Raw genomic sequence first — 144,179 nt, 5'->3', positions numbered from 1 at the left:
TTTTCCTCTGTGTCTCCAAAACTATTTCTGATTAGTTCATTCATTTATTCTTTTCTTTAGATTCCACATATAAGTGAGATCATATGGTATTTATCTTTCTTTGTCTGACTTATTTCACTTAACATAATGTTCTCTAGGTCCATCCACGTTGTTGCAAATGGTAACATTTCTTTCTTCTTTATGGCTGCATAATACTCCATTGGATAAATGTACCACAGTTTCTTAATACAGTCATCTACCGATGGGCATTTCGGTTGTTTCCATGTCTTGGCTATTGTGTATAGTGCTGCAATAAACATAGGAGTGCATAAAGCTTTTTGAATTACCAGAGTTTTGGATTTCTCCGGATAGATACCTAGGTTCATTGATTTTTTTTTTAGCCTTTCTTATTTTAGAATACATACATTTAAAATTATATATTTCCTCCTATGTTTATCTTTACCTTGAACTCCACATTCAGCTGAAAATATTTCCTAATTTTTTTAAAAAAAAATTTTATTGGGGAATATTGGGGGACAGTGTGTTTCTCCAGGGCCCATCAGCTCCAAGTCATTGTCCTTCAGTCAAGTTGTGGAGGGTGCAGCTCAGCTCCAAGTTCAGTCACAGTTTTCAATCTTTAGTTGCAGGAGGCACAGCCCACCATCCCATACAGGAATTGAACCAGCAACCTGTTGAGAGCTCCCACTCTAACCAACTGACCCATCCGGCCGCCCCTCTGGAAGCTCAGCAGTAGCTCGTTGTCTTCAATCTAGTTGTGGAGGGTGCAGTTCAGTGGTCCATGTGGGAACCGAACCGGCAACCTTGTTGTTCAGAGCTTTTGCGTTCTAACCAACTGAGCCATCCGGCCTCCCCACATATTTCCTGATGTTTATTGTCTTTTTTTCCTTTGACCTATGGGTTATATAGATGATTTATTTCCAACCCATGGACGGTTTCTTTTGATTAATTTTGAACTTAGTTGAATTGTGGTCCCTATGATTTCAGTTCTTTGAATGTGTTGAAACTTGCTCTATGGCTCAGCATGTGGCCAATTTTTGTAGATATTATAGATGTGCTTGAAAAGAATGTGTATCCTGCAATCATTGGGTGCTGTTAATTCTGTTAATCTTGTTATTCAAATCTATATCTTTACTCATTTTTTGGGTCTTTTATTATATCAGTAATTTAGACTGATGTTAAAATCTTCTATGATTTTGGATTTGTCTTCTCCATGAAGTACCGACAGTTTTTGCGTTATATATATTGAAGCTGTTTATTAAGTACATAGAAATGTAGAATTGTTACATCATCCTGGTAGGTTGACGTTTTTATCATTTTTTACCTCTTTTTATCGCTTGTAATGGTTTTTTCTTTCAAGTCTACTTTGATATGAATATAGTTATGCCAACTTTCCTGTGATTAATATTTGTATTATATATCTATTTCCATCTTATTTTTAATTTTTCTGTGTCTATTTTTGTTATGTTTCTTGTAAGCAGCAGGTTAGGTAATTTTACAATCTTCTCTGACAGTCTTTATTTTTTAATTGGATTACTTAATTCATTTGTGAATTTAACATTGTTACTATTATATTTCAGTTATAATCCCACTGTTGTGCTTTTTATTTATCCTGTCTGCTCTATGTTCCCTTTTCTGTCCTTCCTTACCTTCTTTTGGATTGTGTATTTTCAGTTTTTACTTCATTAACTTAGAAGTTGTACTTTTACTCTTTTTTTAGTGGTTATCCTAAAGAGTATACCTTGCACCCTTGCCTTAGTAAAGTCTAATATTAATTGGTATTTTTACCCTTTTGCCAAACAATGTAAGGATTCCATTTAACACCCACCCTTAACTTACGTTCCATTGTGTTGTATATTTAAAGTATCTGCATGCATGACTTTTTATTAAGGCTGTATTTTTATAGCTCAGCATTAACACAGTGACACTGAAGGGTTTTTTACCCCATTTACACATTGTGTTAGTCCATGTGAAATATTAAGATGAATGATAGTTTCTTGTTTAAATAATTTTGTGCTTATAAAACAAAGATTGATGTTAGAGCTTTATGGATTGAATATACTTTAAAATTTTTCTTTAGAAGGTACATAAAAAGCTAAATTCATTCACACACACTACACAATTTGTTCTGCCTTTGATTTCCAGGTTCTCCTTTCTCCCAGGACTGTCAGTTGCCTATCCTCTATCTCTTTGTGCTTTTGGCTTTCTTTTTCACTGAGTAAAGGCTTTCACTTCACTGCACCTGTTGCCACTTTCTATCTTCTTTGCTGCCACCTCTGCTATTTGCAACTCTTCCTCCACTTTTCAACTTTTTTGCCTCTTTACTTCTTGGATTTCACTCAGAAAGCCCAAACTTTTATAAAGATCAGCTAATCAGAGCGCTTCAGGTTGGCAAACCAACCAATCACAGTGTATGAGGCATTTTTTTTTTTGTAAGTATTTAACTCTATGCTATGTTTGTTGCTGCTTATTATTCCAAAGTTTTTACCACTCAGAACGGTCCTAGATATTTGTAAACACCAGAAGGCTAATCTTTGGATAAATGACGTTTTGCTGTATACTATTAAGGTAGTTGTGATTTTGGTCAATGTGTAATTTATTCTTAATCATTATCTACACATGTACTGAGGTTCTCTATTTTTAAATTTTTCATCTCTCTTCTACAAAGAATGAAAAAATAATAGAACAACAACTTCTTGTGGATCAACTGAGTGAAGAACTAACAAAACTTAACCTGTCAATGACTTCTTCAGTTAAGGATACTTGTGGAGATGGGCCAGATGCCAGGATACCTGAAAAAAGACCATATACTGTACCGTTTGATACTCATTTGGGGCATTATATTTATGTCCCAGCAAGACCAGATGCCAGGAAGGTAAAGTCTATAAACATTAATATCTTTCTTATTTTGAGATTAAAAAAATATTATATGTAATATAATATCACAGTATATTTGTACAGTCTCAGCAGGTGCAGTTTGGTTTCTGTTTGGTTTCATGGACTTTTGTGTATTCTTTTAATCATGCTTCTTTTTAATAAAAAGTTAGTAAGTAGGAGAATGTATCATTGTATTTGCGAGGAATAATTGAAGATAATGTCTACATTCATCAAAGAAGAAAAGCTATCCTTTGCATCATATTTTCAGACTTGACTAAGTTGATATCTTTATGAATTTTTTTCTTTCTTTAACCACACCAACTTGAGATGAGGGTGGAGGGTATTTATTTTTACTTATTTGGTTTGTCTTATTATTTTCAAAATGACATTATATGTTACTCAGTCTTGAGAAGCTTACATAATCAAGATTGTATAAAGATCAGTATAAACTTATGTTTTAATTTTTATTTATTTATGAATATATGTGGGGGTAGTAAATATATGCACATACACTTCTCTTGAAAAAAATCATCTGCTAATCTCTACTATGGAAAAGACTAATTAGCAGATTGATGAATTTTGGTTTCTCTTAATTTTGTGAAGGGACATGATTTGTTTGAGATATATGTGATGGTTACAGTCAAAGGGATAAGAAATATGCAAGGTATCATAGACATTGCAGTCAGGCAGACCTGGGCATATATTTGTATATGCATATATTTACTAGCCCCACATATATTCAGCTTTATTGTAAAGGTCTACATATGACTAGACCTGTGTGAGCACCAGGTTCCTTATCTGTCTGAAGAAGGGAAACATGGGGGTGTATGGAAGATGCACGTGAGATCGTGACTCCAAAAGTGCCTTGCACACTGCGTCCTCAATACATGCCCATGGGGTGCCTCTACTATGTCCCAGGCTCAGTGCCTCTGAGTAAGACAGATGGTGTCCTTACTTGGATGGTTTTTATTTTGAGTGGTTGACTTTTAAAATTTAAACCACTGTTGTTAATTAATTTTGGTTTTACTTTGTAGAATTATTGACGTTTTCCTTATGGTTGAATACATGGTAAATTTACGTTGAACATTTAGGAAGAGAGAGATTGTTCACACGATTCAAATTTGTTGTCTGTTATTTCAAGTTAATACTTACATATCAAGTCTTCTATATTTACTTTTTTTTTTTAAGTGTTGGCTAATTATGTGAGAGAATTTCCTCTTTCTGTCCGTTCTTTTATTTTTTAAAAGTAACATTTGGTTTTTTTCCTGATTACAAAAGTTACGCATATTTATTCTCTCTTGCTTTCTGTTTTTTTTTTATATATATCTTTTTTACTAGACATACATGTACGTGCGCACACACTCACACACAGACTCTTTGAGGAGATAGAGCTTCATGGGTTCTTGAAAAGGGTTAGGCCCTTCTATTCTTATCTCTAGTTTGATTAGACCTAAAACAGACATGACTAGAATAAAGACTTCCATGTTATTGTTTTGAATTAGCAAATTCTTAGTTTTGTTTTGTTTTTAAAATTTTCTTTGTACCCCCCCAAAGAACCCTTGTCGCCCACTAAAAGAAGGGAAAGGGAGGAAGATGCAAAGGTCATACGATCAGCCGAGCAGTTTTGAGAGTTCTCTCTTACTGTGTATCCAGGAGTCCCGGCTACGTCTCTTGCTTGGCCTAGTTTTTGCAGCAGATATGGAAAGGCAGGCTTGCATGGGAAGACACATAGTATGGCAAGACTTGGTCAAGTCCTATTTGCTGCTCGCTTGTTCTAAGAGATCTCACATTGAATACCAAAACTAGTTAAATTAAGCCGGTGAGGGCATCTGAAATACCATTTCATTTTCTCCTGGATTTCTGTCTCCGTGGCAGAAGTCTAGCTTATATTTTTTGGCTCTAATATATATATTTTTAGAGTTTAGCTCAATATTTTCTTGAAGTAAAAATAGTCTGATAAGAGAAATACTTCCTCAACTTAAAATACTTTCAAAAGAAAAGGGGAAAAGTAGCTTAATCAATTTTTAAATTGATTACAGAAAGAATTTGATTTTATGTCTTATATGCTTATTTACACATATTGGAAAGAAAGAGTGAAATGATCTTATTTATTTAAAAAATGTATTATTCATGTTATATTTATACATATACTTTCGTTACTAGCTTTTCTCACTTAATATGTCATGAACATTTGACAGTCATTAAATATTCTTCTACAATATATCATGATTTTTAATGGTTGAATAATATTTATCCCAAGTACGTACCATTGTGTACTTTTTCCTATTGCTGCACATTTGTTTTCAACTTTTTCTTAATCTGAAAAGTTAAACAACAAAATGGAATTGTCGGACATATCTACTTATGCAGAAATCCTAAAGAAATTATCCCTCACCACTAAATAGTATACAGGTAAAATAAAATAAAAAGTATTACTATTATTTATCAAATTAACATGAAAAAGAGAAAAACTCATTTGTCTCAATAGATACCAAAAACTCCTCTGATGAAATGCAAAATCGAATCTTGATTTTAAACTTACAAAAAAATATGTAACAGGTTTCTACGTCCTTAACACAGTAACTATGATATAATTAAAGCCAAGAGCCAGTGCTATAAATACTAAAAAAGCACTTTGAAAAAAAGATTACAACGATTTTTTTCTTTTGACTGGTTTTTTCAATGACTGGTTCCAGTCATTACTTAGGTTTATGCTAATGAAAATGTGTCATATTTCATTGATTGTAAGACTCACCTATTTTTTTCACTTTTTATCATCTATTATGGCAGGATATGTTTTAAAACTGATGGCATGTCATAGTTTGACAGCTTTTTTTTTCTTGGTGGTATAAAAATAATGGTGTGTGTTACAGTTGATGGCATTTTAGATTTGATGAACTATGGTATAATGAAAAGGAAATAAAAGCAATAGGTATACAATATCACTTTCAATACTTGACATAATTATATACTAAGAAAACCAGCCAAAATATTCTTGAAGTATATATTTTAAAAACCTCCTGGAATCTCCAAATTCACAGAAGTGGAATATTAGTAAAATCTTTTTGTTTTTTCCTGAATGAATTACATTTTTTTTTTCGTCACAAAATTCCTATGCATAACCCCACACTAAAGGTTAACAGCCTCTTCAGTTTTCAGTAAGAGTTTATGTCTTACATAAAGGCTCCTTTTTTCTCACAAAAAAATTAATTTTTTGTGTGGTTTCTTAATTACTTCTTTGCATACATACCATGTTTCCCCGAAAATAAGACCTAGCCGGACCATCAGCTCTAATGCGTCTTTTGGAGCAAAAATTAATATAAGACCCAGTTTTATTTTATTATAATATAAGACCGGGTCTTTAGTATCATATTATGTCATGTCATGTCACATATCATATACCGGGGTCTTATATAATATAATATAATATCAGACCAGGTCTTACATTAATTTTTGCTCCAAAAGACGCATTAGAACTGATGGTCCAGCAACGTCTTATTTTCGGGGAAACACGGTAGTTGCTCACGGTGAAGAGCAAACATAGCAGAACACAAGAGATGATGTGTCTACTGAGCTTTGACCAGGTTCCTTTGCAAGCTAAGCAGCTCATTCCAGCACAACACACCAACTTCATAGTAGCAAAATGATAAATTAAATCTCAAATGAAACTATAAATTTAAACATGTGGAAGCCACAATCTTTGGTGAATGAGTTAAGCAAAGTAGCAGCACATCTGATGAAACAAAATCAAATGTGTCACTAATGAGATGAGATAATCTTATCATAGAATTTAGAATGTCTGGGTACAACACTTAAAGTCAAATGAGATTATTTTCAGAGAAAAGCCACGTTGCTGAAAGACCTTGGGGAAAATCTGAAGTACCTCAAGATTTAGTCAAATGATGACTGAATACGAGGGGTGCCAAAAAAATGCATACACATTTTAAGAGATGTTATCTATGTATTACTTTTTGAAGTTGAATTGAATTATGGTAGCAATGTGTAGTATGACATTTGCTCAAAGATGGCATTAATCGAATGCTAGTGTCACCATGCGACAGGCAGGACAGTCAAAGAAAATGGTGGAAGAACAGTTGTCGAAGTGGTATTTTGAAGTGGTATTTGAAATTCGAGAACATTGTGGAAGTACAACGACAATGGAGGCGTGAGTATGCAACAGAACCTTCAACACGCCTAACAATTGCACATATTTGTGATAAGTCTGAGATGCATGGTGCTATGTGTGATGTGCATAAGGGAAGAGCTGGGACGCCTCGCACAGCAACAAGTCCTGCTTTTTCTGCTCTGGTGTTGGAACAGTTTACACTCTCACCCCAGAAGTCTACCAGTGTTCGCCATAATCAGAAGTGTCTGGATGCTGACAGTAACCACTTTGAGCACCTCTGGTAATTGCAGAAGTCAAACGTGACTTGTATTCATTTTTTGTTATTGATATATATTGAGTATTACAATTTTAGTACAGTTTTTTCCTTTCTTAAAATGTGTATACATTTTTTTTGGCACCTTTTATATTTGAAGGTCTACCATTATTGTTAGACTTTGTCTCTCGAATTGGGACCAATGAGAAAAGTGCTAAGGGGACATAAAGAGGGACTTACTAGTGACAACTGCCAACAATAATATGAGAGGACCCAAGGGGACCCCCACAGTGAATGTGTTCTGGCAGAGGTTAAACGATAATTTACAATATTACAGAAGAGAGTCAAACATGGGATGGATAGTTTAATTCAGTAACCTTTAAAGTTTGCTCTATCCCTGTGGCCATGTAATTCTAGGGGGAAATGATTAGAATTAAAAAAAAAAAGTCTTCTAATTGACTACACCTGTTATCTGAATTATTACTCAGCTTATTTGAATATTTACATGTGATCAGTACTGTTTGGAATATGGTTGAAAATGCTAAAATATCCCTATTAGAGAGCAAATGGAATACAGAAGCAACAGAGGGAAGCAGAACCCAATAGTTAGGAAAGAAGGGGCTGGATTATAAAAGGCTTTACGAGCCTGGAAGGAGCAAAAAAGCATTGTGTGGGGTGGAATGACTGTTGAAGAATTAATTTGCTAAATGTTACTCATTGTAGCAGAACTTATTTAGTGTTCATTATTAAGCTGCATCATTTAGTTTTCTTTATAAAAATAAATTTTAAAAGCATATTGCAATTCCAGAAAACAAAGTTTGAGTCTGAACAAAAAATTTAATTTTCTCCTGAAATAATTCCCACCTCCCTGACAGAGAAACCTTGTTGCCTATCAGTTAAGGGGCAAATGGCCCTGCTGGGTACATTGTGTTTGTTAGATAAATACTTCATGAATTGGTTCTTCTGTAAATAATTCCCCTCTCCCTCCCCTAAACCTCAGAATTGGGGGGCCACCTAGACAACTTGACCGCCTATCCATCATGGTGCTAATGTTAGTGGTCTTATTAGGTGACCAACAGCAGAGGCACAAAATGAGGTATAAAATCAGGTAGGCTTTTCTGGGAGAGGGAACATAAGGGACCTATGTTAATTGAATCTCAAACACCATGTAATATACACATTTCACTATAATAATTTTAATAGCTTACAATTATTTATATTAATAAATTGAATATCCCCTCTAAGACTTATTATTTACCTTTTTTGAGAAATTACTTTGAGATTTGGTTACAGAGAGGTGATGAAAAGAAATATTTGGTAACGGAAACTAGAATAAAAGTAAAAAGGCAATTTCTAGTTCATTGTTGTTGTTTTCCAAGCTCATTTGTGAGAATCAAGGTACATTGCTAATAGAAGCATGTTATAATGTAGAAAGTGCCTAGGCTAGCCCCTGAACATCTAATTATCCTATGATACATATTAAGCATGTTACTTCGCATTAATTCAGCTATGCTAACCACCACATATAAAGTGTGAGTAAATACATTTGGATTTCCAAATTGAAAATATTTTGCCTTAGCAGAGGGAGTGGTGATGGCTGTGGATTTCGTCGTTTGGTGGATTTGGATTGGATGGAGGAGGATGCAGACCTTTAGCAACACCACAATCCTCCAAGTGTTCCGAACTGTTGCCCAGTTCCCTCCTGTTACACTGCATGTGGGCTTCACGTTCACTGGGGAGTGCGTGTGCTGTTTTAAGAGCTGTGATGTTTTCATTGATGCCTCTCTTCGGTTTCATTGTTGAGTACTACTTTCCTTGGAGCTATAGTAGAAGATAGAAGAATATTCTAGCAAAGGAAGAGATGTGTGGCTTCTGTAAGAAATATGTGTCCATGAGGACAATAGTATTGTGAAATGAATTTTGACATTTTTGGGGGTGTGTGATGCATATTTTTAGTGATTGGATATTTTAAGTGTACCTATCTAATAACCTCTTAAAAACATTTTGAGTAATAGGATTAAAAATGGACATTTTAAAAATCATTTTTTGTTGTTGTTGTTGGGTGGGGAATCACTTGTAAGGTCTACACCAGTCCTTCTGTGTACTCTCTGGATCGAGTAGTTGCCGGATTTCGAACACGAAGTCAGATGCTGCTGGGTCACATAGAAGAACAAGATGAAGTCCTCCACTACCAGTTTTCTGATAACAGTGATGATGAAGAATTAGAAGGCCAAGAGAAATCTGAAATGAGGTATGTGAAATACAGACTGATTTAATACATTTATAAATATATACAGATGTAGGCTTTTTTCATCAGAGTGTATGTTTTCCATTTAATATAACAACAGTAGGTAGTTTTTGCTAAATGTTCTGTTAACTAATGTACTACGAAACCAGTGTTTGAACACAAATCATCAGTCTTAAAGTTGAAAAATAATTTTACTTTTAGAGTTTTTATAGTTGTTGGATTTTAATTTTCAAAGAAAATGTTTTTGGATATCCTGATTCTGCTGCTAGAATGGCAACAAACATAATGAATTTTCCACTGGTTCCAACATGGGTGGGAATATTAGTAAAATTCTGTTTATTTTTATATAATTAACAATTCTTTAAACATTACTATCACTTTTTGAGGAAGTTAATTTGAAAGCAGATTAGCAAACACACACAAGTTACCTTTGATCCTGTTGTGTTTTTCTTTTAGACAGAGAAGTCGCTCATGGATTCAAAAGCCAGTCTCTGTTTGTCCTCTTGTTGAATTGAATGATATTGATGATCAAACACAAAAGTCAAGTTTGGGGAATGAAGGTACACAGACTTTCTTAAGTAATTTAGATCTCATGTTTATGAGACACTTCTCTTTCTCTTCAGTCAGTAATTGAAGAAGCATCTAGGAATCCTCAAAGGCGGGAACTTGGTAGGGAACTGGTCTATAACCAGTTAAGAAACTTATGCTAGAATGTAAATCAGTGCACTAGACCGAGGAAGTCTCACTATGAAAAAAAAAGTTCAGCTGAACCAAAACAGTGACAGAGTTGATTTACGTTCTAGTGTAAGATAGTAACAAAAAGTGCTGGCCCACACTCTGAGTAGTCTGCTGTAGATTACATTCTTCGATTACAATAAAACTAGAAGTTAATAGGAAAAAAGTTCAACCCTGTACCCACCTGGAGATTTTACATCTTTCTTAAATAACTCAAGTTAAAAACTCAAATTGTAGAATATCTACGGGCAATGAGAAACTGTATCAGAAACTAGGGAATATGACTAAAGCATATATATATAATTTTTTTTTTTTTTTTTAGGAAAGGAAAACTCTTACTATAAGCTAGAAAACTAAAGTCCCAATTGCTGTGCATTTTTTTCCTTTCTTTCCTTCCCTGTCTGTTTGTTTCTTCCTCTTTTGCTTCTAGACTGCTTCTGTGTCTGCTTTTCTTTTTTAGCTGTACTCCTGTTGAAAATTTTATGAGCAGATAGCTTTATTTCTGAGTTTTGTATCTTTTATTTTAAAGATTTAAAGATTGAATGTCTTCAGGAGAGTCAAGAGTTGAATTTGCGAAAATTAAGAAATTCAGAACTCATACTTACTGAAGCTAAACAAAAAATGAGAGAACTTACAATTAACATCAAGATGAAGGAAGATCTGATTAAAGAATTAATGAAAACAGGTAATAGTATCCTGTGAACCAGCTTATATAGGAAAGAAAAGCTTCTATTATAAAATTGTTTCTGACGTTGTAACATTTACTTTATTTAGCTTTTGGTATAACAAGGTGTGTTCCAGAGCCAATATGTGGAGGTTAGTTATTAAAAGGACTTTGTTTATTTTGGGATTCATCTATGAATTGTTCTAACCAGTGTGAATTCTGTGTTGAAACGCTGTGGCACTTCATGTTTTTTGCCACTTTTTAAGAAACATACTAGGCATCTGGCAATATGTATGAGATGTTTTACTAACTCATTTGAGTAATTATTTTTAATTATCAGTCTTCATTTTCTTGGATAGTTCATTTTTAACAATCAGAAACTTTATATTTAAGCATAGTTAATTTTTGTTTCTCTGAAGATGTAAGGATTTGTTCTTGAGAACTATTTTCTTAAGTGAGCCAAGGTTTTAGCTCTTCCCCTTGGTCTCAAATTCTGGCAGGTTTCGTGTATGCACCATAGCCTCTCCTCACTCTCAGCTATACACATATCAGACTTGCCCTAAAAAGCACGTCTCAAGCTTTTTGGGTACTGCACCCCTCAATATACTCAAATTGTGAGCCTTGACTACCTTGAAATTCAGTAAAGACTTGAAGGAATAAGAGATACCAGCAATTCTTTTCCCCACCTCCAATGAAAAACAACTCTGGTCACATTTAGGGGAACTGAAGGAAATATTATCTTGATTTTCTTCAAGGCCAATGCTGTAATCATACCCAGATTATATGAATTATGGTGAGTCCCCCTTACTCCTCTGTCAGTAAGGGGAAACCTGCCTTCCTGTTTCCCTCCTCTTTCCTGCAAGCTTGCCTTCTGGCTGTTGGACTTCCTTTCTCAACCTCCTCTCCCTAGTTGCTGTCCCAAAGTGTCTTCCTTCCTCATTCCCTGTGACGTATGTGCTGTGCATCACCCCAGCTCCAATATCCCAGAGAGTTAGTTGAGTTTGACCGTGCTCCTTCCTCACAGGCAGGACCCATGCCAGTAAACCTCTCTTAGGAGTATCCAGGGACTGATTTAGGGGTTGAAATAGCTTCTCCATTTCCAAGAGTTCAAGGTACTATCTGTTTTTCTTTCAGATAGATTATCCCACCTTGGCATATCTCACTAAACAAGCACACTTTTGTAGCCTGGCATCCACATCCTGGTTTCCTTAAAATAGAGGACACATAGAAGGTCCTCTTCTTACTCGTTAGAACCAAGGGAATTTTGGAACTTTCCTAAGGGCCCTTAGAGATGGTGACTAGTAAAAGTGTCAATGTGTGCTTCTCAAAGATGCCTCAATGAAAATTTCTCCTGAAGAGCAGCTACTCCAGCCAACAATAATGACAGTGACAACTTCAACTATAGTGTATTTCATCAATTCTAATACACATTTTTCACATTTTAATATCTCTGAAATCAGGATGCACCTTGCAATCAATGGCATCTTAGCATTTTATCATATGATTAGTGTAATTGGCACTGTACCTTTCTTCTTAGTGGTTCATAAAATATTGATGTGTTGAACACTTTATGAGGTCTTAGATTCATTAAAATACAGTAGTCGTATGTATTTTAAAGTTAGGTAATCAGAGTTGCAGGGCCAGAAAAAAACTCACAGCACATTTAGTTCAATAACAATTTTTTATTAAAAAATTAAGAGATTTTCAGTATAACAGTAAGACAAACTGTCCCTGGTGATTCATCCCATGACCTCTGGACTTATTTCTCACGGCCACCAGTTTGCTAATCTAGTTTAGGGACAATTGACTATTCAGACTGTCAAACTCAAGTTTTTAGGGTCAGTAGCTGGGCTTAGAATGAAGGGACATATAGAAATATCTTACTCTATTTTTCTCTGTGTTCTAAACATTCATAAGAAAAGCATTTAAAAATAATTCATCTTTAACAAGTTCAATGGAATGAAAAAGGAGAGGACGAATTCTAGATTAAAAGAGTCTTAAGAGATGTATCATGGACCTTGTTTGGATTGTGATTAAAATAAACCAACTGTAAAAGACATTTTGAGACAATTGTGGAAGTCTGAATTAGGACTGGTGTGTTAATGATATTTTGTATAGATGCTTATTGAAGTATGTATAGGTAAGAGGATATGACGTCTGGGATTTCTTTACAATTTTTTAAGCAAATTAAAACAAAAGAAAAAGGCATAGATGAAGCAACTGTGGCAAAATCTTGGTAACTTTTGAATCTAGATGATGAAGGTTCATTATATTATTTCCCTACTTTTTTTAGTGTGTTGAAAATTTTTCATAATAGTAAAAGAAAAAAAAGAATTCAGAGTGACAGATTATAGGAAGTCAAAGTGTAGTAAGCAAGAGGCCAAAGAATCACCCCAAATGTCCTTCTAACTGGAGTTTGATGCCAGCAGAGCTAAATTGCATACTCAGAATATCAGAAATGTCACACTAAAACACAGAAAAGAACCAGTGTGAAGATTGAATGCCACCATATGGAAACAGTCATTAAGGAACTAATTATTAAGAGGCCAAGTTGTGTTTGATGGGGATGGGTGGGGCAGCTGGTTTCTTAATGTGATGCCTTAAATAATTACGTTGCCCAGCTGGATTTTTAAGAGTAGAGTATTTTTATGTTTTTCATGTTTCACTTTTTATTTTATTTTATATAATTTATAATTATTTTTACTATTATTATTATGGTAAAGGTAATGATGCCAAGTCTGTAAGCAAACAGTATTCTCTGAAAGTAACAAAACTTGCACACGAAGCAGAACAGGCAAAAGTGGAATTAATTGAAACAGAAAAGCAACTACAGGAACTGGAAAATAAAGATCTTTCTGATGTTGCTTTGAAAGTAAAGTTACAGAAGGAGTTCCGTAAAAAGATGGATGCTGCAAAGTTAAAAGTCCAGGTAATTTTAAAAATGTACTTGAGAAAACTTGTTAAAACTTTTTGCTTTCGAGCATTCTTGTACCTGGTTAGGGAAGAAGGTAGGATTCAGTTTTTACCAGCAAGACAAACTGTATGGCAACTTTTCTATTCCAGAGTGCTGGTAGGTTTACATAATGTCAACCTTTGTAGTACATTTGTACATTCAAGAAGTATTTTAATCTTTTTATCAAAAACCATATGGTAAGAAATAAAAATAACCACAGAAATAGTGTCATTTTCTGAAGGACAAAAAATTAATGATTCAATAACACACATAAAACACCTGATACATATATGGCACTTTGTAGACACTCAAGAAATGATAACTATTTCAGAGTTTTCTGAGACCATAACTGATTGGTTTAAGAAAGGTTAATAACTTTGAGTACTGTATCTCATTCTTAATTTCCTAATGCTGAATTTAGCTATAACCTCAGAAATAGCTACAGTTAAAAATTGTATTCTGTGAGCAGTATTCCATTATGGAGATTTCGTGTAATGAAGCCATTTTCAGATGCTTTTGGTATGGTTAGAATGCTTTATTAGTCTGATTATAATGAATTTGCTAGAATGCCTTTTAAAATTTATTTGTATTCATAATTTGTTGTTTTCATATTGTTCCCACTTAGGTAGAATGGAATTGTAGGTAACTTCTTCATAAACATTGTTTGTTTATTTTTGAAACTGTTCCACAGTTATTTTCTTTCAGCAAGATAAGTGTTCACTGCATACCTCCTGTGTGCCAGGTCCTGTGCTACGTGGGAATGCAGAGGTGAACAGACCAAAAAAGTCCCTTCTCCTAGGGTTTTGTATTGACACCTCAAACATCTGAATATCTCCACTAAAATTTTTTACCTAAGTAGCCTCACAAGTCAACACCAACTTAAAATATCATGACTTGAATGTTTGAACTGATTAAAGGAGGACACAGTAGTTGTCTATGTCATACCTTCCACTTTATTTCAGAATACTTTCTTTTACTTATAGCAATACTCACCTCAGAGAGTGCTGGGATCAGTTTTTTTTCACTGCTTGACCCTTTAAATGAAGGCTGTGATGTCTAACAGAGCACTCATTTTAACAAAATATTAGTAGAACAAAGTAACTATTGTTTATTATGAAATTTTATTTATGATTTCATAGTTTTATATTCTAGCTTCAATTCTGATTATAATTCATATCATACTCCATGTTAAGTAATAACCCGATTATTGCTTTTCCAAGGAGGTTATTATATTTATCCTATGCATCTACTGTTTAAGCCTTGTTTATGGATTTAGCAGAGATTATTTTTATATATTCTGTATTTCACACAACTAAAATGGTTGAGATTGAAAGATTATTAATAGGGTTTGTGAATCATTGTGTTTTTATTTTCCATGTTTTTTGCACATCCTTTTCTCCTAGGCTTCTGATAAGGAAAGGAAAGAAGACACAGAACTTAAGTTAAGCTCAAAAGGAACATCTCAAACTGAAACAAGACTCCCATGTAGTTTTAGAAATTTCTGTGCCTTTGACATATCCAGGCAAAACTGGTGGGGATGATAAAGCTGATGAAGGTGGTGGGGAGGCGCAGGAGGATGGTAGCTACCAGTTGTTAAGTGTCTACAAAGTGCCATCGATGTGCCAGGTGTTTTGTATTACTTAATCCTTATTTAATCCTTTGAAGTAGGTATTTTTACCTCATCAATAAATGAGGAAACTAAGGTATAGAAAGGTAAAATAACTTATTCAAGGTCACATAATTGAGATAACAGTAAAGATTTTCAGATTCTAACATATACCATTTTAAATATTGAAATACTAGCGTTTTTTGTATAACGTAGTTATTTCAGTTTGTAAAATAATTTTTTTATTTTAAAAATCTAAAATCTGTATTCATGTCTAGATATATATAGTTATTTGCTGCATCAGTATTTTAATGCTAACAGGTGCACTTTTAAGCATTTGTGGAATAAGTGCAAAGACAATGGCAACCTATCTGACTTTTAAATAAGATTTCCAGTACTTATACTGGTATTTTCAATATTATTTGGAGAATACACTAAAATACTAGTATTAATCATTTTTGCTCCAGTATTGGAATTACTGTCAAAATTAAATATAAGTTCAGTTTTGTACTGTTTTAATTTTCACCATGTATATATATCTTTAATTAAAATACTCATTAATAAAAAGCAAAGAGATCAATTTTGTTCTGTTTGGCTGTCAGCATCACGAAGTCTCATCATTCGTTTTATCTGGTGAAAATTCTGGTGTTTGCCAAGTTGTAAAAGTAGAAATATAGAAAACAACTGTGAATCTATCAAAAATGAATTAAAATCTAGGCAAAATGCCTATCCTTGCCTATGAATTAAAAGTTTGTTTACTTGAGATTTGTGAGAGATGCAATTTTTCATTTTGAAATATTCTGTATGATCCCAGGTTTTACAGAAGAAGCAACAAAATAGTAAGAAATTGGCATCACTTTCGATTCAAAATGAGAAACGTGCTAATGAACTAGAGCAGAGTGTAGATCACATGAAATACCAGAAGGTACAGCTACAAAAAAGACTTCAAGAAGAAAATGAAAAAAGGAAGCAACTGGATACAGAAATTAAGCGGGATCAACAGAAAATCAAAGTAATATTGTCGTACTTTCCTGCTAAGCATAATACGGAATGTTAAATGTCTCAGCACTAAGGAAGCTAAGGTCACGATTCATTTGGCCTGTCTTTGGCTACTGTCCTTATTCACTTTAAAGCTTTGTCCATCTACATAGTAAAACCTATTTATTGAATTCTGAGTACTGTCTTGAAGGTTTTGACTTCACAAAAGAAAGTTCAGTGATACCATTTCTCAGACTAGGGCCTTTAGTTGCGGCTGTCAAAAACAAGTAACAGAGGATGCCAAAAAAATGTATGCACATTGCTTTTTTATAAATATGCCCATGGCGAAACAGCGATTGAGTAGAGTTGAATTGTTCTTTTATTAGTTTCAGGCGTACAAAGCAACATAAAAGATATTTATACCTTTCACAAAGTGATAACCCCCTCCCCCAAGCTACTATCTCTCTGACATTTTTTGTAACTATTTTAATACCATTGATTATCTTCCTTATGCTCTACTACACCTCCTGTGACTATATATATGCCTATATATGTATACATTTTTTTCTTTCATTTTTATATTTCTTATAGTTGATACGCAGTATTATTCTACTTCAGCTTCAGTTGTACAGTGCATTGGTCAGGCATCTACACAGTCTATGAAGTGATCACCTTGATCAGTCCAGTGTGCATCTGGCACCTTATATAATCTGTACAACATTACTGAGTATATTCCCCAGTCTGTATTTCCTGTCCCCATGACTATATTGTCTACTAATTTGCTCTTTCTAATCCCTTCACCTTCTCCCCCAGCCCCTCCCTCCTCCTGTCTAGGAACCAACAGTTTTCCTATTTCTCTGAGTCTGTTTCTGTTTTGTTTGCTCATTTAATCTGTTCTAAATTTAGATTCCACATATAAGTGAGATTATATGGTGTTTGTCTTTCTCAGTCTGACTTATTTCACTTAGCATAATATTTTTTTTTTAGCATAATATTCTTAAGGTCCATCCATGTTGTTGAAAATGGTAAGATTTCATTCTTTGTTATGGCTGCGTAATACTCCATTGTATAAATGTACCATAGTTTCTGTATCCAGTCATCTATCAGTGGGCATTTCTGTTGTTTCCATATCTTGGCTATTGTGAATAGCACTGCAGTAAACATAGGGGTGCGTATATTTTTTTGAATTAGTTTTTGGATTTCTCTGGATAGATACCCAGAAGTGGAATAGCTGGGTCATAAGGTAGTTCCATTTTCAATTTTTTAAGTTATTTCCATACCGTTTTCCATAGTGGCTGTGCCAGTCTGCTATTTCACCAGTAGTGCACGAGGGTTCCCTTTTCTCTGTATCCTCACCAACACTTGTTATTTGTTGATTTATTGATTATAGCCACTGACAGGAGTGAGGTGGTATTTCATTGTGGTTTTTATTTGCATTTCTCTAATGATTAGTGACGTTGAGCATTTTTTCATATGTCTGTTGGTCAACTGTATGCCCTCTTTTAGAGAAATGTCTCTTCATGTCCTCTGCCCATTTTTTAATAGGGTTGTTTGTGTTTTTTTTGGTATTGAGTTGGTGAGTTTTTTAGAAATTTTGGATATTAACCCCTTATCTGATGTATCATTGGCAAATATCTTCTCCCACTCAGCAGGATGCCTTTTTGTTTTATTGATGGTTTCCTTTGCTGTGAAAAAACTTTTTAGTTTGATGTAATCCCACATGTTTATTTTTTCTTTCGCTTCCCTTGCCCGAGGAGATATATCAGTAAAAATATTACTAAAGGTAATGTCTGTGAATTGACTTCCAATATTTTCTTCTAGGAGTTTCCTGGTTTTGGGTCTTACATTTAAGTCTTTAATCCATTCTGAATTTATTCTTGTATATGGCATAAGAAGGTGGTCGAGTTTCATTTTTTTGTATGTATCCGTCCAGTTTTCCCAGCATCATTTATTAAATAGACTGTCTTTACCTCAATGTAAATTCTTGCTTCCATTGTCATAGATTAAATGACCATATAGGCATGGATTTATTTCTGGGCTGTCTATTCTGTTCCATTGATCTACGTGTCTGTTTTTATGCCAGTATCATGCTCTTTTGATTACTGTAGCCTTGTAGTATGATTTGATGTCAGGTAGCATGATACCTCCCACTTTGTTCTCATTTCTCAAGACTGCCAAGGCTATCTGGGTTTTTTTATGGTTCCATATAAATTTTAGGATTATTTGTTCTAATTCTGTGAAAAATGCCATTGGTAATTTGATAGGGATTGTGTTGAATTTATATATTGCCTTGGGTGGTATGGACTATACACATTTTAAGTATTGAAATCGTAATGCTCAATGTATACCAGTAACAAAAGATGAATACAAATCATGTGTATACATTTTTTTTGGCACCCCCTGTATATAAAGCCAACTTTCTAAATAACTGTCCAACTTTCCAACATTTGAATAGGGCTTCCCATTTTCAGAGTGCTTTGTCCATGTGCCGGCATAGAAAGAAGTACAAGGAAAAATGGTACCATTTCATTCACAGTGAGCACAAGAGAGATCAGACCTGTACCCTTTGCAGTCCTAGGGATTGGGATAGGGAGGAACTAGTGGTGTCAGCCTAGGCTCTGGAGCCAGGCGAGCATACGTTCAAATCCCAGCTCTCTCAGTTCCTAGGTGGATCATTTATTGAGAAAATCACTTACCCTCTTGGAGTCTGTTTGTTCATATCTATAATGGTCTTAATCACACTTGCCTCACAGGGCTCTTTTGGAAAAAGAGGAGGATAATAACGATCATAACAGCAACAGTAACAAACACTTACCTAGCACTACATACCAGTCTCTTCTGTTGAAATGTTAAGCCAAATCCAAAGCTTGGAACATAATTGGAGATTTCCTAGATATTTAATGTTGGAATATAATTTATTCTCAGACCTTAAAAAAAATCATAGAATTTAGCAATGGAAGGGAACTTAAAAAGCATTTAAGCCAAATTACTGATTCTTTTTTTAACAGCTTTATTGAGATATACTTTACCCATTTAAAAGTATGTAATTCAACTTAAAAAGCATTTAAGCCAAATTACTGATTCTTTTTTTAACAGCTTTATTGAGATATACTTTACCCATTTAAAGTATGTATTAATTTTTATAACTTGTAAAAATATATAACATGAAATTTATCATTTTAATCATGCTTAATTGTACAGTTCGGTGGCATTTAATTACATTCACAATATTGTGCAACCATCACCACCATCTGTTTCCAAAACTTTTTCATCACCCTAAACATACTCTGTAACCATTAAGCAATGACTCCCTAATCCCTCCTTCCCCACCAGCCCCTGGTAACTTCTGATCTATTTATGTCTCTGTGAATTTGCCTAGACTACATATTTCATAAAAGTGGAATCATACACTATTTGTCCTGTGTCTGGCTTATTTCACTTAGCATAATTTTTTTAAGGTTCATCTACATTGTAGCATGTATCAGAACTTCATTCCATTTTATGGCTGAGTAATATTCCATTATATGCATATACCACGTTTTGTTGAGCCATTCATTTGTTGATAGACACTTGGGTTTTCTCTGCCTTTTGGTTATTGTGAATAATGCTGCAATAAACATTGGCATACAAGTAATTTTACTTTATTTGTTTAAGTCCCTGCTTTCAGGTCTTTTGTAATTGAAATACCCAGGAGTGGAATTGCTGGGTCATGTGGTAATTCTATACTTAGCTTTTTGAGGAGACACTAACTGTTTTTGATAGTGGCAGCACCATTTTACATTCTCACCAGCAATGTATGAGGGTTCCAATTTCTTTCACATCTTCATCAACACTTGTTATTTTCTATTTCTTTTTATTGTAATCATCCAGGCACATGTGAAGTGGTATTTCACTGTGCTTTTGATTTGCACTAATGATGTTGAGCATCTTTTCATGTGCTTATTGGCCATTTGTATATCTTCTTTGGAGAAATGTCTATTCAAGTTCTTTGTCTACTTTTTAATTGGTTGTCTTTTTGTTGTTGAGTTGTAGGAGTTCTTTATGTATTCTGTACATTAAACCCTGTTAGATACATGACTTCCAAATATTTTATCCCATTCTGTAGGTTGTCTTTAAACTTTCTTGATAATATTCTTTGATATACCAAAGTTCTTAATTTTCATGAAGTCTAATTTATCTATTTTTTATTTTGTAACTTGTGCTTTTGGTGTCATGTCTAAGAATCCATTGCCAAATCTAAAATTACGACGACTTACCCCTATTTTTTTTAAAAGAATTTTATGGCTTTAGCTCTTATATTTAGTAGGTCGTTGATCCATATTTAGTTAGTTTTTGTACATGGTCTGAGGTAGGGGTCCAACTTCATTCTTTGCATGTAGAAATCCAGTTGTCCTAGCACCATCTGTTGAAGAGACTGTTTTTCCCCACTGAATGAACTTGGTACCTTTGTCAAAAATCAATTGGCTATAGATTTATGGATTTATTTCTAAACTCTCAATTCTATTCCACATGTCTATATGGCTATCCTTATGCCAGTACCACACTGTTTTGATTACTGTGGCTTTGTAGTAAGTTTTGAAATTAGGAAGTAGTCTTCCAACTTTGTTCTTCCTTTCAAGTTTGTTGGCTATTTCAGGTCAGGTCCCTTGCAATTCTGTATGAATTTAAAGATCAACTTTTTCATTTCTGCAAAAAAGGCCACTGGAATTTTGATATGGATTGCATTGAATTTGTAGGTCTCTTAGGGCAGTAGTGAAATCATGACAACATAAAGTCTTGCTATCCATGAGCATGGAGTGTCTTTCCATTTATTTAGGTCTTCTTTAATTTCTTTCAACAATGTTTTATAATTTTCAGTGTATCAGTCTTCCTTGGTTAAATTTATTCCCGGATATTTTATTCTTTTAGATGTTATTGTACATGGAATTGCTTTCTAATTTCCTTGAGTTACTCATCAGTAATAATAATAATAATAATAATAATAATAATAATTGCAGTAATTAAGATTTATTGATCTCTTCAGTCAATACTATGCTAAGCACTGATGTGCTTTATCTCAGTTAATTCTTTTTTTCTCCTATATTTCCAACTTTTCCTTTTCTCCTAGAATCTTTCTTTAAACATCTTAGATTTTTTTCTCATCCTAAAATTATCCTCCTTCAGCCTTATACTACTCTCTCTTCTCCCCTTTATAACCAAACTTTTCGGAAAAGTTTAATGCATTGTTTCTGTTTTCTCTGCTTCCATTCATTCTCTTATCCTCTCCACTCTGGCTTCTTGCTCCTGACTCTACCATCCATTTCTCAGCTCTGCAGAGTTCACTAGTGCTCTGTCACTAACATCTTTATCTTAACACCTCAGTTGCATCTAGCACAGTTTACTACTCCCTCCATGATGAAATATTTTTCCTTTTGCCTTTGTGAAATTATTTTCTCCTTGTGTTTTTCTGTTTCTGATTGCTTGTTGTCTATCTTTCCTAGCTCATCCTACACTATCAGTCCTTTACATATGGAAATTCCTCAAGGCTCTAGTCTGGGCCTTCTAATCTTCTATACTCTGTCCCAGGTGACGTCATCTTTTTCCATGGCTGCAGTTAAACTCCGACAACTTCCAAATGTAATCTTAATCCAAGATTTGCTCTTTGAGCTCTGGATTCATATTTATAACCACTGATATCTTTATTAGTTGTCCTATAGATGAGTTTATGATCGTCCTTACTTATCTCCCCACTACCCCCCCTCCCTGCTCCCTTCATGGAGAAGAAAATACAGTTTTCTAATGTGCCTTATATGATATCTCAGTCTATTCAGCTGGGTAAGCTAGAAATTTGGCAGTCATCTTTGATTCTTTCCTCTTCCTCATCTTCCATATCCAATGAACCACTAAGTCCTATAGATTGTATCTTCCAAATATCTTGAATCTGTTCGATTCTGATCTCTATTGCCAACAACCTAGTCTGTTAACAGTCCTGCTTCCAATGTGAGGATCCGGCCTGCCTGTCAGACTTGCGGTCTTTGGGTCTCAGCTTCTCATCTCTCATAAGCTAGGGCTTAAACCAACAAGACGTAGTACTCTTTAACTATGCTTAGGGAAAAGAGAAAACTCTTGGTCAGAGTGCATACACTGCTGAAATGTAACTCTGCCTGTAACTTAACTTTTTACGTTCTTATGTAGGACAGTTTTGTTCCTTTAGCCTCATTTCATATTGTAGGGAAATGACCCATTTAAGGGGGAGAATGAGTATTCTAGAAAAAGGAACAGTCTTCCCCAAAGATATATTGAAGTTTGCACTATTTCATGCAAAAACAGAAACCCTGCTCATTGTCCTAACGGTCATCTTGCCCTCTGATTGGAGCTAGCTTTCTGACACTCTGTTGGTCCATTTTCTACTCACCTAAGCCATTTCCAGAGAATATTACAACTTCTGCATAGGTTCTCCTTAGAGCAGCAGTTCTTAACTGAAGTCCGTGGATGAACTATAAAGAAAAGGTATGGGAACCCCTGAAATTGTGGAACATAGTATGATCTTGGGCTTTTTCTCTAAGTACCAATTTCTTCATCTATAAAATGGAGTTTATAATAATCCTATCTCATAGGATTATTGTTAGGATTAGATAGGATACTTATAGATGTAAAAAGCTTAGCACAGTGCCTGGCAGTTATTTTAATATTATAACGGGGATTATAATATAAGATAAAGGAAGTAATGTCTACTGCAACATATAGAAGAGAGAACTGCAGTATTCTTTTAAAGCATATCTGGAAGAATAGGAATAGCAGAGAGTAAGCTCCAAGTATAAGGTGCCTCTATTTCAGCATCCTGAAGTTGCTGTAACTATGATGGGAAAAATTATAATAACTATGAACTGTAGATCTAGGGAAGCATAAAAAAATTGATGGGTAGTAAATATAATAGGGTCCAGATTCACTCATAATGCATCTCAGGTGGGCATATAAAATTTATTTAGTCTACAGCAGACCTGCTATATGACACCCTCCATCCGGCCTAATCCATGTCATAATTGCTGGAAATGTGTAACTAACCAAATGTCTAGTTTGTTTAAACCTTTTCTAATTTAAACATTTCCTTTAAATAATTCTCAGCTCTCTTGAACAAGAATATTCAGTCTCTTAGCCTGTCTCCCTGTGCTTCTCTCCCTAAGTTGGAATCCGATATATGTGGTGGTCGGGTGTCTAGCTTTTACTGCGTCCTATGGAGTTGAGGGGGAGTGGCCTCCTGAGTTTCAGGTGGTCCATAGAGGTGACTGGCTGGAATCTGCTCTCCCTTTCCCTGCTGGCCCCTGACGATGTAACCCGTGGCTGGTATAACTCATCGTCTGGTGTTGCTTTCACCTTAGAACATGGAGGTGCTTTGACTTCATCTCATCTCCTAATGGCATTATAAATCCCTGTTGAGGTGACTAGGTCTTCCATCTAGCTCGCTAACCTTGTGGCCTATACTCACCTTCAGCTTTGGGGTCAATTCTGCACACTAATGGACTCCCATTGACTCTCAACTCAGGATCCACATTACCAGAGGCTGAGGGGTCCAATTAGACCCTTTTTCCTGAATGCACTTCTCTGCTCTTCAGCAAGGCTGGGCAGGCCCATGTGGGTGTGGAGCCTCTGCACTGCAGTCTGTGTTCTCTTCCTCTGCCTCCAGTGGTACCTTTACTTATCACTCCCTTTCTGGGCCAAAACTTAAGAGAAGAAAATTGTGACACACATCTTTCTTACTGTCTCTTTTCTTCTTTCTTCTGTTCCTAGAGATGGATCATGGTAGACTTTTTACTTCCTTTGTACTTCTGAAATTACCTGAGAGAAAGGTATAATTTTTCTTTTATTACTAATTTATTATAGCCCAATACTTTTTAAAAACATGAACTAGTAGAAAAATGAAATAAAAATTAAAATATACTATAAAAGTCCATCTTTTACTTATTAGATTCAACAGACATAAAATTATTCAGTCATATTGCTATAAGAATTTCTAAACACTTTCAGTTCATGAACTTACCCATCATGGACCAGTAAGCGAGTAAGTGGACTGGCCCACTTTGATTTATGGCCTCCTTCCTGATTCCTGCTAAGCTTTAGCAGTGACCGTGGCATCTTCTCTAAACTGTAGGAGAGTACCGTGAGCATAGGGCCTCTTGACTTGACTCTTAAAATGTGAATGGCAACTAAAGGAATTTGGAAAATACTCTTCACAGGACCAGGATCTGTCTTGCAAGGCTATTCTCATGCTCATAATCTGATTTCTTTGAATGCCAGAAATGAAATATTACTTTTCTTTTTACATTTCTACTGTCATAAATTCTAAACCCCCATGGCAGATGGGTACCTGGGGTGGACTAACTGAAGGTAATGAGCTCAGACAGGCAGAAAAGGAAACCCCATTTATAATTTTCAAACTCTTATCCCTGTTATACTAATTTGTAATACTGGGAAAGAATGAAAGAAATACTTAGTTTTGTTAGTAACCCTGATTTTTGCTGGAGATTTTATTGCTTCAGTGAGGGGCTAATGTTATTTTCTTCTCAAATAGCCCTAACCTTCATCTACTCTCTTTTTTGTAACTAAGAAAGCAAATACTAAGAAAATGATTATTGCATAAATATTTAATGATGGCCGTATAGTAAAAGCCATAAGGTGTTTTTGATTTCTGTTTTCTACAGGAACTAAAGTTAAAAACAGAACTGGAAGAAGGTCTAAAACTGAAAGCTGAGGACCTTGATGCATTGAAGATGAAAAGGAGAAAAGGTTCGTTTGGAAATATAGACCAACTTCAGGTTTGTCGATTCTATCTAGTGTTTTCTAGTTTTCCTTCTATTTCACGATTGTCTAAATAGAGGTAAAAAATGGTGAACTCTGAATAAAATCTTTAAACACTATATTTTGCCACTTCAGCACAAAATTTCTAATATTCTGAAACTTTTCTGTTATTAAAAAATTACTTTCTCATCCAGAAATGTGCTGTATTCTTATTTCAATAGAAATGGGCTTATTTGAATGCTGTAGAATGTAAACATGAAATCCATGTTCACTAGATTATATTTACTCCCATGCCAAAACAGGTTTATTCTCATGGCAACAGATATACTTCTAAAAGTCAGAGCTCTCCATTACAATATAACCAAATTGTTTATGCACCATATGTAATATATTAAAAAGCTATTGTTTTAGTACCACATCAGAAAAATCCATAAACTAATATAAAAATTCAAAGAAACAAAATTTAATTGTATATCAATTCAAAATGGCAGTTCTAAAAATCTTACAGAAAGAAAAATACTGTACTTAACATTGTAATTACCCTCAAATGCAAATATATCACCTTAATTCTAAAAAATTTATTTATTTACTCTCTCTTCCTTAATTTTGTATATTACATTGTAATAGTAAAATTTAGGACATGAAAGCACAGCAGGTGCTCAAATAATGTAATTTCATTCAACATTGTTTCATAATAATGTTGATGAAATGCCGTAAGAATTTAACTCTTGTTTATATCAAGTAGCCTATGGTAAAATTGGTTTCATCATATGTAGTTTTGCGTAAAGTCGCAGAACCTACTGACGATGTTAAGTGAGAATTTACTGTATTCCCAGTTACTTATTTTACTACTGTTTTTTAGAAATTGGTTAAAGAGCATTTCTGGGTGGAAAAGTTATGTGAAGGAGTAAGAGAGGTAGGAATGTACAAAGTAGTGAGACCTGTTTTTAAAATGTTAAGGATCTAAATTTTAAATCAATAGAGTAATAAAAAGATTTCTGCAGCTTACACTGACATGTCGGGTTAAAAACGAAAACACTTCATGTTTTTTAATGTTGCAAAATAAAAACCCATTTTCCAGAATTTGACTCTTAAGCAAGGACAAGATTATAAATTAATATGAGTGTCCATAGAGCTTAAAATAGGATATTGATTTGATAGGAAATTCCTTTATAAAAAGAAAGTATTTAAAATTAGAATGGTATGGCAGGAACGTTTGCTATAAAAAGAGGAAAGAGAAATCAAGAAATTTTCAGAAAATTTACTAAGAACAGTGAATTACACAAATGATAACCTTTATTTTATCAGATGCAGAAAAATCCATTTATTATTGTTTCCCTAAAAAACCTGTAATATATTAGCAGACTCCTACCCATTCTTCAAAACACAGGTAAAATATTACCTATTCTGTGGTGCTGGCTGACATTTCTTTCATTTCTCAGAACCAATTCATTTGTGCTTACATGATATCTAGGAGTTAGCGTTTATTATCAACAATCATATTTTGTTGTTGTTGTTGTTCTTTCCTGTTGGAATGGAGCTTTCAAAAGATGTTTGTTGGTCATCTTTCAAACCCCACTCAGTCAAGGAATGTAGAATGTGTTTAATTACTAGACTTCACAGGGTCTAATATATGGACTTTTTACGGTATAGCTGGATATAACAAACTATAGTTTCTATAGTTGCTCTGGGATATTCTTTCTGTCCTTAAAAACTGTAGAACTATTTTAGGCTTCCGTAATATGTGGATGTGACAGTGATATAGGACAGATATCTAGGTCTGGATGGAAGACTGCATAGCTCTGGGTCTACTTTGCCATGACCACTTTGCTCTTTATTTTCTCATGCATATTTACAATTTTGTTGTCTTAATGTAGATTTCTAGGAGCTGTTTTTATCAGCCTTGAGAAAAACTGGAAAACAGTACTATATTGATTTGTTTTCTTATTATTTGTTGTTTAGTTGACATTGCTCCATTACTACGTCCACAGTGCAAGTAGCGCTTGGTTGAGTTCATCTTACACAGACAAATTCCATTCATATTTTTGTTTATACTTGTTTCTGGGTATCCTTAATACAAGAGAGTATTAAGATACTTATTTTGGAAGTCTTTCTGACTCTATTTTGTTTTGTAATTACGTATTTGATGTTGACAGGCTACACTGCAGAGTGGATTTCCATGTTTCATCATCTGTCTTCCACTGTGTGTATTCATTTATTCACTTCATTGATTAATGGATTGAATCAGGCATTCATTCAGTCATTTATTTACCATTTTATTGAAGACCAGTCATGGGCCAGGCAGTATACTGGGCATGGGGAATAGAAAGGTGAGAAGTACAGTTCCGCAATCAATCAAGGAGCTCAAGTTGGGGAGACAGATTGTAGAGCAACCAGCAGTGTATAAGTGCTGTGATGGACGTATGCACCTCTACGACAGAAAAAAGATTCCCAGTGTGTTCTCAGAACCAAGTCCTAATACATGTAAAGAAAATCGTCAGCCCTTTTTTGGTCAACCTAAAAAATTCCAGACTTGAACATATTTGGGGAGTAAATTTTAATTCCTTATAAAACAACACAGAGAGATGTTAACTGGAACAACATACTTCTTAACAGTTTTAGACAGGAACAGTATTTTATCTGACTGGTAGTTTTTAAATGTGCATTTAAGGTGTTTCATCCAATCTGAAATTATATTACTACAATATCAATTCTATGGAAGAAAAAAAACCAAATAACATGTCTTTGGAATTTTCATGTAGAAATTGGATGAGCAAAATAAATGGTTAGATGAAGAAGTAGAGAAAGTTCTGAACCAACGCCAAGAATTAGAGCACCTGGAAGAAGACTTAAAGAAACGGGAAGCCATAGTTTCTAAGAAGGGGGCACTATTAAAGGAGAAGAGCCACCTGGAAAATAAGAAGTTGAGATCTAGTCAGGTATTCTATTTAATATGCTGTTTCATTCTGGTTGTAAGTCATATAAACTAGAATTTTTTCCTCTAAGAAGTAAACCATTGTGAAGTCAGAAACCGAAAGAAAACTCTTCTGGTTTTCAGTGTATTTTGCTTATTAATGCTTATCTAATGTCCACCACTAAAATCTATTGCAATTTTGAAGTAAAATGTTCAATGTTCTGCTAAGAACGATTTATGAGTATTTATTAACTTTTTTGGTATCTTTATTAAGTTGTGGTAAAATATACATAACATAAAATTTACCATTTTGACTAATTTTTAAGTGTACAAATTAGTGGCATTAATTATATTCACAGTGTTGTACAACCATCACTACTATCTATTTCCAAAACTTTTTATTACCTCAAACTGAAACTCTATAACCATTGAGCAATAATCCTCTACCCCTGACAACTTCTATTATTAACTTTAGTAGATATTGTCAAAATAAATTGTATTATTTGATGTTGTATAGTGAACATTGGTTAATTTGTAAAAATAGACTTGAAAATGATCTAGCTATCACTACTACTCAAAGTTTGCAGGATTCCTATAAAAGACAGAAGACTTGGTGTGATGAAGACTTGTTTGTTTTCCAAATTATAAAGACTTGGGACCTTTACAAAAATTTTTGTTGGAGGACTTGGATTTTATAAGCCAGTCCAAGAAGTGGTTTTATGAAGGAGTTTGCCTCAATTTCAAATTTTGAAAAAAGAATGATTGTGAAGGGACTAGAAGGACCAGGAGATACACTTTTTGATAGATCTATACATGTTTTCAACAATAACAACAGCAGCATCTAAAAATGAAGCTGGCTTGCCCCAGACTTAAAAGGGCATTCTACCCAAAACGTTGCCTCCAGTAGGCCTTAAATCCAAGGTCAGTCTGTACACTGAGTCATGGAACAGAGAGGACCAGTGACCTGCCTCTTTATTATATCTGCCTTTGAGCCAAAATCTAGACTAGTAGGATCTGAGTTGACAGTGGCGTGTTCTTAATCTCTCCTCTTCAATATAACAGGTGGGTAGGTATGGGGACCTGTACTTACCTCTGTTCTGTCTTCCATTCCCTAAACATATTGAAATAGCTATTAGCACCAGGCTACTGGACACGGGTAGAGCCAGCCCCTCCAACCACCCTACTTACTGGTGCTGTACCCAGGTAGCTTGCTCACATTGGCTGTGAGGGTCAAGTTGCCCCTCAAAACATGTAAACGACAGCAAAGGAAATTAACAAGTTAAAATATCAAGTGAGTAAATAGAAGAAAATAACCTGGGACCTTTATGATACATTCTGTATCACTAAAGAAGAGAAAAAAGAGGAGCATATAAAAGGAATGGGGAGGAAAATCTTTTTCCTGAAATAAGTTTACTTCATGATACAAAAAAAAAGAAAACAGCAGTTTCTAGTTTTTTGGTTTTTTTTTATTTTTTTTTACTGGGGAAGGGGAACAGGACTTTTATTGGGGAACAGTGTGTACTTCCAGGCCTGTTTTTTTTTCCAAGTCAAGTTGCTGTCCTTTCAGTCTTAATTGTGGAGGGTGCCGTTCAGCTTCAAGTTGTCCTTTCAGTCTTAGTTGTGTCGGGTGCAGCTCAGCTCCAGGTTCAGTTGAGAGGATGCACTCCAACCAACTGAGCCATCTGGGAGCTCAGCGGCAGCTCAGCTCAAGGTGCCGTGTTCAATCTTAGTTGCAGGGAGCGGAGCCCACCATCCCTTGCGGGGCTTGAGGAATTGAACTGGCAACCTTGTGGTTGAGAGCCCACTGGCCCATGTGGGAATCGAACCGGCAGCCTTCGGAGTTGGGAGCATGGAGCTTTAACCACCTGAGTCACCGGGCCGGCCCAGCAGTTTCTAGTGTTAATGAGATGTACTATTTAGGAGCAAGAACATACTGAGATAAGTAGAGAGTGCAAATAAATGAAACCCACAGTAGATCAAAGCAAAATTGATTCATTGAAGATTGTTTTTATGAAACAGAAGAAAAACTTGAGACTGTTATAGCTGGATTCTTTTCTGAACAAAAGGCATGAAAAGATTTTATCGTTTTGTAGTGTTTAAGAAATACGTGTAAGACTTGATTATATGCATTTCAGACAAGGAATATGTATTTTAAAAAAACTACACTCATAACATATATGAATTTAACTCAAAATGAGTCAGAGACCTCAATGTAAGGGCTACAACTATAAAACTCTTAAAAGAAAATATAGACATAAATCTTCATGACATTGGGTTAAGCAGTGGTTTCTTGGATATTACACCTAAAGCACAAGCACCAAAAGAAACATTAGATAAATTAGGCTTCATCGAAATTAAAAACATTTGTGATGCAAAGGACACCATTAAGAAAGTGAAAAGACGACCCATAGAATGGGGGAAAATATTTGCAAATGATATGTCTGATAAGGGGCTTGTATCTAGAAAGAACTCTTACAACTCAATAATAAAAAGAAAATCCAATTAAAAAATGGGCAAAGAAAAAAAAAAAGGGCAAAGTAGCCAATAGACATTTCTCCAAAGATATACAAATGACCAATAAGCACATGAAAAGATGCTAAACATCCTTAGCCATCAGGGAAATGATAATCAAAACTTCAACAAGCTACTGCTTCACGCCCACTAGGATGGCTATACTCAAAAAAATAGATAATAAGTGTTGGTGAAGATATGAAGGAATTGGAACTTTCATATGCTGCTGATGGCATTGTAAAATGGTTCAGTTGCTTTGGGTAACTATCTTGCAGTTCCTCAAAAGATTAAACATAGAATTACCACATGACACAGCAATTCTAGTCATAGGTATATATTGAAAAGAACTGAAAACATATGTCCACACAAAAACTTGTATATAAATGTTCATAACAGCATTATTCATAATATCCCAAAACTGAAAACAACCCAAATGTCCATCAACTGATAAAAGGATAAATAAAATGTGATTCATCCATACAATGGAATATTATTCAGCAATAAAAAGGAATGAAGTAGTGATATATGTTACAACATGGATAAACTCTGAAAACATTATGTTTAATGAAAGAAGCCATTCACAAAAGAACATATATTGTATGTGAAAGTAGAATATGGCTATTTTCAGGTGAAAAAATTATCTCCCACCTAGCCTGTCTCAGGAAACTACTAGAGGATGTACTTCACAAAAAAGAGGGTGTAAAATGAAAAGGCAAGAAGACTCAGGATCCTGAAAATGTGATCCAACATGGAAATTCCCAGGATAATGCCAAAGGGAAGTCCCAAAACAACTTGTCCATTATGGCGCAGGAATATGGAGGCTCCAGACAAAATGTTTCCAGAAAAGAATATAATGAAAAGATTTCCTGATTTAAGTTTGGTCAAATGAAAACAACAGTGTTGAGAGGAATTTTATAGTTCTATTGGAGAAGAATTAGTTATAAGGTACAAAAAAAGTTGTATCAGATGGAGGTATGATTATTTTGTACTAGATAGTTCAGATATGAATAATACAAGGTCATGGAAACTGAATATTGATTTAATGAAAAACTGTAATACAGGAGCAGCTGAATGGCTCAGTTGGTTAGAGCACAATCTCTGAATAGCAGAGTTGCCAGTTCGATTCCCACATGGACCAGGATGCTGCGCCCTCCACAACTAGATTGAAGACAACGAACTGCCACTGAGCTGCCAACGAGGCGGCCAGATGGCTCAGTTGGTTAGCGTGTGAGCTCTTAACAACAAGGTTGCCGGTTCAATTCCCATATGGGATGGTGGGCTGTGTCCCCTGCAACTAAAGATTGAAAACAGCGACTGGACTTGGAGCTGAGCTGCGCCCTCCACAGCTAGATTGAAGAAAAACGACTTGGAGCTGATGGATCCTGGAGAAACACACTGTTACCCATATTCCCCAATAAAAAAAACGAAAACAAAAACAAAAAACCGAGTCACAGAGCAGGGTTAAATGTTAAAAAAAAAAAAAAAAAATTAATAAAAAAAAGAAAAACTGTAATACATATTGGGAGAATGGAGGGAGGAGAAGTAGGAAAGTGAAAACATAAAAGTGCTAAATCCTTATCTTCCATAATAGTCAGTAGACAATATCTAAAATTGATAATGTTATTTAGAAACATGGACATAAATACCAGAAGAAATTGCTAATGCTGAAGCTGGTTGTTTCTGGGGAACAAGACTCAGGTGAAAGGGTGGGGTAGGAGACAGCTTTTTAAAAAATTACAAACTTTATGATAGTATATGCATATAATTACTTTAATAAAAAAATTTAAAAATTAAATTAGTCCATACTGAAGGTCTCCATAAATCTAATTGACCATATTTCCTGACCAGAATGAAATGAGTAGAAACAAATTATATGTTTAAACAACAACAAACCAAATCTCTACCTCTAGGAAGTTATAATATAATTAATTCTATGTAACCAGACCAAAGAAGAAAAGTTCAATTTAGAAAATAATAAAAAAGAAAAATACTACCTCTCAAAACCTATGTTGTGTAGTGTGATGTGGACAAGCAACACTTGGTAATAAATTCATTGTTTGAATTTCCATATTTTAAAAAAAGGCGTTCAACTTAAGATTTTAGAAAATGAAATCCCCCACCCCTGTCCAAAAAAACATATATAAATCTGGGAGAAAACAATGTAGAAGCTAAAAATATATTCATTTGATAATTTTCTCTATGTTTTTCCTAATTTATATGTTGTTTGGAGTTCTAGTAACTTTTGGGGGGGGTATCTGGTTGATTGTGTCTTTTTAGGCCTTAAACACAGATAGTTTGAAAATATCAACTCACCTGAACTTATTGGACCAGGAGTTGTCTGAAAAGAATATGCAGCTCCAGAGCAGCACAGCTGAGGAGAAAATAAAGATTTCAGAACAAGTTCAAGCCCTCCAGAAAGAAAAAGATCAGCTACAGAGACGAAGAAACAGTGTGGATGAGAAACTTAAAAATGGTAGCGTGTTATCACCTGAAGTAAGTCAGTATTCTTTGGAACTGGAAGTGCTGTATGATGGGTCACTTGGATGATTTCCTTCATCTTTTGCCACTGAAACATAAAAATGATAAATCTGGTGAACTTTGTTTCCTTGAAACTTTGTCAGATGTAATGAGTTTACCTGGCACCATACACCATGCTTGCTTGACTAGGGACTGTAGTGTCCTCATGTAGAGAGATCCATGACCGTGGCCCTTTCGTGGCATAGCCAGGGATTGGGAGACTAATACTTCCCTTGAGTCTGGCCTTTCTCAGCCAGGTTTTTCCACTGATCTCACAGAATACAGAAAATGATTTGAGGGACTCTCTAATTTCTCCTAAAAAGGGTAACTTCCTTCTCTCTGTGCAGCTTTCTTGAATGATACTAGGTGAGTCATTACATACAATGGATGCCAGGGGCATTAAGGGTTAATTCTTCTGTGTTACCTTGGCTTGGAAAGGCCCAATGTTCAGGAGCATATCTCACACTAAGTCCTATCCAAGTGGACACATAAAATCCAAATTCCAATAAAAATACTTTTTAGAGTTTTCATTTAAGGGAGTATATAGCTCCTCTCACCTTTATTTTTGTAAGCTATGTAAAAGATATTTCCTTTATTGGCTATCAGATTGCCCCAGACTTTGTCTTTTTTCAGAATTTTACCTCAGTTGGCAATGGTACCTGTACCTGACTTTATCAGACAAAGATGAATTTTGGACTGTGAGTTTTCTCTGTGAATGTTTGTTGTTGATGTCCTGTCATTACCAAAGCAAGAGAAAATGACTAAGAGAAAGTGAGTAGCTGGGAATTAATGCACCTTGCTGAATCTTGTAGTGTTTCACATTGGAGCAAGTTTGAGAGGACGTTAAGGAGGCTGGTTAAGAGGGAACAGGAGAAAGGATTTCATGATATTAGATTATTGATCTAATGTTGGTGAAAGGAATTGAAGACTAAGTTGATTGGGGGCTATATGGCATTATAAGCCTCTATTGCCCTTTTGTATAACTTAATTTAGCTGTGCAGTGGATCACAGAATCAGGCTGTCTTCCTGAGACTGTTTATATTGGAGCCACAAGCTTATAAAATTGAAGGGTGAGAGCCTCAGATACAGCAAAACGTACAAGTATTTAAGGAATTCTTGCCTGCCCAGAACTGTTATCAGGCCCTATGGAAGAAACAAAAAAAGTAAAAATCATTATGATTCTCTTGAGAAATTCATACTCTAGCTGGAGAAAAGAGACAGAAGGATGAGAAAACTTGAAACCTGAAGAACATAAAAAAGCAAGTTACAGATAATATAAGGAACCTATGCTTATTACATTATTTATACAAAGCAATGCAGTGATCATTTGGGGGAAGATTATTAAGGCAGCCTTGGTGGACTGGATGGAATCTTGAGCTGGATTATGAAAAACATGATACTATATTGGTCAATCTAAGAAAGAAGGCCATTTTAGATAAAACACCATTAAATCAGGCATAGAGATGGGAATGAGCCAATTATGTTTGCAGAATGACTTATTGAAAAATACACACAGATGTAGTGCTTGCTCAGAAAATTTTGTTAGTTTGTTGTGTTTTACTGATAGGGATGTGTGATTTGGAGACCACTGCTTTAGGTCCTTGTTATTCTCGCTGGACCAGCAGCAATAGATTCACCTAGAAATGCAGAGCCTCAGGCCCCACCCAAACCTGCTGAATTAGAAATCTGCATTTTAACAAGCTCCTTGGTACACGATAAAGTTTAACAAACAGTGCTCTATGATAAAGCATAATCAGTTCTTGATAATCTGTGGTTTGAGTTGTGGCAAATTTTCATTCTTGGACAGCTTCCCATTGCCACTCAGCTTGTCGACTTATACCTATTGCTGGGTTAGAGGGACCCACAAATATTTATATGCTGCAGCCTCACTGGAGCAGGCTAGTCTCAGGGTTCTGTAGTCCCACTACCTTATATTATCTTGATGCTTCTTTAACTTACAACCAAAACTATAGGAACTAAATTTGTATCAAATTGTTCTCAGCCACATAAAAGGCAAACTCCACATTTGTTTTTTGGTAAAATATAATCACAGTATGCATTCAAAGTCAAATATGTCCTTTGGATAATTTCCTTTTATTTTCTGGCTCCTCATTCATTCACCTAAGTACCTTTCAGGATTTAAGTTTGTTTTTCTTAAAAAGGTGAATATTATTTTCTTCTGGAGTGATTAGCAAATCATCAAATTTTTGATGGTTAGTGATTGCACAGAGAAATAAAATGGCTGTGGAACATTTTTTTCAAAATGGCTCTTTCAGGAGATTTTACAAAATAGCTTTTAAAAATAAGTATTATTCGACCTTCCACCGGAATAGGTTATTACGTACAATTTCCCTGAATTCCAGAAAAGGAGTTCTGGAAGTCACTCTATTCTTTAGGTAAAGCAGAAATATTAAAATGCTGGGGAGAGGAGAAGAGAGAAATACTGGGGTCACGTAACCAAGACATAATGAAAATGGTTTTTTCTTCATTAACTCATTCAGCTCTTACTGAGTTTCAACTGTGTGATTAAGGACATGAGTATGGACAAGACACTGACTTTAAGGAACTTAAAATTGAGGTGACCTCCACCACATGGATAGGTCTGCAGATATATGAGGTGTGATCAAACAATACAGTGAATGTTTACATTAAAAAAAATGTATTACAGTTAAAGACACATTGCCATTAGTCCCCCTCAAAATACTCTCCCTCACTTGGAACACACTTATCCTATCGTTCTTGCCACTTTCTGAAGCAGTTCTGGAAGTCCTCTTTTGTGAGTGTCTTTAGCTGCGCTGTCGTGGGTGCTTCTAGGTCCTGAATCATTTTGACTTTGGGGAAGAGCCACAAGTCGCTTGGTGCCAGATCCAGTGAATAAGGTGGATGAGGACACACCGTAATGTTTTTATTTGACAGAAATTGCCATATACCAGAAGCAATGGGTGACACACGGAGTATTGTTAAGATGGAGGATAATTTATGACACACTTTAAAACACCTTCTCTTAACCGAAGCTCACACCCGACTGGCTGCACTGAACAAGTCGAAACTTGTCACACACAGTTACTAAGGTTTGACACTCTGCTTCCCATATTGAAGATCCCTGCCTTTCTGTTGGATGGCACTCAGCAGCAGCATTCACCATGTATTGTATGATCACAATGGAAAGGCTCTGTGTCACACATTGCTCCTGGTGTGGCAATTTCGAATAAAAACATAACAGTGTGTCATTATCCACCTTATTCACTGGATCTGGCACCGTGTGACTTCTGGCTCTTCCCCAAAGTCAAAATGACCATGAAAGGTAAACATTTTGAATTGATTCAGGACATTGAGGCAGCCATGACAGTGCAACTAAAGACATGAAAAAGGACTTCCAGAACTGCTTCAAAAAGTGGCAGGAATGATGGGATAAATGTGTTCAAAGTGAGGAGGAGTATTTTGAGGGCGATTAATGGCAATGTGTCTTTTACTGTAATATTTTTTTTAAATTTAAACATTCACCATAGTTTTTGATCATACCTCGTATACATATCCAAATCTCAGCAAGTCCAATATAATTTCCTGCCAGAGATTTGGATCCCCCCGCCGGCTCCAATATCATGTTATTTGGGTAGTTCAAAGAACTGCAAGGTTTTCTGACAGGGATTTATCAGATTTTGTTTCCTACAAAGAAAATTTTCTCCAGTTTATGAAAAAAATTTTATGCTGCCATCATTGTTAACACCTGTATTTTCCGTCATGTCCTAAAATCCTCACTACTTGCCATACATACTGTGTTTTTTTCCCTAGAGAGTCTCCTCTGATTACTACTTCTTAATCACTTATTCTAAATCTGTTTCTTCTTTCCCTCCTATCAACATATTGTTTTAATAGATCCTTGAAGGGACATCAGGGGGTCTACAGATCTCGCTGACATATAATATGCATTTTAGGAGCTATGGAGGGAGATAAATGACAACATTGCTAATCCTGTGGGCTGAGGCTTTGAGTGTATTCCTTGGTGATTACCATTTGTGGTGAGACCTTGGGATGTTTCATAACTCACCTAACTTTCTGCCTCTTCCATTTTACTACATAAGGTTTATTGCAAGGATTCAATGATTATATGTTATATATGTGTATACAAACTGTACTATATAGCATAGCAAGCACTCAATAAACATTCTTTTCTTAAAATTTAGTAGAAGAAAGGTAATAACCATTAGACTCAAACACAGCAGGTCCTTAAATGTCATTTCATTTGATGTCGTTTCGTTATAATGTTGATGAGGAAAAAAAATTGATCCCAGGCCAGGGCCATTGTCTGTGTGGATTTGTACATTCTCCTCATGTCTCCTCCAGGAACTCTGGTTTCCTCACATCCCAGAGATGTGCATGTGAGGTGAACAGGTGTGTCTAAATTGTTCCAGTCTGGGTATATGTATGAGTGGCCCTGAGATGGAAGGGCAGCCTGTCCAGGGTGGGTTCCCACCTTGCACCCTGAGCTGTGCGGAGAGCCTTCGGTCACCCGTAACCGTGAACTGGAAACAGCAGGTTGAAAAAGAATGATATTACTTGTTTTTAGTTGTCTTTCTTACATGTATGTATAGCTCATATTTATTTCAGTGTTTAATATTTGAATTGTTTTAGGTCTTTATTTAGAAGTTTGGTGATGCTTTTGTGACCAGAAATATGCTGTAGGAACTTAATTCTTTTTTATACCAATTAGCCTATGGTAAAATTGGTTTCCTGATAAATTGTTTCACTTAAAGTCTGTTTCTAAGAACCTATTGACTATTAAGGACTTACTGTAGCATAGTGAGATCTCAGTATCTGACAAAGTCCAAGTTATATTATTTGATTTAAAATAAGTGATATCTGTTGTATCATATCTAGGAAGAACATGTTCTTTTCCAACTTGAAGAAGGGATTGAAGCTTTGGAAGCTGCAATTGAATACAAGAATGAAAGTATCCAGAGTCGCCAGAACTCACTCAGAGCTTCATTCCAAAACCTCTCTCATAGTGAAGCAAATATCTTGGAAAAACTAATGGGCCTGAATCCTACTGAGATTAGAGCTATTTTTTTCAGATATTTCAATAAGGTTAGTTTTTGAGGGATAGATGATTTTCTGATAAAGAAGGGTCAAGATGCTTATATATCTCATTTATTTAGAATTTTTAAGGAAATTGAAAGCCTTAAAGATTTAATGGTATAACTCCAGATTTAAGCATGATTTCTCTTTACAGTGCTGAAGGTTGTCCTCTGAAAGCTTTGTGTTTACTTTGTGTGGTTCTTAAAGTTGAAGGGCCTTTTGAAATAGTTTTAAAAATCAAAGAATTTAAGCTGCATTCTTCAGTCACTACTTCTTGATGTTTCCTAGATTTGGATGTTGCTACTCAGCATTCATGAAAAATCAGGGGCCCTCCAAGTTTAGGTTCCTTTCCTTCATTGCTGTAAGGTAGGGGTACGTACACTTTCTCATCATACCCTGTGAGTTGATATTAAGTGGTGCATCAGTGGCAAAGATAGTAATAGATTTTAGCATTAACCTGACTGTGCTTAATATTAATTCAAATATTTTATTTTTTATGTATTTGACAATTTACTGACCCAGCAACGTTTCGTAGCATGGAGAACTATATCCATCTTTTCTCTAATGTGTTCTCTTAAGATATATATTATGAAGTGTTAAACAGGTAGATAACTTCTTTTCTCTGATGAGTATGTGCAGTTTAAGGGACTATCAGACAATGAAAAATAAAACACTAAAGTTTTAAAATGAAGTTCTAATTCTGTCAGATAAGAGAAATAAACATGAAAAATTAATGGAAATGCTATGCACAGCCCTCCTCTTGGTTAATTACTGTTGGTAGTAAAGCTACCGTTACTGGTGAGGGAGGCTCCTATCACCGGCTGTGTGTGGAGGGCAGCAAAATAGTGGCATACTGGCCAAGGCTTTGGTATAAATAACTTTTTTGAGGTGCTGTTAGATGAAGGGTTCTTAACCCAACACACCCAGGCCAAGGTCGGTGCAGTTTTTTGATTCTGAGAACAATTTGTAGAAGAAATCAGTATTTTTCTAAAAAGAAGGTCATTACATTAACAAGCTCTGTGACACAAACATTGTCTGAAGTATTTTTACTTATTATCAGTGCAGAGAAGAACTGAATGGACTAAAATATATGATCTAAAACCGAACTCTGTAGTTATCGTTTTAAATTTTTTGTCACTTATTTATGAGTCTATTTTGGGCTGAACACTGGGAATTATCTACATGTTACAAGAGTCTTTCTCTTCTCAATATCTTCTTAGACTGGAGAAATACAGTTATAGGATTATAAATGTAAAATCCAGAGACCATATCTAAGAAATGATGGAGGGGTGATTAGTAGAGCAACGTTATATTTAAAATAAAATTAGTACCAATTCAGAATCCCAACAAATTTAAAAGGCTGTTGGGTTACTTCATAGATGTGTTCCAAAGCATTTGCTAGTTATATCATGGGGATTAAGGAAGCTCATCTTATGTAGCCTAACAGAAGTAGAGTATATCACGCTATCTAAAGCACACTTAAAAGGTCAAAAAATGTATTTGCCAGGTGGTTAATTTGCGAGAAGCTGAACGGAAACTGCAGTTACAGAATAAAGAAATTAAAATGAAGGTTCTGGAACGGGATAATATGGTTCGTGAGTTGGAATCTGCACTGGAGCATCTGAAATTGCAGTGTGACCGGAGACTCACCCTTCAGCAAAAGGAACATGAACAAAAAATGCAGTTGCTGTTACATCATTTCCAAGGTACCTGCTCAGTTATTAATTCTGTATATGTGATGTGTAGGAGGGGGATTTGGGAAGGAAGACAGGACAGAATTTGATCACTTAAAAGCCCACCATGTATAAATAGTGACTACTTATATGCGTTTTTGTGCTTTACATGTTTTGGTTACCACATGTTGAGATAGTTGACTTTGATGTAGGGCTATTCATACTTCTGCTTGTCCCCAGTGCCACATAAAAGAACTGTTGCAATCCCACTAGTTTGTTGTTAGTCTGTTATTTATATAGAGAAGTGGGATGACTTCTGGTTTTGTGGTGTACCGTTGAAAAGTTCTCTCTCTTAAGGATATAGTACCTTGATATTTAAATTACTTTTACTTTATAAAATTAAAGTGATAGGCTCTGTCAGATTTCTAGTTATATTTCTTGTTACAATTTTCAGTTGCTTTTAACTTTTATGCACTAAGGTTGTATGTATCCTAGGTCAAATTAGCCTACCATTGATAGGCACATACTGTTATCAGGAGTTCAACCATCAACTCTGGTGCAGAAAGAGCTGGCATAGCAGTTGGTCCTCTCATATATTACCTGGGCATATGGCTGGTACACAGTTGCTGGCAACAAAATCACTGCAAGGTGATACTGGTAATGCTGCCGTTCAGGCTGCTTAGCTGCTTAGTCTTGATTCTTGTGAATCTGTAGCTGGAAGTGAGTTAAAAGGGTTCTGGAAGAAGCAACCTGAGTAAGCAGAAAATTGGAGAACGTGAATTTGAGTATTGAGGCAATTTGTATGTAAGTTAATTCTACAACCAGATAATTAGCATCCAATTGCCTGATGACAGGATTTTCTTGACAGAATCCCATAAGTCATTTCATTCAAACGTGCTCTGCTTACCTTGTTTTAGTTTTGTCTTAAGTCACTAAAAGTGATATTTTAATAGAAATTTTAATATATTTAAGTGACTGGCACAGTGCCAGAAAAGCTCATGCTATAGCCAAATGATAACTTTAAAAAAAAAATCATTCATTTCTAAAGCTGGGATAAGTTTTTCATAATAAATTTGTAACAAAAAATGTTAACAATTTATGAATTTTCTAATTTCAACTAAATATGAGACATACAGTTAAGTTGATTTCCTTGATATCCTTTATGGGGATTCTAATTTATGATGTTATTTAGTTTGAAGTATTTTTTAAACAAGATGATGGGTTAATTTTAAATATACAAATATATTTAGATCAAATATTACAAAACAGCCAATTATAACGAAAATTACAAATTAGTAAGGACCATTTTATAAATTTACCAATATAAAAGAGTAGGTCTGAAAGTATGTATTTTCTGAAGGTTACTAGGTTTTGCCAGTTCTAGAACATAACCCAATGGGGATAGTTTCAGACATTCATAAATATTAATTAGAAGCTTTAAAGTTATATTGTAGCATAAATTAGAACTTTACTTATGCTATTTCCTCTTTCTTTTTGTGGTGTTTTCCTTTGTTAACTGAATCTTTCTAGCCTATTTTGATAGGTTTTTGTTTTTTGTTTTTTTGGTTGTATATTTCTTGGGCCTATAAACCTTAGGCTTTTGATTTTTCATATATCCACTGTTCCTTATATAAACTTTAAGTAAGATACTGATTCAGCAGATGGACAGAGTTCCAAACATGAACTTTTTATAGGAAACACCTTATTTCTGATGTTTTAAGGATAAATCTAGTTAGTAGCTACTCAGAAAGTGCTTATGTATCATAAAGATGTGGTAGTTGGTAGGGGTTAGTGTGGAGAAAATGACGAAGGGATCAAGTGGTACTTTGAAAAATTTTAACAGGCAGAAGAATCGAATCCAAATTGTAGCTGAAAACAAATCCATTCAGGTAACAGATACATGTAACATACTTCTAACCCTTTAAATATACTCTGGGGGCTATGTTAGAACATAATTTTCAATCATTTTTTAAAACTGATTTTCAATGTAAATTTCTATCTTATAGAGCAAGATGGGGAAGGCATTGTGGAAACTTTAAAAACACATGAAGACAAAATCCAACAGCTGGAAAAAGATCTTTATTTCTATAAGAAAACTAGCAGGGATCTTAAGAAGAAACTTAAGGAGCTGTTAGGGGAAGCAATTCAGAGGCAACTGGTACCATCTGAACGTAAGACATTTAGTGCTACTTGTCAATGCTAACACTGTTTCTTTCTTTAGCATTTGGCAAAGTCTTGCCTGATTTGTAGTTTAGCCTTTCCCAATTGATTTGGTTATTTAAGATTAGACATTTAACTTCTGTTTGTCTTTGTAATCAACAATAGTTCTCTAGATCTATGTATAAGACAAAAAGAACCACAGGAGAAGTGAATGGACGAACAAATGTGTGTGTGTGAATGAAACTACATATATTGATTACCTGCCTTGTGCCGTGCATGGGCTTTTGTATTTCCTGACTTAAAATAATCCTGTATCTAAGATAGCTGAGTTTTCTTCCTATTTTATAGTAAATTTTTAAAAATGTAAAATAAATAGTAAAAGAGAGTAGTAAAAGTAAAGGTAAAATAATATTGTATGTATTTCTAAGATCAGTCAGGTCTTTTTCATATCATGACCTTTGGAAATTCAAAAATATTGTAAAACCCATTGTTGAGGCAAAAGATGTTTGCTTGCCTAATTATACGTAGATATGTAGAAGTAGCACTTTCCTAAATGCTAAAACATGACAAAATATTTTGCAAAAGGTAAAAGTGCCATGGTTGAAATGTACCCTGTTTAGGTCTGCCAATTAGAGAGGCATTAATATTTCTAAAAGAATATACTTTATACAAGAATTAGCTGTCCTTTAGGAAAACTATTCTTCTAGTAATTTAAGTATGGCTTATGAAAATTTACAGTCCTTTAGAACACACCTATTTTGGTACAACAGATTTATAAAGAGACCAGTGAAAACTTATATGTATGCATAATGAAAAGATATATGGTAAATATATAAAGCAGAATTAACAGAATTTTACAATTTAACACTTAGAATAGTTCTAATGCTACCTTATGTTTATGATATTTATAATTAATAGACATTTTCACAAGTTCTTCCATTTAACCCTCAAACTCAGGGTGGGCCAGTGTCTGCTAACCCCATTTTTAGATGAAGGAATTGAAACTTTGAGAAGTCAAATGATTCACGAACAGAACAGTAATGAGAACATGGTCTAAGTCCTTTGTCTTCTGACTCCTGGTCCAGGATTTTAGGGTAAAAGTTATCTTAGGATAGAGATGTGATGCAAACATGCAAATCCAGCCAGAGACTAAACCTTCTGATTTTCAATGTAGTAAGGCAGAGGTACTTACTAATATAATTGAAACACTTACTTGAAATACTGCTTGCAATATATAGCTGAACTTTTATTTGAAACACTTCTTGTAAAAAATTAAAACATAAACAGGTATTAAGTAGGACAGAACCATCAGCATAAGGCCATTTTAGCTTAAAGAAACCCACTTTCAAATTTGAGGTATCTGAAATTAGATATCTAGTGTTTAAATAGCTCATGTTTATACTATGGAGTCTACTAGACATCTCTTAAAATGATGGTGTGGTGCAGTGGTATACAGGTTTAAGAAACCTGGATCCTCATCTTGCTCTTTAAGGAAACAAACACAAAAAACTCTAAGAAACTTAATTTCGGAGATGTGTAAAGTGATCATTACACCCATCTGACCAACTTACTTGAGAAGTCTAGTTTTGATGATAATGTTGAAGATATTATTCAGGTAATGTGCTATTCTACCTAGAAACATTGTAAATACATTTTTAGCTATAAAAAGGAATAATATTCACTGTAGAAAATTTTGAAAATATAGAAAAAATATCACCCGTAATTCTACCCATAACCATTAACATTTGGCATAATTCATTTCAGTGTTTTCCCCATACTTTAAAAAAAATTAGTTGGAATCGTATCAAAGATATAGCTTGTATTATCTTACTCAAAATATTACTCTAATATAATGACATTAAATAAGATTTGTTTGAATTATAAAATATAGCAATTTATCAAATTTTGAATTTCCTAAAAAGTATTATATGCTTAATAGTCAGTATCCTACTTAGTACATAACTCTCTTGGTATTCAGTTCATTGTTTTTTTTTAATAGCACTTTTCTCATTTTATGCCTACCAGACTTGAATTCATCTTCTTTGAGTATTTTTGGCATTTTCAAATGCAGAAAAATTAATCTTTTGACCAAAATACATTGGTCAGTTCTTGGTCATGCCTCTGGTATAGTGCATCTGTTTCTAACATATTTTGAGGATAAAATCAGTTTATATGGACACGCAGTCCATGCACTTAAGTATTTAAAACTCTATCCTTGTATCAATTTAGTCAGAAGACCTGGATTAGAATCCTAACTTCTTTACTAGCAGTGTGACCTTGGGTGGATTAATCTTGCTCCCATGTTCCCTAATGGTAAAATTCTGGAAGAGGGAAACATTCTATTGTGAAGAATCCAAGTGGGCTCGGAGTGAGCCCCTCCAAAGAGCCCCTTTGTGCTCTTTCACAATATGATCTTTCACAAATTAGATGCCTGGCTCCCTTCCTACTACCTGGGCCTCAGGATTTTTAAAAGCTTCCCAGTGACTAATGTGCAGCACCATTTGGGAGCCACTGTCTGTAGTCAGCATTGTGAGTATCTGCTAGTTCTATGTGCGGATCTATGTTGTTTGCTAGTTCAGGTTTTTTTGTTTGTGAGAGAATTTTCAAAACTAGAAAATTAATGATGTGTTAAAGCAGGGGTCAAAAACTAAGCTGCCTGCAGGAGCCAAGGAAGCCAGAGTGAGCAGTGGGGACTGCCACCATTGTCCAAGTGGCCAGGGGCAACTCTGTTCCAGTTGCTGTTGCCAGGCAGAAATGGTCAGTTCTCATTGTTTTTGGAAATGTTGGAAGTCTGTGAAACTTTACAATTTTTAAATTTTGGGCCATATTTTATGTAAGTGTAGCCAGGCTAAGTAGAAACCTGTTTGTAGGCCTCATTTGGCTTGGGGGCTGCCATGGTACAACTTCTGTTTTTAAACTTGGTCTTTGTAGGGCTAGAAGTATACTAATCATGTTTCAACCTATTTTAAAATAGACATTTTTCATTATATTAGGTCCAGTACCTACAAAGAATTTGCTTAAGCAAGTTATTGTCTTTGCTGTTAGATGATTCTATGATTTGTTCCAGCAGGGTGTCCCCCACTGAGGGGTATGCTCCCGTCTCCATGTTGATGGTGGCACCTCAGTACATTCAGAGAGTAGAACCCAGCTATCATACTGGGAGTGCTAACCAAGACTAAATTTCCACACACATGATGCTAAGTCCCAGCAGTCATTGGAGATATGGGGCAAAGCCGGTATTCTCCAGTGCTGGCTTCACTTTGCCAGGATATGGAATGTGATTCACCAGTGCCAAGCCCAGTGGCAGGCAGGCATGGAAGGGCACTGGAGAGGCTCAAAGAACCCCTGTTTCCAGGGAGTACCAAAATCACTAGAAGACTATTTCTCAACTTTGTTCCAGGAATGAAAAATTCTCAGTTATTCATATGCAAGATGCCTCTAAGTAAAATAAGAATAATTCATATTTACACTTCTAGTTGTCTAAAAGAAGTCTTTTAACAAAAGCTGAAAGACATAATTTATATTGAATGATAATATAATTATGTTACGATATCATTATTAAAATATCTCCTTTTGACTTCAATAAATCTCTAATTTATTTTTTTTCATTTTTGGATTATTTTTAGATCATGACGCTGGAGATGGAGTCCTGAATGCAGGAGAAGCAGGCATGGTTTCAGAAGAATTAAAATGGGCATCTAGAACTCAAAGTATGAAATTAAGTGGAAGGGAAAGAGAATTAGACAGTTCAGCAAGTAGCTTAAGAACACAACCAAATCTTCAGAAGCTCTGGGAAGGTGGCCCAGAATTACCTCCAATTTATAGCTCTTTAGCTCCCACTAGTGGGCATTTGTTAAGCAATGAGGATAAAACAGAGAGTGATGAAAATCAATTTACAAAATCTCACAGTCAACCATCACCCCAAATTCAGCCAGTAAGAAATGTGGGACAGATTCATGGCGTCACGCCTGTAAAGTTGTGTCGCAAAGAGTTACGTCAAATTTCTGCCTTGGAACTATCATTACGACGTTCCAGTCTTGGAGTTGGTGTTGGATCTATGACTGCTGATTCTATTGAAGTAGCTAGGAAACAGTGACTTCAAACTTAGGTAGTTACTGATAGAACTTTTTAATTTAGTTGATATGTAAGATTTATTTTTCTAACCTGTTTAAAATTAAAGCTTAAGCTCACTAGCTCTTCCCTCAGGATAAAGGAAAAAGGGGAGGAAGGAATCCCTAATCCTTTTGTTTATTACAGATGTGTATGTATATCTTCTATACTACATTTGGGGAGTTTTAATTTGCATTTCCATAATAGCCAAACACACATTTTCCAATACTATCAAGTAATGGAACATTTAAATATTTCCACTTACAAATTTGCCTAAAATTCTTTTCCAGGTGTATTTGAAGAAGAAGACTAAAAAGTAAAATAATAAACTAAAATATCCATCAAATGTATATTGCTATATAATATAAAAGTATATTATAAAGTATGTTATGTAAGTATGTAATAATGCAATAATTATATCTTACAAGTTTATGTTACTGTTATTTTCAAATAAAAGTATTTTTTGTTTTTTTTAAAAGATCCAGTTAAATATTGCTTATGTAAGAGGGAGAGTCACCTGCTGCATATGTTTTGACACAGTTAAAATCTGTGCCAAAATGCAGTCTGTGGGCTAAGGTGACTGGCGAGGGTTATGGATTAAGGTTAATTTATGATCCTCAGAGCCCACAGAGGTTGAGTAATCAATCAGTCTTGATTTTTTTAAATATGGTCTCTGCTCTTTTTCTGGAATTGATTTTAGAATATTACATTATTGGTTTGCTAATATTACGGAATATAAGTTTTCCTCTCTCTCCTGCCCTACCTAGTCAACATATCTCTCTTTATGCTACTAAAAATGGGAGAATGGATGCAGTTGTATGGAACAGGGAAATGATAACAGACTAACTCTAAAGCATTCCAATATTTCAAGGAAAAGATATATGCTCGCATGGAGTACACCTGTAAAGCTTGAAGTCTAGCCAGAGAATCTTTAGCTAATCATCTGATGGGTTTAATCTGAGATTTTTCTCTACAACTTGCTCAGTCAGGCTTTGCACACAGGCAGGCCAGACTACATTGGGGCTATAAATATGTAAATGAAAATTTTTCTTCAAGATTTTTTTGGTCCAAACCTTGTTATATAATATAAACTTCACTTGGAATTAAGAATTAAACATTGATTTGCCCAACATATACAGTTGGTACTTTTGCATCATATTTGTCAATCACAGAAAACATTCCCTTATAATGACTGGAGGTATTAGGTTAGTGCAAAAGTAATTGTAATTTAAAAGATTAACAATTGCAAAAACTGCAGTTACTTTTGCACCAGCCTGATATTTTGTTACTTTTTAAACTTATGTTATTTTTGTTACTTTTCCAAACTTTCACTTGTAAAATGAGGTTGTTTCTTAAATTAATTATTGTTTGAGTGGGGCAAATAGCACACCCACCCTGACTTATGGATACCTACTCAATTAGAGTCACCCACTTCCTGCTGACTCCATTTTTTCTTCTCTGATGCTACTAAGTTTTTCTTTTGTCCTTTCTCTGTTGCTGTTGACCTGATCATATCTAAGACCCAAACTGTCACCCTGTGTTAAAAGTCCTAATGTTTCCTTTTTCTAATTTTTAGCCTTTAGGGAGTAGGGGTCCTTGGTCCTACTGCTAAAATCTAGATCTTATAGGAAAAGAAAACCAAACCAAAACAAACTCCTAAATTGGTGAATAGTTCTATATCTCTTAAGCATGGTACTAAAATTCATTTAAATTATGGGTTAAATAGACTTCTGTGGACCTACCTGGGAAATGAACTACAATTTTTAACATTGGCCCAATGAGAAACTGCTTCAAACAATGTATTTACAAACTACATTGGAAATTGTATTTTAACAGGGACTATGTGAAGTCAAATCCTGGTTTTAAGCAAGTTTCCTTTTTTTGCCTTTGGTTTGCATGATATATATTTAATGTATATCATATATAATATGTATATAAATATATAATGGGAAAAGGTCAGTGCCTTAAAGCACAGCAATTACATATTTATTAATAAATACATATTTATTAATGAAGTTCCTAATTGTATATTCCTTATAAGAGTAGGCAATGATTGAGAAATAATTCATGTAAAAATGTACTGTGACACTGGAATCCTGCTTGCCCAAGAAATTGACACATTTGTTTTACCTGTGGAAATATAAACATATTTTCACGAACAGAGGAAGAAAAAATTTATATCAAACCAACAATAATTAGATTTGATAATGCAAATGTGAACTGCATTCTAAATAACAGATAGTTTTTTTTTTGTTCTGGTTTAAACATACATCCTTTAATGCTATGATAGATTTCATATACATGCACTCACATATAAGTAATATCCTGAATAATACATTCTAGAAGTGAACCTCCCATCATTCTAGTTTAGTCAGTGCTCTCACAAAGGACAGAAAATTTAAGGCATCTCCCCAAGGTAAGTAAACTATTTTTTACATATACTACTACTAAGTTTTACTTTTTCACATGCTTTCGTTAGTCTAAACATTTTGTCATGTCTGCCTTTTTGCATGTTTATAAAATGTTTGTGGTTTTCTTTTTCTGTTCATTATGCTTTGTCTTGTTTTTTCCAACGATAACAGCATTTGACAGGAACATGTTTGCCTCTGACAAGTACTAGTTCCTTCCCTGACTCCAGAGTGTTATAGATCACAGTGTTGGAGAATTCTATAAGTATGATATGGGCAGCTATGGGTAGTGAGAACATCAGTGAAGGTGCTTTTGTGCTTTAATGTTTGTTTTCTTTTGCTAATGGTTTTGTGGTTTTGTGTTTTTTTTTTCGGTCCCTCAATTCTTCTTATCTTCATGAACTTAGGTGTCCGAGGAGTCAGCTAAAATACATATGATCTTCAATAATGTGGACTTTATTGTCACTAGCAATGGCTTGTTTGTATTAGTCCAGGTCAATAAAGTGATAAATCCTTATTTAAAAATGGGTGTCTTATATGGAAAAAAAAAAGGTCTTCTTATATTAAGTCTTAGAATGAATTACTAAGGAGTTAAATCCTTAGTGGGAGTTTGGTCCTATAGTCAACACAAATTCTCATGCATTAAATACAAGTGTGACATGTTTTGCTCTTTCAGTTATTTCCTTAGGCACATACTTGTGACTTTTTAAAACACTGAAGTATCAATATCTGAAAGCTCAATGACTACAGTATGTGTAAGTTCATGTCCACAATTCCTCTCTTAACTTCACTGGCATTTAAAAAAATATTCATTATCTATATTTTACATTTAAATTTAAGCTGTGGGCTGCCTTCTTTAGTACTGATAACATATTGTTCTATATACTTTTAAAAATTGAAAATAAAAATGGGAATGAGATCCTTTTGCAATAAATACAGTATCTCAAATATATTGGGTGTGTAGTATTTTTGAGCTCATAGGTGCAATAGTTCAAAGGGTGGGGTAGTGGGAGAATCTGACTAATGGGAGGAGTATTTTATCACCTTTGTTTACCTTGATGCTGAAAATAAAGTCGGATGACTTTTCCTAAGTTTGATTGTTTTTAAATTCTTCACAAACAGTGCAGCCCTTATTGCCTGTACCAGGGGTGACTGCTTCTATTCCTTGCTCTTGGAATGCAGCGCATACATGGCACCATATATTTGAATGGTGTTGACCCCAACAATACCCCAAAATGAAGGTAATTAGAACAAGAGAAATTATAGAAAGCTCAGAAAAACTTGATGTTATAATATTGGCTTTTGATATTCTGTATAGTTTTTATCTCTCAATATTTTTTCCGAGGGATTTCCACAATGAATTAACAGAATTGCCACTATTTGAAATGCTAGCAGTGTAATTTAACTGAATTATTGACTCAGACTTAGGTATTAGGTTCTACTGGTAAATTATCACATACAGCTCTACTGAGTTATCTCTATAGTACTTTAAAAGAAAAATACAACAATCTCACAAACTGTTATAATGAGCAATATCCTTATTTGCACAAGAAAGAAAACCATTCACAACAAAAGTGTAGAAAAGTAAACATTAAAAATTTTATACTTAGGATTGTTGTAAATTTAAAACTCTATTAGTTAATATTTCTGTAATTAAAGTATAACAAATGTATTTTGAAACAATATTTATATGTGGTACTGTGTTTTCAAGCATATTACAGTATATACAAAGCAAGGTATAATTTTTCAAGTCCAAAGTGGTAAATGTTAGAATTTATTTAATCTGAGGGGCCTTTTAAAACAACCACTTCTTTGACACCGACTCCCTCTCCAATTGCCAACAACAAATTATAGACAAATTATAGCTTTACATACTCCTCACTCCCCATAATGTTCCAGGATTCAAATAGCTATAGCTATGATAAGAACAGAAGATGAAGAGGTTTATTTTAAAGTATTCCATAGATCAGCAAAGAATTTTCAAAAATATTTTGAGTGAATATATTTATTTATCTGGCAACAACACTGAAACAACTTCAATCTTTGGCTATCTCTAAACCTTGAATACTTTTAGTTAGTACTGATTTTGCCATTTGAAAATATGCATCCCTGTTTTTATACTAGTTCCTCTTCCTATGATTACTACTAATTCAGGATTATATGAAAAGAAGCTGCTCTAGACAGAATTTGAATGGAAATTATGGAGCCATTCAATAGAGAATTATAAAAAACAGTAGTTTTGGATAAATTCCAACACCCATAACATAAACCAAAGAAAATAGGACCTAAGTGATTTTACCATTGAAAAACCACAAATAACATGCCAAAACAAACACTGGGGGCATTAACTGACAGGATTTATATTTATAAAACAATACTTAACCATTTTGCTTAATTTTTTTCTCTCTGCTAGAGTATCCCAGAAGTTTTCTACTGAAAATCTTCTGGATTAAAGACTTCCATTCATGATTACAAACCAGCAGCTATTGGCTTGCCTTGAGAGGTTTAATTGATGTTATTCGTTTTTGTTTGTGACCTGCAGTGGTATTTCACTATCCACCCTGAAAAGGAGTCATGAGTTAAACGGAAATCAACTGATGTAGAAGTATAAAAATTGTCAGAGTTTTGTTGTTACTTTCTAGCATGATTTCTTTCTTCTAGATGAGAAGAGGGGGAATAGGGCAAGGTATTTTTATACTGAGGGGCTAGTCTCCTTTTTGAAATTCCTATTACCTGGGGGTAGGGCAGCATCTGAATTGTCCCATTAGAAGCCTGGAACTAAGCCTGTTTATTTCTTAGCTAGCACCAAGTGTCACTAGTTGTAAGACACGACTGGGACATGACCAGAATGACCCAAATTATAATCTTATTAATGGAATACATTAAATAATGATATTTTCCAAAATATCAAACAGACTTTTTTTCAAAGTCAAGTTATGAATCACTCCTTTACATTTAAAATCAAAATCTTATTTTTCAAATGCAACACAAAGTATTTAATAAATTAATTGGGAGGGAAACTGCTATTTCTATTATATGGTAAATAGCTTGTTACTTTATCAAATAAATACATGAAAGCCCTTTGAAAATTAAAGTATCATATGTTTATGATGGGATTATAAATTAGGTTTTCCATAGAGTTGGATATTAAAATTTGATAATTTTTTAGCACATATGTGGTTGCTTATTTTATATACATATATGTATATACAATAAAACATTTTAAAACAAATTCTCAGAGTTTTAGTTATATATATATATCAGTAACAGTAGAAATAACAATATTCTATGGGAAATTTCACGTGAATTCTAGTCTCACAAAATATTTCAAAAACTTGACGGAGTCTATTTTTAGAGGCACAAGAAGTGCTTCATAACTATTTCTTTGATTTGTGAATGAAAGAATATGTTTTTACTGGGTTTTTAACCACCAGTTTTTGGCAATTTGTCACTTATTTCCTTAGCAATAATTACATTTGTGAGTTATTGGTTAACTCTGGCTAGAAAACAAATTTTCTTAAAACTAAGAAGCATGGTTTCTATTAGGTAATCACAAAGCTATTTAAAACTCTATATTTCCCTCAAGGAAATTATAAAACAGTAAGTTAATTTTTTGGTACATATATAGTTATATGATCAAATTAACAGCAGTCAGTCTTTGGCATTTGACTCTCATAGCTACTGTGTACAATAAGCACATTCTAATTAAATCTGGTATTACCGTGGTGGTCTCTTCTTTATGAGCATTCTGAAGCAAGCTCATTCCCCTTAGTTTCCAAGTATCTGCCAATGTTGAGAAATAATTTGTCTCTATTCAGATCAAAGACCCATGACCTGTGCAGCCAAGTAATCAAAGAGAAGGCCAAGACTTTAATGGAACCTATGATCATAAGTATTCTACTGGATTGTGAACAAATAAATCAGAGAGAAAGAATACTAACAAACAGTTTTCCTGAAAGAGTTTTTCCTTCAGTGGTACCGAGGTCATTTTAGTAATGTTAATTACAAAGGTCACTATCTCCCATAAGAAGGAAAACTTTACCTAAAGACTTGATTATGTCAGTTTAATTGGCCAGATCAAAGTTGAGTTGTAAGAATTCTTTATACTAGGTACACGTTCCTTACCAGAAACATGATTTGCAAATATTTTCTCCCATTTTGTGTGTTGTCTTTCCTTCCTTCCTTCCTTCCTTCCTTCCTTCCTTCCTTCCTTCCTTCCTTCCTTCCTTCCTTCCTTCTTTCCCTCCCTCCCTCCTTCCCTCCCTCCCTCCTTCCTTCCTTCCTTCCTTCCTTCTTATCTTTCTTTTTTCTTTTCTTTTTTTGATGGTGTCCCTTGCATTGCAGAAGTTTTTACTTTTGATGAAATCTATTTTTTTCTTTTGGTGGTTTGTGCTTCAGTTGTCATATCTAAGAAATCCCAGATTGTGTAGATTTATACCTATATTTTCTTCTTAAGAGTTTTATAGTTTTAGCTCTTATGTTTATGTCTTGGGTCCATTGTATATGGTGTGAGGTAGGGGTTTAACTTCATTCTTTTGCATGTGGCTATTCAGTTGTCCCAGCACTATTTGTTGGGAAAAACAAAACAAAACAATCTTTTCCATATTAAATAGTTTTGGCACTCATGTTGAAAACTAGTTAACCACAGATGTTTGGGTTTGTTTCTGGACTCCTGATTCTATTCCATTGGCTTATGTCTGTCCTTTTGCCAGTACCACACTGTCTTGATTACTGTAGCTTTGTAGTAAATTTTGAACTTGGGAAGTATAAGTCTACCAGCTTTGTTCTTTTTCAATATTGTTTTGGCTATTTGGGGTCCCTTGAGTTTCCATATGAATTTTAGGAACAGCTTAGCCATTTCTGCTAAAGAGCCTGTTGAAATTTTGATAGGAATTGCATTGAATCTGTAATTCCATTTGGAGTGTATTGCCATCTTAGCAATATTAAGTCTTCCAAACCATGAACATGGACTGTCTTTCCATTTATTTAGATCTTCTTGAATTTCTTATAACAATGCTTTTTAGTTTTCAGTGTACAAGTCTTAATCCTTCTTTAATTAAATTTATTCCTAAATATTTTTTTCCTTTTGATGCTATTGTAAGTGGACTTGTTTTTGTAATTTCATTTTCAGATTGTTTATTGCTAGTATGTAGAAATATAACTAAATTTTGTGTATTAATCACAATTTGTTTTGGCTGGATAGTAGATTTGGATTTGGGTTAGAATACATCATACCGTGAATCAAGGAATTTAGTTAATGTTTATCCACACAAGCTGACTTAATGAGCAGACATACCAACTTTTCTGTTGTTGTTGATAGATTTTTAGCTGGTTATTTTAAGATTATTCCTTAAAGAATTATTTCTATTTTTCTCATTTCTAGGTTAAGGGTGGTAAGAGCATATATCACAGCTACATAATTTGGCATTTGTAGTCTATAGTCTGAGGTCTTTCACATGTATTTTTTTCCTATTTAAGTAAAACACATAAGGAACAATCATCAGTACCACATCTCTCTATATTTTGAGGATACTTTTCTCTATATTCCTCAGTTCTATGCATTTTAACGAATAATGCTAATGCAGAGAAAGCTAATTTATTCAACAAATTTCTATGTGCTAGGTCCAATGCTAAATGCTAAAGGAAAAAATGTTTAATAAATCACAGACCCATCCACCAAGGAGCATACAGTATGTTGAGGGTAATAACATTTTGACCATTTGAATGCATACAATGAGCCTGGCACTGAAGTGATATACCAGTGAGTACAGGGTTCTGTTTTAGTGGAGCTCACAATATAAGAGAGAATATAATGACTCTGGTGAAAATATAGAGGGTACTATGGGAATATGGAGGAAGGGCTTTTTTTTTTTTTTAAATCATTCAAAAGTATTATAAAATGTTTAACTTTCATCAGGTTCAGGGTTTATGTTGCTTCAGGGTTTAAGTTTGCATATAACTGAACTTTCAGTCTGCTAACACCAGTTGAATTGATTCCACTCTGGATTCTAAGGTGTTGGTTTCTTCTTGCAATTTTTTTTTTTGCTGCTTCTAACAGTTTTTGTCTTTCTTCTTAAGAATGGCTAATGAAAACATCACCAATTTGATAAGGTATCATTAAGCAATTGTCATCTGCAAGCATGATATCACAAGCATCTCTAAACTTTGGAGTTGTTTCTTGTTTACATCTATTTCTTCCTTCAGCTCTGTGATTCTACTTGTAATCCATGCAAATTTGTTTATCTTTTGTTGATCTTCGAAAGTAACATTGACATCTTCTGCAGTTGCCTTCTTCACGGTGGCTGCCATCTGGGACTCTGGAGGAAGGGCTTTTAGCTTTTAGGGGTAAGGGAAGGCTTCCCCAAGAAGGTCCCCCTTGTGTCTTAATGGACACATTGGCTTTTAAAGGTATAGGAATAAGGAATAGCATTTTAGATCAAGAAAACCCATTGCAAAGTCTAAGAACTGGGAGATAACATCATACATTCAGGGAACTACAGCAGTTTAGTAATAGGCTTAGTACACTGGGGACTCCAAATAAGTATCTGCTGAATGACTGAATTAGTGCTGGGTGTAAGGGATGGCGGGAGATGATAGGAAGGTGGCTCAGATCACAGAGGGGCCACCCTAAAGAATCCAAAGCTTACAGAGAGCCTGCTGCATTTAGTCTGTACAATTTATATAGCAATTGGACTGGTTTACTTTTGCTGTCCCAAATTCTTTTTCTTTAGGCACAGTAGTGCAAATGATGTACAAAACACCAGAAAAGAGTGGAAAACCCGTCAAATAGAAATAATTATTTGCAAATAATTTATAAGTATTATCTATATCTATATGCATTTCTATTTATCTATATGTAACATCGATTTTAATCACTGCAAAGCTCCTGAAGAAAATACATTTTTTTTGGTCTAGTGTAAGAGGGTATTTTAAAAACAATTATTTTTGAAAGTATAAAATAGCCTTTCATAACATAATTCCATATTCACGTAAGTCATTTTTCAAATTCAAGTTAGTGACACTTGACTTCATATAAATAGCAATATTATGATACTATAAATAATACCACAGTCAGGACAAGGAAAGGAGGAAGCTGAGTCAAAATATTAAAAAAGCAACATTAACATTTCTATTTTGCAGTGGATAGTATGAAGGTAGAATGAAAAAGTTTAGCTTTGATTTATTCAATTTTCTTGAAAAAGCTTTTTTTAAAGAACTAGTCAAAAATTAGTTCTACTTACATCTTAATATTAGTGTGGGATGACTAATGGTCAGTCTATTAAGTTGGTTGAATTAAAAACAATACTAAAACTTTCTGTCCTCTCACCATTAATTTTTTTAAAGATATGCAATTTTAATTTTTTTCAAAGTGATGATATATATAGTTAAGAATCTAATTACTACAAGGCTCATAATAAACAGAAGGCCCTTCTCCATGTGTCGTAACTCTGATGCCTGCTTCCCAAAGGAAAGTTGATGTTCTGCTATTCTACATTTCTAAACAGCATATTTTTACTGCCATGTCTTAGTTTTTCAGTTTTTGTCATTTTATGCCATTTACTAATTTCCCAATATATTTATATCATGTTGTTCAGTATTTATTACATATATTTTAATGCCTATTACATATCCACAGCATCCTGTGTTGTATCAGTTAGGAGTGATTAATTATGCTGCATTAACGAATGACCACAAAAACCTCAGCAGCCTACAGCAATAAAAGTTTACTTTTCGTTCACACTGCATGTCCAGTGGCAGGTCAGCTGCAATTCTGCTTTATGGTGTCTTCACTCAGGACTCAGAGAGCCAGTTGCAGCCTCTATCTGAACAGTGCCCACCTGCAGCAGGAGCAGAGACATGGCTCCTATAGCTTCTGCCTGGAAGTGCCATATTCACTTGTGCTCCTATGTCATTGGTCACTGTAATTCATACTGCCAGGTCTGACATCAATAGGCAGGGAAGTATAATTCTCTTTCAGGGGGGTAACATAAAATATTCTTAAACAGCGATACAGTCCACCACAAATACTTTGTTTTCCCTGGAGTTTATAATCTCCTCTTTCTTGGATTGCTTAGTTTTCTCTTATACTTATCACCATTTCATCTTTATGTTCCACTGGAAATGTGAAGTTTTGTTCATAAGGTTCAAATATATTATTAGCTTATCAATCAGTTCCCATTTTTCCCCCCTGGAGACATGCCCTCTGGAGCCCTCCGTCCTCTGTCAGAATGGACTGGTTGCTCTGTAGGCCCACTACACAGTTATCCTGGAATGTCCCTTCACCTTCATCCCAGGAATTCTCTTTGTTTTCTTCTTTGTTGGAGCTCCTGTTTACCAGGCCCTATGTGTTTCTGTTTCTTGGTTTAAACCCTTATTTTGATGGAATACCTCCCTCCAGTAATCCTGAGCATATGTGAATTAAAACTTTTGGGAGTTTTTTTTCATTTTGACATCTTTTTCTGCTCCCTGCCTTGGCATTACTTGGTTTCTTTTCTTTATTTCTTCTCCATACTCTCTCCCTCCCTACCTTCCTCCCTCCCTTCCTTCTTCTTTCCTTCCTTCCCTTCCTTCCTTCCTTCCTTCCTTCCTTCCTTCCTTCCTTCCTTCCTTCCTTCCTTCTTTCCTTCCTTCCTTCCTTCCCTCTCTCTTCTGTTTGTTCATTTGGGGCTCTTTCATTTAAGAGGGTTCCTTTAAATATCTGGAGATCCTTGACTATTCACTCACATTTAAGAATGAGATGATAAAAATGGCATTTTTTAGAGAAATAGAACAAAAACTCATCAGATTTGTATGGAATCAAAAAAAGACCCTGAATAGCCAAAGCAATCCTGAAAGGAAAGAACAAGGCTGGAGGTATCACACTCCCTCACTCCCTGACTTCAAATTATACTACAATGTGACAGTAATCAAAATAGTATAGTATTGGCAGGAAAAATAGACCAATGGAACAGAATTGAGAAGCCAGAAATAAACCCACATATACATGGGCAGACAATTTGAGACAAAGGAGCCAAAAACATATAAGGAGAAAAGAAAGCCTCTTCGATAAAGGGTGCTGGAAAAAGTGGAAAGCCACATACAAAAGAATGGGAGTAGATTGCTATCTGTCACCATTTACCTAAATTAATTCAAAATGGATCAAAGACCTAAATATAAGACCTGAAACAATAAATTCCATAGAAGAAAGCATAAGTACTAAACTTGTGGACCTTGGGTTTAGAGAGGATTTTATGAATTTGACCTCAAAGACAAGGGAAGTAAAAGCAAAAATGAATGAATGGAACTATATCAAATTACAAAGCTTCTTTACAGCAAAGAAACCATTAACAAAACAGAGACAAAACTAACGGAATGGGAGAAGACCTCTGCAAACACCTCCAATAAGGAGCTAATATCCAAAATATATTAAAAAATGCATACAACTCAACAACAACAAAAATAATCCAATTAAAAAATGGGCAGAGGACCTGAACAGACACTTCTCCTGAGAAGACATATAAACAGCCAACAGATACATGAAAAAATGCTCAACTTCACAAGCTGTTAAGGAAATGCAAATCAAAACCACAATGAGATACCACCTCACACCTGTTAGAATGGCTATTGTCAACAAGACAAGAAATAATAATTGTTGGAGATAATCCCTTATAAACTGCTGGTGGGAATGTAAATTGGTATAGCCACTATGGAAAACAGTACGGAGGTTCCTCACAAAGTTAAGAATAGAACTACCATATGACCCAGAAGTCCCTCTTCTGGGTATCTACTCAAAAAATCTGAAAACGTTGATCCATAAAGATCTACGCATATGTACCCCTATGTTCATTGCAGCATAATTCATGGTGGCGAAGTTATGGAAACAACTGAAATATCCTTTGATAGATGACTGGGTAAAGAAAATGTGATACATATATACAATGGAATATTACCCGGCCGTAAGAGATGAAATACTGCCACTTGCGACAATATCGATGGAGCTTGAGATTAGCATACTAAGGGAAATACGACAGACAGAAAAAGTCAAGATCCATATGATTTCACTCGTGTGGGATACAAAACTGAAAGCGACAAACAAACACTCAAAAACTCATAGACAGATAATAGTTTAGTGATTACCAGAGGGTAAGGGTGGAGGAAGGTGGTAAAGGAGGGTAAAGGGGGTCAAATATATGGTGATGGAAAGAGAACTGACTGGGTGGTGAACACACAATGCAATATATAGATGATGTATTACAGAATGGTACACTTGAAACCTATATAATTTTACTAACCAATGCCACCCAAATAAATTTGATAAGAATAAAAAAGAATGAGATGATAAAAAGTTGATTAGAGCCGACTGTTGGGCTTCACTGCAAAGAGCTAGGTGACAAACTACATTCTCCATTACAGAACCCTCAAAATCATTATTTGTAGGCCTTTTCTTTTGTACCAGCTGATTTTCCTCTAAGACAGGGGTGTTCAAACTTTTTTCAACGTTTTTCACCAAGGGCCATATGCGGTAAAATACACAAACAGCCGGGCCACTCACTCGAGGTGAAGTACGTACTGCCTCACCTGGTTTATTTAAGTAAACTAAATATATTTTTGGAATTTGCTGCAGGCCAATTAAAAATGGATTGCGGGCCGCAGTTTGGACACCCCTGCTCTAAGAGAAAGCATCGTATTTCCTTACAGGATCCCAGCATTCTAAATCTGAATTTGGGAATGAAGCTGGGGGGATATGTCTCCTAATACAGACAACTTCATTTAATTCTGCTTTTCTGTGGAATCTGAGTCATCTCCCTGTCCTCAACTCTGCCTGGTGTCCAGAGGAGCTCTGAGTCCACCGCCCCAGAAAGTCAACTGCCCATCTTCTGCTGAGTTAAGGCAGCATAGAACGGAGTAGGGATTAGGGGAAGAAAGAATCCCACCGTTCCTTATAAAGCTTTCATAATGAATTCTGGTTTGCAGCCCCACTCTACTTCTGCTTTCAGAGGTGTGGCAGCTCTAATTTCAGCGCCTTTCTGGGGTCTGTGATGTGAACAGGTTCACTCTGGCTGGCTCTACCCCTCCCAAAAGCTTAGGTATTGAATTTCTCAGTTTTGGTAAGTCAGTTATCACACATCTATCTACTTTCCATGTTCCTAAGTTTTGTCGACATCCTTCTTCAGCAGGGATCTCTTTTCCTGTTTGTTTTGTCTTTATGGGTTTTTATCTTTTTTATTCTGTCCGTGTTGTTTTAGTGAGGGATGTGGAGCGAGTGGAGAAAAACGTGTGTTCAATGTGCCATGTTTAACCAGAGTCCCCTTACTATTAGGTCTTAGTATGTACAGATACAATGAACATATTTTTTAAGTCGGAAAAGTCCAAATATTTTTACAGGGACTTCCATAAGAATTAGATATTAGTACAATAATAGAATAACTGTAGCTAACTTGGAGTGCTTATATGTGCTAAGTGGTCTTTTAAATGCTTGCATGTATTATGTATATTACATATTTTATCCTCACAATAACCCCATAAGATGGGTGCTTTGATTCAACCCCTAGTAGTCTGACTCCAGAGCCCCTATGCTAGAAAACATGGTACATCATTTTCTAAACTAAAGGTAATCTTGTTATTTTTAATTTGTCCGGTCTGTAGTCAATCCCTATTTATTAAGTTATACCTGAGATTTTTCATGTCAATTTTGAACGTTTCCAGTGCATTATTTGCTATGGCAAAGCTAGCATCACTTTTGATGTAGCTATTTGAGGATACATGTTGGAGGTAGAACAGAGTAGTCTATGACACATTTTAAAGCATAGTCATTTAAACTGGGAAGCTTGGCATGTGTTTGTTTGTAATACAGACAGATGGGCATTTCCTCTTAAAGAAAGCTGTTACCGTCTGTAATCTGAGAGGTCAAAGAGAAGTAACTAGAAATCCCACATTAGTAAAATATTAAAGCGCCTGTTTAAATGAAAACTCTTATCTGCAAGAGTTGAACATATTAAATCATTGATGGCGTTAAACACCCTAATTCAGAGAATTCAACCCCTCATTCTTTGAAGATTTTAGTACCAGGCTCATTATCACTCACTTCACGGCTACTCACAACTCCAACATGATCATTCCTGTGGACGACCCTTTGTGTATCTCTCTCTCTCTCTCTCTCTCTCTCTCTCTCTCTCTCTCTTCCTCTCTCTCTCTCTCTCTCTCTCTCTTTCTCTCTCTCAGCTCTATCTCTAATCTCCCTTTCAAACACTTACTGCCTCTCAATTCCTTAACCACAATTCTTCAGATGATCTTGTGCCTCTGCTGTCTCAGCTCCCCACTCATGATCATTCCCTCCACCTTGACATCACTGACAACTACAGATCTTCTGATTTTAATTTCAAGCCTCCTACACTCCAACCCATCTCTTATCTTTTCAGGTCATTCTTATAGTACCTTAACTCCAACAATTCTTCACCCTGATCAGAAACACCCATCTATTCATCCTATCATATTTTCACAGTTCGTCAGCCCTCTCAGAGCCTTACTTCTTACCATGTCTGAAATTATAATGCCTCCTTTGATTTTACCCCCAACTACTTTTCCCATCTCTCCCCATCATATTTGCCTGGCCAAATCTCAGTCCTGGTTAATCCAAAACTGTCTACTCAGTGCCTGTATATAAACAACTGAATATGGCTGGAGAAAGATGCACAACCGTATTGACTGATCTCACGATAAATTCATGACCACTCACAGGTGGGCCCTTAGTGCCTGAAAAACCTTATTATGTTTCCCTAGTCAATTCCCTCTCCCATACTCATAGACTACCATTTCACCTCTCTTCCTCTCTCCTCCCCCCTCTCAAACTTACCCTCCTTACTTTCAGTTAATGACTATTTTAGCTAGAGTAGGCTAAACTTCTATAACAAATAAACCCCCAAATGTTATGGCTCCCACACAATATAAATTTATATCTTGCTCACATAATAATCCAGAGTGGGTGTTCCAGGTCAGTGGGCTGCTCTCCATCCAGGTGCTTTCTTTCTTGTGGCTCTCTCTTGTAGTCATCTGCATACTCTAGCTGGCAGAAAGGAAAAACACGTGAAGCAAGAACTCTGGCCTGCCAGTAGCAGGCATCATTTCTGCTTACATTCCACTAACAACAACTTAAGACTTGACCATACCTAACTGAAAGAGAGGCTGAGAAAAATGATCTGTGTGCCCAGGAAGAAGGGGGCAATAAATTGTGATGGACAATTAGCAATCTGCCAAAATGATCTTCTTATTTCACCGAGAAAATAGAAGTAACTAGAAAAGAATTTCTACTTTGTCCTTCTATCAAGTCCACAAGCCTACTTCAATATGTCCTGTATTCGTGGGGACTGAGGGGAATTAGATTGCTAGGCTGTCCCTGATCACAAAGCGGCAGTTTCCAAGCTTTCAGTTAGAATAACCACCACCTAATCTCAAAATTCAAACATACCTTCCTTCTTTGTGGTTTTCAATCTCTGTGGTTCTGGATATTGTTGATCTGTTGATCTACGCTCCTTCCTACCCCTGCCTTTGTGCAACTCCAATTTACCTTGCTTTGGAGATTTTGCATTGCCTTGCTTCTCCTACTTCCTCCTCCCTCTTTGCTGGCTTCTCTTGTCTAGATTAGATCCCTTCTTTATTTCTTCTCTCATGCAGGTCAGAGCTTCTCAAACTTTAATGTGATACAAATCAGTTGGGGTTCTTGGTAAGTTGAAGATGCTGCTTCAGCAAGTCTGCAGTGGGCAGGGCTGAGATTTCACCTTCCTGACAAACTCCCTGGTGATGCCAGTACTACTGAGCTATTGAATACACTTTGAGTAGCAAGGTTCTAAAGAAGATGTTCTGCATATTCTGCCCTTTGTTTTCTTCTTTTCTCTCACGGAAGTTATCACTGCTAGGTTGATAATTTCCCAAGCTAGTTTCTAGTTCAATTCTCTTTCCCGTATTTCAATACCTTTATGTCTAACTTCTTAGAGTCCATCTCTATCAGGCTGTCTGGACAACCTTACGAAACTTCAAAATATCCAAATCTAAAGTGGTCTCTCAAAAAGCAGTTTCTACTCCTATTTCTGTCTTTTCTATCTTCTATACTTATCTACAAACTCAAAACCTCCACTATCTTTGATTTTTCTCTTCCTCCTCCTTCATATATGTTCTCATGCTAGCCCTTCTTGCTGTAAATCCAATTAATTAATTACCAAATTCTGTAGATTATGCTTCCACATCATCTTTAAACCATGCTTTTAAATTTCTCCTGCCCTACCTTTAGTTCAGACTCATTATATTGCACGTCTGTCTGGCAGTTTTACCACCTCTAATTTGTGTCCATTCACAGCGAGATCAAAGAAAAGCTGTGCTTTTCTTCCCCCAAACTTTTAAAGCACAAAAACTAAAAATACTGAATTAAACACAAATTCTTCCACTTGATATTTTAGGCCCCATTCTCCTTTGTCACTGCCACTGCTCAATGCCCTAGAGCCTTACTATTTGTTTTTTCCTGCACACGGCTATCATTGATTCACTATATGTCATCAAGCTATCCAGTACTGCTGCAAAACCTTCCCCATCTCATTGACTGTCAATCCCAAATGCCTTCTCCATATTGCCTCCTTACCCGATTCCCCAGATAAGTTCTTTGATCTTCTGCAGTACTCGTTGTGTTTTTCTCATGCCACCTATCATGGTTTGTCCTTTATTATTAAGTGTTTTATCCTTGCTTTTTCCTTACCCTCTGAAGGCAAGAATGACATCCTCAACTCCCCTCTGTAGCATCTTACCCATAAGGATATGTGTCTCCTACTAGCCGAATCAAAGTGCTTTAGTGAGATAATATGATGTAATGATAAGCAGCACAGAATTTGAAGTCAGTATAGCTAGATTCCGACTCTATTTAGTAGCTGTGAGGCTTTGGGTAAGTCACTTAACTTGGCTTGTAGAATGAGACCATTACTACCTGATATAGCACCAAGGGCGATAACGTGAAAGTGTCATGTTAACTCTACAGAGAAAATGAGCAAGTTCCTTACAAAGATCTGATGCGGTCTTGCTACTCAAAGCTTGGTTTGCAGGACCATTCCTACTTCACTAACTGGAGATCGAGCCCCGAGTGGCTGGGAACTCGGGCCACCAGGTCCCACGGCCTTTTTCCTCTCTAGGGCCCTCCAAGTGCTCTCCGTGATGCAGGTGAAGCCACCGAACTGCAGGGGAATGGCCTGGAGTCCTATTCTCTCCGGAGGCCTCCCTCTTTCCACCCTTTCGGGGAAAGCCCTTCTCTTCCCGGTAACCCCGAAAACTGCGGCGCCACCGCCTACATGAGACGTTTGGATCCTGCCAGGCCCCCGTAGCTCCCCTTCTCCAGCAGGTGGTTCTAGTCCTCTCCCCCACCTCGGGGCGCTAACGTCAGAGGCGAACCTCTACCCACGCGCCAGCGCCGCAACCAACCGAGAAAATAAACAAACCCCCGCGCGCGGCGGCTAGAGCGCCAGGCCCCGCCCCTGCCCCGCCCAGCGGCTCTCACGCTGCCCCCGCCGCCGGGACTTCCCTCCCGCCCTCGGCTCACAGCCGCGCTCTCCCCGCCCCTCACCGCAGCCTGCAGCCGTGCTCCCCGCCGCGGTTCGCCTGGCCCGGCGCCCCGGGGCCCGTTAGTGCCTGCCTGCTCGCGGGGCCGCCGCGCGACCCCAGTCGGGCGCGAGCCCACCTCCGCCCCTTGACCCAGCCCAGTCCCAACGCCTAGTGCGGCCGCCCAGGGAGCCGCAGGAGCGGCGGCGGCGGCGGGGGAAGAGGGAAAGGAGGCCGAGCCGGCGGCCCGGAGGCTCGGTGAGTACGCAGAGGGCGGGCCCGTCTCGCGGAGGTCCGCTCCGGCGCCCCCGAGGTAGTAGTGGCGGCTCGGCTGTGCTGTTCCGTGCGCCCGGGATTCGGCGTTTGGGGACTTCGGCCTGAGGCGATGGGCCCGGCTGGCCGGAGCCGCCGGGCAGAGGGCGCGGGAGGGCCGCTCGTGGGGAAGGGCCGCGGCCCCGGAGCTCGGCACAGGGCTCGGGGCCGGCGGAGAGCGTCCTGCGCAGACCCCAGGCCCTGGTATCGGGGCCGTGGCTGCGTCTTGAGACCTCGCCGGGGTCGGGGGTTACCGCGGTCGCGGGGCCGCCGAGTGACAGGTGCCGCCGCCACCTCCCCGTCGTGGGCATCCGCGTTCCCTCCTGGGGAGCCTGGCGCTCGGAAATTTCTGGAGCGACGACCTGACTCGCTGTTTTCTCCCTTTCAGGTTCTGTAGCCGCTTCTTTGCTCGAGTTAGGTCTCGCCCAGCCCTGTTTCTTTCTCTATGTACTTTGTGCGAATAAGTTTTGGAGCATCGGTTAACAGCCTATGGGTGAAATTTGGCTTTCATTCATGAATGAGGTATAGTGAATTACTTTTTGACTAAAGTGCTCCTCCTCCTCCCCGCGAGCTATTGAAAAGTAAATGGGGCTTTTTAATTTTGTTTTGTTTGCGTGTTTTTTGCTGTTATTTGGAACAAGCAGTCTATCAGAATTTTGTTAGGTCTCTAGCATTTAGGGTGCTTGCTAGATATTAAACAGTAGTGGGAAAAATGGCCTGTTAAATTGTCTTTTCTTTCCAGGTTCTTTTAGGTTTTTAATTCTTAGCCATATTTTACAGTTAAGTAGATGCTGCAGCTTTCATTAGAAGCACTAATGAAAAATCATCTTCCTTTTACTGAAAAGCCAGTGAATTCTTTTTCTACACCGTTCAGTATTGTCTATTTATGTAGTAAATGTACTTGTGGCTGTAACCCGAATCATCAGTTTAATAAAGTTCACTGCAGCTCGAGGAATATCAGAGAAACTTTATGGAAAACTAAAGTATTAAAAATCTTTAATCTATGAAAATATAGGTTTTCTCCCTCAACAGGTTTATAACACTATAGTTGGTATTAGTCAAACCTAATCAAAGGAAAGTATTCTTAATTGTCATAAATGATTTCAACAAACTTACCTATAAGATACCAAATAGTGACTTCAGTCTGGGGACCAAAAGCAAGAACATAGAAGTTGACTAAAAGAACACTGGGGCAAATGAATATACATGTGGTTTATTCAGGGGGAGAATCCCTTAGGTCCTTACTCAGTACTTGCTTGTATTTTTTGCTTAGATTGTTCAACCCATGGAAAATTAGGCGCTGCTGATTGGAGACAGGAGGCAGTATTTATGAAGAAAAAAGGGAATTTAAGGCAAACCCATTAAGTTTATGTGATTTGTTTGCACTAATTGTGTTGGGAGCAATATTTTGGTACACATTTGACACTTGTTAATTGTGAACCTTGATTCATAAGAAGCTAAAGTGAAAGATATTATTTAGTTGTGTTATTTGAGGAACAGAACATGAAGTAATACAATTTTTTTAATTTCACCAGGTATTAAATCACTGATGCTCAGGGCCATTTCATTTGATGCCGTTTTTTAAATGTAAGTTGCATTTGAGCAAGACCACACTAATTGGCATCTTTATTGTATTTATTTTTTTATTGGACTAACTGGTTGATAGTGTTAATAGAAGATGACCGTCATTCATTTTATAAAATGGAATAAGCTTAGTTGTCCTTGATTGAGGATTTTATACATATATCAGTTTTGAAGTGCCCTAATTGTGGTTTTCAGGACTGAGGTCTGGCCACAGCTCCCATCTAGAGAAGTCATAGCCTAGAGGGATGAGATCATAGTGGCAGTGGTCCCCAGAACTTTGGTAGAGGAGCCCAATAGTACCAGCCATTTTGAAGTCCTGCTGCTGGCAGTTGAGGCTATTCATTTTTAGAAGTAGTTTACTTTAAGAATCTGATGTAGCCTAAATCCTTTCAATCAACTGTAATACCAATTATGTTTTCCTAAACAAATCTTTCCTAAAACAACTAACAAACAAAGTTAGTTGTGGTGATAATGTGGTAGAATGGCATTTATAATGAAACAACTTTGAACTGCTGATAATCTTGAATTCACATTTGCATTGTGGGAATTGGGGATTATTTGTAGTGCGTTTTGTATTTTCTTTTTCTGTACATTCTACTTTAGAGTATATCTTTCAGTGTTTGTATAGGTTTGTACTTTGGGAGTGTAAATATTTTTTATAAATCCAAATTGAATAAATTTGTCTTTTGTGTACCAGGTCCTGGAGTATTTGTTAGGGATAGAAAGAAGAGGACCTTTCCTTTCAGGATGTTGAAATCAGGATTGTAGGAGGCTAGGCACAGCAGTAAACAGATAATTTTAAATAAATACATTGACTAATAAAAGTGAATATAAAGTACAGAAATATTACAGAGGAAGGACTGACTAATTGAGGGGGCAGGTCAGAGAAAGCTTCATAGAGATGCTAGCACCTAAGCAGGATTTTGAAGAATGAATACAAGTTTTAAGTGGAAAAGATGGAGAGCATTTTAGGCAAAGGGAATAGCAGAAAGATACGAACAAGTAAAACTAAACAGGTGTTCAGGAAATTTTAGGTAGTTTGTTTTGCTGGAGCAAAATCTGAGGAAGAACAGTTATAAAAAGCCCTAAATATGCTGTAATATTTAATGTCGAATAATTGGTGATTTGAGTATATATAAAATGGAGACTTCACTATAATTTGACATTGCTGAGATGTCAAGGGTAGAAGAATTAATAGTTTTTACTAATGGAAATCATTAAGAAATTATAGACTATTACACTTATAAGTGATGAGCTACCTATGTATTTATATTTATGAACTTATTTGTATTTCTTGTGCATTTTGACCTGAATCATTTGTTTTTTAATTATCTTGTGAATTTTCTTTTGCCTTCCTTCAACTACTTAACTTAGACTTTAAATTATTTTTAAAAGGAGACTCAAAGGGAAGAGGGGGAACAAATGAAGTAATCATTAGCTTTCAGGACTAAAAATCTAATTTGTGTAATATTTTAGTAATATGTAAATGTCAGTTTAATATATAGCTCTAGCCACCACATTCAGAGACTGACCAATGTGGGTAGCCTAGTGGATGTTCACTATACTTAATTTTTTGCATTGTATACCTTCATTAAGTCCATATCATTTAAGTGTATATAAATGTTGGAGATTTTAAAGACTGTGAGAGAGAGAGAGAAAGAAAGGGAAAATAGTAGGGAGAAGGAGAAGAGCTCTATTTCAATGTATTTATCCTAATGTCTCTTCAATATGACTGTAGATGGAGATTCCAAAGTTTAGCACACAAGATTGAAGGAAAGAAGACTAACCTGAGCCATACACTGAAATAATATCTTTAAGAAGCCTCTGTTTTCATGGTCTGCCTAGTTACTCCTTTTTCTCTTCAGGGTTTTTAAAGAAAGTTAAATGAATTCCTGGATTTTATAACAAGAGTATTCTTCTGCAAATTTTGAAAAATTTGTTAATGAAGCTAATATTCTCTTAAAAACATGCAACATAATCAGCCTTTGGCAGTTGCTCTCTGTCATTTATCTTCTGCATTACTAACATAAAGAACCAAGACGTCATTGTCAATTCTGACCTGTAGTTGCCCTTTCTAAATTTGATACAGGGCAGAAAAAAAATCAATATTACATTGATTGCATCATGCTTACCCTTTAAGTATAGATGACCATTTGTCTTTTTCAAGATGAGATTTTTTTTCTTATAGAAAAAAATATGGTCATTATAGAATATTTGAGGAAATAGTGAAAACTATAGAAAGGAAAGTAAGCATAAAGAATAGTCCCATACATTTTCTTCGTTTTGGTTTGTATACAAATAATACACATATTTACAGATTGGGGATTATTTTTGTATTTTTATTCTCTTCCTTCATTTAAAATTTACATTTCCCCCCTCCTCCACTTCTGAAGTATTGATTAGTGGACCATTTGACAAGGTGTATAGATTTCTCTCAAGGCTATTGAGCTAGATGATATGTTGGATGTTTTCATGTACAGCACCTAGCTAAGATAATTGAACCCTTCCAGTTGTCCCATATCATGACTCCCTCAGCTGATAAGTAGAGCTATTCTTCAATATTTACTATTACATAAAGTATAGTATAAGTAGCTGCCACTATCCTATTTTCCTTTTTTGTACTTCTACTCCAAAGCAAACAAGGGATCATTATAGGTGAGCATTTGCCCCTGTCCGTTCTACCCTTTCATAAGGTAAAAAAGTATTTTAATACATGGGTTGCTGGTGTGTAGCATATACGGTAGCTGCCTCCTCAGAAAAATAATGATTTTGTATTTTGAGTGTTTATCATTGACTCTTTTCTCAGTTTAACAGTATTGTTCTAGTGCTTACTTTTCACTTTTTTTTTCTGTCTTTTACTATTTCTTTTCATTCATTCAGGAAACATTTGTGTGCCCACTGTTTAAGATGTAGAGCTTACTGTGATTCTTGGGTTTCAGGTAAATTGGTGTTTTCCTTCTGTATTATATTAGGTATAATCTTTAGGCCTTTGACTCTTTTCAGTGGCTCCCTGCTCAACTGCTGCTTCTAAATGCCTAACAACTCTTTCCTTTCGTTTCAAAGATTAAAAAACCTTAGCTTTTAGAAGGGCCAGGTGTTAATTTAAGTTTCAAAACACTTTTTGCAATGAAGTCAGACATGCTTAGCCTAATTTTTAAATAGATTGTGCCAGTTCTCCTATATCTCGTAGGACTTCAAGACATATTTTAATCACAGTAAGAACACCAGTAGATGTTTATATTTGAGTACTCCTGCTGTACTGGCTACTATTCTAAACACTTTGTAATTATTAGGTTGGTGCAAAAGTAATTTCGGTTTTTGCAATTATTTTTAACCTTTTGAACCAAAATTACTTTTGCACCAACCTAATAACTTTTTAATCTTCACAACAACTCAGTGAGCTAGGCGTTCTTGTCCCATCTTTATTGACGAAGAAGCTGGGAGGTTAAGTACTTTGCTCAGGGGCTCACAGTAAGCAGCAAGTTGGGTTTGACCAGGCTGTCTTGCTCCAGGTCAGCAGTCTTGTGCTGGTTTTTTTCTGCCACGGGACTTGTGCATTACTAACATAAAGAACCAGAGGCATCTCATTGTCTCCAAACTGGGAGGAGAGCTACGGTGTCTGTATAGAAGTGGGTGGGCAAAAAGTGTGTTACATTTTCTTTATAGTAAATGATTAGGAAAGGTAAAAAAAAATACATTTTTATAATTATTAGGAAAGATACTAACTGTTGAATTTATAGAAAACTTCAGAATCTTTTCAGGATTTGTAGTGAGAAGACTGTGCTTACTTTCATGAACCTGAAATTTTAAATGAAATTTATCCATGAAATAAGAATATACAGTTCCTGATCCAGACTTTTAAAATCTTCTAATTGAATTTCCATTGAAATTTTGTTTGGAAATGAGTAGGTAGTAAAAAACAAACCATTTTTGTTGTATAACCATTCAATAATTTATAACAGTTGAAATTGTTTTAAAGAATCTAAAGCCTTTTCTCATCGAAAATGTAATACAAAATTTCTTATAAAATGAAGAGTTCAAATTCAGTTGGACTTTTTGACTTCAAGCATTTAAAATAATAATGAAGGTCTAATTTGCAGAAAGCATGTGCATTGTTTGAGCAATCACCTTATAGCTTGATTTTATACCATAAGAAAGGAGTGTCACTGGCCAGTAGGGGGAAATGTCTGCTATTTGTGAACATAGAGATTTCAGGCCATTGCTTGGAACCTTGCTAACTAGAATTTGTGCTTCCCTACTCCTGACACCAGCTGCTGCTCCCCATACCGCATACCTTATGTTTTGGGCACCTAGAACACAAATTCTTCCAACAGTTACAGGGCCTATGTATCATGATGGGCAGCAGTGCATTCTGCAGCTGTCTAATGAAGGAGATTTCCAGGGGTTTGAACACTTCTCTTGTCACAGTTGACAAATAACTACAGAGCAGCATGTGCAGCAGTTGTCCTTGGGGGAGGCTGCTTGTGTCTGGTGGTGACTGGCCCAGAGTCTGGAATTCTCCAGGGTTTTCTTGGCTGCTCCAAGGACTAAGGGAAACTATCTGAGGGTACACTGGTAAGAAAGCTCTGCCCTATGCCACAGAATGAAAGATAACAGTCATGGTAAGGTTAGGATATACTGCAGAACAACCTGGAAATCTCAGCAGCGTAAAGCAGCAAAGTTGCTTTCTTGCTCAAGCTACATATCCATCCCAGGTTAGTAAGGAGACTTTGTTTATTGTGGTTTCAGACTCCATCAAACCTGACTGATGGAGGAGACTCCATGTCAACATATGCTTCTACAGTCACAGAAGCAGGGAAAAGAGAATGTGGTGAACTGTGTTCTAGCTTTTGAAGCTTTTTAAAGCTTACGTTTCACTGGCCAGTCAGTCACATGGTCATGCCTGCATTCAGTAGCAGAGTGATACATAATTCTGCTTCAGGAAGGGGAGGTGAATATTTTGTGAATGGCTGCCATATGCAATTTATAGTCCCAACAGTTAAATATAGTAGTGGTTGTTGAACACCTTCGTTGGGTTATTGTACCTAAGGTGTTAAAAGCAACTAAAACTTACCGGATTTTAACATGGCATGTTAAAGTTTAAGCTGAATTAATGTTTTGCATAATATTTTTGGGTCTGGAATTTCTTTTTTTCATTTTGAAATATTTTTTGCCCTTGTAATAACTAAATTCTTGTGCTTACAGGAAAAAATTGAAACCTAAAAATATGTCATAATTTATCAGTGTGATGTCATCTCTGTATGTTGTGGTATTTTATCTGGATTTGCATACTTCTGAGCATAGAAGCAATAGGTCTTAACATGGTTTCATAATAAAAATACTTTGATTTAGTAACTACTAAATGACATCTTCAAATATGAACCCTTGTTTTGATTTTTCTTCATTGTTTAACAAAACAATTGAAAGATTTCCAAATAATTTTCTAGATTTTTAAGTTAAGATGGAAGATTGAACACATACTTCTCATTTTTGTTTCTTCCTGAAAACATACAAACTATAGCGTGTTGTTAGCTTTCAAATGGACCTTAATGATCCCTACTGCCGAGTGTTCACACTTGTACTTAGCTCCCTCCCACACTGAATTGGGTGGACTTGTATAAACAATAGGATATTGTGGAAATGACAATAGCTTGTTTAGATATGAGTGCTGTTACTCAGATATCATAAAACTATAAGGAAAAACAAAGGAATAAGTAACAAAAATAAGGATAATAGTTATCTCCTGACGGGGAAGTGGGGGAGGGGGGTGCGATACTATTGGGGAGAGGTATGGGGTGGGTTAACATTCTGTTACTCTTAGTGCTGGGTACTCGGAGTGTTCATTTTTTTTTTTTTAAACTTAATGTTTTATTCATTTGTGTACCTGATACATTTACAAATAGAAATAAATTTCTGAGTTTCACAATCTCTGAAGAAAATCTTTTTCCTTTTGCATTGAAAGGATACTTGGTTTTCTAATCCTTACAAGTCTTATATGGACTTGCAGAGTGAAGTTAAGCATTTCTAGGTTCAGGTCCGACTTTGCCACTAACTTGCAAAATGACCTTAGGGAAGTCACTTAACCAGTCTAGGCACTACTTGCCTCATCTGTAAAGCTAAACAATTCGGGTTAGAAATTACTGGAGGACCTTCAATATCCTAAGTCTAAAAGATTCTTAAAAAGCTGAAGGAACACTAAATGAAACCATTTCCACCTATGCTTGGAACAGTAGGGTGCACTGAGGCTAGTGAACTAAAAGATGATGTGGAAGATGATATTGAAAAGTTTTCTTTTGTTGAGAGAATGTAGGCTCTCTATTTTGCTGTCAGTTCTGTGATTTATAAGCAGTCTCTAGAATCAAACTTAAGGCGGCATTTTGTGTATAAGACTGTTCTTCCTTTTCTACATTTTTTTTCCTGTGTTGGAAGTTGGGAATAAACATAGATACTTTTCTATTCTAAACCATATTGATTTAGGATGTTCTTCAAAAAGATGTATATATTACAGCAGTATATTTAAAATATAGAGGAAAGTAATGAATTATTGAAAACTATATATGGAAAAATGAATATATCATATTGGTGGTAGTCTTGCACTAGATGTGAAATCTCAATATATCATTTTTCTGTTTTCTATTGTATAATTTTATGTTGTTTACTTAAGTTAAAAAGTATGTCATTGCCAATAGGACCGTGGGTATGAATCCAAATATTACTAAATGTGTGTCAGGAAAAATGTATTTGTATCTTTGTATATATAATAATTTATATTATTGTCCTAGAATCTTGAACAATTTTACTGAGTATATTTACTCATATGTTTACTTCTCCTTCCACAGGAATTATTCTTGATAGAAGTATTTTAAAAGAAAAGCCTTTGCAATGGCTTCAGCAGTTCTTAGTTCTGTTCCCACTACTGCTTCTCGCTTTGCCCTGTTGCAAGTGGATAGTGGCAGTGGTTCTGATTCTGAGCCTGGAAAAGGCAAAGGTCAGAACACTGGAAAGTCTCAAACAAGCAAATCAACTACAAATGAGAAAAAGAGAGAGAAAAGAAGAAAAAAGAAGGAACAGCAGCAAAGTGAAGCAAATGAGGTAACTATAATTATTTGTGTCTGCTTTCCCAGTAGACTAAGCATCATAAGGATGGCGGGTACTATTTTACTGACCCATGTATCCGTAGTACCTAGTCCATAGGTACTTGGTAAATGTGATTTGAATAAATGGATATAAATTTGTGTGTGTGTATAAAGTCAAATGTGATGAACATTTTTAAAATTCCTTTGTATTTTTCGGACTAAGGAAACTTACTTACATGCTCATTCCAAAAAGTAAAAGGAAACAAAGGTCATTTAAAAATATAACTAGAAATATAACCAATTAATATTTTGGTATGTATCTTCTATATATATGTGTAAGTTTATGTGAGTAGATAGATATGTAATGCACATATATCTGTATTCATGTTTAAACAAAAATGAGATTATGTAATAGATTTTTATACTGGCTTTTTTTCCTAATTAGTCATGAGCAGTTTTCCACATGAGTAAACAAAGATCTACATTATTTTTAATAATTCCACATTATTTAATTAAATTAATATATCATACTTTATTTAATTGAACTCTTGTGATAAATGTTTAGGTTGTTTCCCTTTTTTTTTTTTTTTTTTTTTTTACTATTGTAGAGAAGAATCCTATAACTAGCCTGAACATACATTTTTATGCTTATGGTCATCTCTTTATTAGGGTAATAAGTACATGGCAGGCCTCTTTTCCCTAGACATTCTTAGCATGAGTTGCATGACCAATATGTAATCTGCTCATTTGTTCTTATTTAATTTTTAAAGATTTTTAATCTTTATACAATATTATATTAGTTTCAGGTATACACCTGAATTAGTATTCAACATTTATGTACCTAAAGAAGTGATCACCATGATAAGTTCAGCAACCATCTGGCACTGTACCACACTATCACAATATTATTGACTCTATTCCCTATGCTGTATATTACATACCCATGACTTATTTGTTTTATACCTGGAAATTTGGACCTCTTACTATCCTTCACCTCCCCCTTTTTTTAATTTTTCAATTACAGTTGACATTGAATATTATTTTATTTTAATTTTAGGAGTATATTGTCGTGGTTAGACATTTATATAATTTAAGAAGTGATCCGCCTGACTAGTCTAGTACCCACCTGGTACTATACATAATTATCACCATATTATTGACTGTATTCCCTATGCTGTACTTTACATCCCATTGACTATTTTATAACTACCAATTTGTACAGTGGTACCTCGGTTTTCGAACATAATCCATTCCGGAAGACCGTTCAAGTTCTGAAACGTTCAAAAACCAAGGCACGGTTTTCTCATCGAAAGTAATGCAAAATGGATTAATCCATTCCAGACCTTTAAAATCAACCACTAAAACTGCAAATTTAGCATGAATTTTACTATCTAATGATACCATAGATCCATAAAATTTTTGGTATTCGTAAACTGAAATGTTCATCAATGGAGATGTTCGAAAACAGAGGTATCACTGAACTTCTTAATCCCTTCCCCTTTTTCACCCACCCCTCATCTCCCTCCCATCTGGTTTGTTTCTGTTTTGTTTGTTTGTTTATTTTGTTCTTCAGATTTCACATGTAAGCAAAATCATATCGCGTCTGTCTTTCTCTGTCTGACATACTCCGCTCAGCATAACACCCTCTAGGTCCATCCATGCTGCTGCAGATGACAAGAACCCATTCCCTTCCCTGGCTGAGCAATACTCCACTGTGTATATGTGCCACCTACTCTTTATCTATTCTTCCATCAACATACACTTAGGCTGCCTCCACATCTTGGCTATTGTAAATAATGCTGCAATGAACATGTGGATACATACGACCCCTCGAAGTAGCGTTTTGGGTTTCTTCAGATAAATACCCAGAAGTGGGATTACTGGGTGCTGCTTTGTCTCTTGTTACAGCCTTTGTTTTAAAATCTATTTTGTCTGGTGTAAGTATTGCCACTCCAGCTTTTTTTGTTTGTTTCCATTTTTGTGAAATGTCTTTTCCCATCCTTTTGTTTTCAGTCAGTGTGTCTTTAGATCTGAAGTGAGTTTCTTGTAGGCAGCATATGTAAAGCTCTTGTTTTCTTATCCATTCAGCCCTCCTGTGCCTTTTTCGTGGAGCGTGTAATCTATTTACATTGAAAGAAATTGTTGATAGAGATGTAGTTATTGCCATTTTATTATTCATATTTTTTATGTTTTTTTTTCCCTCGTAAAGAAGTCCCTCTAAGATTCTTTATAATTCTGATTTGGTAGTGATAAACTCCTTTAGCTTATTCTTGTCTGTGAAGCTCTTTATCTGTCCTTCGATTCTAAATGGTAGTTTTGCTGGGTAGAGTAATCTTGTTTGCAGGTCCTTGCTTTTCATCACTGAATATTTCCTGTCAATCCCTCCTGGCCTGCAAAGTTTCTGTTGAGAAATCAACTGACAGTCTTATGGGCGCCCCCTTGTAGGTAACTAATTGCTTTTCTCTTGCTGCTTTTAAGATTCTTTCTGTCTTTAACCTTTGGCATTTTAATTATTACATGTGTTGGTGTGGGCCTGTTTGGGTTTATTTGTTTGGGACTCTCTGCACTTCCTGGGCTTGTATATTTATTTCCTTCACCAGGTTAGAGAAGTTTTCCATCATTATTTCTTTAAGTAAGTTTCCAATTCCTTGCTCTCTCTCTTCTCCTTCTACCCCTATGATGGGAATGTTGGTATGCTTGATGTTGTCCCAGAGGCCCCTGAAGCTGTCCTCGATTTTTTGGATTCTTTTTTCTTTTTGCTGTTCTGTTTGAGTATTTTCTTCTACCTTATCTTCTAAATCGCTGATTCGAACCTCTGCTTCATCTAATCTACTGTTGACTCCCTCTAATGTAGTCTTCATTTTAGTGATTGTATTTTTATTTCTGACTGGTTTGTTTTTATGTTTTATATCTCCATTTTTAAGTTTCTTGTCTCTTTCTTGAAGTTCTTCCTGAGTTCACTGAGTATCCTTATAATCAGTGTTTTGAACTCTGGGTCTGGTACATTGCGTGTCACCATTTTGTTTAGTTCTGTTTCTGGAGCTTTGTTCTGTTCTTTTATTTGGGACATGTTTCTTTGTCTCCCCATTTTGGCTGCCTCGCTATGTTTGTTTTTATGTATTAGGTAGGGCTGCTATGTCTTCTGGTCTTAGTAGAGTGGCCTTATGTAGTAGTTGTCGTGTGGGGCCCACTGGTGCAGTCTCTTTGGTCACCAGAGCCAGGTGGTCCAGGCATGTCCCTTATGTGGGTTGTGTGTACCCTCCTGTTGTAGTTGAGCCTTGGTTGCTGTTTGCACTTCAATGGGTGGGATTGATCCTTAGGCTGATTTGTTGTGAGGACTGGCCATGACTATAGTGGAGTAACTGTTGTGCAGGGGCTGACCCTACAGAGCAGGATTTACTTTAGCAGGGCACTGGTTTGGGTGTGTTGTCCCCAGAGGCAACCTGGTGATGCTCCGACTGGGTCTGAAGCTGGCCACCAGGTGTGCCAGTCCTGGGGCCTCCTGGGAAGGGCCCCACTGCAGGCCAAGTTAAGTCACAGCCTGTACCCTTCCGGTGCCACCTGGCATGAGCCACAAAGCAATCTGCAGATGGCCACCACCCATCTGCTGGGCTTGGAGGTGCCTTGAGAGGCCAAACTGCTAACCAAGGCTGGTTGTTTAGTGCCGGGCTTAGGGTTGCTCAGCCAGAGGTATGGGACACGCCAAAGCCAGATACTGATTGTTTGGGTTTTGTGAACCTTGAGAGATTTTAGGAAAGTCTGCAACATGAGCCAAGACAGGAAAAGCCAGTGGAAGCAGCTTGGGTGGGCCCAAAAGTTTGGTGGGATGGGGTCTCAGGGAATCAGGGTGAATGAACAGTGTTAGCCAGGTTGATGGAGACTCAGATAGGGCAGCCGCCTACATATGTACACCAGGAGGGCTCACCAGAGAAACAGTGGCTTCTCCCAGCTCCTCTTTCCAGATGAAAGCTGCCCTTCTAGCCCTCACCTTGAAGCCAGATAGTTCATTTCCTCCTTGTCTGTCCCTGATGCTTTTTGAGTTGCTGCCCTAGCGGTGGAACTCAAAGTGAGTCCGTCAGTGAGTAAGTCTGTGTGCTGGCCCTTTAAGAGGAGTGCCTAGAAGTGTAGCCATCCTCTGTCTCTCTCAGCCTTAATCTCTACTAGTTTTTACAGCTACGCTACAGGGACTTTTCTCCCTGGCACTGAAACCCTGGGCTGGAGGAGTATGGTGTGGGGTGGGACCCCTTGCTTGCAAGCTGAGATATCCCTCCCAATTTTTAATGGTCACACACGGGTGTGGAACCAGCCCATTTCTCATTTCCGCCCCTTCTACCAGTCTGGAGGTGAATTCTTATATACGTCCTTAGGGCTTTGGTTCAACTAGACCTCAGGCGATTCTCCATGGTTGTTTTGTAGTTTAATTGTAATTTTGATGTGGTCGTGTCAGGAGGTAAGTACAGCATTTACCTACTCCACCGTCTTGACCAGATCTTCATAATCAGTCTTTCTGACTCCATCTTGCTCAAGCCTAACCAGTTCCCATAACCTGTGACCATTTGTTTTTAAAAGAAATGCTGGAAAACAACTCCAGTCTTATCTCTTAATGAAAAGAGCGGTCGGGTATATAAGGACCCTTTTCAATATCATTTAATGAGAGAAGTAGTATAAAAGTTTGGTTTTTATTTTTTTCTATCTGCATTCATTTTATAATGTCCCACGACTTAGGAAAAACCTTTTCAATTTATTTGTTTCTATTCCATTTTCATCACCATTGCTTTCTAAATATCTCTTTAAAATCTTGCCACACAGAGAGTAACTTTAAAGGAAAAGACATTTTTCCTACCTCATAACCTTTCAGAAGTCCAATCTTTCAGAACTTTTGATTGCCCACCATTTTCTTTTTTGGAATTGATGTTCTGGGGGAACAGAAAATAAGATAATGAGTTTACATTAGAGCATAAGAAAATGTGTAACTGAGAATGAGCCTGAGGATCCTCCCTTTTCACTTCCATGGCTGTAGTTCTATCAGTCTTTACTTTCTGCAAAGTAAAGCAACAATCTACTTGCTAGTGTTTCATCTCCAGTAGCATCTCCTTCTGTATGTCCTTTCCACAGCAAGAAACAGCTACTTAAAGAGGTGTTTGTATTTCATCACTCCCTTTCGCATAACAACATATTGACTATCAGTTAAAATTGTTGATCCTCTATATAAAGCCTCTTTATCAGTTTCCTAAGGCTGTTATAATGAAGTACCACAAACTAGATGGCTTAAAACAACAGAAATTTATTCTCTAATGGTTCTAGAAGCAAGACGTCCAACCAAGGCGTCAGCAAGGGCCATGTCTCTCTGAGACTCTGAGTAGACTCTTTTGTTGCCTCTTCCTAGCTTCTTGTAGTGGCCGTCAATCCTTGGCTTGTGTCTCCATCACTCCAATCTTTGTCTCTGTTGTTATATGGCATTCTCTTGTGTATCTTTGTCTTCTTACAAGTATACCAGTTGTATTGGATTAGGGCCCACCCTAATTCTGTATGACCTCATCTTAACTTGATTATATCTGCAAAGACCCTATTTCCAAATAAGGTCACCTTCACAGACACTGAGGGTTAAGGCTGCAAAATATCTTTTGGGGTAATACAATTCAGCCCATAACAGCCCATCAATATTTTTCTCTCTTGTTTCAATTTTTGTGTCTCAGATAGATTCTGCTTATTGTTGGGAAGAGGTTTGGTCAGTACAGTTTTAGTTCATTATGTTAGTTTGTGGATTAGCCCCTGTATTTTTAAGGACTCACGCAAAGTAGCTATTAGAATTACATAAGCTATCTTCTCTCACTGTTTAAACTTTTAAATTTGTAAGCTATTCAATTTTAATCTTTTTGAACCCCATTGTTTTACATTTTAATAGCACACTTGTTATCCTGTTTTCTACTCCTATAAACTTCTTCCCTTTAGTAAAACACAATCATTAGAATGATATGGTATAATAAAGTACAATCCATTTTCACTTACTAATCATTTCATCTGGAAATCCACCAACATTATCTTAAATGCTGGTGAAATTAATATTCTACAGAGATTACAAAACATACAAATAGCAACTTTGGAATAGTATTTAGATGTGTAAAAGTACTGTTGATTTCTTAACTTTCAAAAAATTATTATCTCAGGATTTGGTAAACTGAATATAATATATTCTTTGATTGTTTCATAGCTCAGGAATCTTGCTTTTAAGAAAATCCCCCAGAAATCCTCCCATGCCATTTGTAATGCCCAGCATGAGCTTTCGTTACCAAACCCAGTACAGAAGGATTCACGAGAAGAAAATTGGCAAGAATGGAGACAAAGAGATGAACAGGTACAGCTAAGTAAATCAAATTCTTTTGCTTTGTTTTTCAATGAATGTATGCATTTTTAAGGTGGTGTACATCTGAATCCATGACACCACTGTTCTGAGGAGCTTTTAGTATTGGATTAATTCACATGTGTTTGCTGCTTTTAAAGAGATTCTGCTTTTCATCTACTGTAAAAGCAGATTGACAAACATTATTTTTGGTAGTTTTGAAACTTCAAAGTTATTTGAGTTTTTTATTCATCTACCTTTTTACAAATGAGGGGAGCGATAGGGAAAGTAGAACAACAGGATTAAATTATTTCCAGTAAAAACAATTACACTTATGGTGCCCAGTGACAGTTTTGCTTAAAAGGGAAAGACTTTGAGGGGGAACTTTTCCTTTTCAACCTTAATGTAAAATGGTTTATGCATTTGTTTATTTCTTTACCTATTTACATGATATTTTGTTTTTCTATGCCTCTGTTAAATATCATTAATAAACAAATCAAATAAATAACTTATTAAAGCCAATTTCTTTTTTGTGTTTAGTGTCCAAGAAAATATCATACTAAACCTGGAATGTACTCTAGTAGAAGTGCTGTATGTATGGGAAATGAACAGTTACTTGTTTATCTGTTAAACTGTCATTTGATTTACTGGGAATAGGTATTGCTTCTAGTAGGTGTTTGGCTTAATATAGAGTGGCTATAGCTATCATGCTTGTGTTACCAGTTTTGTCTTTTTATTTTTTATTTTTCTATTTTTCAATTACAGTTGACATTCAGTATTATTTTATATTAGTTTCAGGTGTACAGTATAGTAGTTAAACATTTATATAATTTACAGAGTGATCCCACTGACTAGTCTAGTACCCACCTGGTACCATACATAGTTATTACAGTATTATTGACTGTATTCTATGTTCTGTAGTTTAGATCCCCGTGTCTGTTTTGTAACTACCAATTTGTATTTCTTAATCCCTTCATCTTTTTCACTCAGCCCTCTGACTCCCCTCCCATTTGATAACCATCTTGGGTTACTAGTTTAAAAAGAGTTAGATTAAACTATGCTCTTAACATAAACTATATAAATTATAGCATTTTTTAAAGGATTTTGTAGTGGTTCGGGTTCATCATTACAAAAGTTATTACTCTAGAGCTGACCAAAAATGCTGTTCAAAAGGTATTTCCAGGCACTGGTATACTGGATAAATAATTTTGTATTATTCTAGGGATTTTATTTGATTCTTTTTTCCTCTTTCACAGAATTTTTCTGGTTTACAAATATAAATGTAATGATCTACTTGTTTAAACAATAATAGAATTTACCAGTGTCCTCACCAGAGAGAATGAGAAGACAATTGGAAGACAGTGGCCCACTGGAAAATTAATGAGGAAAAACTACTCAAATTTGCACTAAAATAAATTCCACATAATACGGGAACTCAGGCACAGATACTTGATTGCCCTTCTTCCTGCCCCCACTGATTGCTGTCAAAATGATTTGGTAATTATGGAAAAGAAATAGTCAACTTGGCCCTGACCCTGTATAAGAACAGATGGACAGTATACCACCTGGAATCTATTTTACTGTGTGGAGTAATAGATTTTAAATAGGGACCAGGCAGTGACTATACTAGGCAGAAAGCATACAATTATGGTGGATGTTCTTTCTGACACAATTGGGAAACATCACTACGAGAAATACGAGGTAATGTAGGCTAAGTCAGGCAAAAGGCTGGATATACTCATAGATATTTTGCCTGTTATGTGGCTGTGTAGTTCAAACACAAGAGATGAATTATGCTAAAAGTTGACTACTCCTAAATTACCAAAGCGATAATTTAAATTTACATCAGCTAAGCCCTAGCATAAAATCTGAGAGCTGGCATTAAACAGCAACCGCATTGTAAAAGAACCATCCACTCCACCTACTTTATGAACAAACACTAGATCTTAGTTGATCTCATGTGAACTGAAGAAAATTTTCTATCATGTAAAAGGAAAAGAACTTTGTACTTAGTGTCCAAAGTGAAAGCATATTTTGAAAAAGATTTGCTGCATGGCACAGAAGTTGATTTTAGATAGCACCTATTTTTTTCTTTAATAAAAACTAAGGGTCTAGAACATTTTGTAAAAGTCAAGGGGATAGTAATGTTATGTCACAAGGTGAAATAATAGACTGAGATGGAGATGAAAAAAGTGGCTAAGAGACAGAAATTGAAAGGAAATGAGTGAAGTAAAAAATTGGGGAAGTAAAATCATAATAGAAATAGAAACTTTGAGGGACTAAAGAACAGTATATGTATACACTGAAGACAATTGAGTCAGTTGTGTAAAGGAAAATTTGAGATAAACTTTGCCAATAAAATTGACATGACAGGTTGGAACACAGAACTGAAATCCAACAGAGGCGTAATCAGTGTTGCTGATGTAAGTAGAACAGAGGGAATCATTAAAGATAATGATGATAAGAATTTTCCTTAAGCTAAAGACTTGAATCTGAGCTTGAAAGAACTGAAGCGTTTTTTTTAAAGACTTTTAAAAAGTTATTTTAAGAATGAGAAACAAGGAAATATTGGTATAAATATATGCATGAGAAAAAACAGGTTGCCTTAATATTAAGGATGAAAAACAAGCTGGGTGGTTTAAGTGCCAGACTTGAAATGTTAAGACCAAGAATTATATCTGGCCAAAATGTAATTTGTGTGACTGCTAAAGAAATACATTCTCAGACATGCTAATGCTGAGAAAGCATACCACCATTATCCTTTCTGCAAATTTTTCAGAGGTGTGCTCCTGCCAATTAAAAGGCAAATCGAAATAAAGAGCACAGCAATGGGGAAGCACCAGTGGTGAGCATTGAAGCTAGTTCAGTATAGAATTAACTATAAACGTGGTTATTAAAGAGAACATAGCTGTATCCTGAAATTAATACAACTAATATAATATTGTATATCAACTATACTTAATTTTTTTTTTTTAAGAAACAGGAGTTCATAAAATATTTTTCTCATAAAACTGCTTTAAACCTATAAATACCTGTGCTGAGGAAAAATGGTACACAGTCTCCTGGAAATTTTAGAGCTCGCCTTGGTTTCAATAATCAGGAAATAAATACCAGGAAATGACAGAACCATACAGATTTATTTCTAGTCCCAAGTTGACTCAAAGGGACTAGCACAGTCATGAAAAATAGGTCACTGAGATTGGGAGACTTGGTTGTCTGTTTATACATATGTGGGCAGAACCTCTCATGGGATGCAGTCACTTCAGAGACTGGAGTCCTTACTAAAGGAGCAATTAAAGTCTTGGTTTACACCAAAAATAGATAGATAGATAGATAGATAGATAGATAGATAGATAGATAGATAGATAGATAGATGATAGATAGATAGATAGATAGATAGATAGATAGATAGATAAAAATAAAGAGAACATAGTTCACTTGAAGAATTTGTGTAAAATGAAATCCCTGTTTATGAATTTAAAAATAGGAAGGCATAGGTCAGAGGAATCAATAGGTGTTTAAATATTTTTTGTATTGATAACAAAATATAATTAGTTCTAAGTGTGCTTTTTAAATTTAAAGAGAACTGCTTATATACAAGAGTTTTCATTCTATGAGTTTTAAATCACTTGAATAAAAAAATAAAAATATGGCCCATATAGCAAAAATTATAAAGCATAGGAAATTGCAAGGAAGCCTTTGAAATAAGGCTTAAAAAGGATATAAAAAAGGATAATAGACAAACAGTCTGTTTTATAAATAAATATAAAGAATTGCAATTACCCATTAAAAGACAAAAACCAATTGGGACAAACTGTCTGAACCACATTTTGATCTTAATTCTAATATTTTCCTTAACATTACAAATTACGATGTATTGCCCCTGGAAAGATAGGTTCAGGCTGTTCACAATATTGTATGTTTTGCTGAGGTATGCTACCAAAGCTGTTGGAAATTGTAGAGATGATCTTAACTGGATTATTTATGACTTAAAAGAAATGTTTTTATCTTCATTTTTCATTTTATAAACTTGTTTCTATCCCAGCATGCTTTAGTATGGAAAGATAGTTTTACATTCCCTATTTCTTTGCAGAGATGTATACATCAAAAGAAGGTATATGTTTCATACTTGAAATGGGTGAATTTTATGTGATATGTGACATATAAAATATTTTAATTATATCTCAGTAAAGGTAAATATTTAAAAAAAGATAAATAGGCCATGGCTTTGATTTGATTGTATTAATAATTTTTATTGTTTCTTTTAATATTGAATCAAGATCAAGATACATATTATTCACTAACACCTGTTGCATGGGAATAAATCTCTGTGTAGATGTTACTCACATATAACCTCTTTTATTTATGATACATTGATTTTAATGGTTCCAGTGTTCCTTATTTTTAAGTCTACATCATGGCTCAAAAATAAATAACTTAATAGAAAAATCTTTTCTAATGGGTTTTCAGTGATCAAATTTTATTGTGTATTTCTTCTTCTTCTTGCATTGATTCAAACTCCACACATCACTGATTTTGTCCAGCTGTGAAGTAAAGTATCTGCAAGCGTGTGCACAGTAGTAATTGTTCTTTCACATTATGTTTTCCAGTCCGATTGATGAAGGCATTTTATCAATAGCTTGTTCTGTTTTGTTTGTTTGTTTGTGAGCATGATATTTGTCATTAATATCTAGTTCCTTGGTATAAGAAGTCCTTTGGCAATAGTTGGACTTGAGCTTGGTTTACCTAAAAGGAGTACAAATTCAAATAAATCCTCTGTGTTTTTTGGCTCTTTCTTTAGCAACAAAATTCATCACTTTTGTTCTGGAAAGCATTACTACTTGGTACTTGTTCTAGAAAGACTCATAACAGGTCGTTATGCTTTGAAAGTGAAACAAAAAACTATGTCTTCAGGCCACTGGTCTGCTAGAAATAGGTTGACAACTCAATAAATCAAAATTTCAGATACTGTTGTAATTTTCTATTTGTAATTTTCCTTTTAGTTGCTTACATGACATTTCTCTTATGACACATACAGCTTTATATTCCATATTCACTGTATTAGTCCTGTTTATTTTTAAATTTATGTTGTCTTTATAATTTTCATTATTTATAATTCGATTTTCATTACTGCATGTAGTCCTTCAGTGAATCATTGAACCATGTTTATTACTTGGAGATATAATAAAGACATGAAAATTCATTAGCTGAGAGGAACTGAACCTGATAATTAGTGTGAACATGTAGATATAATTTTTGTAGAACACTGACAGCCTTTAAAATCATAATGTTCAATAAGACTGTTAGGAGATTTCTGGGAAGGTAATTCTGCTTTCCAAATTAGTGAAAGATACGTGGTCCACACTTTGAAAATCACTTAGTACCACAAGGCACTACTACTATTGGGGCTAAACAGTTGGCTTCAAATGTTAGATGTTTTCAGAATGGTGTTCCGTGTTGGTTTACAATAACCCTGTTCCCATGATGCCTCTGAGAAATGAAGAGTAACGCTTCATGTAGAAATTGTTTTGCTTGGATTTAAAATGGGTAAAAATTATTATGGTACTTAGGCTGACAGATTTTTAAAAATCTAGTTCCAAAATATTTACTGTCGTTCGTATTTTTCATTGGTTCTTAATACTCTATCTGATCATAAACCCTTGAGCTATAGGTTTGTTTCAGTAGAAAACATTAGATGGGGAGTAGGAGGCAATGAAGGAAGCCAAGAAGAAGGGGGGAATCTTAAGTACTTCATATTGGGCACATGTTAAGTATCTTCTTCAATCCTGTAGGCACTTCTATTTCCTCTTTTTCTTCCTTTTCCTCCTCTTTCTCCTCCTCCTCCTATTATCGTCCTCCTCCTCCCATAAATAGAAAGCAAATGATTAGGAATTCTCAATTTGCAAACTTAAACATAAGACACTTATTAAAAATCATGATTTTATTTGCATTTTCTTACCTGGTGCCTGCCTGTCTTTCAGGCCCAGCCCTTTTTTTTTCCTCCCCAGTTCTACCTATATATGCTACGATTAATTAGATTGATAACTATATTTACAATAGTCTTATGATTAATTCTGTAAGATGTGTTTAAAGAATCTGGAATCATGTTTTCATTCCCTTTCCTTATGATTTAGTCTTGTGCTACCATTCCCCCTGTTAACGAGAGTCACAAATCTTATCTTGGATTCATTGTTTCACACTTCGTATTTAGTCAGTTCCAAAAACTTGGTTATTCTTTTCTAAGATAGTGCCTTCATATTTTCTGCACTACTATGTTCTGGTCCAGGTTCCTATAGACTGAGATTACACTGGTTTAGCCAGACATATTCTAAATTCTCATTCTTCTAATATCCAGTTTATTTCTTTAAAATTACTTTTATCAGCATTCCTTTTTCTTCTGCCCTGAATCCCTAATTTTTAGGGAGGATCTGGAACCTAATTCTGCCCTACCTGAACAATACTATTTACTACTAGTCTCCAACATAGAGGAGGGGGATTCTAATCTGTGTGAAAGTCTTGTGCCACTCAGGTGCTGTGATAGATACTTTACATATATTATAACTTTAAATCTTCAAAACTACCCTACAAGGTTGATATTTCTACTAACTTTTTATATGTGAAGAAACAGATTCACAAGTTACCTAACTTGACCAAGGTCACAGCTAGATGGGTGGAATAGGAATTTAAATTACCCACTTACGTGAACTCCCAAAGCCTGTGTTTTTCCTACATTTCTAGTATAGAATTCACCTTTTATCAGGCATCTCTTTCCTTGATACCTGATAGTATATCCATTGTTAATATACCTTTGTTCATGTGGCTCTTTCCTCCTGAAATTCTTCTATTCGTTTTTCTCTCTACTCAAATTATGTATATCTGTCCTATAAGGACCAACTTAAATTAGTTTCTTTTCTATTTGTTGTTTAACTTTTTTCCCTCAACTTTGTAGCACTTTTAATGCAGTACTCCATTTTCTGTACTTCATATGTACTAGTCTTCTGTCCCCAACTGGAGTAGAAATTTTTTAAAGGCAAAAGCCAAATTTATGCTGCTGCTTTAAAGCCCTACAGGCAAAGCACAAAAAGGTTCTCTGTAAGTCCTTATTGGCTGATTGATCGTACATTGACATTTTTGGAAGATTTCTTCTAGTTTTCAAAGATTTAAGTTGAAATTTAAATAATTTTTGCCTACTTTTATTTTCTTGTTTACTAGTTTGTGTTTATAATTAAAAGGTAATTTAAGCTCTAAACTGCTACATTTAGAATCAAATGCTGAAGAGAGCCATGTTTTTTTACTTTAAAAGTTCCATTTCATTCAGTTCTTATTATGCTATTAGAATCAGTTACCCTAATATCTTTGAATTAATATGGAAAAGAATAATGACATTTTACAAGTCTCCCAACTTCCTGACTATTCTCCTGCCACTAACTTATTTTTGAAATACCAGTCAGAAAATTTCTGACATATTGGGAATAAATGCCCTTTTCCATAAATACAAAGTATTGTTAATATTGATTAAAAATTTTAGTATTAAATTGAATCATGTTTGTTTAGAGTAAACTAAGTTTTGTTACTTTTTCTATGTTGGAATGACTACTACGCTTTAATTATAGTGAAATAATTTTTACTCAGTTTGCTTTGAGTTTAGGTGGAGAAATTGATGTCAATTTTATTTTTTGTGTAACACTAACATGAATCTGATTATTTTTATTGTATAACTATATTGTTTTTTGAGTATCCTTTTATGGAATAAATTATTTAAAAGGTGAATTTTTACTTTTCCTGATTATTACTAGCTTGGATTAAGTGAATTCAGTTCTTTTCAGTTATTTCATAGAAAAAGTATGTACAATTTACTCTTGATTTAACCAGATTTTCTCGTGCTATGTACCCTTAATTCTCATCTTATTTTTCTCTGAATTAGATTTTTTTCCTTTGATACAGTTAATCTTTTTGCCCTCTTTTTGTTGTCATGGTATAGAATTAGATGAGATGCTTTCAAAGGAAATAATTGTTAACATGTTCTAATTTGTTGGTAGTGGTAGCTTGGATGTCTGTGTGGATGTGGTGGGTGGTATAGGGGAGTATGTGCTTGGCTGTACTGATGGAATAATAGGACATTGGAATGAAATATAGTTATTCAAAGGAATAAAAGAAGGGATTCTGGATAGACAAAAGCAAGAGATGTCCACTAAATCTATGCTTTCGTTATCCAGTACACATAGGTTGATAGATACATGCACACAAATCCAGGCTGTTTACTCTTGTCATATTGCAATTGTCCTATATTCAGCTTCAGATATTTCTTATCCTCAGTGCTGGATCATTCCAAGTCCCATCCAACTACTGTAGCAATTCTGATTGGCAATTAGGAAAATTAATTCTTGGAGAGTTATTTGATTGGAAAGTGGTAGAAGCTAGATTATAAGAAGATAAAATGAGATTGCCATTACAGTGTCAATTTCTTTGTAAGATGTTTTTTATTAAAATAAAAGGATTATGTGATATACAGCAAGTTATTGATAATGAATGGGGAAATAGAAATCTCAAATTGGAAGTTTTTGCTTTGGTATCTTCTATAAAATGCAGGGTTCCCTACTTTGGCATGGATAGATAACTTTGGGGAACCCAGATTGTTTTTTAATATATTTGTTTTCTTTTCCTATATTTGTCATGGTTATTTTGCTAGTGTGGTATAATGCTATCATATGTTTATTGTGAAACTTTTTTTTTTTTAGCTGACATCTGAAATGTTTGAAGCAGATCTTGAGAAGGCATTGTTGCTAAGTAAATTAGAATATGAAGAACACAAAAAGGTATTTATACATTTATTGATTTAGCTGTATTAGGTTTAACTGGTCAAAAGTTAGGATCAACCTTCCTGAATTTTGTATAAAAGTTTTCCTTTAAAGTTTGTCTTAAAAATTCTTTATTATAAAAAAAATTATCACAAAGTTTTTATAATAAAATTCCTTCTCAGATTTTGAGAAATAACAGAAATGTGTACTAAGCTTTGTCCGATGATTTGGAATGTTTAGTTAAAAAGTTTCTTACCTGCAACATGAAGGGAAGAGAGGAAATTTAATTAACAGTACATGATTTATTTTAACTAAGTTTAGGTGAATATAGAAAATAAGTAGATTGGAAAAATGTAAGTAACTATGAGGACAGAGATACCCATTTAAAGACCCTCTGCTATAGATACACTACAAGTAAAATGAAAGGACATTTCTGATAATTTGGACTTATGAACTCAGCATTTGTCACTAAGATGTGATGTTGGGCTGTGTGCTGAAATGCATTCTACAGCTTGTAACTGTAGAAACATTTAAGTAAAAAGTAGTTTTGGTTTCCACTTTCTATATTTAAGTTGAGCATTTATATTCCTATTATTTAACATTTTAATCCTTTACATATATTGGGAATTTTTTTTGGTCCATAAAATTTATTCAACTTGTGATTACTCAGTGGTTGATCATAAATGGCCTCTGTTCATACTTGGGGGCCCTTAGATTATCATTGTACACCAGCTCTGTCATTCAAGATAAAGGAAAGAGAGAAATAAAAATTCACAATAGATGATTTTGCTATTAATTCATAGCTCAAGGGAAGAGGATAAAAGTAGCCAGTAAAGTGGACTTTGTACACTGTATGCGTTAGTTTCATTTTCCATTTCTGTTCCTGTAATCCTGAAAAATCAAAAATAACTGTAATCCTGTTGTTAACTTCTGTTTAGACACAAAGATGATAATTACAAAAATTGGTACAGCTGGCTTTACTATGACTTAATCATTTGCTGGACTTTCAGGTTACACTGGAAAAGTCTTGCTCAATTTGAAGATAAAATTTGTCAAACTGAAGATTGTTATATAATAATGATTTGTTGTTGTTAGATACATGTCTAGATTCTAAAGTTACAGTTAGATATATGTCTAGATTCTAAAGTTAAAATCATTACAGGAGATTTTAATTATCTTTAGAGGAGAAGTAGAGTAGATAATGTTGATACAATATCATGCTTCCAGCCAGTTTTCTTGGCACAGTCATAGGCCTAATACCCAAAAGCTTTTATCAGACAATAATGACTCTCAGAGAATGGAGGAACTCCTTTTATATGCAATGGCTAGTTTGATGTGATTACTATGATATAGTCATTGAGTTTTAAGTCAATTGAGTTTTAATTATTTCAATTAAAAAAACTACAATTAATTTAGCTTAAGGATTTTTATAATAACTAAAGGTTGGGGTGGCATTTTCTATTCTGTTCTATCACTCATTCACCAAATAATTTTTTGACTAGCCAAAATATGGTAGACGCACAATACAAAGGATAAAGACATGGTCCCAGCCCCCATAGGGAGACGTACATATAATTATAGTATATAGTATTGAGAGATGTATGTTCCCACTGCAGTGGGAATTCAGAAAGATTTTCTGTACCTTTGAGGGGGATAGGTTAGGGTTAGGGATTCTTAAAAGAGGATCTTACTAGATGTATTAGAAGTGCACAGGGTAGGTAAGAGGGAAGTTGACATTCTTGGGAGGAATGGCAAGTATACAAGATACCATGTGTAAGAGTATAGCATATTTGAAAAACTATAATTTAGGGAGATACAGTTGCTGGAGGTACTGCCAGAAGAATAGGATATAAAGAACTTTGTGTACCAGGCTAAGGAAATTGGGTTATACATCTATTGGTGGAGAACTATTGAATATTTTAAACTTTCAGACTGATTTCAGGTTTTCATTTTAGAAACTCATGCTGTAGCAGTGTAGAAGATTGATTGAGGGGCTAAAATTAGAGGGTGTTGCGGTGCCAAGTAAAAGAAGATAGGAAAAATGACTGAATAGTTTTAAGAGAGCTTTAGCAGATAAACTCAACAAGATCTAGTGACTAATTTGGATATAAAGTATGTAGGAAGAGTAGGCAAGGATGACTGAGATTTCTGGCCTAGACAGTTGTGTAGATGATGGTGGCATTAAACAAGGTATTTATTACAGGATCAATCCTTACTGGAGAATTAGAGATGTTTATTGAACATCCAGTTGAATTGTCTGTACATATAGAAATCATCATTGGATAGGTAGACCTTTAAACTTGAGTTTGAAGAACAATGGGTATAAAGCATAAGAATAGATTAGAATGGAATAATGGTGAACAGCAGCTACATTTTTAAGAACAGAGTTGGGAGAAGAAAACCAGTAAAGGCTACTCAAGTGTAGTCAAGAGTATTGAGAAAACCAAGATATGCTTGAAAAAATGTCTTTCGGATTTGGCATTTAAAAGGAGGTTGACCTTAATTTTACTGTCAGAGAACAACAGAAGCCAGATTTTGGGGCTGGGTTGGGGGAGGAGAGAAAGCAAATTGACTGTAGATTATTGTTTTAAGTTTGGTCCCAGAAGGTGGCAACTAGGAGGGGCAACTAGACCAAGGTATAGCTTTTTGTTTTAATTTTAATGTTTAAGAAGCAAGAGATTGAGTATATAAATAAACAGGTATCCTTTTATACAGTTTGGCTCCCCTAAATTACTATTTTTCATTTGCCTTTTATCTTTGAAAAGAAAGCTTTAATAAATGTATTACCTGTTGGTGAGTTGATTTTACTAGTATAAACTAAGCTTAATGATTGTTGGTAATTCTTTTTAGGAGTATGAAAGTGCTGAAAATGCTTCAACTCAGTCAAAGGTGATGAATAAAAAAGATAAAAGAAAGAATCATCAGGGAAAAGACAAACCTCTCACAGTATCACTAAAAGATTTTCAATCTGAAGGTAATACAGGTATGAAATCGGTTAGGCTAGAGGAACTATTCTCAGTCTTTATATACTTTCTAATTTTGAAAATAAGTGAAAAATGCTTTGTTAATGTGCTACTTAGTATGTAAACCTGTTTGGAAATAAACAATTTAGAGGTTAAAGTAATTTAAAATCAATCATTAAAACCCCATTAATTTGCAATTTATCTTTTTGTATTTCTGAATTTGTCCCTTTTCTAAAACTCACTGAAAAGAAAAATTGACATTTGTAGCTTTTAAGTCATGCAACATATTATTGTCCTTATACATAAAGTGATTTGGCTTAAACTAGGTGAGGAATTGTATTATATTCAGATTTCATTTAAACCTAAGTTATCTGGAACTACATCTTAGAAAGTTAAAATATAAATTTTTAGAATGAGATTTATTACCAGAAAACTCTTTATAATATCATTTGTATTTTTTTAATCAAATAGACAAAATAGAAGGAAATTATATAATACCATCCACCAAACTTTTGAAGCAGACCACAAAGTACATTATTTGTGATAATGATGAAAACCCTAGCTCTGTACTTTGTTATATGGTAGCTACTATTCATGTGTGGCAACTTAAATAAAAATTAATTAAAATGAACTAAAATAAAAAAATCCGTAGTTGCATTAGCTACATTTCAAGTACTCAGTAGCCACATGTGACTAGTAGCTTCCATATTAGACAGCATAGTCACAGAAAATATTTTCGAACAGCGTTGTACTTAGACCTGTCAGTATAGTTGTTGACCAAATGAACAGCTGTTTGTTCATTGACAGTGCAGACTGTTTGATTCATATGAATTTAGCCTTAATATATTGGGCATTTGTTCTGTGAGGATTAGTAATACCATAGCAATAATCTAACAAAAAACCCCCCAAAAACCCCAAACCCAAAACCCTACTGTACTGTTTTCAGAAACAAGCCTATCTGTGAAATTAGGAATAAAATTCAAGGATTATATTGCTTTCCGTTAATGATCAGGAAAGTTTTTCTTACAATCTTTTTTCTGATTAAGTTGTTTTAGGGTTAAAACAACAGATGTATTTTAAAATTCCAATTTTATTAAGGAAGATTTTATATAAGAAATATTTCATTCAAAACTAAGAAACACAAAAGGAATGCTTTTTAAAAACTCCTTAATTTATTTTCTATATGTTTGATTTATTAAGTATTATGTAAGTTTATTAGATGGATTGAGAAAGGCATCTGATTTGATACTATTAAAGTGAAATTATACAACTATTACAAGACATGATTAGCACAGTTGTGAGCCTTCCTGGCATACACTGTATGCTAAGGAGAACATGCTAGAAGAATGACCGTGTAAGCTACCAGGATTTGGTAGTTTCATCTTGTGATTTTGACATTTACTATGTTTATGGACTCCATTCTGATCAATGGCTGCTTTAGAGAACTGGTCTAGTTTTAGATTCTAGGTCATTAGAGAGCTATTCTATTAAATTATTAGTCCTTGAAAATAGAAAATTTCTACTGTCCACAAGAAGCATTATTAAATATTAGATATCTTGATCATTTCCAACTTAAATAAGAACACTTGCTCCCTATTTGTACTTCAGTTTCAACCTTATATCTATGTGGATTCCCTTATTTCTTTTCTTCATTCGTATTCCCTTTCCACAAATGCTGTGTTGTTACTAAAACAATGATTTGTTTAATCTAGATATATTTGTTATGCCTTCTTTTTTATATTCACTCTATAAATATACATCAATTTTTAATTGTTTTCATAGTATTGTCAAATCACTATGATGTATGTTTTTTAAATTAAAAAACTAGCTAATAACTTTAAAGGATACAAATTACTATTCTACTTTTTATTTTATTCCACAAAGGCGTAATTAGCATAATTTTTGGAGTCACAGTTCCCTCTGATTTGATTTTAGACATATTTGTACATCCTCAAGATCCTCCCCCAAAAACTTGTACACCCTCCCCCAAATTATATGAAACCAAAAGCTTAAATGATAGGCAATTCAAATATTTAAAATTTAATAATACACTTGGTATGGGTGGCATTTACTGGGATACAAGACCTAGCCCCTAAGCTGAACAAATTAATAGTTATATACTGAATTTTAACATCCCTAGAAAAGTAAATCTGATGACTCCTAGACAAACCCCAAATGACTTCTGAAGCTCTTATTATAATTTTGAAATTCTTTTCAATTACTTTGTTTAAATATTTTTTACATATTAAAATATTTTGTTAATTTCCTCCAATGAAGTGTCACCATTTTTTTTTTATTTACAGATCACATTAGTAAAAAGACAGAGGTAAGTGTTGTAACCACCTTCATTCTAGAAAACATTTGAATTTTAACAATAGTACTTTAATGTTTAGCAGTAAGTCTTTTTTGAGACATAGCCATTTAAAGGACAACGCCTAGGTGTCTCATGAGTGAACTCAGTCATATATCTGGCAATTATAAGGATATAAAATACATTATGGTAGAATAAGATATGATTATTTGCATGAAATATAGTATCATTTGGCTTTAGCATCCTAATTTGTATGTGTATGGAACCAAGAGCATTTGGCTTTAGCATCCTAATTTGTATGTGTATTGTATCACATGTAAGTTAAAATTTTAGGGAAATAGTCTCTATTTTAATCTTTATTAAAAACACCCTGAAACCATGTCTCAAGATATTTTGGAATCATAGAAATTGTAAGGTAAGGTGTGATTATGTAGTTTATACCCATGGATAAAATAAACCTGATCACATATTTTTCTTACCGTTCACCATTAGAGGGTAGTGCAGCTACATATAACTTCCTAGTGTTATGAGTTACTTTTTTTTTTAAAGACTCCATAAAGGCTCTACAAACCTTTTAGAATTTGGAAATGAGACTACTATAAAATATATTTTAATATAGAAGACAGCACTAATAAAATTTTAGAGTTCTTTTTACTTCTTTAGGTAATAATTTGAAAGTTTCTTAATTATTCTATTATGTATGTAATTCTTGTCAGTAATTCCAGTAAAAAAAAATTGATCTTTTAAAGAATGGTCAGATGGCCCTTGGTTTCACTTTAGAATACATATGTGGTTTTTGACCATTTTTGTTGTTTGAGGCATTTACTGACAAGTCAGGGAAATGAAATTCATCTATACGAAAACAATATCTAACTAACTATGTGATTATATTGATAATATAGTCCTTAACTATTCGTACAAATTCAGAATTGATTTGTTGTTACAACAGATGCTAGAAATTCTTTAAGTTATTTACAAACCACTGTCACCATTTCTTACATTAAAATTTAAGTAACCACAAATAAAAACTGATTATTAATTTTATGTTTGAAAGTGGAAAACATACTTTTGGATTGATTCCAGCTTTTTAAATCCATTGATTTAATTGGAAGTTAGCTTTATGTGAATGAAAAAGTAGATACAAATGGTACACACTATTCCTAAGAAATTGCCCCCAACTGTTAGTGGAGGGGAAAACTAATTTTTATATGTTCCATGCTTTTTTCCTGATTTGAAAGAAGAAAAAAAAAGCAGTCTTACCACGATCTCATCTATGTAATATGCATATTCAATTTGAGTTGTGTGTAAATGTGCATAGGTACTCGTATGTTATATAGCGTATATTTTGTCTTTCATTATAGGGTTAGAACTGTGTTCTGATTGTTTTCTCTTATTAAATAACTTGATATATAATAAAATTCACTTTGAATAATCCTAATGATTAAGACATTTTTTGCATTTGTAAATGTAATGTAATAATAATTTATTTTCTAAGAACTATTTTAAGAAATTGATCAAACGAAAATGAAATTCATATTATCCTTGACACTTCCTAAAAGCGTATCAAAGTTACATTTCATTTTCATTAGAGGTATTCCTCACTTTCTGGGACCTTAATATTTAAATGTTGTAATAATTATGCCATTGCTCTAGGAATTTAGATAAACATTTTTTCAGAGAGTTTCAAAAAGAAGTCTGATAAGAAATTTCAACTCTAAAATAGATGTTTTCTACTCCTAAAAATGTACTAGTCTTTGTTATGTTTATATGCTCAGTAATTGAGTTAATTCTTCCCATCTTTAATAGGTTTCTTATGCCAAGAGATTTTTTTTTTCCCATGGGTACTCTAAAATTCCCAACCTCTGTTGAGAGAACATTATACATCCCACCCATGCCCTCTTAAATCAGGTATTTACTGATAAAATTCAAAAGGGAAAATATTTTTTACTTTATTGCTGGGTGACGAGGAATAAATACTTGAATTGCCTGTATATTCCTCTAACTGCTAGCTAAACTTGTCTCAGGTTAATTTCATCATTCCCCTTTTTTCTTTCTCCATTCATCACATAATTCATGATTATGGGTTATTAATCTCAGTACTTTCTTTCTAATCCCAATTCTTTGTAATCTCTCTGACCCTGAAACAATTAGAATAAAATGACACCGGAATAGAGGATGGAAACTCTTTTTCATTATTAAGTGTCCAAGATATGTTGGCTGCGACCAGTCCCCTACCCTTCACTAGAGAATATCCCCAAATAATTTTAGACAAGTAGAATGAATAATAAAGTAGAATGAGTAGGTGCTTGTACATACCTCTTAAAACCTCAGTTAATCATGGCTTATAAGGAACATTATTTGATCCTTGAAGTTGTTTTGTTTGTTTTTAATTTTAATATGTTGCCTTTTTAAATGATAGTTCTGCTGGGTAGAGTATCTCATAGCTACTCCTTTCTCTTTAGTCCCACTTTTATCTGTGCTCTTCAACTGCAGTCCTTCTAGTACCATTCAATGGCTTTAAAAATTTTAGTGATCATCATGTGTCTTGAAGTCTAAAAGGTCAAGTCTTGAATATGCTTGAATGGACTATCTCTAAAAGAGTACCCAAGAAGTTGTAACAGTGATTGACAAAGGGTGGGGAAGGAGGGTTTACCGGAAGAAGGAAAGGAGAAAGGCTCACTTGTCACAATATAAACTTAAATTTTCTATCATGTCTAGAAACTACCTATTAAAAAATTACATTAAAAATAAAAAGCACTAGAGAGAGGGAGCTGGAGAACAAACTCAGTCCTGTCTGGCTCCACAGCCTATTTCCTTTTTATTGCACTATGCTTCCAGCATGTCTTAGATATATGAACTTGGATAAATTATTCATTTCAGGTCCTAGTCATATTAGCTGAAAAGTAAGATGGAATCTGTTGATTTCTGAAATTACGATAGGTGATCAATGTGTGATTGAAATAAATATTATCTACTAAAAGAAACGGACTCTAGTTAATGCTGCCAAAACACAGGAGAATAGCAATAATAGACCATTAAATCTTCAAAGCAAAAAATTCTATCTAGCTTTTAAAAATCTCACCTAAAAAAAATAATCTCACCTAAAATCTGGTTTTACCTTAGTAATTCAACCTATTACCGTACTCCTCAGAACATGTTGAACTCACTTTTGTTCCCATGCCCTTTCTTATTCATATTTATTGTATTTGTTAGCTTTCTTTGGTTGTAAATAACAGAAGCCCAACTCAATCCAGCATAAGCAAAAAAGAGACATTTATTTGGTTCCTATATCCAAACCATGAAGAATAGGGAGAGAGCTGGCCTCATAGTTGACTGGATTGAGGCGTTGATATAGCTTTAGGACTCTTCGTTTCTCTTCCAAGTCTCAGTTGGTGTCTTGTGAGGGGGAGTGAAGTTAGGAATGGCCTGTGTTGGTATCTTGGTGATGTCACTCCCCTTCCATCTTTTTTCATTTGGCTAACTGCTTCAGAACTTGGTCAAAGAGTCACTTTTTCCTGGACGCTTTCCCTGATTATGATCTATTTAGATGCCCAGAATACTCTGTGTATACTTCATAGCTTTCAACACCTGTTTTATCATTGTTTTGCTTTTTCACTGGAATTTGAGTTCTTGGAAGTATGGGACCATATCTTGTTGATTTAGTTTCCCCAGTAGTTCTAATTCCTGTCACATAGTAGGTAATGTAAATGAACGTTGCTTGATGAATGAATGAATGTTCTACCTTCTCACTAAAACCTTCTCTAGCCTTTTTTGGTCTGCTTCTTCTGTATATTTTTATTTCTGTATATTAGGTTTTATTTCCTTTGCCAGTTCAAGCACATTGTTAGGGCCTTCGTGGAGCTCTGCATTAAGAATTCTGAGCCTGCATACTTACTTAGCAAGAAAAAGTGTCAGTATCAATTAATTGTTTACCATTTATAAAAGAGGAAGCAGTGGCTGCATGCTCTACAGGTGTTTGCCATCCTGACATATAAAAAAGAGTGCTTAATAATTGTGTTTGTTATTATATTTGTTAGTTTTTGTTCTTCTCAGTAGATTGTGAGTTCTATGAGAATAGCCCATGGGTAGTGTAGTACTAATTGCATAATTAGGGCTTAATTATGTAAGGGCTTAAATAATTGATTTAAGTAATGTTCAAGAGTTGAATCCCTTAAGGTCTACCCTAGGGAAGAGGAGAAAGTAGGCTTACTCCACATATTACGTCATCTTCAATATAATCGCTCATTTAAAGAACACCATTATTTAGATTTCCTCTTGGAATAAGTTCAAAGCATCCAAGTGTGGTAAAAGAGAAGTAGCACATACAGACGGAGCATTCTGAGGTTTCCATGTCACTGTGTGGCAAGGTATCTTGAAAGTAAAGTTGGGAGGCTATTCTTCTAGGAGGTGACTTGGAACCCTTAGAAATATGAAAGGAATTCTTGATGAAAGCATTCCTATTTGTCATTTTACTGTATAAACGATATGTTAGGAAATAGGTGCTCAGTGGGAAGCTGGTTCTTCTCTTTAGTTGGAGTATAATTTATACACAATAGAATGCACAAGTCTTAAGTGTGCAGTTTGATGAGGTTTGACACATGCATGTGCTTATGTGACCCATATCCCTATCAAGGTAAAGAACATTGCCATTACATTGCAAGGTTCCCTTCTGCCCCATCCCAGTCATTTCCTCATGCCCTCCCCTACCCACCCCCCCCAGGAAGCCACTGTTGTGATTTCTTCATCCTAGATTAGTTTTGAGTCTTTGTTTAAAATACAGCCTGCAGTATGTTATTCTTTGGTCTGGTTCTTTCCCTCATCAAAATGTTTGAAGGTTCATCCATGTTGTGTATTAGTCGAGTTTCCCGTTTCATTGCTAAATTGTATTCCATGATGTGGCTATATCACAATGTGTGTGTTTATTCTCCTGTTTATGTACATTTGATTTCTATTTTTGACCATTATGAATAAGGCTGCTATAACACTTGAGAAAACAACTTTATTGAGGTTTAGTTTACACACTATAAAAGTTACCCATTTTAAATATGCAATAGAGTGGATTTTAGTATGTTTACAGAGTTGTGCAGTCATTACCATAATCTAATTTTAGAATATTTTCGTCATCCCCAAAAGAAACCTCATGCCCATTATCAGTCACTCCTCATACCCCTTCTGCCCTGCTCCTCACCCGGCCTAGGCAACCACTAATCTATATTCTGTCTCTATACGTTTTGCCTATTCTGGACTTTTTGTACGTGGAATCATACAATATGTGATATACTGTGACTTCTTATACTTAGCATGATGTTTTTTAAATATACCCATATTGTATGTATGTATGTATCATGATGTATCAAATGATGTATCAATACTTCATTTCTTTTTGTTGCTAATAGTGTTCCATTGTATTTAATTTTATTTACATATTCATCTGTTGGACATTTGAATTATTTCCACTTTTGGTTATTGTGACTAATGCTGCTATAAATATTTGTGTACAAGTCCTTTTATGAACAAATGTTTAATTTCTCTTAGGTAAAAACACAAGAATGAAATTGTTATCTAAATGTACCTTTAAGCATAAGAATTACTGAAGAGTTTTCCAAAGTGGCTGTACCTTTTTACACTTGTGGAGGTGTAGAAGTTTATGAAATAAGGAAAGTTATTTTTGCATTCCTGGTAAGGAGGCTGACAAAAGGTTTTCTGTGATGCTAGCCTTAGTTTCTTATCGTAAACTTTAGATGACAAAACAATTTCAATACTTATTTATATTTCCATATGCCAGTAACAGCAGATAGTGTAATTAAAATCAAAATGCTTTTTAAATAATAAATTATAATAATACCTAGATATAAATCAGATAAATGATGTGTAAGACCTAATTGGGAAAATTATAAAACTTTATTGAAAGATAGTAAAGACTTAATGGAGAAATACACCTTGTTCATGGATTGGAAGACTTATCATAGGAGGTCACGTTTCCAAAATAATTTGTGAAATCAGTGCAATCCCAATCAAAATCACAATTTAGTTTTCAAACTGAAAACTTAAAGTACATCTAACATTTAATGCATTATCTGTCATTTATCAAGATTCCATATATGGATGGGTCTGTTGAGCTCTCTTTTGTGTTCCACTGGTCAATTTATTCCTGTGTTCATTACATAATGTGTTCATTACTCTAACATAGTAATGTCTTATATATGGAAAAACAAAGGACAGTTGTTAGTCATATTAGGAAAAAATCAAATTGGATCTCTACCTTTTGTCACGCATTAAAGGCTACTCCACATAGATTAAATACTTACATGTGAAAGACAAATTGTATAACCCTTAGAACTAGAAAATATAAAATATATTTCTGACTGAGGGGTAGGAAAAGCACTATAAAAGAAAGGTTGAAAAATTAGATGTTATTCAAAATGAATAACTTATTTTCTACAAAAATACCAAAAAGAATGTAAAAAGACAAGGGACAAATTGAGAAGGTATTTTCAAAGCAGAACTGATAGAGGATTAGTATTCAGACACAGAAAGAACTCGTATCAGATGGTTAAAAAAGAGATGGTTGTCTTGTTTTCTTATTGTCTCATAGGATAGCAAAAAAAATAAATAAAAATAAATAGAGACATCAGACATTTTACAAAACAGGGAAATATGAATACCAAAAAAGTCCAACTTTGTTATTATCGGAGAAGTGCCCCTTTCTTCCGACCACCAAGTAGGCCAAAATTAGGACGTTTGAAAATACCCAGAAGTTATACATGGAACAGTTACATTGGAGTGGAGTTATGGAACAGTTTACATTGGTGGGAATGTAAATTAGTACAAATATTTTGCATAAGTCTGGTGTTCTTATGAAGCTGAATATACATTGTAACCCAGGAGTAAGTAAACTTTGGCGTAAAGGGCCAGGTAGCAGATATTTTAGGCTTTGGGGTACATCCGATCTCTGTCACAACTTACTGAACTCTGCCACTGTAGTGTAACAGCAGCTATCGTATAAAAGCATGGCTGTGTTGCAGTAAAGCTTTATTTACAAAAAAGGGAAGTCTTATTCTGGGCCATAGTTTGCTGACCCCTTATATAATTTTAGCAGTCCACTTGTAGGTATACATGCACTAGAGAAACTTGGACATGTGTCCTGAGGGCCATGTACAAGAATGTTTTTATGAATGCGGAATAGCCTAACCCTCCCCCACAAGAAAACTTGGAAAAATTTAAATGTTAATCTTCAGTAGAATGGATACATTTTAGTATAATCACACAATGGTTTATACAGTAGTGAAAATGAATTTATAACTCTAGGCATCCAAAAGAGAATGTTGAGTGAAAAACAAGTCTCAGAAGACTACCTCAGAGTGATACCAATTTTATAAAACTTTAAATCAAGCAAAACTAAATAGTCTTCCTAAAAATGTTTACACTGTATATAAATCAAGAGCTGATTTCCATTTTACAGGAAATACAGGAATTAGAAGTACAAGTTAAATGATACCTAAAGGAAGCAATCAGGTTAATGTAGAAGATGGATATTTTGTAGGACAACTGGCATATTCTCTTCACCAAGAAAGTATTATGGAGAATAAAAGGGTGGAGCGTGGGGAAGGGATGTTCTGGATTAAAGGAGATTTAAGAGATGACCAGTGTAATGTTTGGATCCTAGTTAGATTATCAACAAGACATTTTGATACAACTGAAGAAATTTAAATATGAACTAGGTATAAGATGATACTCAGGTGTGATATTTTTGTTAGGTGTGATACTATGGTTAAATTTGAAAATTTATAGCTCGTGTGAACGAATTTTGAGATGAAGTGTCATGATGTTTATACTATGAAATATCTAAACAAATGGGTGGGATAAACTGTTAAGGAAAACCTTAACAATTGTTAAATTTAGATGTCAAGTCTATGTGTAGAGTATATGGGTGCAATTTTTCATAATGAAAAATAACACAAGCAAAATGAAAATATATTATTTAATGATACAGCTATAAAACAAAAGATGGAAATGATAAACACTAAATTTGTGTTAACAGTTAAATTTTTGGAGGGTTTAGGTAAGGTATAGGTATAGGTAAAATTCTAGTTTTTAAGTAAAATAGTGGGATCATGGCAATCCTTTAAAAAAAAGCTTTATTGAGTTATAATTTATATACTATAAAATTTACCCATCATTAAGTATATAATTCAGTAATTTAGTAAATTTAAAGAACTGTGCAACCATAACCATCATCTAGATTTAGAACATTTCTGTCTTCCCAAAAAGTTCCCTATATCCACTTGTAGTCAGTTTCTACTCCCAACCCCTGGCAATCACTGGTCTACTTTGTATCTTTATAGTTTGCCTTTTCTGATAATCTGAGTGGACTCATGCAATATGTATTCTTTTGTATCTGACTTCTTTCACTTTGCGTAATATTTTTGAACTTTATCCATGTTACAGCATGTGCCAGTAGTTCATCTCACTTTATTGCTGAATAGCATTTCATCATATAAATGTTATTTATTCACTAGTTAATGGACATTTGCTGTGAACATTTGATACATCCTTTGTGTGGATATGTTTTCATTTCTCTTAGGTGGATACTTAGAAGTGAAATTGCTGGATTATAGGGTAATTTACGTTTAACTTCTTAAGAGTCTGTCAAGCTGTTTTCCAGAGTGGTGGTACCACTTACCTACCATTCCCACCAGCAGATGAGGATTCCATTTGACATCCTTGTCAACACTTGACATTTTCTTGTTATGATTATAGCCATATTAGTGGATATGTAGTGTATTTTATTGTTTTTATTTGCATTTCCCTAATGGCTAGTAATTGAGAACATCTTTTCATGTACTCAGCCATTTTTACATCTGTTTTAGTGAAATGTCTATTCATATCTTCTACCCATTTTTAAGCATGTTGTCTTATTATTGTTTTATAGATACATTCTAGATACAGATATTCCATCAAATACATGATTTGCAAATATTCTCTCCTGGGCTGTTACTTGTCTTTTTATTTCTTAATGCTGTCTTGTGAAACACAAGAGTTTTTAATTTTGATGAAATCATTTATCCATTTTTTTCTTTTACGGATCGTGCTTTTGTTGCTCATTTAATAACTTTTTGCCTAACCCAAGGCCACAATGATTTATTCTAGAAACTCTATAATTTTAGTTGTTTTTAAAAATCTATGATCCATTTTTCCTTTTTTATCGTGGTGAAATACATACAACATAAAATTTAACCATCTTAACCATTTTTAAGTGTATAGTTCAGTAGTATTAAGTGCATTCACGTGGTTGTGCTGCTCTCACCATTTAGCCCCATAACTCTTTCATCTTGTAAAACTGAAAATCTATACCTATTAAAAAATAGTTCCCCATCTACTCCTCCCCCCTAGCCCGACAACCACCTTTCTACTTTTTGTCTCTCACATTGACTACCCTAAGTACCTCATATAAGTAGAATCATATAGTATTTGCCTTTTTGTGAGTGACTTATTTCACTTAGCATGTCCTCAAGTTTCATCCATGTGATAGCATATTGCAGAGTTTCCTTCCTTTTTAAGGCTGAATAATATCTCATTGTGTGTGTGTAGACCACATTTTGCTTATCCATCTGTCAATGGATACTTGGGTTGCTTACATGTTACAGTTCTTGTGAATAATGCTGCTCTGAACTTGGGTGTACACATATTTCTTTGAGACCCTCCTTGCAGTTCTTTTGGGAATATAACCAGAAGTGGAATTTCTGAGTTGTATGGTAATTCTATTTTTAATTTTTGAGAAATCTCCATACTTTTACACAGTGGCTGTACCATTTTACATTTCCACCAACAGTGTGCAAGGGTTTCAGATTCTCCACATCCTTGCCAGCACTTGTTTTCTGTTGTTGTTTGTTTGTGGGTTTTTTTGACAGTACCTATCCTAATGGGTATGAGATGGTATCTCATTGTAGTTTTGATTTGCATTTCCCTAATGATTAGTGATGTTGAACATCTTTTTGTATGCTAATTGGCTGTTTGTGTATCTTCTTTGGAGAAATGTTTTCAAGACCTTGCTCATTTTCTTTTTTTTTTAATTAAATTTATTGGGGTGACAATGGTTAGTAAAATTACATTGGTTTCAAATGTACATTTCTATAGCATATCATCTATGTATCACATTGTGTTTACTACCCAGAGTTAGTTCTCCTTCCATCACCATGTATTTGACTCCTTTTACCCTCTTCTACCATCCCCCCTCACCTCTTACCCTCTAGTAATCACTAAACTGTTGTCTGTGTCTGAGTTTGTCTTGTTCCTGTGTTGCTTTCAGTTTTATATCCCACATATGAGTGAAATCATATGGTTCTCGACTTTTTCTGTCTGACTTATTTCACTTAGCATAATAATCTCAAGATCTATCTATATTGTTGCGAATGGCAGTATTTCATCTTTTCTTAACAGCAGAACAGTATTCCATTGTGTTTTTATACCACGTCTTTCTTTATCCAATCATCTCTCGAAGGACAGTGTGATTGTTTCCATGTTGTGGATGCTGTACATAATGCTTCAGTGAACATCAGAATATATATAGCTTTACAGATAAATGTCTTCCGAGTTTTTGGGTAGATACCCAGGAGACGGATTGCTGGGTCATACGGTAATTCTATTCTTAATTTTTTGAGGACCCTCCATACTGTTTTCCATAGCAGCTGTACCAATTTACATTCACAACAACAGTATGAGGGTTCCTTTTTTTCCCACAGCCTCTCCAACACTTGTTATTATTTGAGTGGTAGCTCACTGTGGTTTTGATTTTTATCTCCCTAATAGCTCGTGAAGGTGAGCATTTTTTTCATATATCTGTTGGCTGTTTGTATGTCTTCTTGGGTGAAGTGTTAATTTATTGCTGTGTTTGATTTGCTAGTATTTTGTTTAGTATTTTTGCATCTGTATTCATCAGAGATATTGATCTAGTTTTCTCATTTTGTGTTATCCTTGCCAGGTTTGGATATCAGGGTATTGCTGGCCTCATAAAATGAGTTAGGAAGTATTGCCTCTTTAATTTTTGGGGAGCATTTGAGAAGGACAGGTATTAAATCTTTGGTGTGAATGTTTGGTAGAATTCACTGGTGAAGCCGTCTGGTTCTGGATTTTTGCTTTATGGGAGGTTTTGGATTATTGTTTCAATTTTCTTGCTGTTGATTGGTCTATTTAGATTTTTCAGTTCTTTATGATTCAGTCTAGGATGGTTATATAGTTCTAAGAACTTGTCCATTTCTTCTACGTTACTGAATTTGGTGGCATATAGTCTTTCATCGTGTTCTTGTATAGTCCTTTGTAGTTCTGTGGTGTCTGTCATAACTTCTCTTTCATTTCTGATTTTGTTTGACTCTTTTCTTTTTTACCTTAGTGAGTCTAGCCAGAGGTTTGTCAATTTTATTAATCTTTTCAAAGAGCTAGCTCTTTGCATTAATTTTTTCTATTGTCTTTTTGTTCTCTGTTTCATTTTAATTCTCCTCTAGTTTTTATTATTACAGTTCTTCTGCTGACTTTGGGCTGCATTTTTCATTTTTTTCTAGTTCTCCAAGATGTTATGTTAGGTACTTGGGATTTTTCTTGTTTCTCGAGAAAGGCCTATAATGATATAAGCTTCCCCCTTAGTACCACTTCTGCTGTACCCCAAACATTTTGATATGTCGTACTGTCATTCTCATTTGTCTATGTATCTTTTGATCTCTTGTTTTATTTCTTTTTGACCCAGTCATTCTTTAGTAGCATGTTGTTTAATCTCCACATATTTCTTGTTTTTCTTGCTTTCTTTTTGCAATTGATGTACAATTTCAAAGCATTGTGATCAGAGAATATGCTTGGTATGATTTCAGTCTTAAATTTGTTGAGGCTAGTTGTGAGTCCCAACATATGGTCTATCCTTGAGAATGTTCCATGTGCACTACTAGAGAAGAATGTATAATCTGGTGTCTGGGATGAAAAGCTCTGTAAATGTCGATTATGTCCATTTGGTCTAATGTGTCATTTAAAGCCAATATTTCCTTATTGGTGTTCTGTTTAGATGATCTATCAATAGCTGTCAATGGTGTATTTAGTTTCCCTACTATAATTGTGTTTTGGTCAGTTTCTCCCTTTAGTTCTGTTAGTAGTTGCTTTGTATATTTTAGTGCTCCCTGATTGGGGCCATATATATTGATGACTATTATGTCTTCTTGTTGTATTGTCTCCTTTATCATTATGAAATGTCCATCTTTGTCTCATTACCTTTTTTATCCTGAAATCTGTTTCGTCTGATATAAATACGGATACACCCACTTTTCTCTGAATACCATTTGCTTGGAGTATCATTTTCCACTCTTTCACTTTGAGTCTGTATTTGTTCTTGTGGCTGAGATGTGTCTCTTGGAGGCAGCATATGGTTGGGTTTTGTTTTTTGATCCAATCTGCTACTCTGTGCCTTTTTATTGGTGAGTTCATTCCATTTACATTTAGGGTGATTGTTGATGTATGGGGATTTCTTGTAGCCATTTTTTGTTTTCTGGTAGCTCTGTGTCTCCATTATTTCTTTCCCTTGTGTTTCTGTCTGTTATTTTAGTTTGGAGGTATTTTGTGATTTTTTTTTCTCTGTTCTCTCTTTTTATATATGTATCTCACTTTTAGATTTGGTGTGGTTACCATCATGTTTATGCAAAAGAAAGTTTCATATATACAGTAGTAGTACCTTTTCTTCAGAATGCATCTTATCTCCATTCTTTTTTGCAAATTCAAACCTTTATTCCTCTCCCCTTTTATGTTTTTGTTGTCACAAATTATCTCTATGCTGTGGGTTCATTTACAGATTTCAGTAGCTGTTGTCTTCTTCTCTTTTTAAAAAATGTTTTTACCTCATTTAACCTTTGTTATAGTTAAGTGTGTAATACTCTATTTTCAGTAAGGGTTGCAGTTGCTTGCTTCTGTCTGTCTGTCAGTCATCTTACTCATAATTTTGTATCTTTTCATCTTTTTGTTTCAGTAGAATAACCCCCTTCAGTAATGTCCTGCAAATGCAGGTCTTATGGTAAATTCCCTTAGCTCCTGTGTGTCTGAAAAAAGTCTTTATTTCTCCTTCAAATCTAAGGGATAACTTTGCTAGTATAGTATGCTTGGCTGATAATTTCTGTTTTAATAGTTTGAATATTTGATTTTACTCCCCTAGCTTGTAGGGTTTCTGCTGAAAAATTCAATGATAATCTAATGGGATTTCCTTTATAGCTTTCCATCTTCTTTTCCCTGGCTGCCTTGAGAATTCTTTCTTTGTCATTAATTTTTGACAGTTTTAATATAATGTGCCTTGGAGAATGCCTTCTGGATTGAGATAATTAGGTGTTCTGTTTGCTTTTCGGATTCGAGGATCCAGCCCGTTCCATAAGTTTGGGAAGCTCTCGTCAACTATTTGTTTGAATAGGCTCTCTGTTCCTTTCTCCCTCTCTTCTCCTTCTGGTGTACCCATTTTTCTTATATTGCTCTTTCTAATGGAGTCAGATTGTTCTCGTAGAGTTCTTTCTTCCTTCCTTCCTTCCTTCCTTCCTTCCTTCCTTCCTTCCTTCCTTCCTTCCTCCTTTCCTTTCCTTTATCCCAAGTCTCTTTTCTTTCATCTGCATCATTTCTAGATTTCTGTTTTCAATATCATGAGGTCTTTCCTCCTTCTGGTCAGCTGTTTCCTGAGCTCATTAGTTCATTCTGTATCTCTTTTTTTGAGTTCTTTAGCTCCAGAATTTCTATTTGGTTCTTCCTTAAAGTTTTAGTCTCTTTGGTAAAATACCTCTTTTGTTCATTGATTTTACTTCTGAGTTCATCACACTGTCTGAGTTTTCTTGTATCGTTGCGTTTTTCCAGAACTGCAATCTTGAATTCTGTGTCATTTAAGTTATATCTTTCCATGTCTTTAAGTTTATTTTCTGGAGATTTTTCATTTTCTTTCTGAGTTTCCTTGTTATCTTGGTGTTTTGTTGGTATTTGATGGATTATTTCTCTGCCTAGGCATTTTTGGGAATGAAATCTGCATTTTATTTTAAGTGTGATACCTCTATTTAGCAACTTTGTAAGAAGTGATCTTTCTTCTGTTTTTCATTAGATGGCGCCAAAGTGCAAGTTTATTTTCTCTTGTTTACTCTAGCTTCTATGTAAGATCTCTGTACGGTGGTGTAAAATGCCTTGTATATCCTGGGGAAGTGGACGTCTTCTCAGTGACTAGGTCACCTGTCTCTAGGCACCACCCTCCTGGGGGAATATGGGCGATGTGGCTCTGAGCCTGTGAAATCCCAGTGCTTCCCCCTCCACCCATATGCTGCTAGAGGTGTATTAGGTGCCCCCACTAGGATCAGCTGCCATGGGTGGGGGCGGGCTGGGTGGGAGAGACTAACTCCTGTGTTTGAGGCTTTGTTCTACTCCCAGTAATGGCGACTGCCAGAGCCTCACCTCTGTATCTTTACCCGTCAGTGGGATTAGCCGCAGTGTGCATCTGTCACTCAGGTAGGAATATACCTGCCTCACCAGTTCTCAGGGCTGCAGATAGTGTGCTCTGTAGCCAAACTCGCACTGCTACAGCTTCTTCTGGGGCCTGCAGCTAGTTTTGTTTTCTGCTTGGCAGTGACGACTGCTAGACCACAGCTGCCATACCTCTGTTTCATCTCTGTCCCGGTCTCTGGGCTTAGCTGCAGTATGTGCTGACCGCTCAGGCAGCAATGCTTATTGTAGTCCCTGCTCTTCGGGGCTGCAGAGTGCACATTGTAACCTGGTTCCTCCCCCCAAGTAGCTCCCGGCTGCGTCCATGGCACCTCTTTCTGCTCTTTTCCCTTCTCTCCTCCCATTTACTGTGGTGTTTCAATGCGCAGATCTCTTAGATGTGTTTTTGTGTTGAGCAGGGAATCCTTTGTTGAATATAGCTGTTCAGCTTGCAACTTCCAAGGGGAGAGAACAGAGGGACCTCTCATACCACCATGCTTCTCTCTCTTAGCATTTTGAATATATGAGCCTACTGTTTTCAGTCCTTCAAGTTTCTGTTGAGAAATCTTCCAATAATCTTACTGAAGATCTTCTGTACATGATGAGTTGCTTCTCCTTGCTGATTTTAAGGTTTTCTCTTTGCTTTTTCAAAGTTTTATTATATATCTTGGTATGGGTCTTTTTGAGTTCATCTTGCTTGACTTACTTGGATATTTATATTCATGAATTTCATCAAATTGGGGAATTTTTCAGCCATTATTTCTTGAAATATTCTCTCTGCCTCTTTCTCTTTTCTCCTTCTAAGACTTCCACAGTATGTAAGTTGGTTTGCTTAATGGTGTTCTACAGGTCCGTTAGGCTCTATTTGGTTTTATTTGATCTTTTTCTTTCTGTTCCTCAGCTGAGATAATTTTCGTTGTCCTATCTTTAAGTTCACTATTTTTTTTCCTTCTGCCCACTCAACTCTGCTTTTGAATCTCTCTATTTAATTTGTCATTACAGTTATTGTACTTTTTTTTTTCAATTATTGTACTTTTCAGCTCCAGGATTTCTTTTTAGGTGTCCTTAAAAGATTCCTATCTCTATTGATATTTCCATTTTGTTCACACATTGTTTTCTTGATTTTTTTTGCCCTCCAAAACTTTTAGTTCTTTGAGCATTACTAACACAGTTTTTTTGAAGTCTTTGTCTGGTAAAAATGCCGTAAATCTTTTTCAGGGACTGTTTCTATTGATTTATTTTTTTACGTTTCAATGGGCCATACATTCCTGTTTCTTTGTATGCCTTTGTATTTTTTTGTTGAATACTAGACGTTTGAATCTAATAATGTGGTAATCTGGAAAAACCTTTCCTCAGGGATTGGTGTTTTTATTGCTTTTGTTTTTTTAGTTTTTGTAGGCTGTCTGTTCAAGGATCAGCATAAGATGTAAATTTAATGCTAAGGTCTTGTCTGAGCTTCTTCTTGGACATGCACAGCCCCTTTCTAATTTTCCTCTTACATACATGTTTTTGTATGTCCTAGTTCTTAATTCCTGGCTCATGAAAGTGGGAAAGCAAAAAAATGAAAGAATAAAAAGGATTCCAGCTCTTTAAATCCCCTGGAAGTCACTTCAGCTGGAGTGGGTGGGGCTTGCAGTAATGTGGGAGTGCAGCAAAAATGTCTGCCTGGCACTTGTCTGCATCTTTCTGATCAGAAGCAGCAGGGACCAGAGCACAGATCCCTGTTATTTGGTACTTGTTGCCTACCCTCACTCCCATAAGCTGTATGCAAGCTACTCTAGGAACATGCACACACCTGCCTGCCTCATGGCTGAGGGTAGGGAATGGGTAGCTGTTAACTGTGCTAAGAGCTGAAATTGACCAAAATCAACTGCAATTTACCATCGAAGTCCTGTCCTGGAAGTTGCAAGTCTCACCAGACTCCAGAATTCCAAAATAGTTACATCAGACAGATTTCTGCCAATGCAGTTGTTGTCTACGTGGTGAGATAGATTCCTGGTGCTTTCTACTCTTGTGTCTTCCCAGAATCCTTGCTATGATACATTTTTTGGTTAATTTTTGCATATGGTGTGAAGAAAGAGTCCACATTCACCTTTTAGCATGTATATATCCAGTTGTCCTAGCACCACTTGTTGAAGAGTCTTTCTTTCCTTAATGAAGTACCTTGATACCTTTTAAAAGAATAAATTTACCGTAAATGTGAAGACTTATATCTAGACACTCAAATATGTCCCAGGATCTTTAGGGCTATATTTACAGAAGCACTATACTGTCTTATTCATTATATGCTTGGCACATAATAAGTGTCCAAATTTTGAGTTAAATTGAAATTGAATTGGCTAGACATTAAAATAAAAAATCTGTGTTCTTATGTTTGCCACATTTTTTACTTTTTTTCTTTTGGGGCTTCGGGGCGGGGGTGTGGTTGATTTATTTTTGCTCCTTTTCCTTGTAGTTTCTTATCAAGGTGTCTTTTGAAATATTCCTTCCTTAGGTTGAAAAGAAATTTTATGCCTCACTAAAAAATACTCAAGAGCAGAGTACCCTTTGGGATAGGTATGCTGATAATCGTAGCAGCTATCAAAAAACAGAGGACACTGCTGGAACTGCAGTCTTTAGAGAAGTGAAATCCAGAGGCTCATTAATTGCTATCATCATGCTATTCTGTGCACAGAAGCTCAACAGTGTTTTCAGCATGTCGTATTTATTGCTTTAAAATGACATCTTACTGGAATATACTGGAATTATTTTTTTGAAGCAGTAGACAGAGTTATATCTGTGCCACTTAGCAATAGAATGACTCATGTGGAAGTTATTTAACTTTCCTAAGGCCATAATTACTTTGTGGGGAAATAATTCTTGCTCTATCAACCTCTTATAGTGTTGATGAGATTCATATAAAGTGATGTTTGTATAAATGCTTTGCTAAGTAAGTATAAAGTGCTTTACAAACATTTTAATGTTATTTGTATATTTATTAAGCACTGGTATACAATTATTTTTCCAAATCACACTAAGATAATGTAAAGGGGAAAGCATGAATAGTCGTTGAACTGTTGGGTCATTTGCTCACAAATATAATCACGATGGGTAAAATTGGGAGTATTATAACTAAAGAATGTGGGACGTATGTGAAACCAATGAGAGTGAGAGGAACATTTTCTTTAGTTGTCTCTGACTTTAAAACAAGTTGGAGAGGCAATGCTATTTTTCTTGGATAACATGTAAAATGTGTAATTTTATGTAATTGAGTAGATTGTGATAAAATCTTACTTCTTTATCATTGGTGTGCAGAATTTATGTAAAAATTATTTTTAAATGTAAAAGATTGAGCAATACGAAGCTAAAGTAATCAAGCCAGTGTGGCATGGCAGAAGGGTAGTCATAAAGGTTGACAGAATTTAGAATCCAGAAAAGAAACCCTTAAGTTTATGTTCAGTTAATTTTGGACAAGGGTGCCAAGACAATTCATTAGAGAAAGAATAATCTCAACAGATGATGCTGGATATCCACATGCAAAAGAATGAATTTGGACCCTTATTCACACCATGCACAAAAAATAACTCAAAATGGGTTACAGACATAAGAACTAAAACTATAAAGCTCTTAGAAGAAAATATACGAGTAAATCTTTGTGACTTTGAGTTAGGCAGTGGTTTCTTGGATAAATTGGACTTCATCAATATTTAAAACTTTTGTGATACAAAGGACACCATCAAGAATGTGGAAAGGCAACCCACAGAATGGAAGAAAATATTTGTAAATCATATACTTGAGAAGAGACTTATATCTGGAGTAAAGAACTCTTGGAACTCAAAAATAAAAAGCATCCTAGTTATAAAGTGGGCAAAGGATTTGAGTGGACATTTTTCCAAAAACATATACAAATGTCGAATAAGCACATGAAAAGATATTCAGCACTGTTAGTTATCAGAGAAATGCAACTCAAAACCATAATGAGATACCTATCACACCACACCTACTCAGATGGCTGTATTAAAAAAAAGACAGGTACTAACAAGTGTTGGTAAGAATGTGGAGAAATTAGAACTCTAATATATTGTTGGTGGGATTGTAAAGTGGTACGGCTGCTTTGAAAAAACTATCTGGCAATTCCTCAAAAACACAGAATTACCATATGTCCCAGCAGTATTACTTCAAGGCGTATATCTAAGAGAATTGAAAACATGTCATCAAAAACTTGTGCATGAATGTTTATAGCAACATTATTCATAATAGCCCAAAATGAAAACAACCCAAATGTCCATTAACCGATGAATAGAGAAATAAAATGTGTATCCATCAATGGGATATTACTTGGCAATAGGGAATACAGTATTGATATACCTTATAATATAGATGAACCTTGGAAGCATTTTGCTAAGTGAATAAAGCCAGTCACAAAAGACCACATATTGTATTATTCTATTTGTATCAGATATCTAGAATAGCTAAATATATACAGACAGAAAATGGACTAGTCTTGCCTAGGGGACAACTAAAGGGGGAGATATTAGGAGGAAATGGGGAATGACTGCTAATAGGTTCACTGTTTCTTTCTGGGGTGATGAAAATTATGAAATTGATTATGGTTGTGGTTGCACATCTCTTTGGACATATTTAAAATGACTAAATTATGCACATTAAATGAGTGATTTGTATGTATATGGATAAAAATTATTTTTTAATCAAGTAATACCTAACAACAACAAAAAGAAGAAAGCATTTGAAAATTTGTCTCTACTGTTTATATTCTGGAGGTAGAGAAGAATTAGATGGTCGATTGTCTCTGATCATTTTTTTCCTCTACCCTTCTAGTGGCTGGCTGGGTTTATTAAATGCATAATAAATGCATTTTGTGTTAAATGATAGTAAATTATAATTCATTTTTGACAGGAATTGAGTTCTTCTCAGACTTTATCACATGATGGAGGATTCTTCAATAGACTGGAAGATGATGTTCATAAAATTCTTATTAGAGAAAAAAGAAGAGAACAGCTTACAGAATATAATGGAACAGATAATTGCGCTGCTCATGAACACAACCAGGCATGTAAAATAGAAAATTCAATCACAGTGAAATTAAAATACAATTTTTATTTTTAAAAAAACATAAGCAGTGGAATTTAATTATGATTCTATTAAGTTACAGTTTTAGGATTTGTCTTAGCCATAGATATTTATATTAAAAAATGTGAAGTACTTCATTCATTGATGAATATTTATTGAGGTACTTTTAGGCTCCAGTGTAGAGAAGCAGGAATACCAGATGAAGGACTGTCCTTCCTTTAGACACTGAGAGTGGTAGGGATCAGAGGAGGTAGACCTGTAAAGACGATGTCTGTCATTCAGTATGATGAAGCCTTTAAGACATACAAACAATAAAAAAGAGGTTTTGAATTGTGAAAAGTATATATGAAAAAGTGACATTTGGGGTTGATTTTGAATGATGAATAAGCTGAGAAATGGAGAAAGCCTAGAACAAAGCCCAGAGTTAGGAAATGCGCTAGTCAGACTGAACATTCAGGATACTGAAAAATTCTGCATCTAAGAATGTAGAGTTAAATGAGTGTGGGATAACATGACCAGAGAAACAGATTGCATTTAGATTATAAAAGTATTTTTATATGAAACTAAGTGAGAATTTTGTCCTGTAGACCAGGGTTGCAAACTATGGTCCACAAGTCAGATCTAGTCAGCAGTCTGTTTTTGTAAGGCCCACAAGCTAAGAGTGGTATTCACATTTTAAAAATATTGTTTGTTTGTTTTTAAAAATCTCATAGAGACCTACAAATCTGCATTTATTTTTCTCACCACCACCTCTTCTTCTGTCTTACTTCCTTTTAAACTATGAACCTATTTACTTTACTTTGTATTGGCCTCCAATCCATCAATAACTTCTCCTGGCCTGAAACTTACAGTAAGTAATTTGATTAATATCCCCATGAACACTTTCACCTTACTTCCATGATTTTCTTTTATTCCCTACCTCCTAGTGTGCAGCATTGGGTCCTACAGAATTGTCTACCCTTTATTCTAATTTAATTCCTGGGCTGCCAGGTATTGCTGGAGTATTTTTTTTTAAAACAGTGCTAATGTTCTATTCTGAAAATCAATGCTATGTAACTTTTACCATATCCTCATTGTTCATAATCACCAGGACTGCTTTATAGGCCTTTAATTCATCTCTTTCTGACTTCCTACAATGGCTATTCCAAACTCTAAAAGCCAGTATCCCATTGTTTTACTCTCTTCAATGGATGTTATTTCGGTTTCCTAAGCTGATAAATTCAGTCATTCAACAAATTAAACACCTACTGTATTGTTTTATAGGACACAAGAGAAGTTACACCCTTAAGACTTTTTTATTCCAAGGCAGCAATAGAGTGGTTCATAAATAACACTAACATTAATCCACATGAAAATCCATTTTCAACTTAGTAGTGTGAAATCCTTGCCTGCCCTGAAGTATTCGTGAGCTTCTTCTTTTCTGGCATTGAATTAAATTTAATGCTTTCCTGTGTTGCCTTGATTATTAAACTTTATGTACAGTACATGTTAACATTTATGGTTAGCATATTTGCTTGCTTCTTTTTCATTGACTATAATTTTCCCCTTTGTGGTCCATATCTTCTCTTTTTTTTTTAAGCCATCTCAGATAATTTTTGGATAGAAAGCATGATACTAATATATTTCATCAAATAGGTGTCTCAAACCCTTTGCAAAACAAAGTTGGGTATATATGTTCAGTTCAATGATTAAGTAATATTAATCTAATACAACCATAGGACAATATAGTATAGAAGATAGGGAAAGTCTTTGAAATTAAACAAACCTAATAATACAAAATACAGCTTCTGCAGCTTCTCAGCTGTGTTACATTTGGATGAAATTACCTGCTTTTCATGAACTGTTAGTAGGAAAATTAGCAATTATGATATAAATGTTTATCAGAGCATGTTGTACACAGTACACACTTAACAATAGATAATTACTTTTGTACAAGGTAGAAAATGGTAAGTCCAAAAAAAGATGTATTGATAAAGTGTCATAGTAATTCACAGGAATGGAGATCAGAGGTGGCTTTCTTAGAAGAAAATAGCTTTTGATTTGGAATTTAAAGGACAGTAGAATTTGAACATGCAAAGATGAGGAAGAAGAAACTGGAATGCAATGAGTAATGGTACTGAAGTAAAAATATAAACCAACTGAATTAAAACAGAAGGATCATAGAGGAGAATAGTATCCAGTAAGTTTGGTAAGGTAGTTTGGAAAAGATTGTGGAGGGTTTAAATAGGCCTAATTTATGATTTAGTTGGTAGATAGTAAAGAATTCTTGAAGGTTTTTGAGTAGAGAACAAAGTTTTATATGGTAATATTAACTCCACTGCAGTGCCTAGGAGAAACTGAATGAAGTTGAGGGCTAGTGATAGGAATTAGACAAGACGACAGTATTGTTATGGATATAGAACAACAGTAACATACTGCTAGTGGTAGTGTAAATTGGTATAACCATTTGGAAAACAATTTGGCATTAACTTTTAAAGTTGAAGATGATGAGCAGACCATATGTTCTAAAAATTCTACCCTAGATTAAACCTGGGAGACATGTTCAAGAAGAATGTTGAAAACTCACTTGTTTGTATTAAAATTGATAGGCGAAATGAATGAAAACTATACATAGCAATATGGATGAATATCAAAAACATAATGTTTAATAAAAAAATCAAGTCACCAAATAATAGTTTGATGCCGTCTATATAAATCTCAAAAACTAGAAAATTTAATATATATTTTTAGGACTACATATATATGTAGTAAAAGACTAAGGGGAAGACATTGACAACCACAAAATTTCTAACAGTGTATATCCTCAGGAGGATATGACTGGGAGAAGCACATAGAGGATGCCAAAATATTGGTAATGTTCCCATTCTTTTTTTTGTTTATTTATTAAATTTATTGGGGCAACATTGGTTAGTAAAGTTGTATAGGTTTCAAGTGTATATTTCTATAATACATCACCATATATTTGACCCCCTTTTCCCTCTTCTACCAACTCCCTGCCCCCTTACCTTCTGGTAAGCATTAAACTGTTGTCTGTATCTGTGAGTTTTTGTTTCTTTGTCGCTTTCAGTTTTATAGCCCACATATGAGTGAAGTTGTGGTTCTTGACTTTTTCTGATTGATTTCACTTAGCATGATAAAGTTAAGGTCCATCCAGTTGTTACAAATGGCAGTATTTCATCTTTTCTTATGGCTGTGTAATATTCCATTGTGTATATATACCACATCATCTTTATCCAATCAGCTATGGAAGGACACTTCAGTTGTTTCCATGTCTTGTCCACCATGAATAATGCTGCAGTGAACATAGGGGTACATACGAGGCCGGACAATTAAGTTTGCAAACTTGTTGCAACATTGTTGCTAACCTTTTTTTGATATCAGGGATTATTCATTATGAATTTGTACCAACTGGACAAACAGTTGAACCAAGTTTACTATTTGGAAGTGCTGAAAAGTCTGCATGAAGAAGTTAGACGACCTGAACTTTTCGCCAACATTTCATGGCTCTTGCATCACAGTGCATCAGCTCACATGGCACTGTCTCCAAGGGAGTTTTTAGGCAGTAAACAAATAACTGTATTGGAACACCCTCCCTACTCACCTAATCTGGCCACCAATGACTTCTTTCTTTACCTGAAGATAAAGGATATATTAAAAGGAAGATGTTTTGATGACATTCAGGACATCAAGGATAATACGACGACAGCTCTGATGGCCATTCCAGAAAAAGTTCCAAAATTTCTTTGAAGGATAGACTAGGCTCTGGCATTGGTGCACAGCTTCCCAAGGGGAGCACTTTGAAGGTGACTGTAGTGATATTCAGCAATGAGGTATGGAGCACTTTTTCTAGAATGAGTTCACGAACTTAATTGTCAGACCTCGTATATCTTTATGAATAGATGTTTTTAAATTGTGGGGGTATATACCCAGAAAGATTGCTGGGTCATATGGTAATTCTATTCTTAATTATTTGAAGACCCTCCATACTGTTTTCCATAGTGGTTGTACCAATTTACATTCCCACCAGCAGTGTAAGAGTGTCCCATTTTCTCCACAGCCTCTCCACCACTTGTTATTACTAGCCCTGTTGATAATAACCTTTCTTACTGGTGTGAGGTTGTATTTCAGTGTGGTCTTTATGTGTATTTCTCTAATAGCTAGTGAGGTTGAACACTTTTATATATCTGTTGGCTGTTTGTATGTCTTCTTGGGAGAGATGTCTGTTCAGGTCCTTTGCCCATTTTTTAATTGGGTTGTTTGTTGTTTTGTTGTTGAGTTGTATGAGTTCTTTATATATTTTAGATATTAGCCCCTTATTCGAGGTGTTGTTTGCAAATATCTTCTCCCACTCAGCTGGTTGCCTCTTTGTATTGTTGATGGTTTCTTTTGCTGTGCAAGAAGCTTTTTAATTTGATATAGTTGCGTTGATCTATTTTTGCTTTTACTTCCCTTGCCTTTGATGTTACTTCTCCCCACCCCACCCCTCGCCTCCTTTTTTGCCTCATTGTACTCCTTTCTCAGAGAAAGCTTCTCTTTTTTCCAAGGTTATAATCCTTTTTTACTATACACTAATATACCAAGAATTTTTAAAGGTGAAAAATAGTTCGACCCTAATTTAACCATTCTTTCTTTACATTTTTTTTTTTTTTTTATAAGGAGGGCGCAGCTCACAGTGACACATGTGGGGATCGAACCTGCAACCTTGGTGTTATCAGTACTGCGCTCTAACCAACTGAGCTAACCAGCCACCCTCTGCCCCTTTTTGACCTTTAGTTTTTTTTTTTTCCTCCAAGTCAATTTGTTGTCCTTTCAATCTTAGTTGTGGAGGGTGCCTGTTCAGCTTCAAGTTGTCCTTTCAGTCTTAGTTTTGGAGGGTGCAGCTCAGCTCCAGGTCCGATGTTACTAATTGCAGGGGGCACAGCCCACCATCCCTCGCGGGAGTCAAACCAGCAACCTTGTGGTTGAGAGGACGTACTCCAACCAACCGGGAGCTCAGCAGCAGCTCAGCTTAAGGTGCTGTGTTCAATCTTTTTTTTTTTTTAATGGGGAAGGGGAACAGGACTTTATTGGGGAACAGTGTGTACTTCCAGGACTTATTTTTCAAGTCAAGTTGTTGTCCTTTCAATCTTAGTTGTGGAGGGCGCAGCTCAGCGCCAGGTCCAGTTGCCGTTTCTAGTTGCAGGGGGCAGAGCCCACCATCCCTTGTGGGACTCGAGGAGTTGAACCAGCAGCCTTGTAGTTGAGAGCCCATTGGCCCATGTGGGAATCGAACCGGCAGCCTTCGGAGTTAGGAGCACGGGGCTCCAACCACCTGAGCCACCGGGCCAGCCAATTTAACCATTCTTAACACAATATTTGGTTTCATTTTTGAATACTCCTTTTCTAGGAAAATGCTACATGTATAAGTACTTAAAAATAATTGTAACAGCCTTTTTTGTAAACCATGCATTATATGTTGTCAAATCAACATGCTGTTAATTTCCTTGGTCAGTGCTTTACAATTGAACATTGAGGTTGTTTAGAATTAGTCACCGTATGTTCATTGAACATATTCATATATTTAATTTTTGATGAATCATTTCCTTGGAATAAATTCTTAAAAATAATAATTGAATCAAAGGGTATAATAAACATCTGTGTTGCTCTTGATATGTATCAACATTGTCTTCTATCAGCAGGATAATTTCTCCACAACTTCACTGGCATTGGGTAGATCGTCCACTCCTGATCTCATTCCCCTTTATGGCTTTCAGATCTGTTTTATTTATTTCCCTTATGGTATTTCACCCTTTGATTCTATGGATGCCTTATACTTACTGTGTCCAAACTCAGGCTCATCATTTACTCTCCATACCAAGCATTTGGCTTGACTTCCATTATTTCTGTTTTTAGTTTCATCATTTTATCTAGAGATCCAGACTCTAAACCTCCTTTTTCACTTTTCTGTTTTTCAGGACTTGGGAATTTTTAATCTTTGAAATATTTTTCAAATCTGTCTTTTATATTCTCAGTAACAATTTCTCTTAATTTAGGCCCTCATCTCTTACTGGTATTATTTCAGTAATCTTTTAACAAGTCGTTCTGTCTCCTACCTTCTGATGCTAGGTAATTTATCTTATACATTGCTAACATATGACTTTTTAAAAAGCATAATATCCACCGTGCCACACAGTGTCCTTAAACTTCAATGTCTGTTGAATCAATTACAGCAGGTCAGTGAATAATGTGGTTTCATTTAATGTCATTTCATTTTATCATTTATGAGATGCTGGAGGAACTTAACAGTTGTTTTGTATCAATTAGCCTGTGGTAAAATCGGTTTTGTTTTAGGTAGTTTCGCTTCAAGTTACAGAACTTATCCATGACCTTAAGTGAAGACTTAATGTACAGTGGCCTTGCCTTGACATTTAAAGTTCTCAGGCTTTGCTTTTCAAACTGGGAGTCCCAGGTCATTTAACCGGTCCTGAAATCAATTTAGAAGATCGTTACCAGCACTTATAAAATGAAAAAAGTGTCAGAGCATATGCATATATCTATTCATAGTTTATGAAATTTATTTCTGTGTGTGTATTTTGTTGTGGTACTTACTTTTCTGTGGATGTATACGCCTCCCCTTCCCTCCCAGTAATGTAGAAACTTTTGTATGGACTATTTTTTTGTGAAATGCAGATGGCAAACATGTCAGGTCATTAAGTAATAATTCTTGAACATTAAATAATTGAGTTTTTAATAACTAAATTTCTTTCTTTTACCCACACTGAGAAAAAAATATTTTAAATATACCAGTTTGATATAACATTTCTTGCTTACTATTGAAACTGTACACTTTTTCAATGTTTATTCGTCATATGCCTGTTATGTGGGTTGTGACTTACATTTTCCAGCTTTTCATTTATCTTTTATTTTGTTATAGTATTTTTGGAAACTTTTCATCAAGTTAAATCTATCAGTTTTTTTCTTTTAATTGTCTCCGTTTGGAATCATGTTCAGAAGGGCTTTCCTATTCAAAAATGGTAGATATGTTAATCCTGATTTTAATAGGTGGTTTAATTTTTTCAAAATTAAAACGATATTTTATGTTAAGTAATTATATACTCAGTATAAAACAATTTTGATAAATTTTTAAATGAAATGAAATCTTCCATAATCTCATGTTTTTAAAAGAATTGTTAAAAATTTGTTGTGTATCCTTCCAGCCATTTTCCTTGGCATATAGTATCACAATTTTGGAATCACGTTAATATATTTTATAGTCTATATAAACATTTTTAGTGAATTCAGAGTTTATAGTTTTGTAAATTTTCCATATATTTAGCCCATATCCTATAGTTTAAACCCATGTCCACTTTTTTTGTTGTAATAAATCTGCAGTAAACACTCTGATAGATACTCTTCCCCCCTCACTTATCTATTTAAGATAAATTCCTAGAAGTGAGATTCCTGGGCCTAATAGTGTGTGTGTGTCTCTCTCTCTCTCTCTCTCTCTCTCTCTCTCTTCTCTCTCTTCTCTCTCTTCTTTCTTTTCTTTCTCTCTCTCTTTCTTTCCTTCCTTTTCTTCCTTCTTTCCTTCTTTCCTTCCTTCCTTCTTTCCTTCCTTCCTTCTTTTTTGCTTAACTGATTTTAATAACATAAAACTCCTACTCTTGATATAATCGTTATGCAAAATACTAGATGAATACTGTCTTCTTTTAAAAATATAAAATAAATAAACAGGATGTGAAAATAGGTGTTTCCTTTAAATAAATGAAAAAATTTTAAAGAAAGATTTGCTTTCTATATCATTTGAAGAAGGGAAATTATTTAAACAATATTCAAGTTTATTAAACAAATTTTAAAAAGTATTTTAAAATGTTTAACTTTCATCAGCTTCAAGGTTTATATTGCTTCCAAATTTTGCATGTAACTGAACTTTCAAATACGCTAACACCCGCTGAATTAATTCCACTCTGGATTCTAAGGCGTTAATTTCTCCTTGCATATTTGCTTTGCTCTTTTAACATTTCTGGTGTTTCTTCTTGAGAATGGCTAATGAAAACATCACCAATTTGATAAGGTATCATTAAGCCGTTGTCCTCTGTAAGCATGATGTCCTTTCAAGCATCTTCTAAATTTTGGAGTTGCTTCCTTTACCTCTGTGATTCTACTTGTGTTTCTTGCAAATTTGTTTATCTTTTGTTGATCTTTAAAAGTAATATTGGCATTTTCTGCAGTCACCTTCTTCGTGGTGGCTGCCATCTTGGGCTGAATATTTCTTTCTAATTTTGATCTACCCACCTTATTCCTTAAACTAGAAACTTGGAGTGTCCATCTTTGTCATCTGCCACATTCAACCTCTTGTCAAATGCTCTTGATTCTGCTTACAATTAATTTCTCACATGATACACTTCTTGCCATTTAAACTCCTTCCACCCTAATCCAAGGCATAATCTTCTCTGGCCCAACTTGTAGTAGCAATTAAAAGGTCTTTCACCTGTCTTACCCGACTCTAATCCATTTTCCACATATCATCCTTTAAAAACATAAGTCTAACATAAATCTTTTTTTAAAATTATAACATAAATCGTATAGAGCCACTCAAAATCCTTCACTACCTTCTATTTTACTCAGCATAATATGCAGACAGACCACTGTTATGGCCTACAAGGCCCTCCAAGATCAGGCCTCTACCTGTTTTTCCAAAATCATTTTGTACTGTCTTCCACCTCACTAAGCTCCAACCACACTGGCCTCTTTTTTCTTTAGATTCTCTCTCTAGGCTCTTTCCTGCCTCAGAGCCTTTAAACATACTGTTCTTCTACCTGCAAAGCTGTTACCTCTTTTTACTTAGCTAATTCCTACCGATCATTCAGGGTTCATCTTAAGTGTCACTACCTCAGAGAGCGCTTTCCTGATCCATGAGGGAATAATCCACATTATTCCCTTTATATCACTATGCTTTTCTTCATAGTTTAAACGTCAGTTTCTAATTGTAGCGTTTCCTTATGTCAGATCTGCCTCCTGCACCAAACAAGTGCTATAAGGGCAAGAATCTTTTCAGTTCTATTTACTATTGTGTACCAGCACCTAGCAGTTAGGTGCTCAGTGAGTAGTTTTGGAATAAGTTAATGTTATCATATCTCTCATTAGATAAATAGAACCAATTTATACTGTTATCAAAAGTATGACTTTGGGTCAATTTTTCACATTCAAGTTTGTTTATTTTGGTATATGTTGCAAGATGGCAGGTATTTAACTTAATTTTTCCCAGTTAGCCATTTGTCCTGTAACCTACCATTATTCTGTAATTCAGTCTTTTCTCACTTCCTTAAAAACACTATATATTACAATAAATTCTAATATCTTAAATCTCTTTCTGGACTTGGTCACCCTAGGTGCTATGACCATACTATTTCAGTTATTTTTGCTGTATATTATAGAATTATTTGTTAGGCAGATTCCTCTTCATTGCATTAATTTTTTACCTGTTTCCATCCTGTATTCTCCCAGATGAACTCTTGCTGAGTTCCAAAGTATAAAATCCTATTGGAATTTCTATTGAAAATTTGTTGAATTTACAAAGTAATACTTAGTAACATTTAGCCTTCCTATCTACAAACATAGTTTGTTCGTGTCCCTTTTTAGTATTTTGTAATTTTCATTATGGATCCTGAAAATTTCTAAATTTTAGTCTTAGAGATATTTTATTACTAATAGTATCTTGTACCTGCTAATTGCTGTTATAGAGAAAAGTTATTTATTTATTATTATTAATTTTGTGTTTTTTCTCATAAGTTTTCAATTCTTTTGGGTCTTTAAAGATGGACTAATAACTTGTCACAGAACACTTTTAATATGTTTATTCATAGGATTATCATTTCAAAGCCCTGATATTATTTGTAGTTTAAGATTAATCATAAATATCTTATTTGCTTGCATTGTACATAACTACAATTACTTCATTGAGTAGAAGTGGAAATAAGTCAACAGTTTAAGTTTGCTGTAAAAAATGAATCAAAATCGGGAAAACTGGGATTTTTTTTCCACAAAGGAATATTGTGAACCATAATTGTCAGACTATCTTAGTTCTAAAGTAGTGTTTTTCTCTCTGTAGGAAGTAGTTCTGAAAGATGGAAGAATTGAAAGACTAAAGTTAGAACTTGAAAGGAAAGATGCTGAAATCCAGAAGCTGAAAAATGTGATTACTCAGTGGGAGGTTTGTATTTATTTTCTGTTGTAAACTAATAATTGGCACATTTTCTGTTTTTCTTACATGTAAATATGTTTAATATTTGATTGATAGGAGTAATGTTTCTGCTGTTTAGGTTTTTAAACTCTTTAATGATATCAAATTTGAATGATAATAATTTATTTTTATAGTCTAATGGTGAAGATAAACATGTAAATAATTCCATTATACTGTAGACTTTATAATTGAGATTTGACTGAGTGCTCCGGAGGCACAGAAACAGGAATAAATTAGTTACTGTTATTTAAAATTGTTAAGGATTTCACAGAGAAAATGGTATTTCCTGGTAGAGAGAACAACACACAAAAGCATGGGAATGGTAGGAAATACATTGTTGCTGATATTTAGAGGAAAGAGCAATTGTAGAAGGTGAGATTGGAGATGTGAGTTGGGGTCAGAATGGGAAGGCATTTGAATTTACACCAAGAGGGCAGTAAATGTCTTTAGTAAGGAAGTGACATGAGAATTGTTTTGTGGGTGGTAATGCACATAGCTGAGGCCTGGAGCGAATATAATAATAGTCTGATAAAACAATTAACAGATATTAATTATAAGAGCACGAGTACATTGAGCTGGTTTGGGCAGTGGGAATAATAGATCCCATTTTCAATATGTTGAGTTTGAAATGGCTGTACCTTCAGGAACAGATGTTCAGGATGCAGTTGGGCATAGCGGAGTCACAACATGTGTGTATTTAACTTAACTGTAAGTGCTCTCTTTTTCATGAAATTAAAAATACCACTAAGGGCACTGCATTTCATTTGTGCTCTTTATTATAAATTGTATGGTACTAGTATTTTGTACATTTATGTTTTCATAGATGTATTTACTATTCAGGATTGTATATACAAACTTTGCTATTTTTATGTGCAATATAAAGAATTTTCATGGGTAATTTTGCTCATTTGCAGTTTCTGCTTTATGAGCTGACTGTAGACCCCTAAGGCTGGTATAAGAGGTGCCTCCATGTACATTGACTTAGACCTTGGACGAAAGGCTAGAGATAGTTTGGTGAGATACTAACATTGATTGAAGCCCTGAGAGTGAGAATTTCATAGTACTGTAGATAGTTTTATATTCAGCATGGATATATTTCTATAGTAACAGTGAATATAGTTGTAGTTACTATATAAGTTTTTCCCCTTCATATTTTTATGTTTCTATCTGACTTACCTTCCTCCTTCATTTCTAAGCTTCTCAGAAGTCCTTTTCCCTTTATATTTACTGTGGTGCTGACTTCAGTGTATTGTCTGCAGTGTTACTCAGCTACATTACTGATTTATCATCCAGTAAATTCTTACACTGATTTGTTCTCTGATTTCTTGTTTTCTATAATGTATTAAATGTATTGTTTTTCTAATATATTAATGTATTAAGTATTTATAAGTAATTCAGAGTGTGTTGTATGTTGAATAAGGGTGGTGTGGAGTAAAATTTCCCAGATTATGGATGTTAATGTGGGAGCATAGTTCCTCTTGTTCATAAATGTATAATTGTGTCGTTTATGTAGTATGAGAAGAAGCTAAGCCATTGGGGGGGAAATTGAAAAAGAATTAAAATATATTTCAGTAAATTACTAGTTCATATCAGCCAAAATTTACTTCAACAATGTTTAATTAGTGAAATAACAAGAGATTAGTAAATTTATCCCTAACTGAGTAGACAGAACTGTGCTGTGGAAGTCAGTAACCACAACCTGTGTGTACCTTAATTTAAAGTTAAATAAAATTAAACACTTTTTTCTCAGTCACACTAGGTGCATTTCCAGTTGTTAATAGCCACATATTGGACAGTGGCAGATATAAAACAGATACAGAAAGTTCTAGTATAGTACTGAATAGTCCTGGTATAGAGCTATGAATCATTTTTCCTTTTGTTTTCGTCTAATTATTTTGAATTGTTAAGGATTTTATTTGCGGGAGAAAAGGAAAGTCTTTAGGAAAACTTAATATTTTCCTGAGTTTTTTCCACTTTTATCCCTCTTTATTTTTCAATCACCTATAATATTAATTTCTACTGTTATACCATGGATTAAATTTTAGGAGTAGACAGTTCTGAATGCATTTTCCTCCATCTTGTTTCTTTCAAAAATAACTTATATCTTTGAGCAAGCCAAGAATTCATAGCTCCATTAATTGATAGTAGAGTATTAATTATATCATTTATCTTTTAAAAATAAATCTTTTTTCTTTGACTATTAGGCAAAATATAAAGAAGTAAAGGCAAGAAACGCACAGTTATTGAAAATGCTTCAGGAAGGTGAAAGTAAGTGATTTTTGTGTTTTTAAAATTAAAAGTTAATCTTAAAAAATATTTGAAGATAATTTTTTAAGATTTATGATTTATTAACTCAACAAATAGAATGGTCTCCCAGAGAGATACAAACTGGATTGTTGCTGATATTACAAGTCACTCGATACTACCTTAGCTATTATACAAGTTTACAACTATTCAGATAAGGGAAATCGTGAAATTTCAATTCTTATAAGTTATTAGACTGTATTTAGCAGGAAAGCAAGAACATTGGCTTAAGAATCTGCTTTTTAATAATTAAAGGAGAAGGCCTATTATCATGTTACGTTTTCCTTCTCCCCTACCCACCACCCTTCACACTTTAGCTGCTACTCGAAACTTTTGGCAATAAGGCACCATCAGGAAGCTAAAGAAATTAATCAAAAATGGTTAGAAATTAATAAAACTGATGTTATATGAAAATCCCACAAATCATTTGATTTCCTGACTGTTTACCTAGTGACACTTTGGAAGTTCTATGAAAATTTTCCATTCATAACAGAAAATGTATATTAATTTTTTAATATAAATTTATGCAAAGGAAATTATAAACCATAAAAGAGATATAGAGAAAGACATGAATGAAAATAATCTTCTAAGTAAAATTAAATCTAATAATAAATATTAATGAAATCCCAAGTATAGCTCCTGTATTGTATAGCACTTAAGAGGTGAAACTCACCTTGAAGAATAAGTAAACAAGACCAACAAATTGTTTCAAATATGATGATACTGGGAGTGGAATTGCCCAAACAAAATTTAAACTGTATTATTAAATAACAATTATCAAAACAATATGTGTAAAAACCAGAAATCCAGTCCAATTGAAAAGAATATATAATCTGGAAGTAGATTCAAACTTATTTTTTTATAACTTTTATATTTATTATAACTATTATACAGCTTAACTATGATAAAATAGAAGTTAAAGAATAATGGGGAAAGGCATTATTTGGACAATTAGATATCAACATCCTAATGAGATTCATTTATATCTGTGCATGTTACTGAACTTCATGTGATTCATTTAATGAATAATATTATGAAAACAAAATAATTGTTTGCAAGGTATGTTTCTAATTGAAAAAATTAAGGGTATCATTAGACATTGGATATATAATTTTTAAATATGTAAAAGTAAATATTCCTTCGTTAAGGAAATATTTGTAAAAAGTGAGAAAATTAACAAAAACTTCCTCTCAATAATGGATGAAAACTAGCTACCAGTAAATAAAATCAGTGTCCATACTCCATACTATAATCCAAGTAGAAGAATTTTATATAGGACCATTACATGAAAAATATTCACAGTACATTATACACAGTAGAGTATACATGTTGTAGCATTTATAATATAAATGTAAATAGTCAGTTCTGTTAAATGTAACATGTGTTCCTAAAAATCACCAATCTGTGAAAAATCACAGTTAAAACCACAAGGTTTAGGGGGAAATGGAGTTAGGAGCATACAGCACTCAAAAACTACTTTATCAGTGACACATTAAAAAAAAGATAGAACTCTAATAAAACCAGTACAACGGTTTATATATATTAAAATGGTTAAACAAATAAATACTGTAATAAATACAGCACTTTACCTTGAAAACAACCTAGTTTACTTGTAGAAGTAGGCTTCAGAGGGTTGCAGTTTGTGTGTTCCTGGTAAGTGATAAGGGGCTTGAAAGTTGGTGTCGTTCTTAACACACAGTGACCTGAGATAGCTGGTGATATTTGAGATGTGAGTGTGGGTGCAGTTGTCTGTGTTCACGAAATTGCGCTTAAGCAAATGAAAAATTCCTGTTATGTTTAAGTTCCCTAATATATCCGTGTCATTGAAACAGGCATTATAGGACAACTGATTGTAATTAAAATATTACATAATTATTAAAAACCACTAGTGCTCAGTGTGTGTGTGTGTGTGTGTGTGTGTGTGTGTGTGTATTTAATTCTGGAGATGGAGGAGTAGAATGTATTATTTGTAAAAGTTCCCAAGTTGATTCTTGAGAGACTGATTTGTTTCTTGATAGTGTTACACCTTACTGCATATTAAGCTATGACAAATAAATTTGAATTACAGTGTTATATTGGTATAGTTGTGGTGACATCAATACTCTAAAATATTTAAACATTTCCTCCTTTGCTAATTTTATTACAATTTTATCTCTTCAATCTCTCCTAGCTTGTTTTGAAAGTTGAATTAATTGTTTATCCATTAGCCATTACCATGGGTTAAGGATTTGTCAGCCATGTGGAGATCTTTAAAGCTGAAGAAAAATGCAGCCAAAATATAGATCTCTTGCTTCCCCAGAGCGGGAAAAACCTTTAGACAAATAAATAGTTCTGAGAGACCACAGATGTGGTATGATTAATTATGATCATATGAGTGACCTTTATTTGAGAGTGCTTTATTGGTATGAAACATGAGATAAAAATGTTTGTGGGCTTTGTATGCTGAGCCTGACAATTTTTACCAAAACAAAACAGCAAACAGAAACACTACATTTTTTAAATCTTGAAAATTAGTCAATTTTCAAGAAAATTTCCCTTTGTGAAATTTTTTATTTTCTTGTGTCCTTGTCCTTTTTAGTATAGATGGAAAAACTTACTCTTTCATCCTATCTGTACAATTAATATTTTAATGCTACAGAAAAATAAAATTTCCAAGAAAAACTGCTGTGGTGATAATGATCAGAATTTACCTGGGAAAAATAAGAGCTATATAGGATCAAGGAATACATTCATGAAGTATGAGGACAATCTTTGCCTGGCTGCATTTGCTGTCTTGGTTCACTCAAGTATTGTTCAAGTATTCGAGTGATTGAAAAGATTATGCTACTCTTTTTCCTTTTTTGTTAGTGAAAGATAAAGCAGAAATACTTCTGCAAGTTGATGAATCACAGAGTATCAAGAATGAGCTAACTATACAGGTAAGGAAAACTATAAGACTGGTTTTCTTAAGCTGTCCTTTAGTTTTGAATTATGAAACTTGACTAAACAAAAATACAGCCCATGAACACTGCAAGAAAGTGATATAAATTATATTTCATCATTATTATGTAATAGCAAATGAATAAAGATTCTGTTTACTGTGTAGGAGAGGTATATATGTCCTGAAGAATAGAGGAAGATAAGGTTGTATTTTAGTTGATATATGGACTATGAATATAGAGATAGAAAGGGCAGATAAAACTTACCCTGCTCTTGGACTTGATATTCTCCCCTTCAGTCCTCATTCTGTGGTCTAGAACAGTGAGCTTGTCCTATCTATCTTTAATACACAGCTGAATAAAATGCCTAATTGAAATTGGGGTGGCGGAGAGGGGTTCTTGTTCTGATGCTCATTCATCCAGTAGTCAAAAACCATCATTGTGGGTGGCCCGTTAGCTCAGTTGGTTAGAGCGTGGTGCTAATAATAGAGCGTGATGCTAATAACACCAAGGTTGCCGGTTTGATTCCCGCATGGGCCACTGTGAGCTGCGCCCTCTTTAAAAAACAAACGAACAAAAAAACCATCGTTGTGAATAAGTGTTAAGATTTAAGATTATTTGCCTAAAAAGACAGTCTTCTTTTAAACTGAATATTTGGTTATAGGTGACTTCACTTCATGCTGCATTAGAACAAGAAAGATCTAAAGTGAAAGTATTACAAGCAGAATTAGCCAAATATCAGGTATGCTTTTATAATTTTGAAAGTGTTTACATCACAAATAATAGATACAAATAATAGATACAGTTGAAATAGATACTATGTAACAATAAATGCACTATCCTTAGGCCAATATTTATTCATCAAAAATATTAAAAATTTTGTTATTATTGGTTATATAATTTATGTTTTAGAAAATGTTAAGGTTATTCTAGGTGTTAGTATATACAGCAATAACTAAAGTATTTCAGAAAAATTCTTGGTACTACATAGATAATGTGGCATACATGCCATTGAATCATATCGAGGGAAGGCACATGACATTTGTCCCATTATATAATAAGATTAACTACTTGGGTACAGCAGTAGCTCCTAGATGTGTTCATTGTAAAGGTATATTTTCCCCTTTGTAATTAATAAATAATATGTGGAGTGATACTTTTGAGATTGTGTGAATATCCTTTTCTTTTTATCCAGTGGTTTAGTATTCATTGATGATATTTTGTAGCAGTTATTATTTTGGTGCTTACAAAATAGTGATTTTTCTAATTCTGTCATTTCTTCTGCATTTATAAGCTGGCATTAAGCATTTTTTTTTTTCTGGATGAAGCAGTAAAAAATATCAGTGCTTTGTTTCAATATATGTGTATATGTGTGTATACATACAGACACACACATATATTGGTATGTACGTGTGTATGTGTGTCTAAGTAATGATATAAAATGTGTTAACTAACGAGGGGTCATAGTCAAAAACATATGAAAGCCATTGGTGGCCTAGAGAACATAAAAGTTGTTTAGCCCCAACTTTGATATCTCATCAGAAGGATAATATGCCTGGGAGGCTTTGAAAAGGGTCCTTGAATTTTTGTGTTTTTTAAAATCTTGTTGAGAAGCAAAGTAAGAGTTTTAAGTTGTATAACATTGGGTCTTACGTGGTTATCTACCTTGTAGAAATTTTTTTGGTAAATCTATTTTTATTTTCCTCCTATCAGGAAATAAATCTTATTTTTTAATACATATTACACATCTCAGGTTCCACATAACCTCTTTATACTTATTTTCTCTGAAAGAATCCTTGCAAATCTTTTATTTGGTCAGGAATGAATAATAGCGTTCTTATACTTGATTTTTTTAAAAAGAAGTTTGATATAGAAATGTTTTTGATCACCAAGAGGGAAGTGGTAGCAGAAAAAGGATAAAAGAAACAAGGAGAAGCTGCCAACATTATTAAATGGGCCTGGGTTTCATGTGCCCCGATATAGCTTGATACATTACTTACTGATACAGTAAGAAATGTGCTTTCCAAAGGCAAGTAGTTCCCAGACTTGGCTGCCCATCAGAATCACTTGGGAACTTTTTGAATTACACAGGTGATTCAGCCCAGCCTGGTAATTGTGAATAAACAGGTCAGAATTTAAAAAATATTACTACTTAGGTGATTCTAATGATCAACTAAATTTGAGTACCATTGCTATAGTTTATAAAAATGGAGGAAAAAACTAAAAAAATTGTAAGGCAAAAATATATCAAACTATTATTTATGGTTAAAATGTGGAGGTAGAGTAGTTATGGGTGATTTTAATTTTCTACTTTGTACTTTCCATATTCCTATAGTGAGTATTTACTTCTCAAATCAGAATAAGGCATAAAATGTTATATTAAAAGTAGTTAATGTAAAATACTTGTCTTTTAAGCTGCTTTTCTCTTTCCTTGGCTGAAGTCAGATACTACAGATGGAGTTTCAGTTGGAGCACATTCAATACAGATGTATATTTGTCACTGAGCAATATAAAAAGTATAACCTACTTTTCAACCCAGTGATGAAAAAAATTAGATTTCTAATGTTGTCTTAATATGAACAAGACTAGACAAAACTTGCATAGAAATTGATTTACCCAAAAGGGTCATGAACTGAATTACCAAATTTGCTGATCATATGGAATTGTTTTAGTAGCGATCAAAATTTGTATTTTAAAAACAACCTAGCACAGTCCAAATGAGTTTTAAAAAATAAGGTATTGGTGATCTTACTAAGTCTAGACTAATTCAAACAGAATTAACAACCAACTTTAACCATTTGTAAAAATAACCATGTAAAAGAATTTAGTAGTATGCACATTGAAATTCACAACAAACTTAAAAAGTAAATTGCTTCCTTCTCATACCTAAAAATGCCTTTGGTTTCATATATTCTTAAAATGAAAATGCCCCCAAAATGGTATTTCCTAAATAATTTGCCCTATTTTTCTTTACAGGGTGGCAGAAAAGGGAAAAGAAACTCTGAATACGACCAGTGTAGGTGATTCCATTAGCCTTTGAGGTCAACACAAAAATTAAAACTTTCAGGGTTTTGCAAAAATGTACATATTTAATGCTGTGCAACTGCTAAACTATGCAGTTTTTGTTGGAGAAATACTTAAAACGATTAGCTCACTAACAGTCTATGGTTTTTTTTGTCCTTTTGGCTTAAAGTGAAAAGAAGAAAAAATAGAATTCCAGCAGAACTCAGTGATTGTTGTTTACTATCCATACTTCTTATCATTTTAGTTTTTCATCAGTCAATAAAATTAATTTACTCTTCCATTATGTTTGACTTTTTCAGTTTCAGAAACAATGTGAAAGTATTATTTTTGCTTATAGCACAACCAGTTAATTGGATCATTTAAGTTCAGTGAATATTTAACTCAGTACTTTCTGCATGCAAAAACCTATGGGACGTACAAGTTGAGTGAAAAATGGTTGATATCCTCAAGTAGCTTATGCTTAGAAGAAGTAGAAGGTAGGTTGGATAAAGACAACAGCAAATATAATTACCGTACAGATTAGAGTGTGACGTCATGTTGCTTAGAAATTGAGAAAACTTAAATGAGAGAGTTTTTGGAGGGTAGATACCTTTTCTGTAAATTTGTTGAAAGGCATTCTAGGGAGAAGGAACAAACTCCGGGATGAAATGTTTGTTTAAAGAACAGTATGGCCTAAGGGCAGAAATGTGGCACACTGAGAATAGAAAGAATGTTGATGTGGGGGAGAAATGAGAGATTTTTCATTGGTATAATCAGATACTCGAATAATTAGTAGTTTATGGGATTCACTTTTTTAACGTAGTCAGTGAAATACAAATATGATTCATCAAAATGCCAAAGATTTTTTGGTTTTATAACAAAGATGAACACATAAATACTGGTCTTGGCCTCCAAAACTAGAGTTCTATGAAAGATTCTACTTTATACAGTCTCTGAAGAAAAAAATACTTAATGTCATCACTGCATACATGTCTGGCTTCTTCCATAAGGTTACATGAACCTTGCAAAGAAATGTGACTTTTTGTTCCCTGTATCTCAGTGCTTGGTCCTCTATGTGGCAGAGAGGAGATGCTAAAGAATTATATATTTAAGTGGTAAAGCTTTCTGAGATAGTGTTTCCCAAATTTTACCTTTGATTAAAAATTAAGAATAGGTACCATCAGAACCTAATTTATTAAGTAAATATACATGGTACTATTTTATGATACCATATTTTTCAACCCAGCGATGAACAGAATCAATTTCTAATGCCGTCTTATATGAACAAGCTAGACAGAACTTGAATCAGAATAGTTTGAATTATAATTGAATTACCCAAACAGTTAATAAACTGAATTACCACTGCTCCTATTTCTCCTCCTCTGTCCTTTTTTTCGTCTTTTTTTTTTCTGTCCCTCTGTGTATGACATTCAATGCCACATAAAGTCCTAACTGATGCCAATAATAAACCGCCCCAAAAAGCATATTGCATTATCCTCTGCCTGCATATTATCCATTTGGTACATTAGCTAGCATCTAGTACAGTGCCTGGCATATGGTAGACATTCAACAGATATGCCATTTACAACTAATGTATATTGGTTTAACATCACCTGGGCATCAAGAAAACTATTGATCATCCTCTTTTGTGTTGTGTGGTCTCTAGAGTACTGTATTCATAGCTCTTTTTCCCCCTGAATTCTTTTTGCTTGAATTAAGTATCCACTCCTATGGCTTCATCTATCACTTTTAGGCCAGTGTATCAGTTTCAACAGGAAAAGATTAACTACCTTAAAATTAAAAGTTTTATCTAGTAAGAGATTAAAAAGACAGTGGTTAATTGGTAATTTCTTCTGTTAAATTGATTTCTCTTTTAATAAATATCATTACTTAGATTCTTTTCAGTTTCCTGAATCTTCAGTAAAATTATTGATAGCTTATTATGTTCCAGGTGTTGTGCTAATAAGAACAGAAATGCAAATATATCCACAATCAATTGGAAGAAAACAGAAATGTAAAGAAATAATCACAAATTATTCTAATAAGTAATAATACTGATGTATTAAAATTGCTATTGGAGTACAGAGAAACGATACCTTACTGTTTTAAAGGAGGTAGCGTAAAACAATTTATTGTAATTACTTCAAACTTCATTAATAATACCTTAAAAATTAATTATGGCACTATAGCTACTTAAATTTGGCAAGTATTTTTGACATCTTCTATGGTGTGTTAGTAAAGCCAGAGGAACTAGAGCTATGTTCAAGTCCCATTTGTATTATTTATTAGTTGTATGACCTTAGCTTATAATAAACATTCAGTAAATGATTCAACAGAATGAAATTTGGTATCAAATGAGACCAGCTAGGGAAAGGGTACAAAATTAGGTAAGATAGAATCTCTACCTTCAAATTGTTTTCGGTCTAATAGGAATAGAAGATCATACTAGCATATAAGTAACTAGAATTCAAGATAGAATGCAGTGGATTCCACAATAATTATATGGAAATAAGAGAGTATATTTGTCCAGGAAAGTCATATGTTATTTATAGAAAAAAATAACATTTTTAAATTGGTTCCTAGAGGATAGACAGTGACTTACACAGATATCTAGTGACTAAATAATGGAGCCAGGTACTAGAATTCTGAATGCAGTTCCAGTCTACTATATCTGTTTCTCAGACTGGTTGGCAGCCCATTTGCATTAGACTTACCTGGTGGTACTTTTTAAAAACACGTAATTTCGTCTTTACTCCAGCCATGGTGCATCAACATTTCTGGAGGTAGGCCTGAGTATCTAAAATTTTAAACTCCCCCCAGAGATGCTTATGCATGTTAAAATTTGCTATATTACCCCTGCTTTTTCTGATATACATATTAGTCATTTCTATTGGCAGTTTTCAAAATACTTCTCAAGTCTTATTAAGTTCACAAAATTTCAATTTCACCTGTAAAATTCACCTAATGATTTCTTTGTCTGTAAAATAAAAGTTTGCTTAGATTTCTAAAATCCTTTTAAGGTCTAAATGTAAATGTTGCTCTTCACAGAACTCTTGAAACTATAAAATGTACATTTGTATTTAAACAGTGACTATCTAAAATATACTGATAACCAAATGATTGGAAAATACCATTACTAAGGAAAAGGACTTCAGAATTTAAGAAAAAGTTACTTACAAAAATTGCCAGCTGTCCACAAGTGAAACAATTCCATAAAACCCTCCTTTGGATAAAGTGAATAACACTCCCAAATAGTACTGTTCGTTATAACATCTGTAGGTAAGGAACTTCATGTGGAAGCCTATTTTAAAGGAGTTTCACTTGAACTAGAACTGCTTTCAAGTGGGGCATTGTGAATAAAATGAACTCAGTCCGAAGAAAATGCATTCCTTAAAATACAAGGGGAAGAAAGATTTTAAAAGTTTATAAAGAAAATAATAGACGGTGCCAAAATAATGTATACACATTTTAAGAAAGGAAAAAACTATTAAAATTGTAATGCTCAATATATACTGATAACAAAAGATGCATACAAGTCATGTGTATACATTTTTTTGACACCCCCAATATTTCAAAAGTAAGTTACCACAAATATTTTTGACTTTTCAAGAGTGTATTTATTACCTAAAAATGAAGCACTTTACTAATGTCACCAAGGTTTATCTGAAAGAACATCAGGTACTTAATTTTGCAGCAGTCAAGGCAACTCAATGCAGAAAGATGTGCTTGATCTAGATGAAAAAAGGAAAATGAAATTCATTGCAGGAGTAAGCACACCAGTTAACATCAACATCCTACAGCACAGAGAACAAAGTTAGGTAGCACTTGTCAGTTCTTTTAAATGTTCTGCAAATCTTTCAGTCTGTTTAATGAGAAATATGTATTAGGCCAAGAGACTAGGAAAATATTTTTCTACTCACTTCTAAGTAATAATTGGAATTCAAAACTAATCTAAACTAATCAACATTACCAATATCTAACATCCAATAAAAAATTACTAGCCATGCTTAGAAAGCAGAAAAATGTTACCTGTAATGAAAAGGAAAACTAGTCAATAGAAACAGACTCAGTGGCGGAAATGATGGAATTAGCAACAAGGATGTTAAAACAGCTGTAACTATGTTTATTCAAAGGAAAACATGAACGTAAGGAGAGAAATTGAAAACAAAAAAGAACGAAATAGAAGTTTTAGAGATGAAAAACATAGTATATGGAAAAAAAATTTGAATTGTATAGGATCACTTCAGATTAGACACTGCTAACGAAAATATTATTAAAATTGAAGCCAGAGTGATAGAAACTATCCAAAGTGAGGAACAGACCAAAAAAAAGACTACATTAACAAAGTCTTGGTAATCTGTGGGACAATATGAACAGTCTAAAATATAATTTGAGTTCCAGAAAGATGAGAAGATGAGTACAGAAAGAAATTTGAAATTATCCCTGAAAATCTTTCAAATTTGATGAAAACTATAAAGCTACAGATCCAAGAATTTTAACAAACCCCAAGAAAGTTAAACACATAACCAAAACAAACAAACAAACAAAACCATTCCAAGACACATCACAATCAGATTGCTGAAAAACAGTGATAAAGAGAAACAATTGTAGCTGCAGGGGAAAACAATTACTTGACAGCTGAATAAAGTTAAGAATACATACAGACTTCTTGTCAGAAATATACAAGCCAGAAGACAATAGAATGACATCTTTAAAGTGCTGAAAGGAAAATAGAAACTGTCAATCCTGAATTCTATAATCAATGAAAATAATCTTCAAAAAAAAGTTGAAATAGAGACATTTTCAGAGAATTCATTGCCAGCAGATACGCACTACAAGAAATGTTAAAGGAAATCCTCCGTGTAGAAAAAAAATAATACCAGATAGAAAGGAATGAAGAGCACCAAAATGGAAATGTGTAAATATAAAAATTATTTGTCTTTACAGTCTGATTTCTTAAAAAGATAATTGACTAAGTATAATAATAATAATGCATTGTAGGGTTTATTACATACACAATATAGAACAACATTGCCTTGTACAAAAGATAGGAGGGGGAATGGAAGTATACTTGTTTACTATTATGATCCAGTCATCCCACTCCTAGGTAGAAAACATGTCTACACAAAGACGTACATAAATGTTCCTAGCAGCTTTATACACAAATGGAAACTACATTTGTGTATGGAAACTACACAAATGTCCATCAAGAGGTGAACACACAATGTGATACACACACACACATATACATATACATATGTATGTATGTGTATATATGTATACGTATATATATGTATATATATACGTATACATGTATATGATGTATTACAGAATTGTACACTTGAAACTTACGTAATTTTACTAACCATTGTCATCCCAATAAATTTTAATTAAAAAGGTGAATGGAAAAATGAAAAGGTTTATTTATACAATGGAATACTGAAAGAACTGATACATACAACATGGATGATTCTTAAAGTAACTTTCCTGAACAAAACAAACCAGACACAAAAGATTACATACTGATTCAATTTCTGTGCAACTCTAAGACTATAATGACAGAGAACAGATAAGTAGTTTTCCTTGGATCATGGTTGGGGTGAAGATTGGGCTCAAGGGCTCAAGGGAATTTTTAAGAGTGATAGAAATGTTCTATATCCTGATTGTGGTGTGGTTACATAGATGTATACTTTATTAAGACTGATGGAACTGTGCACTTAAAATTGAGGGTGTATTATAGTGTGTAAAATTATATCAAAAAAGTAGTTTTAAAGTTCTTGTGTATATGTTCCATGTTAGAAAAAACTAGACAAGAGAACTAAAAGTTACCTTTAGTCAAACACAAAAAAAGATTTGTATTTTATTCCTATATATCATTAAATAATTAAAACTTAAAATGTAAAAAGGAATCATATAAGATAAATGTATAGCAATCCAATAAAAGGCATGCAAGACTGCTAAAGAGAAAAGTATAAAAGTTTACTGAGAGAATAAAGATCTAAATAAATAGATATGTTCCTGCAGTAGAGTGCAAATATTTTAAAGATTTTAATTCTCTCCAAATGGATTTATAGATTTAAAACAACCTCAGCCACTCTCAACAGAATATCTGCTTTGTTTTGTGGTACTTGACTAGATGAAGGAAAGAGCCACGTAAAAGCCACATCACTCTTGAAGATAAAAAATAATTTTGGAGGATTTTTCTACCAGCTACCAAGAATTCTTACAGTAAGTATGACTGGTATTGCCTCAGAAGTAGACATAAACTGATGGAATGAAGAGTCCATCATGCATATTGTGTCAATACCAGGCTTATGAGAAAAGTGCCATTGGCAGATCAGTTGGAAAAAAACTGTTCAATATAGTCTTGATACAATTGGACAAAACAATTTTAACTCATACCATACATAAAAATATTACTTACAGATAGATTGAAGAGCTGTATGTGAATGGCAAAACCCTAAAGCTTTTAGGAGATAACTACAGTGGGTTGAATAGTGGCTCCCAAAAGATACATTCATCTGGAGCCTCAGAATATGAACTTAATTGGAATAAGAGTATTTGCAGATGTAACTAAGATACAATCTCTAAGATACAACAAAATGAGATTATCCTGGATTAGGATGGGCCCTTAATCCAACGATGAATATCTTTTATAAGAGAAAGAAAATAAAACTCAGAGAAAAAACACAAAGGAGAAGGCTGTGTGAATATGAAACAGAGATTGGAGTCAGGCAGCTCCAAGCCAGAGAATGCCATAAATTGCAGGCAGCCAGCAGAATTCTCACCAGAAGAGATTCTCTCTCTAGAGCCCCCAGAATGAACCAATACTACTGACATCTTGATTTCATACTTACGGACTCCAGTATTGTGCGAGAGTCGATTTGTTTTTTTAAGCCACCCGGTTTGTGGTAATTTGTTATGGCAGCTCTAAGAATAAATAACATGGGAGGCTATCTTCATGACCTCAGGGTAAGGTACAAGAAAAGCACTAACCGTAAAGGAAAAGATTAACTACCTTAAAATTCAAAGAGCCTCCTCCTTTGGCTCTGAGTAGCACCATGCAGTCAGCGCACGTGAGCACCTTACGAAAGAAGGTAAAAAGGAAACCAAGAAGAAAGTGGTTGACCCATTTTCTGAGAAAGACTGGTATGATGTGAAAGCACTAGCTATTTCAGTATAAAATATTGGGAAAACACTAGTCTCAAAAACTCAAGGAACCAAAATTGTATCTGATGGTCTCAAGGGTCATGTTTTTGAGGTGACTTTGGCTAATCTGCAGAATGATGAAGTTGCATTTAGAAAATTCAAGCTAATTACTGAAGATGTTTAGGGCAAAAACTGCCTAATTTCTATGGTATGGACCTTACCCATGACAGAATGTGCTCCGTGGTCAAAAAATGGCAGAACGTGACTGAAGCTCATGTTGATGTCAAGACTACCGATGATGGCTATTTGCTTCATCTGTTCTGTGGTGGTTTTACTAAAAAACACAATAATCAGGTTTGGAAGACCTCTTATGCTCAGCATCAACAGGTCTGTCAAATCCGGATGATGATGGAAATTGTGACCTGAGAGGTGCAGACAAATGACTTGAAAGAAGTGGTCAATAAATTGATTCCAGGTAGCACTGGAAAAGACATAGAAAAGGCCTGTCAATCTGTTTATCTGCTCATGATGTCTTTGCTAGAAAAGTCAAAATGCTGAAGAAGCCCACGTTTGAATTGGAAAAACTCATGGAACTCCATGGTGAAGCTAGCAGTTCTGGACAAGCTACTGGGGGTGAGACAGGTGCTAAAGTTGAACGAGCTGATGGATATGAGCCTCCAGTCCAAGAATCTGTTTAAAATTCAGACTTTTTATGGTGACAAAACCTATTCATGATGTTTTTAAAAAGGCCTGTTTTCATGAATAGATACTATGAAGAATAAAATGGCAAGCAACAGAGTGGGGAAAGCTATTTGTAATATATATATAACTAGCAAAAGAACAGGCACTTCACAAAAGAAGAAATCCAAATGCCCAGTAAACATATATAAAAGTGAAAAGTTTTATTAATAATAAGGGAAATAAAGTTAAAATGAAATACCATTACACACCCAGCAGATTGTTAAAGCCAAATAGAAAAAAATAGGTATATCACAAAATTTATTAGTAAAAAAGGGGAGCTGTTTGCACATATCTCTCATTTTAATACTTTCTACAAGGCAGTTCCACACTATGTTCGAAAACAAAAAGGATCTTAGATCCTAGCCCCTTAAATAAAAATAACTATTTAAATCCTTCTAGGAAGAAACTAATCTCTCTCTCTCCGTCTCTCTCTCTCTCTCTCTATATATATATATATATATAGATAGATAGATAGATAGATAGATAGATAGATAGATATCTATAGATATATATATATAAATAGATAGATAGATAAATAGATACAGATATATACAGATATATATGTAGATACATATCTGACTTATGGATATGTTTGGGACTCGGAAAGATTCTAAATGTCCATTTTGCATTGTTGTGATTTATAAATATTAACAGTTTTTCAACATCATGTAAGTTTTAAAAGTTCACTTTTAGAAACAAATAACTGAAACTGGATATACAGTATGTTGGGTAATAATTTGTGACTTAAGATCACAATGATGTGTTGGTCATGACGCTTACTGGTTCCCAAGAGTTGATTGTGTGCATCTCTTCCCAACTCTACAATCAATTATATCACATCACATTGATAATTGAAATTGGCCATGGTGGGAATATTCACACCATGGAAACTGGCAACAGATAAATGCTACAAACCAGCACCCCCACCACCCCAACCAGTCTATCAGCTTCTCTGTAAGGTACATCACAGCCTTCTAACTCTAAGGAACACTAGCCAGCACTATGCCTGAGGGCCATTTTAAACAGCAAAATCACCAACATAGGCAGAACAATGTTAAAATGTGGCACTAACTAGATTCTGAAAAGGATACTATTATAGTATGAAAGCTGAAACAAGAATGCAGGGCATCACCTTGTCTGACCTCAACTGGGAATGTGTGCATGAAGTGACTCATTTTTTGCTGCTCTGCACATGTCTACAAATGATTGCGAAAGCATTACAAATATTGATTTTGAGTTTATAAATGAATTTTAAGAAGCAGGCAAGTTCATAAATACGGAATTGTTAATCTAAAAATAAGCCAAAGTGAGCGGCAACAGCATTTATTTGCAATCAAAAAAGAAAAGCTATTGAGGAAGCACTGATTCTGGCAGAAGCTCAAATAATGTTCCAATTAGGAGACAAAGATGGGGGATTTATGAGAAAGGGGAACAATTACATCAATAAAAGGAAGGCATTTCTATTGGTACATAGTGATGTTAATTCTAAACACTGTTTTTAATTTTCAATCCAGTAGGCATCAGTCTGGTCTATCATACTAGCAGTCATACTATCTGCTTTCTTGTTACATTTACAAACAGTTTTTGGGGACACAATGTTGCTTTAGACCCAGTCCAAAGGTTATTTGGACTGTTTTAACTGTTGTATTGCCCTGTTTTAACACCCAGAAAGTTTAATCTGGGTACTACATGTCCCAGAAAGTTGACCCGTAAATTTAAGCATCATACCCCCTACAGCTGGCATTTTTGTAAGCCTTAGTACCTAAGTGAGTTTACTTTTCTGTAACTGTAAATTCTCCCAACGTGGGGAATAGGTACTTAATAAGAAAGATAAAAAAGGTTGCCATCTCTTAATTGAATACACGCTAAGTTATGAGAATCTCGTTCTTTAGAGCAGCATGGGAGTTTCAGACAAATGTAAATTGTTAGCAGTCTATGTTGGAAGACAGTTCTCCATCGGTCCATTGCATTTCTGCACATCCTGTGACAAGAGGCACTGACTCCTTTTGTTCAGGTCTATCATTTCAATGGTGTTTTGTATAGTTGAACAACCTTGGCAGATAGTGTCTGCCTCCTGGAGCAAAGAGCAGGTGTGCACACAGCCTTGGAAGGTAGTGTTCCCCTCTTGAGCAAAGGGCAGGCAGGTTTACTCCCTATTTTAAACGATTTGGGTTCTCTAAACTCAGAGTTCCTCTTGTAATATAAACCACTAAATGTACAGATGACACTGGTCCTCTTTGTGTTGCTCTTTGGGAACTGGGCCTTGGAGAAATGGTACATGGCAATGCTGATACTTTGCTTGCTTCTGTTGATGTGCAATAAGTAAGAGAGTCCTTTGTCCTTGACCTGGGATCCTTGTGTCTTCTGTCCACATCCATGAACTGCAGCAGGTTAACTTCTCAGTTTGTAAAAAGGGCAAGTAGAGGCGGTTATTGGATCAGCCTCAGGTTCATACTATTGTAACAGCTAGTTCTGTTTTGCCCTCTGTCCGACACCCGTGACAGAAATATGCATTACATTGAACATGAAAGTCCCAACTTAATGGGCAGAAACCAGGCAAATTTTTAGAACGTTGGCTGATTGGCTTGGGGGTAGGCATAAAAGGCTTGTTAAGAATCAACAATGAGGCTGTCCTTCAGCTCAGTTCTTCCCTCATCTAAGTATGCTAATCTTAGATCCAGAGATGACATCCAGAGATGACAGTAAAAGGTCTCAGATTTTTTTTCTTTGCAGTGCATTCAAACTTTTATAAGGAGCTTTGTTCTTAGAGAGATTTTCCTGAGGCAGACCAGTGTTCTTAGAGAGATTTTCCTGAGGCAGACCAATTCCTGTGGGAACCATAACTACAGCACTTAGATTAGTAATAAGGTTCTTACTGCGCCAGGTAGGGTTTATAATGCTGATGCAGTAACCCACTGAAGATTGAAAAACAGACCCAAAGAAACTGAATTTCCGGTGATCAGCCCTGCCATCAAGGGAAACTCCCACTAGCACTTACAGTTGAATTTAAGAGATGTTATTTTGATAATGGGGCAGTAAATGCCCCAGATTAAAGTGGACTCCTCAAAGTCATCAGCCAAAGGACAAATTCCAGCCACAGCCGGAAAGTATAGCTGTGGCTGCCACAGTTCCTAAGGCTGCAATAGTGTGAGCAACTGATGACTTTGCTGCCAATATAGGGCTTTGGTTGGACTGGAAACATTGGAAGTCTGGGTACGCAGCAGTCATCCACTGCACCTTGCTTCAGGCACACACACTCCTTTCCCACCTCTAGGTTACTCCTTCCTCCTCAGCCCCAACCTCAGCTGTTTTAAGGGAAAGATGATTAGGGGAGGGGCCAAACTTTTCCATGTCATCAAGGGGGATCAGAGTTCTGTGAGCCTGACACATATGCTGGGCAACCTTGGGGAGGAGAGGAACTCAAACTTGTATGGCCCTGCTGGACACAGAAGCCCAAGTCACCATTCTCCCAGTCCCGTGGGGGAGCTGGCACCTGGATCCAGCAAATGGGGCTTGGGCAGGGTTCACTGCATTGTTGCTGTTCCTTTTATGTCTGAATGTACAGTAGGAATTGATGTGTTGTGTACTTGTGTTTCCTCATTCCTGAAATGCCAGAGATTCTCCTGATTGGGAAAAGCTGCATGTAGAGAAGTGCTAGTGCCTTTGAGGCTCCACAGTTTGAGCTACAGGTCTACAGGACTGATGGTTTTGCCAACTGGAGCTTCTGACAAGGGGAGGCAGCCTCAATCTGGAGGTGTGCCTGGGGTTTGGACTCATAGCCGCCCTAGCATGGCTACCACATACACTTCATTTGAAAAGCAGCTATTAGCTTGCTGTTGAGCTCTTGTTGAAACTGAATACCTGACTGATAAAGGCCTTGTGACTCTCAGCTTAATACTCCCATTTGGGGGTGAGTCACCTTGAACCAATGACTACCAAGGTGGGAAGGGCTCAATAAGCCTTGCTTATCAAATGGAAATTATACAGGAATGCTGCTGTTCTGGTCCCAGTGGCATCTTGGCTTTCTATGCAAAGTGGCAGCTATCTCCCTGAGAGACTTTAGCATTTGCTTTCTCCCCCCTCTGGCTTTTCTGCTTGAAGCAAAACTGCTCACTCAATGGGGCTCTCAGTTCAGGGTTTCTCCTAACTGCCTGGGCCTGATTCACTATGGTTTGGCTACACTGAAACCTGTTCTCAGAGCCTTTGTGGCTGTTCACTTCATTGTTAACATGTAGAACCCAAAGTGGACATGGTCACTACACTCAGTGGGCAGAATTCAAGGCCATTCTCTTATCTCTGACCAATAGTCCTCGTAATGAACCTTGTTATATTTGTACTTACTCTTGGGTTGTTGCCAGTGGCCTAGCTCTTTGGTTTGCACTTGGAAAACTACAGACTTGCAGATTGAAAACACCTCCTGTTTGGGGCTGTGAAGTGTGGAAACAAATCACAGCTGCTGACCCAACCACTTCGGCCTCTCACGTAGATGTCTATGGTAGAGGCCATTCCGATGAGACTGACTGGAGTTCAGTTGCTGACAGAGCTGTTCACTGCCCCGATTGCCACCATTGCTGCCTGTGTCTGTCATTGTACTGGATGTGGTCCACACCCATCATCATAGAGTGGGCACAGAGAACAGGAATCTATGTTTTTGATACAAAGGCTATCACTGATTGCCAGACTTGGACCCCTGACAAAAGGTGATGCATCTGTCTCACAGGGAATGAGGCCACACTGTATGAATGTGGCCACCACCCACTCCTGACATATTGAGTACATTGGA

General features: G+C 34.9%; 2 protein-coding genes, 1 long non-coding RNA gene and 2 pseudogenes across 12 annotated transcripts in view; 3 read left to right on the top strand and 2 right to left on the bottom strand.

Moving 5' to 3' along the window:
* KIF27 (kinesin family member 27) overlaps positions 1–49,344 on the top strand; it is a 74,284-nt gene extending 24,940 nt beyond the window's left edge. For all 5 annotated transcript variants that reach the window (XM_033124085.1, XM_033124083.1, XM_033124086.1 and 2 more), the window contains 13 exons: positions 2,666–2,872; positions 9,335–9,504; positions 9,958–10,061; positions 10,766–10,921; positions 13,624–13,829; positions 16,274–16,471; positions 25,116–25,229; positions 27,975–28,151; positions 32,915–33,130; positions 38,033–38,239; positions 39,738–39,936; positions 41,910–42,074; positions 45,690–49,344. In XM_033124085.1, the coding sequence (XP_032979976.1) occupies positions 2,666–2,872; positions 9,335–9,504; positions 9,958–10,061; positions 10,766–10,921; positions 13,624–13,829; positions 16,274–16,471; positions 25,116–25,229; positions 27,975–28,151; positions 32,915–33,130; positions 38,033–38,239; positions 39,738–39,936; positions 41,910–42,074; positions 45,690–46,159 (2,589 nt within the window). In that variant the 3' untranslated portion in view covers positions 46,160–49,344. The remainder of the gene's footprint in view (positions 1–2,665; positions 2,873–9,334; positions 9,505–9,957; positions 10,062–10,765; positions 10,922–13,623; positions 13,830–16,273; positions 16,472–25,115; positions 25,230–27,974; positions 28,152–32,914; positions 33,131–38,032; positions 38,240–39,737; positions 39,937–41,909; positions 42,075–45,689) is intronic.
* A 14,739-nt stretch (positions 49,345–64,083) lies between these two features.
* On the top strand, positions 64,084–131,807 carry GKAP1 (G kinase anchoring protein 1). 6 transcript variants are annotated; one of them, XM_033122329.1, is made up of 15 exons: positions 64,123–64,391; positions 64,834–64,967; positions 65,981–66,032; positions 68,910–68,968; positions 72,869–73,121; positions 79,317–79,460; positions 88,184–88,261; positions 91,094–91,226; positions 93,510–93,532; positions 112,886–113,038; positions 123,150–123,251; positions 125,486–125,549; positions 128,433–128,503; positions 129,168–129,245; positions 131,480–131,805. In XM_033122329.1, the coding sequence occupies exons 5-15, from the start codon at positions 72,912–72,914 to the stop codon at positions 131,525–131,527; spliced, it is 1,104 nt and encodes a 367-aa protein (XP_032978220.1). In that variant the 5' UTR covers positions 64,123–64,391; positions 64,834–64,967; positions 65,981–66,032; positions 68,910–68,968; positions 72,869–72,911; the 3' UTR covers positions 131,528–131,805. The 6 variants fall into 6 exon arrangements, with proteins under 6 accessions (XP_032978224.1, XP_032978220.1, XP_032978219.1 ...); XM_033122328.1 differs by lacking the exon at positions 68,910–68,968; XM_033122330.1 differs by lacking the exons at positions 65,981–66,032; positions 68,910–68,968 and having other exon boundaries at positions 91,094–91,217; positions 131,480–131,807.
* On the bottom strand, positions 113,113–135,232 carry LOC117031720 (uncharacterized). The gene is made up of 3 exons (XR_004424602.1): positions 135,131–135,232; positions 134,684–134,895; positions 113,113–113,352 (listed from the first exon to the last, which is right to left on the bottom strand). It is a non-coding gene; the product is annotated as an uncharacterized LOC117031720 (long non-coding RNA).
* Positions 120,912–121,294, bottom strand: LOC117031719 (prefoldin subunit 4-like; annotated as a pseudogene).
* A 3,219-nt stretch (positions 135,233–138,451) lies between the features above and the next one.
* On the top strand, positions 138,452–139,353 carry LOC117031529 (40S ribosomal protein S3a-like; annotated as a pseudogene).
* Positions 139,354–144,179: the final 4,826 nt, after the last annotated feature.

The sequence above is a fragment of the Rhinolophus ferrumequinum genome, chromosome 12 (genome assembly GCF_004115265.2).
Source record: "Rhinolophus ferrumequinum isolate MPI-CBG mRhiFer1 chromosome 12, mRhiFer1_v1.p, whole genome shotgun sequence".
Classification (NCBI taxonomy): Eukaryota; Metazoa; Chordata; class Mammalia; order Chiroptera; family Rhinolophidae; genus Rhinolophus; species Rhinolophus ferrumequinum.
The sequence above is the reverse complement of the archived record's forward strand: the minus strand, read 5'-3'. Positions and strand labels throughout refer to the sequence as shown.

What these genes read in the sequence shown, in the direction of transcription:
- GKAP1 (XM_033122327.1), top strand. Translation starts at nt 72,912, where the DNA reads ATGGCTTCAGCAGTTCTTAGTTCTGTTCCCACTACTGCTTCTCGCTTT. An exon ending in AGCAAAGTGAAGCAAATGAG is followed by an intron (nt 73,122 to 79,316) that starts GTAACTATAATT and finishes ATTGTTTCATAG; the next exon opens with CTCAGGAATCTTGCTTTTAA. An exon ending in ATGTGATTACTCAGTGGGAG is followed by an intron (nt 123,252 to 125,485) that starts GTTTGTATTTAT and finishes TTTGACTATTAG; the next exon opens with GCAAAATATAAAGAAGTAAA.